Raw genomic sequence first — 144179 nt, forward strand, 5'->3', positions numbered from 1 at the left:
AGGAACCATGAGATCATGACCTGAGCTGAAGTCAGATCTTCATCCAACTGAGCTACTCAGGCACCCCTCAACTTTCTTAAACTACTACAAGATGTATAATTATTAGTAATGGTAAAATAAATAAAAATTCATGTGGGTTTTTTTTAAGGGCTTTTATGTCATTGGAGGTCCTACATTGTACAAATAATAGAAGGAAAGAATTTTGAGGATGAAATTCATAATTCAAAATGCATTTACAGAAATCATTTTTATTATGAAAAGTTATACTAAATTCAACAGTTTCCATAGATGCTGCATATACTTTTTTATTGAAGAATATGGATTGGTGTGTTGGAAGAAAGGGAGGGCATACTGTTTCCAGAAAAAGACTGAAAAGTAAGTTACATCTTGCTAAAATTAGTGAAGCAAGCTCAAAGTCTGTATATTCGTAAGGGTTTTCCACTGAACCTCAACTGTCATAAGAGCTCATGGAGTGGGTAAACTGCACACTGGTTGCAGATTAAGCAACTTCAAAGTCATGTTTCAATACTCCATGGTGTTGTATGGAGAAATTACAACCTACAGCTACTGTCCAAACGGTACCCTAGTGACCCGAAATGTTGAATGTGGGATTTCTTTAAGGAAGAAGCTTATGCACTCAACTTTGGTTCAGTAATTAACACTTAATTTTAATTTTACTAAAATTTTCTGTCAAGAGTAGTTTGTATTTCAAACCGTATTTATGTAAATACATATACCTGCAAAACTATGATAGAAAGTAAATGCCTTTAAATCACTAAAAACGTTTTTTTTTTAATTATTTTAGAGAGAGAGAATTAGTGGGGGAGAGTGGCAGGGGTGGGGAGAGAAAGAGAGAGAGAGAGAGAAAGAGAGAGAGAGAATTCCAAGTAGGTTCCACACTAAGCACAGAGTCCAACACGGGGCTTAATCCCATGTCCCTGGGATGATGACATGAGCTGAAATCAAGAATGAGATGCTCAACAACTAAGCCAGGTGCCTGGCTCATCCCTAAAAACATTTACAGTAGAACCATGGACCAACTATTTCTCAGATGTACAGAAAATTTCATAATTCAGGATTATCTCAAAAGAAGTAAAAATGTCCCAAACAGCCCACAAAATTCTGAATTACTCTTAAGAACAAGAATATTATTTTTCCGAGTCAAAATTACACATTAATATGCTAACTTGATATTGAGGGATAGTAAGTAAAAGTTAATATTGAGCCTGAAACAATAATGCACTAACACCTCCTGTCTCATGATACCAAAATAAGCTTTCTCAGGAAAAAACCAGGTTCATCTCCTGAAAGCAAAGATAATAGGTAATCGTGCTTTACAGATAAGACGATAATTATGTTAGCATGTCATTTTGTTGCTCGGGGAAGGGAAGGCCAAGTATGGTTTATTTGTAAGTATGCGTTATTCTTACGGATATTGTAATCACATACAACTATAAGGTACATTTTTAAATAGTCCTCTATTCCTTTTTATTTTTTATTTTTCATGGATTCAGAAATTAGTTTCTGGGCACCTGGGTGGCCCAGTCGGTTTAAGAGTCCAATTCTTGGTTTCAGCTCAGGTCATGATCTCATGGTTCATGAGATAGAGCCCCACGTTGGGCTCTGTGCTGACAGTGTAGACCCTGCTTGGGATTCTGTCCCTCTCTCTGCCCCTCCCCTGCTCACACTCCCTCTCTCATAAAGTTGATGTCCAAAAACCATGTATTTAAAAAAAATTTTTAACGTTTATTTATTTTTGAGACAGAGAGAGACAGAGCATGAACAGGGGAGGGTCAGAGAGAGAGGGAGACACAGAATCTGAAACAGGCTCCAGGCTCTGAGCGGTCAGCACAGAGCCTGACGCGGAGCTCGAACTCACGGACTGTGAGATCATGCCTGAGCCGAAGTCAGACGCTTAACCAACTGAGCCACCCAGGCGCCCCAAAAACCATGTATTTTAAAAACAAGTGCCTGACGAATTTCTTAAAAGTATTAGTCTGCTAATTATCCACCAAGTCCCTTCTGCCATATTCCACCTTTTAGTGAAGAATGTGCCAGTTTCAGAACAACCGGCCAAACGGGGACAAGTCACGTCTCCTGGCCTCCCCGCCTCCGGCTGTTCCGTGACAGTTGGTGGAAGGTTCGGCACAACTTCGGTAGAACGTCTTGATGAAACCAGTTTGCATTCCATTTTCTCTTCCCCTTTTCTGCAGGCAGTCAGCAGAAAGTGGCAGGAGTTAGAGTCAACAATGCGTCAAGGAACACACACATGGAGACAGCAGACACAAAGGCAGGAGGAGTTCTGAGTTACTCGATTCACTTAATTTGGGGGTCCCTTTACGACACCTTAATCTGTACACTAACTCAGAGGCTTTGCACCTGGGGGTGCGTGAAGATTCTCTGAGGAGTATGAAAGCACAGACAGGTTTAAGGGACTTAACTGTCAACGCTTTAACCTCCATATAGCCCTTAAGAGAAACGGTCTGCCTGAGAACTTGCCGGGCCATCCACAGCCCTTCTCCAGCTTCACAAAACAAGGGCAGGCATACCTACTTAACCATCCCCGATCTTCACACAGCACCTAGCTCAGGCTGCAGAAATCCCCCCATGGTATAAAAATGGGAATCCATGATCCCACAGGACTTCCTGTGTTCCCCTGTCATAGAAAAGTTAAGTGACAGAAGTCAATGAAGGATTCGCGATTCAAACCTAGGCCGCTGGCCCCAGTGCCTGTCTCTTGATCACAAACCAGACTCCAGAAAGACAAGCCCAAAAGATAAAACCATCATGCACAAAGCTCTCCCCCTGCATCCTGTGTTTCTGAGCCATATCAACAGCTATCCTCAAGGTGTGAAGCCTGATTAGGATAAGGGGAGAGGCACCGAATGACCTTGGAGCCCAAGGTTTTAAAATCAAAATAACGGGAAACTAAAATTTATGGAACATCCACCATGTGCCAGGCACCATGCTAAACCATTTACAGAGACGTACAATAAGTCTGTGAGAAGTGCACGATTATACTCGTTTTACGGAACGCAGCACACGGAGGTAAAGCTAATATTTCAGAGTAGCACAGGAAGTAAGTTGTTAAAGAAGCGTTCAAAGTCATGCCCCCCGCTGTATATTCAACTTGCTCTGAATATACAGCGGGGGCATTAGTTTGTGTTTGTGCAGCCGAACACCTTAATCACAGATAGCACGTCTGGTAAATAAGTATTAGCAAAGGCAAGCTTAAGTGCGTTCAGGATCCCTTCAAAGTTTGTATTCTCTGAAAGGCCAAAAAGTTTATTAAGCAAGGAATGCTTTTTGATTGCTCAGGATGTGACAGGGAATCTACAATACAGCGTCAAAAAATGCTGCTACTCTGTATATTGAGAATGATAACTACTTCGCTTTTATACCTACCTACGTAATTAATCACATTGGATGGCCTGTCTGTTAGAATCATGGATTTTCAGAGAAATGCAAGCTGCTATAAATCTTCATGTGTACATATTAGTGTAGACATTCCTGTCTTTCTCATGGGTAAGCAAGCTAGGATTGAGACCTCTGGGTTGTATGGGTCACTCTATGTGTAATTTTATAAATACCTTAAAATGTTTCCCAAAGAAAGTGTGTAACCACATAAATCGCTTCAAAGAACGTCCACGTCCATGGTTGTGCCATTTTTACGTCCCCTTTCCTGCCAGTGCTGCATGAGAGTTCCAGCTGACCTACGTGCCTAACACCACTTGATTTTCTCCATATTTTAAGCTTTAGCCATTTAGGGAGTATAGAGCTGGGCGTCTTGCCGTTTTTAATTTGCATTGCCCTGAACACTATTTTTCTTCCTTTTTTGCTATTCATTTTATTTGTTTATTTATTGGATTCCTATTTAAATTCCAGTTGGTGAACATCCAGTGGAATATTAGTTCCATGTGCACAGCAGAGCGATTTGCCACGGCCAGACATCACCCGGTGCTCCTCACGAGAAGTGCCCTCCTTCCTCCCCATCATCTATTTCAGCCTCATTTTTGAGTACAATACATTAAAGTATTGCATGAGCTATTTAGTTTACATATCTAGGATAGATGCTAACTATAAATATTATCAAATAAATCATGCTGTATATTTTAAACCCTGTTTCAGCTTTAACACTCTAATCATCCAAATATGTCCATGTTAGAAAGTATGGATCTATCTCATTTATTTGGGTGACTACAAATCACGTCTTATCCATTTATCAACATACCATCCTTGATTAATTTTAGAACATTCATAATACTTCCAATTTTTGTTACACCAAACAACTCTATAATAAAAATGCTTGTGCAGAAATTTGACATAGCAGTCGACTTCTATAACTAGGATACATTTTCTCAAACTATAATTGCTAAATTTGTCCATTTTAATGTTTCACGTGCATGTTTTTTATTTACTTTTAACGTTTACTTATTTTGGAGAGATAGGGAGACCGAGCATGAGCGGGGCAGGGGAAGAGACAGAGGGAGACACAGGTCACATGCACATTTAGAGGGTCCACTTCCATGGGCGCCTGCAAACGTGAAGGATCATCGTTCTTCTCCACCTTTTGACATTCCTTTTCAAGTCACTTTGATTATGATCTATTGATAAACTTGTGAAAGACTTATCCAAATATACTAGAATCTATTAGATATATGGTAGTTATTGAAGTACTTTTCATGTTTGGGTAAGACTAGAAAAGTATAAAGTCTGGAAGTAACTTAACATTAGTTGCTCTTCCTGTGAGAAATGCATCATTTAATTCAACACGTCTGAGTTCTCTGTTTGCCAGGCTTTGTTTATGTACTATGGCTAAACTGGTGAAGAAGGCAGACGAAACATCACGTTTCACAGACCTTACCTTGAAGGGTGTTGGGCATATAATAAATTAATAGTTTTAACAAGAAAACTACAAAATCTTTGATTAGCATTAAACAAATATTTGCAAAACACCTACACTCCCCAGGATATATTACTGAATAAAGCAAGAGAAATGACCATCCTCGTGGACCCTGCGTCTTAGAAATCCCTCCACGGCAGAGAAGGAAGCACATTTTGGAAGTGCCCCAAAATGGCAGTCCAGGACATGGGGATCAGAGGGCAGTGTAAGCGCTCTGTGGGGAAGTACAACAGAGTAATAATGCGGAAGGATGAGCAATCACTAAGGAAGGGACATAGAGGCTGAGGTGTGAATGACAAAAAGGGAACCATTAATTTGAAGATTGAAAGTCAGGGAGAGTACATACTGCAAAGTCTCTACAGCAGGAACAACATTGTCATATTTGAAGTAAAAACAAAGGGGTTGATATGCTTAGAGCCACTGTAAGGATCACAAGAGCTGGTGTCTGAGAAGCAGGCGTGGCCGAAGACTTAAGAAACGCATGTGCAGGAGACCCCATCTGTTTGAGTCACATAGAGTCTCCACTTAGAAAGTTACACGTATGTATACCCTCAGAAACATCCATAGAATCATATTTCTGGGTGTGTGTGTTTCTGGAAAGAAGCACATGTTGACACGAGTGATGGTAGAAAATTCATGTTTCACTTGACCCCACTGACTTTTTGTTACGATCGGTTCCACGTTCTGAGTTGTCCTGAGGAGACGTTGGATGATCTGTTTCATCCCAAGGAGGCCAGAAGGACACATACACACACACACACACCAGGAAGTATGAACAATGGAAGAGACTGCCGGGTGAGTGAGGAGGAGGAGAGGGAGGAGAGGGAAGAGAGTGGGGAGAGAGGCCGGCATGTCACCGAAAGGCATGAGCAGCCTCGGTGACAACCAGGATGGATCTTCCCTGGTATTTGTGTCACTCGACTTAATTTGTCATCTCTCCACTTCACCAGACAGAAGAAATCAAGTTTAATCTGTGATTCTCTCTATCCTCTACTGCTGTATCTAAACCTCAGAGGCGGGAAGAAGAGGGATTACTTTGTCTTTATGTCATCTGTGCTGCCAACCCTCGTGACCATTAGCTAGTCCTGTCCTCAAGCTTCAGTCCACACAAGCCACCAGCGAGTTCCCCTCCACAACCCTCTTTATTAATTTCTACGTTTTTATTGAAGTATAGTTGATATACGATGTCCTGTAAATTTCACGTTACACCACAGTGATGTGATATTTCTGTACATCACAAGACGATCCCCACAATAACTGGTTACTGCTGTCACCACATAAAGTTGGTGCGATATCATTGGTATGTTCCCTGTGCTGTACATGCTACATCCTGTGTCTTACTTATAATCCGAAGTGTGTACGTCTTAATCCCCTTCGCCTGTGTCACCTGCTCTCCAATCCATCCCAACCCATCCCCTCGCTGGTATCCAACAGTTTCCTGTATTTGAGTCTGTTTCTGTTTTGTTTTGCTTCTTAATTTGTTTTGTTAGATTCCACATATGAGGGAAATCATACGGTAAAAATCACTTCCTGCCTGACCTATTTCACTCAGGATAGTACCCTCTAGGTCCATCCATACCGTCACAAGTGACGAGACTTCATTTTCCTCAGGCTGAGTAATATTCCAGTGTGTGTATATACAAGCCCTAGGCCTGCACTCTTCTCTCCGCCATGTCCTCATCAGTGATGGCGGGTTGCGCTCCCTCTGGTACCCCTTTAATCTGCTGTCATTTTCCAAAATCTAGTCTTCCGCTTCTTCCTTGTTCTCTTTCCTGTTTGCTCTGCTCTTAAAGTTCTTAAGGGACATGGGTCTTTCTTTCTTCGTGTTACTGTTTTCTTTCATAGGGCTTCGCACTTGGAGCAGGTTAACAAAAATACTCCCATTTCCAGGAAGTCATGAACGCCTATTCATGAGTTTCCTATCCCTGACCACCCTCAACCCCACAAAAATCATTTTCTTCTCTCTGGTCTTAAAATAAAAAACACTGTTCATCTATCAATCTACTTCCTCTAAAATAACTCATACCACTGTGAACCATTATAGTCCCTGAGGTCCTAAATTTGGAAAATCAAAAGGCAAGAAAATGTAAAAATATTTGGGAGGGTTTTGTTTTTTGTTGTTGTTGTTGTTGGTTTTTTTTCTCTCTCTCTCTCATACTCCTCCATGAGCAGATGAGCACAGCATAACTGTCAGGTGATTCACTGATGGTGATAGAGAGGATAGTGATAGTGGTGATGGTGGTGGTGGTAATACTTTGCATTTGTGTGTGTGCGTGTGTGTGTGTGTGTGTGTGTGTGTGTATGTGTGTGTGTTGGGGATGGGTATTGAAACCAAGAATAGATGAAAGGGTCCAAAATATGGAACGCAAGGCAAATACATCTATTAATCTTTCAAAATTCTTGCGCTATCACTGAATAATAACATGACAAATTGAAATACCAGACTAGGATACAAGTCAAATTTGCAAAGCACTTACTCACTTATATATGACATTCAAATACTTGGTACACCTGACCCACAAAATGTTACAAACTTAAAATTTTGTTATTATGTAGATGTGTTCATTAGAGAAGCCCCTTGAGTCCTTATTTATTCATTTTAAAAAAATTACATTTATTTTTAAGAGCAAGAGAGAGAGAGAGAGAGAGCAGGGGAGGGGCAGAGAGAGATTGGGAGACACAGAATCTGAAGCAGGCTCCAAGTTCTTAGCTGTCAGCACAGAGCCCAATGTGGAGCTCGAATTCACAGAACGTGAGATCATGACCTGAGCCGAAGTCAGACGCTTAACCAACTGAGCCACCCAGGAACCCTGAGTCCTTATTTATTTTAAAATACAGAACATGTGGGGCGCCTGGGTAGCGCAGTCGGTTAAGCGTCCGACTTCAGCCAGGTCACGATCTCGTGGTCTGTGAGTTCGAGCCCCGCGCCGGGCTCTGGGCTGATGGCTCAGAGCCTGGAGCCTGTTTCCGATTCTGTGTCTCCCTCTCTCTCTGCCCCTCCCCCGTTCATGCTCTGTCTCTCTCTGTCCCAAAAATAAATAAACGTTGAAAAAAAAATTAAAAAAAAAATACAGAACATGAGTTCCCCTTTTTCTGCTTACCACTCATGTAATACATTATATGAATTTATAAAAAATAGTATCAGTAATAATTATAGTTTTTGTTTTGTTTTGTTTTTTTGCTAATTTGCTGAGAAGTAAGCTCATGGAAGAGGGATTTGCTTTTATGTTTTCATTAGTATGATTAAAAAACCTTTCCATAACAGGGGAACCTGGGTGGCTCAGCCGGTTACGCATCCGGCTCTCGATTTTGGCTCAGGTCATAACCTCATGGTTCATGAGTTTGAGCCCTACGTAAGGCTCTGTGCTGACAGCTTGGAGCCTGCTTATAATTCTCTCCCCTTCTATCTCTGCCTTCCCCCCCAACCAAATAAATAAATAAACTTAAAAAAAACCTTTCCATAATAATGAATTCAAGTATTGGAAGAATCCACATTTTCCTTATTCTTTTACTAGCTATCATTGAACAAATCATTGAAAAGTCTATGGATGCCACCTAGCTATATATACATCTTCAATATTATAAAAATACTAAAATGAGTAATGAAGCTAATTAAAGAAATCTAAAAGGGAAAGATAAAAGTTTCTAAGTATAATTGATAGAACAAATCTAATTTGAAAGGTTAACAAGCACTTGAAAACCACTGAATCAAGTAAAGAGTGATGTACCTAATATATTTAGATGTAGTTAGAGGGCATATTCATTTTTATATATTAAAATCTGTATTTCATCATGCCAAACAAAATCTGAATTAAAAATTTTGCAGATTATATTATATAAAATCTGAATTAAGGTTTGTAATTAACTCAAAATTCAAATCCATTTTTGCAACTAAACAGGATTTGTATGTGCTCTTTATTTTAAAATATCACTATGAAAGGTCTTCATTTTCTACATTTATTGGATATTATTTGGGTACCTGCTGTGTCAGATGCCAGTGAACAAGGCTCCAAACCTATTCTCAAAAGCTGGTATGATCTACACAACGATAAATGAAACAAAGAAGTGTAACAACTAATAAATATGGAGGGTTTAGAGGATTTTAATGGAGTATGTAGGAGAGGCACCTGACTGTGTTTGAGACGAGACAGGGAGGATTTGGGAAATGTTTCCAAGTGCAGCAGACTCAATGCCCAGGCATCACCGGTGGGGAAAGGAAAGAGCAGGGTCCTAAGCAGGGGAGAGTCAGCAGGTGACAGACACGAGGAGGAGGAAAACCCACCACATCTGTGCAACCCTAGAGAGCTGGAAAAACTACATCCTAAAATGGGCAGAGGAGCGTGGGGGAAACACTGTTAGATACACAGGCCGACTCCAAGGGCTTAAAGATCTCATACCCCAAAATAATGGGGTTGAGCTTTGTTTGAAAGTCCCTGTGGGGTTTTTTTGTTTTTTTTTTTTTAGTTTATGTATTTACTTTGAGACAGAGAGAGTGAGCACGGGTGAAGCAGAGAGAGAGAGAGGGAGAGAGAATCTCAAGCAGGCTCAGCACTGTCAGCACAGAGCCCGAGGTAGGGCTCAATCCCACAACCCCGGGATTATGACCTGAGCTGAGATCCAGAGTTGGGACACTTAACTGACCGAGCCACCCAGGCGCCCCATAGTCTTAGGGGGTTTTTAAACACAACATGTTCAGAGATGCATATTTAATCTATTTCTGAAGTATATTTTCTTGTAGAGATATTTAACAATAAGCATGCCACCCAGTACCCAAGAGCATTTGAAATGACAGAACCATGAAGATAGGAACAAAAAGATACAATGCACGCCATCTTAATTTAACTCCTTTTCTTTCTTTTTTCTTCCCCCCACCCAAGTGGCTCAAGTTGATCAGAGGGGAAAGTCACAGAGATTAGGAATGTCAAGCATCAAGGGTGAGAGTTTTTCTTGACGGGTCATCTCAACAATGAAATCCTCTCTCTCTCTCTCTCTCTCTCTCTCTCTCTCTCTCTCACACACACACACACACACACACACACACACACACATGGGGAGGGGGGTAAAGAGAATATGGAGGTGGCAAAGGATTTGAGAGGGAAAAACAAGCAAAAATGTGGGCAGATGACAGCGATGGGGAGGTGTAGACGAAGTACATCCAAAAGACCTTGCCTCTAAACAGCATGAGGGGAGCCAAGAAGGAAGGCACACTGATCTCAAGTTGCTTTGGTTTCATAAACAAAACCAGTTCCTCTTTTCACCCTGCCAAATGGATCAGAAATGGAAAATAGTCAACTATCTCAAAATCAAATAACCATTTAAGCCAGAACATCAAAAATCTCCCCTCCAAAATACAACTTTTTCTGATAAATCACTCCTGTTCTCTCCTTCCAGATTTTGTCTCTCTATTCACGTTAAATGTGCTATTAATTTCATTTCCACATCACAGAAAATACATTCACTTTTGTGTCCGTGGTTCCAGTGTGCGAGACGAGTTAAAGTTATTACCGACACACTAGCAACCTGCAACTGAAATTTTATCTAGAGAATTTTTCAGTGGTTTTTACCTAGCATTTTGCTTCATTCTAAGAGGGCTGCAATTTACCTAACAATTTAAACCAGAAATGTAATCAGTATCTGAGAACAAAATATATTTTGGTTGGAAATCCTTCCGTCTGGAATTGAAACGCACACACACACGCCCATGCACACGGGTGTTCTGGAACAGAAATGCTTCACACTAAACTGACTTACCATGGAGCTAATGACCATCTAGACCCGCATGAATCGCTTTATTGTTTCGTGTAATATTTGCTATTGCAAAGACCTACCATGAGTGATTAGGAAATGATTGTTTTCAAACTGGTTGTTAGAGAACATCTCTACAGTTATTTCAGGATCACAAAGTTTAATTTCTTCTATTTTAATGTGTTAAATCTCAGATTTTCAGTTTAAATTCTGACCAGATATTTAATAAAGGAAGGAAACATGGTGGTTATAAAGCTTGGTTGAGGAAGCTCTATCATAAGATGCTGTTTTAAGTCTCTTCATTTGACAGTCAATCCTGATTATGGGACTGTCAGTCCCAAGGTGACACTCAGCCTCGTAACGAACACAGATGAAGACCATACAGTTCCCTCCTGTTCCAGAGACTGACAGAGGACTGGATTCACGCTATGCTTTTTTTTTTCTTTGTGTTATAGGCTTTGTCACAGCAATTAGGTTTTAGAATTTTATGGCGTCGTGTGTTCCTGGAGAGATACCATTAAATTGTATTGTTTTGATCTTTACCATGCTCCATAATTTCTCTGGATGGTCATTCTGATTTTTCCTTGTATGTGCTCGGAAGTCGATGACAAGACAAAAACGCACCCAGAAAATGCTGTGTGTACTTGATACTTGGTCAAAGGCAGGCGACTCAGGCCTCTTTCCCAAGGTATTCTGAACATTTTCTTGAAAGTGTTCTTTGACGCAGAGAAATATCAAATTTTGATGAAGCCCAGACTCTGGTTCATCGTCCTTAAAACCTAAATGAGCACTGGAGTGAAATAAAACCCCGCGAATCAGTTACCGGAAACACAATGCTATCATTTGGTGGTTTGGGGATCCCACTTCACGCACAAGGCCACTTGTCACAGAGACGATTAGTAACCCACCACATGAGGAACAGGGGCATGTCTGTTCCCGCCCTTGTCCCCGCACGTGTGGGAGACCACTGCCGATACTGTCCAATAAACAGGAAACCACTGCAGCCTCTGACGAAATACTACTGAGCGGTGACTGCAAGTCAGCCGCACAAGCGGGAAGAGTGAGAAGACAGTGGCTGAGTTACGGTCTCTCACGCCGTGTATGGGACAAGCATATGCTCTGGAACTGGTTTGCTACGAACAGAATCAGCACCGATCGCCTTTTTAGTTTTAGGCTCCTTGATAAAGATGAACAAACTCCCAAAACACTCAAATGTTTTGAGAACAGGATCTCACACGCCGCACACAGCCACCAGCCGTAGGTCCTTTGCCCGCACCTTCCAGGGCCACAGAACGTTCCAGGTGATGGCCTCAGAGCCACTTCATTTCCTAACACCTCGCTCAGCATCAGCTATGTCTCATGGACTCCTCGCACTACGTCCTTTATTCGAGGTCCACGGCCCTTAGGTGGACATGATTCCTGCCACTCACTCTCCTCCCGATAAATGTCAGTGAGAAGGGGCTTGCTCACGCGACGCTATATTCCGTGGAACACACACCGGGAAAAACCCACGATGCTGTGCCTTCTGTTGATTTCCTATTTCTACCACCCGGTATAGCCCTAAGGAGATCTCTGTTCAGTTACACTTTAACCTACTTCTGAATTTGACTAGTCTAGACACTTCATCTAAGCGGAATTAATTATACAACGTTTATCCCTCTGTGTCTGGCTTTACTGAGCACAATGGCTTTATGTATCATCCATGCTGGGAGGTGTCCCAAGACTTCAGTCGTCTCACTGCTGAATGATGTCGTCACGCACACACACACACATTTTGTTTACTTGTTCATCTGCTGATGGACATTGGACTGTTCCCACCGTCGGCTACTGCAAAAACGCTTCAGTGAATACTGCCTGCCTGTCTCCAGTTGTTGGAAGTGGACTCCAACTGCTGGGCCACACGGTCATTCCACACTCAGCCCGGAAGAAATCTCCCACCTGTTTCCCACGATGGCTGCGCCACGGGACGTTCCCACAGCACGCTGTGCTGCTTCCAATTTCTCCACGTCTTTGCTGACCCTCGCTCTCTTCTGACTGAGGCAGACAGGTGCAGCTGTGTCCATCCAGCAAGCCTGGGGCCTGACAAAGGTCCTCCTGTGTCGCGTCCCCTCCCTTCACTGCAGGATGGAAACCCTGCACCGTCCTGCCTGCCTGCTATATTGTGAGGACCCAGTCGGTCCTCTGTCATGATTTATACTGAGTACCCAGTCAGAGTAGAGGCAATATCATCCACGGCTTTGTTGACTAAAACTGCAGAGATGAAAGAAAATCAGAGTAAAGAATAAAACTGCCATCAGGGGTTAGTCTAAAAGAAAAAAAAAATCACGTAAATGTATGTTTTGATTTTTAGTGTCCCCTAATTGAAAGAAAAGAAAAATAATCTGAGAATCAAAATATCATTAGAATTATACAGAAAGGATCTAAGTGACACATACTGTCCCTTTTCACATTGTTTCTCGCATTCAGAGAACATTCATTTCAACATTCCATGGATTGGCTTCTGTGAACAAAATCCACTTATTGCCACATGTTGGTTTGATAATTATTTCAATTCCTCCCCATTGAAAATGAATAGGCAAAGCAAAACAAGATGAAAATTCCCTTAAAAATAGAAAGAAAAAATAAAAGAGCAAATACGAAAAGACATTCAAATACCATAAAAATCATATATTCTCTTCTACCTTAGTTCCATCACTTGTCCATGTTCCTTGTTTCAGGTCAGCTGAAAAGAGCTCCACCCCAGTGCCAGCTCATACCTAAGTCCTCTGTTTATTTATTTCAAGATTCCCCAGTGTTTCTGACAAAACCGATTTCTTATAAACCACACTTCACTCCGTCAAGTTGGAATCAAGACCGCTGGTTATTAATGTTAGAAATCTTGCAAGGTTTGATATTCTATACTGGTATTTTTATTTTCCCAGACTTTTTCCTTTTGCATTGAGTTCAGCATCCTAGAGATTTCCGTAGGAATTTAAGGTTTGCATATCATCACGACCAAGTCTCAGGTTTTCTATGGAAATGCAATTTCCTGAGAAATATCATGCATGTCCTACCCTTACCTCCCAGCAATGGCTTTGATTCATCACCACAAAGGACTGTATCTCGCTCATGCATTCTTCCCTACACACCTCACCTGCTCTTAAGGAAATGGGCCCTCCCTTGAAGGAATCCAGAATGATAACATCTGCTTGGGGAGGCACCATCTTTAATCTGACTTTGGCTGCTATGTCCCATTGAAGCAGAGAAATTTTAATAGAAAGTTCCTGAGATGATAACCTTTCCTCATGTTAAGACTGTCTCTTTACAGCTACTTAGAGCACCTTGTCTTTGGCATAAAAGGGCAACACTCTTCGAATCACAGAAGTGTATAAACACTGGGAATGTCACTGACTGTATGCTGTCCATCACGGCTGGAGTACTGTTCCTCAGCAGATTGGTTTTCCCTTCTTTCTCTGCTTGTGAAGGGTCTGGCCCTCATCTGATGCTATTGTCCCTTGCAAGGAGGTCTTGAATGGAAGCAAGAGGCAGAGTAAGAAAGCAAGTCTGATTCCCTTTTTCTGTTCATCCTCCTACTACAGCTCAGTCAGCATGAGGCCTCACGCACAACGGTCAGGGCACGAAAGCGTGCCTGATGTCTGACGGGTCTGCCTGTCCATCCAAAAGCGGTCGGCATTTGAGACTTTCATATCAAGGTTTGCGAATGCCTGCAGTCCAACGTCTTCCAGACTGCCAACGCCACGTATTCGCTCCCGCTACTGTCCACAACATTTTTCTGGGCCACTAATTCTGTACCCTTCATGAACGTATTCAGATGCCCAGACAGAATAACCCCCATTAAATGATTTAATCAGGTAAGCGTTTATTTGCTTGTTTGCTTCTAACCGGGTAAGAAATCAAGAGGTGGCTGTGAAGGATTGTGCGGTGCCTCCATTTTTATATCAAGGACCCTGGGTGGTACTTTCTCTCTCTCTCTGTCCATCATTCTTAGCATGAGCTCATTCCCCTCCCCATCACGCTTTTAAGATATCTGCAAGGCTGACTTGATAGGCGTGGGGCCTGTGTAGTGACACAACGCCCTACTCTCAGAAGGGACTCTGCTTGTGTAACTGAAGTCCACGGGAGAACAAAGCACGTGCACAAGCACACGGGATGTGCGGGGTCAGCACGTGCGCACAAGCTCCAGCCTCTGGGCAGGGAGAGCCACGCACAGCTGTGCACCTGCTGGTCTCAAGGTACTAAATGTTACAGAGCATAATGAAATGTCATTGTATAGATTTAAAATTAAATTCCGACCGGGGTGCCTGGGTGGCTCAGTCCATTAAACGTCCGACTCTTGGTTTTGGTTCAGGTCAGGATCTCGAGGTTCATGAGTTCGAGCCTTGTGTTGGGCTCTGCACTGACAGTGTGGAGGCGGCCTGGGATTATCTCTCTCCCAGTCTCTCTCTGCCCCTCCCTCACTCTCTCTCAGAATAAATACACTTTAAAGAAAACGGATTGTAAAAACATAAACATTAAATTCAGACTTACAAAAAAGTAATTTGTTTGAAAAATTAAATAGTTTAGAAAAGTTGTATAAGAATCATCAGCTCTAGATGGACTAAAATTGTTATCCTGAAATAATTGATTAGAAATGCATATCCAAGTTTTGTCATCCTCCAAAACACAATTAACAGCTGCAGTAATGATGATGTAAGTAAAAAGATCTTTCTCAAAGTTAAAAAGTTTAAAAATTAGTTAAGATCTTGCATTTGCCAACAGAAATTGGTATCACTTTCAACTATCGTGCTTACAAATGAAGTTGCCGGAAGTATATATTTTGATAACCATTAAACAGACATGCAGAAAAATGAGACAAAAAATCTTTGATCAAATGACACATTAATAAATTATTTTGTTCTATAAATTAATGGATGAAAATACTTAATGCCATTTGTACTACTTTTCTGCCATTATATTGTTACTTGTGTATTAGTACTAAGCCTTGTAAGTCTTAAAGTAATGAAGTAGTTGAAAGGAAATGTTCTAAATTTATCCACCTATTCTACCCCTGCTCTTTGAACGGTGGGGTGGCTATTTTCATTTGTACCAGATTCTGCAAATCATGTGGCTGGTCTTGGATGTTTGTTATTAAGTGAAAGCAATATATCCATGTTGCAGCCGGGAAAATGAGAAAGAAGTCAAAGAAAGTAAAAGGAGAATGGGAGCATATCTGTACCCCTTCAAAATGCAACTTTTTCCTCACCCACTGGTTACTGGCCATCTCATTGGCCATAATTGTATCATATACCCTTTTAATTTCAAGGAAATTTTGGAGGCAGGCAGAGCATGCTAATGGGGCACTTGGCCACTCTGGAAAAAAGGCTTTGTAGACCTCTCTTTGTAAGGGAGAAAGGGTGAATGGGTAGTGAGCTACCCACAGGGTATTTTTCACTCTGTCAGTGTTCACCAGGTACCCATGGCTCTCCAGGTTATCACCTCCGATTCCCTTTTTTTGTAAGAAGTATTTCTAATACCCCCTTTATTACTATGAAACAAAATTCTGAAAGAGTTGTATATGTTACACAAAAAACATAAAAATAAATCAATAGGACGGCCAAAATTAGCTCCCTTATTCTAAGCAGAACTAAAGATTAGTTATAATACTATACTACAGAACTGTAAAACTAGGCACTCAAATGAACTGACATTAGACGTCACAATAAATTGGTCTTAGTTAACCCTACACACAGAATCGTGCATAGTTAGGCTAATTCATGGTGCCAGCCGCACTCTACAGCCCAGTGGACATAACAGGCAGCGTTGCCCCCAGTGATGTGATCTTCTGAAATTGAAGGCGGGGGGGGTGGTTAAAACCTAAAGATCCACAGAAGATAAACTGTGGTCTCTCTTTATTTACACTGAAGTCACAATCCTGAAAGCCTCAGCATATGTTAAAATGATGTAGACTGAAGAGTTGGGGTCTGGACTCAGGTGAAGAAGTGTGCCTGTGACACAGATACCCGAGGACAACAACGGGCATTTTCACGCTCAGGTAGGAAGGTCGTGCACCGCACGAGGTCTCTGATTCCCCGGACCCGCACTCCGCGTACCAGTAACACTCACAGTCTGAGTGATCCACACCCACCATGAGGAGAGCATCCCCAGAAATGCCCCTCCAGGTTAGACCTTCCCCAGAATACCTGCTGATTCGCAGGTCTTTTCTCTTTCTTTCAGGAAAGCAGGTTTCTTTAGAACGTCATTACCCTGTTTTGTGACGGCTCCTGGCTTCCACAGCCTGGACGGAGCCCACGCCTTCCTGACGTCTCTTCCCCGTCCCCCCAGACATCCTGGTCCTCACGTGCATCCTGGCACTTCACACCTCACCCACGCTCCGCCCGTGCATGGAAATCCTGGGTCTTTGTGGAAATACCTACTCAGCTGTGTAAATGCCTACTCAATTCAAAACGAAGACTTCTGTCGATCTTAGCCTTTGGGATCTGGCTATTTCCTTTGCTGGCAACCATGTACCTGCTACCAAAACTCGGTCCTCATGAAACTTCGGCAGTTTCCTGTCCTCTTTGAGCCTGCATTTCCTAACGTGTCACTGAGGCTATGCCGGGATGTATGTCACCTGGTGACAACGATAATGCAGTGAGACGCTGTGTGCGGCGATGCACTTAGTGCTGCCTTACTTCATGGGACGCTCTCCGTCAAGTATCATCAAAGGCTGTCACGTGCCACTGTACCTAAACCATTTTTACGAGTCCTCCCGTACTGCCTCTATGGCTAAAAGGACGCTTAAAATTCACATCTAGGGGTGCCAGGGTGACTCAGTCGGTTAAGCGCCCGACTTCGGCTCAGGTCATGATCTCATGGTTCGTGGGTTCGAGCCCCATGTCGGGCTCTGTGCTGACAGCTCGGAGCCTGGAGCCTGCTTGGGATTCCGTGTCTCCCTCTCTCTGTGTGTCCTTCTCCCTCTCTCACTCTGTCTCTATCAAAAATAAACAATAAACATTAAAAAAATTTCAAAACTTACCCATCTAGCACTTTATTTGTGGTGTGGCATACGGTAAAAACTATTTTTGAGGGAATAAATAAATGTATGCATTAATATTTCACAATGTGTGTGGGCAGAGGTATGGGTATGTGATTCTGGAAAGGCTATCTTGTTTTGAATTAATTTTTCTATGATATTTGGATGTCCTCACTAAAGTTAAAGTTAAAACCTAAGTTAAACTGTCCACCCCCATACATCAGCCTGATAGTAACAACACGGCTTATCAGAATAGATCGCACTTAAATAGAAAACTTGACAGGAGTGAAAAATTCTCACACTTTTTTTTTTTTGTCTCACAATAATACTCTCTAGAGAGCCACATTATTCTGTGCAATGTCAGGAGATGGTCCAAGAAAAGAAACATAAAATATTCTGGCAAGAACACTTGGAAAGCTGTTAAATACTGTTCAGTTAAATACCGTTTTTGTTTTTGTTTTTAAACATTTACTTATTTTGAGAGAGAGAGAGAGAGAGAGAGAGCAGTGAGCGAGGGGCAGAGAGAAGGAGAGGGAATCCCAAGCAGGCTGCACACTGTGAGCGCAGAGCCCGATGTGGGGCTCGAACCCACCAAGCGTGAGATCACGACCTGGGCAAGAACCGGGAGTCTGAGGCCTCCCCGGCCGCGCCCCAGGCGCCCCGACAGGGCTCAGGGTGTCCCCCCAGGTGCACCTGTGCAGCCCCCGCCTGGCCGGGGTCAGCAGAGCACAGGCCCGCACGTGCCCGGGCAGGAAGGCAGGTGTGCCGTCGTCACCCAGGACGGGTCGGCACTCGTGGGACCGGCGCCCCCGGGGAAGGAGCCGGGGCGGGGGGGGGGGGGGGGGGCGGCTGAGCAGGCGGCAGCTCGGCGGGTCCTGAGCCTTGAGCCGGGCCAGCCGTCCCGGCCCCTCCAGGGGGCGCTCACACTAGACAGCCGTGAGCGTCCGGGGACCTATGCGAACGCGCGTCTGACCCAGCCCAGCAGAGCCCAGGGCAGGGAAGACGGGGGACCGGCCTCGCCGACGGCGGGGTGCAGGGAGCTCACTGCTCCGGGGCGGGCGCCACTCGGGCCTCCGGCAGGGCGAACCACGCACCGGCGTGTCCGCGGCGGCCCTCGGAGGGGAGCGACCACTCACCTCCCGGGGCGGGGGGCAGCACGGAGGGCAGTTGGGACGAGGGCGGGGGACGGCCCAGGGGCCGCGCGCTCGCAGGGCAGTGCTCCCAGGTCGGGCGCTGGGGACGCACCCCGCTCCCCTGGGGCAATGGCTCTTCCCCGGCGGCGGGAGGTCTCCCCAGAGACAAGGGCTACCTGTGCACGCTCCGCAAACAGCCACAGGAGGCCAGGAAGGTGGGGAGTCCCCCTCCCCTGCAGGGTCCAGCCGGGGCAGGCGGTCAAGGAACTCGAATGATTGGAACTTTCGTCTGGGGGATGAAACAGTTTGGAAATCTGAAGTGGATAAAGGCATTTTTTTATTACCTAAGAATGATCGCAAGAAAATCAACGAGGGTAGATCCAGATTTCAACCAAGAGAGAAGGAAAACTTGGGGCCCCCGGGTGGCTCAGTCGGTTAAGGGTCCGACTTCAGCTCGGGTCATGATCTCCCAGTCGGAGGGTTCGAGCCCCCGCATGGGGCTCTGTGCGAACAGCTCAGAGCCTGGAGCCTGCTTCGGATTCTGTCTCTCTCTCTCTCTCTCTCTCTACCCCTCCCCTGCTCATGCTCTGTCTCTCCCAAAAATAAACAAACACTAAAATTAAAAAAAAAAAAAAAAAAGGGAAAACTCAGTCCCACAGAGTGGTTAATGATGGACGTAGGAAAGAAGAGAATGAAAATTATTTTCTCTTAATAATCACTGAGTCCCTCTTCTTCAGTTTACAAATTATACAGTCTGTTCGGTGATAGTATTTTACATTCCAACTCGTCACTGGCACGGGTTTGAAAATGAGGACAGCGCGTGGCAATGTGGTTAAACACTTTCCCAAAAGGCCAGTTTTCAGAGAAAAACTACTTAGAAAACGAGTCCGTTTGCTTTAGTGATCATTCGGCGCTCCATCCACAGTGGTAACACCGAGACCCACCTGACAGCACCTCATGCCCGGCAATATTCCCATGACCGTATCTTCCTGTCAAAAAATGTCATCCAGAGATAACCCGGCCTGTGGACGTCCACTGCCCTGTTGAGGCTGAGTTCACTGCCTGATTCTTGAGCCACTTCGAACTAAAAACACTGCCCTGAGGAAACAGTGCCTGAAACAAAGTTTGTCGCATTTAAGGATCATTGTTGTCACTGGAGAGCAGCTGCCCGACTCTCTGCGTTCCCTGACGATCCCGTGCTTCACGTAGGTACACGGCCAGTCGTGACCACACGTGACAACTGTGTCTCTGGAGACCTCGTGGATGATCCACCTCAGACTGTAGAAGATAAGCCACATTACAAGATACTCTTCGCCCAAACTAACATCGTTTGTGGACGACCATGTGACCTCAGCTGCAGGCCACTGGCTGGCAGATTACGTCAGGGTTCAATAGATACTTCACCTAATTAGATATTTAATAATTCTGCTTCAGAGTTTTCTTCCTATATTTGAAGCCCGTCTCCTGTTTTTGCTGTAGTGGTGATCATTTATCCTTTCCCTTCTATTTTTAACCCAAGCACTTGTACAGGTTCTTAATAAACCTCTCAGGCCTAGGCACAGAACGGCAAGTGGCTGGGGTTCCTGTTGTCAGCTCTCAAGGTGACTCTGTTTCGGGAAGGGACTCAATGACAATTCACGCTGCACAGTCCACAGAACCTCTGGGGCCTCTGGGGGCCCAGGAGAGAGAAGGCTCTACAGGAAGAGACCTAGCTGCGTCTCGTCACCACATGACGTGGGGAGGCCGCTGCGTCCCCTGCTCCTGAGCATTAAACCAGGCAGCTCACACCACTGACGCCCCCGCCCTGGAAGCTGGACACACCTGCTGCCCCCGCCCCACTCCCCCTCCATGGTGTCCCCATCCACAGCAAGTGGCTCTTCTGATCAGGAAAAGAACCACAGGGGCAGAAAAAATTCTAGCTCCCCAATATCATAATTACATGTGCCATGAGGAATCGCTATTTTATTTTTCTGTATCTGAGTTTTCATATTTGCAAAGTCAAGTTTCTGCTACCAGGAAAAACTCAAAAAGGAAGACAAAGTATCAGGTGTGCGCACATGTGTACGTGTGTGTGTGTGTGTGCAGGGTACAGGAGATGAGAACACATGCTGGACGGAACCGCTCGGCCAACATACAGAAGAGAGAAACCCAGAGAAGCGGATCCAACAGTAGAGTCCTTTTCCTCCCCGGGGACGTTTCACGACTTCCAGATACAGCAAAACTACTGAGAGCCCCACACGGTTAAACAGACAAAAATGGGGCGGGGACATCACTCATGGGGGCAGACAGGCCAAACTGGGGGCACTGACACACTTCCGGTCCTGAGAATTGGGGCTTAACGATAAACTGGAAGTAATGCATCATATGCGTGTCCTAGAAAAATTCCACCACTGAAAGTCAACTCACATGTTCCCAGATTGCTGATGCCTGTTACCTAAAAAAATTAAAAAAAATAAAAAAAAAATAGAGAAAAGCCCCTTTAAAGGAAGATATGCTAGGGTTTAGATTCCAGGATTTAAAGCACAGGGTCCAGGACATGAAGCCCACACACGCGCGGACACAGGCAGCAGGAGCGCTAGGTAGGAGAAACACGAATGAAAGCCAGGGAAATGTCAGGTCCCCGAAGCCCTTATAAACTCTACACATTTAAATAAATACATGTTGTGGGATTAAGGAAATAAAAGATAAGCTTAGTAGAGGGAGATTCAGGATCAAAGGGGGAAATTACAGTAAACGTTCTTCACGAGAAAGCCCACCACTGCTCCATGAACACCTGTGCATCAGAAGTAGCTTCTCCTGGAGAGAAGCAGCAAGCTGATGACCTGGGCGAGCATAAAACGTATCCAAAGGGATGTTACCTTCCCGAAGCACCGAATTTCTGAGGGCATATCAGGTCCAGGCCTGGACCTGTTAGGCAAGAACTCTCTTTCACCCTCCTCACTAGGATCGGCAAAGTGATCCCGAGACTCACTGAGGCTCCAGGATGCCTTCCCTTCCGTCCTCCTGATGAGGGGCCTGGGTCTACACCCAAAGATGGGTCTCCACTAGCCCCCGGGAGCCACCCTCAGTGCCCAGCAGAACATTCCCTACCACGTGGGCCTGAGACAGCTTCACCTGGGAACACAAGAAGCCCAGCTCCTGCTACGGACTGTGAGGGGTCACCTGTGTTGGCTCAAAAGGCCCCAAGAGTGTACTTCAAATACCCTTCACCACCTCACAACAGGATGATGCTCACCTCAGCCTGATGGTGAACATGGGTCTCAGCTATGAAACCCTACTGATCCTTCGACTCTCCCTCATCACTTCATATGCTTGGCCCTTTCCTCACGAGACCCTCGCGCATTCCCCTCGAATATGGCACCAGCCTTCTAACACCTCAGGTGCGTACACGGGGGTTCTCTTGGAGCTTAACTTCTGAGCCTCCCACTCATTGCCCTGCACACGCGTGTGCACGTATGCACACACACACACACGTTCTCCTCATACATGAAGATCACTTCAAGTTGATGTTTTATGTAGAATTATCCTCTTACTTTAGTTCACATAAACACTAATTTAGAAAGTATGATAAATACACTTTTAAAGGATTTAATTTTCTCATTTTATAAAGCTACACTGCTTGAAATAAGGGATTGTAAAAACTGATGTTGAAAAGAATTTTACTCAAGAACTCAAGTTATTTTAACTACAATGAAGAATATTATTTTGGGGCGCCTGGGTGGCTCAGGCAGTTAAATGATCTGACTCTTGATTTGGGCTCAGGTCATGATCTCATGGTTCATGGGTTTGAGTTTCGCATCCGGCTCCCTGCTGACAGCTCAGAGCCTGGAGCCTGCTTCAGATTCCATGTCTCCCTCTCTCTCTGCCCCTCCTGTGCTCACTCGCTCTCTCTCAAACTAAGTAAAATAAATTTTTAAAAATGATTAAAAATGAAAATATTAAAGAATATTGTTTGAATATTTCTCTTGTAACAAGGACTTTGTGAATTAAGAATGCAGATTCTTTACTCGCTTTAAAACACCTTGGGTTGTGTATCATTTGTTTTTCAAGTAAGAAAATAATTATCGTAATGACGAAATGTCCATATATACACACACAAAACCAGCCACTGCTGGAAATCAGAATAAAGAACCTCAAACATCTCAAAAAGCAGATGATCTGTGAATCACCCCACAGGGAGGGTTCACAACAAAGACAACTGGAAACCAATTCCCTAATATTTATGGCAAATAATCATTAAACGCTCTGCTAAACTGGCTCAGTTTCACACACATGTTCTTGTTATTCTGCCATTTCCTGGTTTGAAGGAAATTCACATCAGCCAATGTCACATCAGCTGAGACACCGTCTACCCACATCACACAGCTCTAACACCAAACTGTCACACAATCCATTTGCTCAACATTAAGTCACATAACAGAATGACAATCCGGGGGCTTTACTCAATAACACAAAGGAATAAGGATCAAAAGAAGTATTCCAAATCTCTAATATACGTGGACATTGAAAATACCTGTTCTTAGGTGTGTAATTTACACAGTCGTTTATATTAGACACACTTTTTTGCCAACAGAAGGATGTTGGAGGTATTAAATCGTTAGAGACTACGAGTATTAGGGCTTTACTCAATAAAGCGACAAAAAGTTATACCATAAAGTTAGCCTAAATATTTAATATGTGGTGTCAGAAAATAATGCTTCTTAGGTGGGTTAGTTTTTTTTTTAATGTTTATTTATTTATTTTGAGAGAGAGAGAGAGAGCATGGGGGGAGGGACAGAGAGAGGGAGAAAGAGAATCCCAAGCAGACTCTGTGCTGTCGGCAACCCACGAACCATGGGATCATGATCTGAGCCAAGATCAAGTGTCGATGCTCAACCGACTGAGCCACCCACCCAGGTGCCCCATCTTAGGTGTGTTTTCTATTGGTATTACTGTTAACATTTTCCAATCACCAATTTAACCATCCAAAAAGCATTCAAAAGATTAATGTTTAACTTACTTTTCTATCAAACTTAATATCACATTGTGTTTGAGAATCTGTTCAAACCCAACAATATAGAATTATGTTCGGTCCACCTCATTGGACATATACTGATATAACTGGAGAGTTTAATTGGAAGAACAGATACAATTTAAAGTCTATGGAAATAATACCTAAAGGCAAACACACTTTTATCCACTTTCTTTTGATAAAAATATATTTAAAATCTGTTTTTCTTAATCTTTTGGCAAAATAGTCTTTTAAAGAAAGATTGTTCAAATACAAGCAAATCTAAAGTTTAATTTGGCCTTATAACAAATGTGGTTATTTGACTATTAGTTTATGTTACATTAGTGTTTTGCAGTTACTTGTACCAACTAATTACATAACACCTATTGGTACTGCTGTGTCACAATAAATGCATCTAGTTACCATGAGCTCATGGATTTAAGGCTAATCCCATTGTTATGCATTTTCTAGAGAAAAAGCAAATGTGATTACGCCTGTAAATGACCTGCAAGTTTCTGAATACTATATTCACGACGGTGAAATATTTCTCATATTCCATCAATGTCGAGCTTGATCAGAAAATCGGAAGCCCCTGAGGTAGTCCAGCAGGAAAAGAATGAATACCAGGCAAGCAGTGTTTCTAGTCTTAGAGACACTAAGGTGACCCCGCGATTCCATAACTCCTGACGTCCACATTTTTATTTTGTTCTACTTGATTGTATGCAAAACCTACAATTTGTTTCCAATCAACAGAAGGTGCAAAGCTGACGGGCCATGTCATCCACCAGAGGTCACAGCAGGCAGCCTCCGTCCTTGCAGATGCAGATGGAATCTCCACGTGGGATTCAGGAAACAGAAAGCCATGTTACAGGTCCTACCTAGGAAGGACCTCAGGTGGCCTCTAGGGATGGAGGGGTACCTGCAGGTCTGAGTTACAGAACAAAAGTGACCGCTCAGGCCTGGAACCTCAGGGAAATGATAATGCCATCCACATGCTAATCATGAACAGTTCCCTACCAGATTTCTCCCAGAAGGCCCTCCACAGGAGAACACAGTGCAACCACGGGGCGTGGCTAGTGGTACACAGCCCCCTGACCCCACGACCTACGAGATAATGGATACGTGCTGCAGGAAGCTGCCGCTCTTGCGGTTAATTGTTACACAGTAATGGACAATGAAAGTACTCTTGGGAGTGCTGAAGCAGCAAGCTCAGAAAGACTGTTAGCTCTCCGTGATTTGCCCTGGAGGCCTTCCTGGATAGAAACACCCAATGGCCGGAAATGCCTGCAGGCCAAGAGGATTGATTTGCATCAAAACAACTGCTGTTGAAGTAAAATCCTGCATCAATAATGTTCCACCAAGGATCCACAGTGCTGTGGGTGGAGAAAAATAGCTTCTGCTTTCCTTATGCCTTTTAAATATCCCAAGGGTACCTCCCACGAGCTGAATGGAAACCAGAACCCTGCAGGCGAGAGACTCGGGAAAATACCGTTCCTGAGATTCAGAATACGTATGTGGCACAGAGCAGTAAATGAAAAATGGCAGCACAGTGATTAGAACTCCTGGTTCTGTGGAAATCGACTACATCCGAGATGTAAAACTTCAGGAAACTCATTTAACTTCTGTAATCTCAAATTCTGTCTTCTATAAAATGTGAAAACTTTCACCCGCCACACTGGGCTACGGAGAGGATTAAGCATGAATGTAGCATATATGAATGCCTCTAAAAATGTCTGTAACTGCTATTATAATGATCACCATTATCGTTGCTCTCATTAGTATTGGTTAGCATGAAACTGCTCCAGAAGACTTGTTCTTCCCGAGTTAAAATCAGCTTTTTCCAAGACGCTCTCATGTCCCTGGACAGGCTCCCCTTCTTCTTCTTCCCCTTGGTTAACATTCTCAGCATGATCTTGCCACCATTTCTAAATTCGGTCTCCTTTCTTTACACCGTCAGACAGGCAGACAGGTAAGGCCGGTTTCTACTGTCCGTTCCCTTTGAAAGCACCCACCTCTCACCTAGCAGAGCGGCTTCTACTCTATTCCATAAACTCTTCAAGTCACAAAGTATCTTTTTTTCTTGACTGTTTAAACCCTATTTAATTATTTATTTTACAGAGCTCTTTTTTTAAAAAAGATTAAGTCTGGAATATTTTGTTGCTCCTAATTGTTTTTGAGAATAGTATTAGCGGGAAACCAAATACTTTCCAGGTACCAAACTGAGCCTCCTTATTAATGAAAAAAAAATTCTATACAGGGATTTTGAGACTAGGGAGGAGTGAACATGCATCAATTTTACTCTAGAGCGGTATACACAAACCCGGGGTGATCCACGCGGATCTAGAGCGGTACCCACAAACCTAGATTGATCCACACAGAACCAGAGTAGTATACACAAACCTAGAGTAGTATATAGAAACCCGGAGTGGTACACGCAAATCTAGAGTAGTACACACAAAGCTAGAGTGGTGCTCAAATCTAGAACATATAAACATACCTAGAGTGATATAAACCAACCTACACCACTATACAGAAATCGTGAGCAGTATACACAAACTTGGAGAGATATACACAAACCTAGAGACTCTTAAAAACTGAGAACAAACTGAGGGCTGATGGGGGGTGGGAGGGAGGGGAGGGTGGGTGATGGGCATTGAGGAGGGCACCTGTTGGGATGAGCACTGGGTGTTGTATGGAAACCAATTCGACAATAAATTTCATATATTAAAAAAATAATAATAAAAAACTTAAACAAAAAACAAATGTAGAGCAGTATAAACAAGTCTAGAGCAGAATAGGCAAACCTAGAGTGATATACCCAATCCCGACTGGCATAAACAAATCTAGAGTGTATAAACAAACCTGGAGTGGCATCAACAAGGCATAAGAAAGTTAACTGGAATTTTTAGGAGAGGCATATCCTTGACCTAAGGCTGAAGACGTAGAGAGAAAAGGTAAGACAGTATACTGTGAGATAGCAGTGATCCATATTTTAGCTTCCATCTTTACTCTTTCTTCCAGGTACTGGAATCATAGAATTGTGATTGTTTCAATCTCTCTCATTCTTCTTCTCTAACTTAATCTCAGGATTGATCAACTCTGGATGGGAGCCAAATCTGGATTACATCTGGATCACAAATCTGAAAATGCACCCATTACTCTCACTGGATCTCTTACCCTTTTGCTGAAAAATTTAGTGAAGGAAAAATAAAGCATGGAAAGAGAGAATTATTGTTTGAAATACACTTGTTACTTACCTGCTTAGAAGATGAGAATCATTTTGAGCATGAATCTTTAAAAAGTTATTTTTGTTTCTCCAAAACTTATAAATACGCTAATTATAGGTACCATATGTTGGCTTTTTCTTTTCCTTTCCCCACCCCTTCCCATCCCAACATCAAGCACAATGTACGCTTATGGTATGAGCCCAAGAGATACTTGCTGAAATGAATTCCAACCTAAGAGCGTGATCTTCTATAACATGGCAGAGTAACATAGTTCAAGGTATTCGAAATTGATCATTCGTAATATGCTGTCTCTAAACACATAGGCAAATAGATGCATGTCGCAACAGACTCTACAAGTGAAATGCCACTTCAGCGATAACTGGGTCTATCAGGGTAAGGTGATTTCTGTGCATTTTTAGCTCTAGGGAGAATTGCTTTACTTCTCTCTTCACTGTAGAAAATATTTTCATTTCCATATTCAGTAGGAAGCCAGTCCACAGCCATTATTAATGTTCTTCAGAAAAATAGATAATTTCATTTCTATTCTTAAATGTTGTGGCTTGAGAGCTCCAAGGTCTCCTACAAAATCGAGTTGAATAGACGGAATTTAAAGAACTAGAATATTCTCTAACACACCATTACAGTCTTCATCCACTCTTCCTTTTTTTAGTTACGTATTTTCTGGTATTTTTCCAATTTTGGAAGAAGTATAATAAGTTTTGAAAGAAATACTCAAAAGACACATCTACTTCATGTCTGTCTTTATGACAAGCCATCTGTTGCGGCCGGGAGAAGGGTCTGCGGACCTGCCATCAAGATTCATTACGATCTTTACTGCTTCCCATAAAGAGGGATTCCGCCTCAAAAATAAGGCAGAAGGCCTTTGGGCTTTTAAGGGCTCATTTAAGGGCTCCTTAAAATGAGATAAGAGTCTGAATTATGCTAAATGCAGACCGGGCAGTCTTGACAGGTCTGTCTTCAGACTGGAGGCACCGATCACTGGTATTCTCCGGGAGAGGAATGACTGCGTTTTCATCTTCAACTCAAAACAGAGTCATTTGGGTAAATCACAAAGTCTATGGCTGAGTGCAGGACTTGACTTGCACTTAGAAATAATCATGCGACAAGACATACAAAACTATAAAATTACCAGTGAACCCAGAAGCGGTTAATTTTAACGTGGTCATAGCATAAGTCACTGTGAAGAATGTAAGTGCACTGGAAAATCAACAGTCTTTTACTGTTTTAATTCTGTCCCATTTAAAGGCATCCTGCAAATATGTTACATTTTCCCTAGTTCAATGAACGCAGTGATATCTATCACTTGTTGGGAGACGGCTGTACAGCTGAGGCCATTCCTTGACAGACAACTTCCTTTTCTACTATGTAGTGACCACGTCATTAGAATTACACAGCTTGTGTATTCATTATTCAGACCGTCTGGCCCTGCCTCAGACACAGTCAGTCACAAGGACCAATATTTGGCACAGGAATTTAAAACATAGCCAAGCTCCTCAGGTGATTTTAATATATACTGACATTTAGCACCATGACTTAAAAGGATAGAAGTTTCTATATCCAAATGCTCTTTATCACCATCAAATACATTCATAAACTAGGGGGATTCACATTAGAAGTCATCTCAAGCAAACTTCAAAGAAGAAAAACATCCTCACTATATTTATACCCATTGTATGGTTTTGAGTATAAAAATGTGGTGTGATAAAAGGAGACAAGAAATAAAACTCTGGAGGATGCACACACTTATCAAAAAATATGTACTGAGATCTCCATCCAAGAGCCACGTCCTAAGCCCTGGGTTTACAGTAACGAAAAATGTTCTCAAGGCGGCACCAGCATTTTCTCCACCGGCAACTTCGTGGTAGGAAGCAGAAAACAGTAACATAATAAGTGAAGTACACAGAACATAGGAAATAATATATGGTATCATTCACGTTTGAAGGCTGCATTATGGAATTTTCCATTACACTTATTTTTCTCAGCTAAGCTCTGCTATTCTTTCATCTTCTGGATTCTGCTGAGAACTGTATGCCTCTTTCTGTATCGTTCCTTAAAGATAAAGTGTCCTCTTATTTCCGAAGACTCTTGTGAGGTTCCTCTTTGTCTTTGGGTTTTCAACAGTTGCGCTATGATGCTTAGTTATGCGGAGTGTGTGTGTGTGTGTGTGTGTGTGTGTGTGTATGTGTGTGTGTGTGTGTGTGTGCGCACGCGTGTGTGTACGCAAGCTTAGGGTTTATAAAGCATACTGATTCTTTGGTTGGATGTCTTTTGTCAGTGTTGAATTTTTTTTCAGGCAGTATCTCTTCGAACATTTCTGTTCCTCATATTCTCTACACTTACAGCCTCTGAGTCACAAACTGTATGCATCTTAGAATTTTAAACTATTTCCTAGGCTACTTTTAAGGTGTCTTGTGTGGTTTGTAGCACATTTTCTCTCTGCACATTAATGTGGGTGTTTTCTACTCCTTTATTGTCCAATTCACCAGCCTTTCTATTCTGTCTAAACTGTTTTTACGCATAACCACTTAGTACCATATTTTTAAACACACTCAAATGCTCAGATGCAGTTGTTGGTCTTTGTTTTCTGTAACATATTTTTCAGTTTTTTATTTCTTTTAATTTAAATTCAAGTTAGTTAACATATAGTATAATAATGTTTTCAGGAATAGAATTAGTGATTCATCAATTCATACAATTAATGCTCCTCCCAACAAGTGCCCTCCTTAATGCCCATCACCCATCTAGCCCATCCCCCAGCCACTTCCCCTCCAGCAACCCTCAGTTTGTTCTCTATACTTACGAGTCTCTTATAGTTTGCCTCCCTCTCTGTTTTTATCTTATTTTTCCATCCCTTCCCCTATGTTCATCTGTTTTGTTTCTTAAATACCATATTTGAGTGAAATTGTATGGTATTTGTCTTTCACTGACTTATTTCTGTCTTTCACTGACTTAGTATAATGGATAAAGAAGATGTGGTATATATATACAATGGAATGTTACTCAGCCATCAAAAAGAATGAAATCTTGCCATTAGCAACAATGTGGACAGATCAGAGTATACTATGCTATGCTCAGTTGTTTTTAAATATCTGTCCTATAACTACAATCTCTAAGTCTCTTCGAATGTCTTTCTATTATATTTGTTTCTCCCCATCTGTCTCTGTGTGCTTGTGTGTGTGTGTGTGTGTGTGTGTGTGTGTAAGTGTGAGTGTGTGTGTGTCATTACACCAGAGAGGAATCCATTTGTTTAATCCACTGGAGTCTGACCTAATTATGATCTGTCCACCGTGGACACTGCTGGCTTTCAAAAGGAGATAGCCTGCATGTTCTAAGGTATGCTCACCATTTCTAGTCTTTGGCAGGTTTTTCCATGTGGGCTCCTTGGCTACTGAGTTCTTCAAGCCAACAGGAATCTCTTACTTCAGAGAGAGCCCAATCCCTTTTTAACGGCTTCCACCTGATGAAAGGCAATCCTCCCGTATAGTCACCCCTTGGAAGACCTCAAAATCAGCTTGATTTCACACCTGCAGAATTCTTTCACCTTGTCCATTTGGCTAGGAGCAGGTCACATGTCTCACCTACACTGGAGGGGAAGGGCCTCCAGAGACCGTGAACACCCGCAGGAGTAGATGCCGCAGCGGACCCCTGGGTGCACCCTCACTGCTCCTGATGGGAGATCACTCCTCTGGCAGCAGGTGCACTTTCCTGCAGGGCCTCCATGTTCTTGGCCCTTTATGACTCCATGAAAGCCCTGATGCAAATGTTCACCTACTCCCAATCTAGTGAGACTTTTGCAAGTTCTATTCCGCTTTCTCTTCAAGATGTGGCACGTGAAGTGAATTCACAAATATCCTTTGAGGGAAACAATAATCTGCCTTCTTTCCCCATCAAATCCTGTTGCCTTGGCTGTTCTCTACTTTCAATCTCCCTTCCTTCTTTTGTCTGTTCGGGTGTAGTGTTGCTTTTAATCTACTTGTTATAGCTGTTCCCAGAGACAATATGCCCTTCAATACCAGCCACTGCCCCGAGCTTGAAGCAGACTTTAGACAGTATGCAATTATTCTCATCTTCGCAAAACCCAGCTCTTTCCTCTTTCAAATTAGATTTATTTTGTTTTACATAATACACTGCATGAAGCGTAACTTGGAGGAATTAGTGTTCTTGTATCATAAGCCTGTTTTTTTAACCCCCTAGTCTAGATGGATGGCTTGGGAATGTTAGTATTGTTTTGTTTTGTTTTGGGAATGTTAGTACCTTACTATCCTAAAGAAAGAAGGTTAAAAAGTTCTTTTATATTAATTGACTCCCTGTCCTCCACACGTTTTTAAAATTTACTAAGCAACTTTGTTGCCATCAGTGTTAGTGACAAGGCAGAGCTTGGATAAGAGCTTTAACCACCCTATCATCTCCATTAATCTCTTCTCCATGAGACTTCAAGGTGCAAAATAGGTCATTTCTCAATTATTAATATAAGGAAGCATCCAGCACAATTCGAGTGAGATTGTTGCTCCCAAACCCTTGGTAAAGATTTCTGGAGTTCCTCTGACCGCCATCTACTGTCTTTCTTTGTGCTACAGCGAAATCCCAGATTCCTTTCCTGAGAACTTGTGGCACTAGCAAAGAGAACACTTCACTTCTCAAGTCTGAGATGCCCTTACCTGGAGGTAATTTGTCAGTGGACACACACAAAGGCAGCACCATCCCATTATTTTAACCATTTGAAATTTAGTTTTCTCATCTATAAAATTAGAATAATAACATCAATAGCAACGAGATCCAACAGTATGTTGCTTACAACTTAAGTTTTAAGGGCATCCACAGGCTGAAAGTGAGGGACAAAAAAAGATCCTCTGTGCAAATGGAAACCAAAAGAGATCAAGGTAGCTCTACTTGTATCAGACAAAACAGACTTTAAGACAGACTATAAAAGGAGACAAAGAAGTTCTTTATGTAATGATAAAGAAGTCAATTCATCACAGGATATAACAACTGCAAGTATATACATAGCCAATATTGTAGTACTTTAAATATATTAAACAATTATTAAGAGATCTGAAGGCAAAAACAGACAACAATGCAATTTAGCAGGGGACTTCAATATCCCCACTTTGAACAATGGACAGGTCATCCAGACAGACAACCGGTGAGGAAATAACAGACTTGAACTACACGTTAGAGCAGGTAGACCCGACAGACACGCACAGAACATTCCACCCCACAGCACACACACACACAGAATACACATTCCTCTCAAGCACACATGGAACATTTCCTAGGACAGGTCTCAGGTTAGTCACAAAACGAGTACTAACAAATTTAAGAAAACTGAAACCATATCAGGTACCTTTTCTAGGTACAATGGTATGAAACTAGAGACCAATAACCGGACAAAAGCTAGAAATATGCAGATACGTGTAAATTAAACAACATATTTGTGAAAAACCAATGCATCTAAGATGAAATCAAAAAGGGAAATCTTCAGATCTTGGGGAAATAAGATTTCAGGTAAACAAAAATGGAAACACAACATACTGAAACTTAACAGATATAGCAAAACATTCTCTACTATCACCATTTTAAGAAGGAATTTTACAATGATAAAAGTCTTCTTTAAGAAAAAAGGAAGATCTCAGTTTAACAACCTAATTTGACACCTTGAGGAATAAAAAGGGATAACAAACTAAGCCCAAAGATAGCAAAGGAAGGAAATAATAAGGATTAGAGTAGAAATAAATGAAATAGACAATAGAAAAGATCAATAAACGTAAAATTTATTTTTTCAAAAAGCTAAATGAAACTGACAAAATTTTAGCTACATTAATAAAAAATTGAAAGAACTGAAATAAAAGAAGGGATATTACAACCGATAACCAGAGAAATACAAAGGATCATAAGAGAATGCTATGAACAATTATACACCAACATATTGGATAAGGGAAGAAATGGGTAAATTCCTGGAGACACGCAACTTACCAAGAGTGAATCATGAGGTAATGGAAAATCTGAACAAACCAATAATGAGCAAGGAGATTGAATCTGCAATCAAAAATCTCCCAATAAATAGAAAAGTCCAGAACCAGATGGTTTCACAGGTGAATTTTAACAAACTTTTAAATTAGAATTAATGCCAGTACTTCTCAAGCTCTTCAAGAAAACTGAAGATAAGGGAACACTTCCATATTCATATGGTAAGGTCAGCATTACCCTGAGACCAAAGCCAGATGAGTACACTGCAAGAAATGAAAATTACAAGCAAATATCACTGGTGAAATCCTCAACAAAAGACAAGCAAACCTAATTCAAGAGCACACTAAAAGAAGCATACACCATGATCAAGAGGGATTCATCACTGGAATGCAATAGTGGCTTCATATGCACAAATCAACTGATGTGATACACCACATTAAAAGAAGGATGGATAAATATATGATCAGATCCTTTCAATCATTGTAGAGAATGCATTTCACCAAATTCAACATCCTTTCATGATAAAAACTCTCAACAAATTGTATGTGGAAACAATGTTCCTCAACATAACAAAGGCCATATAGGACAAGCCCACAAGCTAACGTACTCATTCATAAATATAAAACCCTTTTCTCTAAGATCCGAACAGGACAAGGATTCTCACTCTTCTCATTTCTATTCAACATAGTACTGGAAGTCCCAGCCAGAGCAATTAGGCAAGAAAAAGAAATAAAAGCCTTCTAATTCAGAAAGGAAGAAATAAGATTATCTCTGTTTGCAGATGACCTGCCCTTATATAAAGAAAAATATAAGGCCTCCACCAAAACTCTGTTAGAAATAATAAATTCAGTAAAATTACAGGATACAAGTCAACACACAGAAAATAGCTTTGTTTCTGTACAATAAAAACAAAATATCTGAGGGACACATGGGTGCGTAGTCGGTTAAGCATCCAACTTCAGCTCAGGTCATGATCTCGTGGTTCATGAGTTCGAGCTCTGCGTTGGGCTCTGTGCCAACAGCTCAGAGCCTGGATCCTGCTTCAGATTCTGTGTCTCACTCTCTCTCTACCCCTCTCCTGCTCAGGCTCTGTCTCTCTCTCAAAAATAAACATTAAAAAATTTTTAAACAATAAAAAAATAGCTGAAAAGAAATTAAAGCAATTCCATTTATAATAACAACAATAAAATATTTATAAATAAATTTAATCATGTAGGTTAAACACCTATATACTAAAACCATGAGACACTACAAGCAAATGAAAATATAGTCTGTGTTTTGGATTAGAAGAATATTGTGAAAATGTCCATGCTACCAAAAGCAATTTATACTCTTTCTGCAACACCTACAAAAATTCCGAGGGTATTTTTTCACACACAGAGGAAAAAACTCTACTAAAATTTGTGTGGAACCAGAAAAACACTGAATCGACAAAGCAATTCTGTTTCTTTTTTTTCAAGAACGCTGAAGGCATCCCACTTTCTGATTTGAAGCATATTACAAAGCCTAGTAATGAAAACAGTGTGGTACTGGAGTAAAAACAGGCTCCTAAGCCAGCAGGACACGACAGGAAGCACAGACACAAAGCTCTGCATATCCAGACACGACTGATACTTGATAAGGGCGCTAAGAACACTAAGGGGAAAAGGACAGTCTCTAATAAATGGTGCTGGGAAAACTGGATATCCACATATTAAAGAATAAAACTGGACCCATTCTTACATCACTTACAAAAATTACCTCAAAATGGATCAAAGACTTAAATGCAAGATCTGAAACCATAAAACTCCTCGAAGAAAACATAGGGGAGAAGATCCTGACACTGGTCTTAGCAATGATTACTTGGCTAAGACAACAAAAGCCAAAATAAACCAGTGGGGCTGCATCAAACTGGAAAGCTCCTGTCCAGCAAGGCCCACGTTCAATAAACTGAAAAGCTATTATGGAAACAGGCTGCTGTTTCCTCACAAAGTCAGAACTAAGCTACCACACGATCTCGCAGTCCCACTCCTGCATATACATCTAAGGGACCCAGAGCCGTATCTTGAAGAGATATCCACTCCCCCATGTTCACTGTAGCGTCATTCACAATAGCCAAGATACAGGAACAGCCTCAATGTCCCTAAACAAATGAATGGATAAAGAAAATGTGGCGCACTCACACACACACACACACACACACACACACCCCAATTATTATTCACTCATAAAGTAGAGAAAATACTGCCATCTTTGATAACATGGATGAAGCTGGAGGGCATTACACCAAGTAAGATAAGCCAGACATAGGACAACATATACTCTGTGGTATCGCTTAGGCATGGAATATTAAAAAAAAATGCTGATTTTATAGAAGAAGCAGAGAATAGAATGGTGGTTTCCAGGAACTGGGGTCAGGGGAAATGGGATGACATACGGATGACATACAGTAAAATTTTCAGTTGAGGTAAGAACAGATCAAACACACAGCATGGTGACTATAGTTAATAAAATTGTATTATATACTTGAATGCTGTTGAGAGTAGATCTTAAGTATTCTCATCACATTAAAAAATTAAATAAAAAAAGTTAGCTATGTGAGTTTCCAGATGTGTTAATCATCTTAATCGTGGGCATCACTCCACAACACATATGTATATCCAATAACCACATTGTACACTTTAAATACACAAAATTAGATGTGTCAGTTTTTTCCTCAATAAAGTTTAAGCAAAACAAAACAAACAGAAACAAAGCTGAATGACCTTCCAAACTGTTCAGGGAAAAGGATATGCTTTAAAGAAAAGTAACATGGAAAAATTAAACTATATAAAGAGGAAACTGGGTTTTTGGTCTGGCTTCCCAGGCATGAGTAGCACACACATGTTTTCACTTTGATATTGCCTCCAATAATCATGTCAATTACACCAACATGTATGTTGACCAATAATTAAAAGAGGTAATTTTAAAAGACACCCAATTTACACTGTGTTCTAAGCAATGTCATTTGGAACCCTAACCAACCACCAACGTGGAGTCCTCACTTCCTGTTTCTGTGCAAACTCCTCCTTCCACTTCGTGGGGTTGATACATTGGTCACCTAATCAAATTTTTATATAATTCAACTAGCTTAACTCATAAGCTAAGAAATGAAAGCGGTCTTAAAATTTGGAATTGAACAAGTCTGCAAATAGCATTCAGCATTTTCTTTTTTCCTCCTCCTTTCCCTTCGATTGAATCAACAATTCTTTAAAGATCCCAAGTACCCACTGTTATCACACTTTGCCAAGCTTTGAAGGTAAAGACCTTTCCAAACACATTCAGGTTTACTGAGACACATTATCAGTAAAAACCTTGCAGACTAAGAGGGCCATTCTTTGTATATTGTCTAGCCTCTTGCCCCTTCTCTTACCGGCTTCAGTAGAAGAAATTTAAATCTCTTTTTAAAGATTTTTATCCAAAGAGTTTCTGCCAGCATTTCTGGTAACCTTAAGCTAGCAATCATCACCACCAGATCAATACGTGTTGTGTTCTTCTAGCTTGCATCCCTCCTGCAAGAACTTGAGTTCTGTTATTTAAGGAAAATCTAAGCCACCACTCCACGTCAGCATTATTTGTGGTGACTCCTCAGAATAACCACTGCATCAAACTAATTTGCCAGTGAGAAATCTGAAGTATACTCTTTACTAAATTTCACATGCGTAAGTAATACCAGATCTGGACCACAGCCCAAGGTTATGTCCAGCCACTGTTCTCCCACTCCTCCACATGACCTTTCAAGTATTTACTATAGCCCTTAATACAGGATTGATGCAAAACTGTTTTTTTTCTCTTTAAAGAATATAAAAAGTAGTAGAAAACTGAAACTGGCCCAACATACAGAGTACTTGGAAAATATTCAAACTTTTAATGAGTCAGTTAGTCATGACCTATATTGCAGGCATTTTGACTTGCACATGAAATATGACAGCCCATAAGTACTGGCTCATGTAATAGAAACTATCATTTGACTTGGGATCTGACAGAACAGTATATATAATTGAGAGCTTTTGAAATCAGTTACATGAACAACAATAATCAACTGGAAGAACTAATCATCAGACAGTTTCAGTCAAAATACAGGAGAGAGTCTGATTCAACCACTCATTGCTAAGTTTGCTCAGTCAATTAAATACCAATAAGATTTGTTATAATTTCTGTTGTATATACTGATGTGTGAATCTCATTATAGGAGGCGCTTACCATGATTCGATACCCAGCATAAAAGATACCATATTTTTTCAGACACAATCTAAATTAATTGCCAATTCTTTTCAGTTTTTTCATTAACTTATACCGAGGGAGTTAGCTTATAATTTTGAGGAGATGGACTGATGGCAGAGAGCATGCATGCTTGTGGATATAAGTGAAGTTTTCCTGGTAAATACTCAGTTTCTCTGACAATGTACAAAAGCAAACTCTGCATTACACATTTAAGTCCATTATGTTGCCACGATGTTATGAAAATATTTTCATATAAATATCTTTAATTTTGAGCCAATGTATGGTACTTAGAATCATTATAGCCTTTACAGGATTTAACTAGTAAAGTGGAAAAAAAAAGACTGCACAACACTGAATGCGATATTAAGAGTTTAATTAAGAGTGAGAAGCTGGCACCCAGTTATTACTCATTAAAAAAGAATCATTGATAATGAGAAATCATATGCTACAATAAATCCCAGTGGAAAGAGTAAGCATATAGTGAAGGTAGCAACCTAGTCACTTACGAAGATCGCATTAAGGTTAAAAGACAAAAATAGTGAAAATAGAACTACAATATTAATTAGGGATACAAAACATAAAAGATGCAAAATATGACAGCAGAAAGATAAAACAAGAAGGGGAGAGTAAAAATGTAGAGTTTAGAATGAGTTCAAGTTTAAGGTGCTATCAACTTCAAATAGACTTTTATACAAATAACATTATATGTGAACCTCATGGCAACCCTACAGCAAAACCTTCTAGTAAATACAAGAAAATGAGCAAGGAATCCAAACACAAACTAAAGAAAGTTAACTACCCAGAAGGGAAGAGAGAAAGAGAAGAAAGAAGAGAAAAAAAACTATAAAAACAGCCATAAAACATTTAACAAATGGCCAAAAGTACAGGCATACGGTGTTTATTGTACTTCACACATATGGCGTGTTTTACAAATTGAAGGTTTGTGGCAGGAAACAAGTCTATCAGTGCAACGCTTCCAACAGTATTTGCTCACTAGGTGTCTCTGTGTCACATCTGCGGGATTCTTGCAGTATTTCAAACGTTTACATTATCATTTTACTTATGCTGCTGATCTGTGATCAGTGATCTTTGAAGTTACTATTGTAATTGTTTTCCGACGCCACAGAACATGCCTATATGAGATGACTACTTACTTGACAAATGTGTGTGGGTTCTGACTGCCCTGCTGACCAGCCATTCCCCCGCCTCCCCCTCCTCAGGCCTCTTGATTCCCTGAGACACAACAATACTGAAATCAGGACAGTTAATGCTCCTACAGTAATGGCCGCTCGGTGTTCAAGTGACAGGAAGAGTCACGGGTTTGTCACGAATCACGAACTAGGAAGGAGTCAGCTCAGAGAGGAAGGTGTGTCCAAAGCTGAGACAGGCTGAGAGCGAGGCCAAGGGATGCACCAAACATCAGCCAAGTGGAGGACCCAGAGGACAAGCTCCTGAAGGAAAGGACAGGTGCTTCTTCAGTGAGTGCACAGATGGCAAGAAAGCCACACAGCCTACTGCTGATACAGAGAAAGGTTGTGTGGTCTGGACTTATGATCGAACCGGCCCCAAAAGAGAAAGGAGGAAGGACAGGATTTAAATCCCATTAACACTCTATAAACAGGGGGAGTGCAGAGTCTGAAACTCTCCAGCTCGACACCTGGCAGTGCTCTGATGAGAAGGGTGAATCCCCATGAGCAGAGTGAAGTCTGGGGGTCTTCAGGCCACATGGGAAGAGTTGGTTCCCCTGCTGGGAGGACATCTAGTAGAGGATATGTGTCTCCCCAAAAGGCAAAGGCCCCAGTGGATCCAGGAGAACAACCACATTTGCTGGTGCTGGAACAAGGTCACAGGGGGTGAAGCCTGGTGCCAGATGTGTGTTGTAATTTTCCACAGTCCCTGAAACTCTGTTGCTACACTGTCCTGTGAACTTTTTCTGGGACAGGCTGGCACCCAGCCACAGTTTCTAGGCATCAGCAGCAGCATGATCCCGTGAACGTTCCTGGGTGGGGTCAGCACCCAGCCATTGCTCGGTGAGAGCCTCCTGCACAGGGGCAGAAAGAGTCAAACCTACAGACCCTCAGGGCTAAGAAGTCAGGAAACACAGCCACATCTGACATAAAACTTATGAGGGAGGTGCTGCCTGGGTCTTGGTCATGGACAGTGTAAAAGCAGGGGGCAGATGGACGCCGAAGACAAAGTACGGGTGCATGATTGCTGCTGGGGAGAACAGAGTTCCGATACTAGAGACAGGGTAGGTGGGTGAAGCCAGTATCACCCCTCCTGTGCATGCACATACACACCTACAGGCACCACAACAATCCACCCCAGTCAGCTAAGCAGCACCATCTGGTGGAGAACATAACCATTACACTAAACCCTGCCCAACTGGGCCAACCTCACTCTTCAGGAACACCACAAGTCTCTCTGCCTGCTTAGTTTAGGGACTATAAAGCGCTTCATAGCTTGACTTCTAGGAGAAAACGAAATAATTTCAATCATATTTCACTCTGTTTGCTGGTCCAGCTACACAATTTTCTTTTTGTTTCCTTTTTTATTCTTTTTGTTTCTTTTCTTGAATACAGAAAGAGAAAAAAATTATTTTTATTTTCAATTTTTATTAAAAATATTTTCTTTGTTTTTCTACTATATTTTTTACGTTCATGTAAATTTTTTTCAAACCCTATTTTACTACCATTATTTCATTTTATTCTATTTCAGTATATTCTTTTTTTTTCAAATTTTTGAATGATTTCTTTTTTGTCATTCTCCTTTTTTTCTCTAATCTATCAAGCCCCTCTCAACACCCAAACCAAAACACACCTAGGATCTAGCATCATTTGTTTGATTTTTTGTGTGTTTGTTGTTTGTAATTTTTTTATTTAAAAATTTTTAATTTTAATTTTAATTTTTTTACCTCATTCCTTTTCTCCCTCAAAATGATGAAACGAAGGAAGTCACCCCAAAAGAAAGAGCAGGAAGAAATGACAGCCAAGGACTTAACTAACACAGATACAAACAAGATGACTGAACTTAGATGAACAAGATGACAAGAATTTAGAATCACGATAATATGAATACTAGCTGGAATCAAAAATATATTAGAATCCCTTTCTACGGAGATAAAAGAAGTAAAAGCTAGTCAGAATGAAATAAAAAATTCTGTAACTGAGTTGCAATCTCAAATGGATGCCACGGTGGCAACAATGGATGAGGCAGAGCAGAGAATCAGCAATATAGAGGTCAAACTTATGGAGAATAATGAAGCAGAATAAAAGAGGGAGACTAAGGCAAAAGAACACAATTTAAGAATCAGAGAAATCAGTGACTCATTAAAAAGGAACAACATCAGAATTACAGGGGTCCCAGAAGATGAAGAGAGAGAAAAAGGGACCGAAGGGTTATGTGAGCAAATCATAGCAGAAAACTTTCCTAACCTGGGAAAGACACAGACATCAAAATCCAGGAAGCACAGAAGACTCCCATTATGTTCAACAAAAACCGACCATCAACAAGGTATATCATAGTCAAATACACAAAATACTCAGGCAAGGAAAGAATCATGAAAGCAGCAAGGGGGAGAAAGTCCTTAACCTACAAGGGAAGACAGATCAGGTTTGCAGCAGACCTATTCACAGAAACTTGACAGGCCAGAAAGGAGTGGTGGGATATTTTCAATGTACTGATTCAGAAAAATATGCAGCCAAGAATTCTTTATCCAGCAAGGCTGTCATTCAAATTAGAAGGAGAGATAAAAAGTTTCCCAAACAAAAATTAAAGGAGTTCCTAACCACTAAACCAGCCCTGCAACAAACTGTAAGGGGGACTCTTTGAGGGGAGAAAAGATAGATAGATAGATAGATAGATAGATAGATAGATAGATAGATAGATATAGATAGATAGACAGACAGACAGACAGAAAGATAGGCAGACAGACAGATACCAAAATCAACAAAGACTAGAAAGGACCAGAGAACACCACCAGAAACTCCAACTCTACAAGCAAAAAAATGGCAATAAATTCTATCTATAGGCTGTTTACAAGAGACCCACTTGAGACCTAAAGACACCTTCAGATTGAAAGTGAGGGGATGGAGAACCATCTATCATGCTAATGGTCAACAAAAGAAAGCCAAAGTAGCCATATTTATATCAGACAACCTAGACGTTAAAATAAAGACTGTAACGAGATGAAGAAGGGCATTATATCATAATTAAGGGGTCTATCCACCAAGAAGACCTAACATTGTAAAAATGTATGCTCCAAATGTGCAAGCACCCAAATATATAAAGAAATTAATCACAAGCGTAAAGAAACTCATTGATAATAATACCATAATATAGGGGACTTCAACACCCCACTTACTACAAAATCAATAAGGAAACAATGGCTTTGAATGACACACTGGACCAGATGGACTTAACAGATATATTCATAACATTTCATCCTAAAGCAGCAGAATACACATTCTTTTCCAGTGCACATAGAATGTTTTCCAGAATAGACCACATACTGGTGTTGGAGAACAACAAGCCAGAGGCACCATAAGAATATCCTAAAGGGAAGGGACAGAGCAGCAATAAACTAAAAGCATTTTCATTCCTAGGCCAGAAAGCCACCAGGACTGCTCGTTCTCTCCAGAAGGACATCATACAGGTGCCAGGCCTGGGGATAAGAATGTTTTGTCTGGCACCAGATGTATTCATGACCCGGTATGGAATACATGGCAGGTGGATGACTTGTCCGGATGCCAAATACTATGTCGTATGTGCTTGCTGTTGTCAGACAATTTGCAAAAATAAAAGAGGCTTGAGTCAGGGGACTGATGCTTCGGCTGCTGGAGAGCCTTAGCCCCCTGCTTTCCAATTCTCTTGCCACAGAGCCTTTAGGACCTGTCTCTTCACATACTGGGACACAAATCAGCCGTCAACAAGTACAAAAGGATTGAGATCATACCATGCATATTTTCAGACCACAATGCTATAAAACTCAAAATCAACCACAAGAAAAAATTTGGGAAGGTAACAAATACTTGGAGACTAAAGAACATCCTAGTAAAGAATGAATGGGCTAACCAAGAAGTTAAAGAGGAAATTAAAAAGTACATGGAACCCAATGAAAATGATAACACCACAACCCAAAACCTCTGCAACATGGCAAAGGCAGTCAAAAGAGGCAAGTATATAGCAATCCCGGGCTTCCTAAGGAAGGAAGAAAGATCTCAGATACACAACATAACCTTATGCCTTAAGGAGCTGGAAAAAGAACAGCAAATAAAACCCAAACCAGCAGAAGACAGGAAATAATAAAGATTAGAGCAGAAATTAATGCTATTGAAACTAAAAAAACACAGATCAATGAAACCAGAAGCTGTTAACAATGAAACCAGAAGTTTGTTATCAATTAACAAAATTGATAAACCACTAGCCAGTTTGATGAAAAAGAAAAAGGGAAGGACCCAAATAAATAAAATCAGGAATGAAAGAGGAGAGATCACAACCTACACCACAGGAACACAATTATAAGAGAATATTATGAGCAATTATATGCCAACACTAATGGGTAAGCTGGAAGAAATGGACAAATTCCTAGAAACATATACACTACCAAAACTGAAACAGGAAGAAATAGAAAATTTGAACAGACCCATAACCAGTAAAGAAATCAAATTAGTAATCAAAAATCTCCCCCAAAAAACAAGAGTCCAGGGCCAGATGGCTTTCCAAGAGAATTCTATCAAACATTTAAGGAAGAGTTAACACCTATTCTCTTGAAGCTGTTCCAAAAATTAGAAATGGAAGGAAAGCTTCCAAACTCTTTCTATGAAGCCAGCAACACCTTCATTCCAAAACCAGACAAAGACTCCACTAAACAGGAGAACTATAGACCAATTTCCCTGATGAACATGGATGCAAAAATCCTCAACAAGATTATTAGCTAACCAGATCCAACAATACATTAAAAAAATTATTCACCATGACCAAGTGGGATTTATACCTGGGATGCAGGGCTGGATTAATATCCACAAAACAAACAATGTGATTTATCACATCAATAAAAGAAAGGACAAGAACCTTATGATCCTCTCAATAGATGCAGACAAAGCATTTGACAAAATACAACATCCTTTCTTGATAAAAACCCCCAAGCAAGTAGGGACGGAAGGATCATACCTTGAGATCATAAAAGCTATATATGAAAGACCCCATGCTAATATCATCCTCAATGGAGAAAAACTGAGAGCTTTCCCCCTAAGGTCAGGAACAAGACAAGGATGTCCACTCTCGCCACTGTTATTCAACATAACATTTGAAGTCAGCCTTAGTAATCAGACAACACAAACAAATAAAAGGCATCCAAATCAGCCAGGAGGAGGTCAAACTTTCACTCTTTGCAGATGACATGATACTCTATATGGAAAACCAAAAGATTCCACCAAAATACTGCTAGAACTGATTCATGAATTCAGCAAAGTTACAGGATATAAAATCAATGCATAGAAATTGGTTGCATTCCCATACTCCAATAATGAAGAAACAGAAATCAGGGTATCGATCCCATTTACAATTGCACCAAAACCCATAAAATACCTAGGAATAAATCTTACTAAAGAGGTGAAAAATCTATACACTGAAAAGTATAGAAAACTTATGAAAGAAATTGAAGAAGACACAAAAAAATGGAAAAATATTCTATGCTCCTAGATAGGAAGAATAAATATTGTTAAAATGTCAATACTACCCAAAGCAATCTACATACTCAATGCAATCCCTATCGACATAACACCAGCATTCTTCACAGAGCTACAACAATCCTAAAATGTGTATGGAACTAGAAAAGACCCCAAATAGCCAAAGTAATTTTGAGAAAGAAAACCAAAGCAGGAGGCATCACAATCCTGGACTTCAAGCTATACTACAAATCTGTAATCATCAAGACAGTATGGTAATGGCACAAAAGCAGACACTCACAAAAGTGGAACATAAAAGAGAGTCCAGAAATGGACGCACAAACATATGGCCAACCAACTTTTGACAAAGCAGGAAAGAATATTCAGTGCAATAAAGACAGTTTCTTCAGCAAATGGTGCTGGGAAAACTGGACAGTGACATGCAGAAGAATGAATCTGGATCACTTTCTTACACCATACACAAAAATAAACTCAAAATGGATGAAAGACCTAAATGTAAGAAAGGAATCCATCAAAAGCCTTGAGGAGAAAATGGGCAAAAAACCTCTTTGACCTCAGCTGCACCAACTTCTTACTCAACACGTCTCCAGAGGCAAGGGAAACAAAAGCAAAATTGAACTATTGGGACCTCATCAAAATAAAGGAAACAATCAGGAAAACTAAAAGGCAACCGACAGAATGGGAGAAGATATTTTCAAATGACATATCAGATCAAGGGTTAGTACCCAAAATCTATAAAGAACTTATCAAACTCAACACCCAAAAAACAAATAATCCAGTGAAGAAATGGGCAAAAGACACGAATAGATACATCTCCAAAGAAGACATTCAAATGGCCAATTGACACATGAAAAGATGCTCAACATCACTCATCATCAGAGAAATACAAACCAAAACCACAATAAGATACCACCTTACCCCTGTTAGAATGGCTAACATTAACAACAGGCAACAACAGATGTTGGCGAGGATGCGGAGAAAGAGGATCTCTTTGGCACTGCTGGTGGGAATGCAAACTGGTGCAGCCACTCTGGAGAATAGTATGGAGGTTCCTCAAAAAATTAAAAACTGAACTACTCATGACCCAGCAATTGCACTACTAGGCATTTATCCACGGGATACAGGTGTTCTGTTTCGAAGGGACACATGCACCCCCATGTTTATAGCAGCACTATCAACAATAGCCAAAGTATGGAAAGAGCCTAAATGTCCATCAACTGATGAATGGATAAAGAAGATGTGGTTAATATATACAATGGAGTAATACTCGGTGATCAAAAAGAATGAAATCTTGCCATTTGCAACTACGTGGATGGAACTAGAGGGTATTATGTTAAGGGAAATTAGTCAGAGAAAGACAAATATCATATGACTTCACTCATATGAAGACTTTAAGACACAGAACAGATGAACACAAGGGAAGGGAAGCAAAAATAATATAAAAAGAGGGAGGGGGACAAAACATAAGACTCTTAAATATGAAGAACAAACTGAGGGTTACTGGAGGGGTTGTGGGAGGGGAGATGGGCTAATTGGGTAAGCAGCATTACGGAATCTACCCCTGAAATCCCTGTTGCACTATATGCTAACTTGGATGTAAAAAAAAAAAAAAAAAGGAAAGGAAAGGAAAATTTAAAAAAAGAAAACTAGACAGCCACATGCAAAAGAGTGAAAGTAAACCACTGTGTTACACCATATACAAAATTAACTCAAAACTGATTCAAGACTTGAATGTCACACTTGACATTATAAAATTCCTAGAAGAAATCATAGGCAGTAAGCTCCTTGACATCAGTCTTGGTGATGATTTTTTTGAACAAAAGCAAAAAATAATCAAGTAAAACCACATCAAATTAAAGACTTCTGCACAGTAAAGGAAGCATGAACAAAATGAAAAAGCAACCTACCAAATGGGAGAAAAGTTTTGCAAATCATATAGTTGATAAGGGGTTAATATCCAAAATATATAAAGAACTCATTACAACTCAACAGAAAAAAAAAAAAAAAAAAACCCAGCAAAACCAAAACAAAACAAACAGTCTAATTTAAAAATGGACAGATAACCCGAATAGACATTTCTCCAGAGAAGACATCCAGATGGCTAACAGACACATGAAAAGATGCTCAACATCACTCATTATCAGGGAACTAAAAATCAAAACCTCCATGAGATGCAACCTCACACCTGTTTGGTTATTATCAACAACAACAAAAAAGATAAAAATGCCTTAATGAGGAAAGGCTGTCAGCATGAGGCTGGGGCCTGAGTAAGTCGATCCTTGCCTTACTCTAATTTTAAGGCTATTAATGTGGTCAGGCTGATCAGTTTTGTTGTTTTTATTTAATTTTTTTAATGTTTTTTAAATTTATTTTTGAGAGACAGAGACAGAGCACAAGCATGGGAGAGGGGCAGACAGAGGGAGACAAAGAATCCCAAGCAGGCTCCAGGCTCTGAGCTGTCAGCACAGAGCCTGACGTGGGGCTTGAACCCACCAGTGGTGGGATCATGACCCGAGCTGAAGACAGGCACTTAACCGACTGAGCTACTCAGGCGCCCCCGTTGTTTTTAAAGCCACAAGTGAATAAGGCTTCCACTCGGAGCCTCCTCTGGGACAGTGGCCTCACCACCCTGAAGGAGAAGCAGATGGCAATGGGGGTGAAGTTGAACAAGGTGCAGACAACAGAGCTGAAGACAGAGAAAGAAGGGGGTGCGGAGGTGGCAGAAGGAAGGGGGTGAGAAATCAGGGCCAGGAGAACACCAGCGAAGGAGGGGGCTTCGAGAGGTACAGAAACCATCCTGAAGGCGCGGTCCTTCAGGAACTTCATGAACTCACATCACATTGAGCAACACAAAGAAACAAACTCAAACGTGGGCAACAGAGAGTCCCATGGAACGTCAGTGTACGTCCAAAGAGTACGAAGTGGAGAGGGCATGTGCGATGCGGGCCGGATCTCTGTCCCACGGGGCCATGAACTGCTGACGCTAAGACCGCCACGCATCTTGCAGCACCTACCTTCGCGTGTGACGTTGTCACACTGTTGCATGCCTAGATCTCTTTGGCTTTTCTGAACAAGACACTGAAAGAGAATGGGAGAATGGAGAAGGAGACCGAAACCAAAAATCATCAAATGCATTTCATTCACTGGGAAAGGAGTAATTGAAAGGAAGGAATTTTTCAATATATATATACTGGAGAATGTTAAGTATGAGGTCAAAGAAGGCACCTTGTTTGGGGAGACTCAGCTGTTCCCCAAGCCTTTGACCCACCTGACTACTCTTATTCAGTGTTCTCTCTTTGAGTGGGGGTAGGGAAGTTTGGATTCCAACACCCTTTCTATAGTGCTAGACAAAATGTCAGTGCGTCATAACAGCATGTTATATGGAATTCGGCTTGGAAATTATGGCTGTTGAGTTATTTAAGCAAGACTTGTTTTCAACACTGTTCTCTTCATTCATATTAACACTTACATTCATTTAAAACTATCTCAACTAATACGTGTCCAAATAATAAGAATTGTAGGATTCTCCATTTCTTTTCCTACATTAGATAATAAATTAGCAACTGCATTATCACCATAAATGACCTTAGTACTTTTTTTATAGGAAATGGGTACAGGGTCACTGTTGGGGCCAGCTGTCCCACCACGGCCACAATGGAGTCCCCTTCAAGTCTGGAATCCAGTATTTCCAGGTAAATGTGGCAAGATGGATCCATGAACATACTTCCTTTACTTATACTGATTAATAAAGAAATCATTGGAAGAAAAACAGTTGTGTAATTCTCAAAAAGTTCTTAATGATACAAGTTCTACGTGATCCCTTTGCACGACACATGCTCTCGACTCAAGATCCTTGTATACACTGTCACTTGTACAACTGGTCTCCCAAATTCCCAGATGGGGCCAATATCGTAGCGCCACTGAGCTGGATCCAAATCATTATAAGCCTTGTGATCCCGGTTACATTAAGTCTTGTATAATTTTATTTCTTTCCTGTTACCATCAGCAAACCATGAAAATCTCTTCTTTTTTATCTCATCAACAAGACCAACCTAGCACAGCACTTCAAATGTTTACTTCCATGCCTACAAATTGGTATCATTTATTTGGCTTTTACAAATGGACTGTGGTTATTTATACTCCTAGTTGAGCACACCTACATGCTATTCTAATTTTTATTTAAATACAATAATTTCTTATCATCATTTTATCATAGCTTTTTATCAGTGACCTGAACGAATTGCTCTGCTTTGTAATGATGTGATTATCTTCAAAATTAATAGCAAATTATAACAATAACTACATTTGTGTGAACTCTTCAGGGCCCTGATTCACTTACTTAGGAGTTGTTTTTTCTTCCCTCCCCCCGCCCCCAAATCCTATTCTGGGTTTTTGTTGTTACTGCTTTGTTGCAAGCAAAGAGAAGAGACGCCATAGGAGATAGATCAGACTATATCCTGGTACTGAGAGAGTATTAACTCTGGAAGAGGAAAATATAAGTCATGTGCATAATGAAGTTATGAATCACTTTGACATTATGCTTGGAGCTAACCCTGGAATAAATTCAAGGCAACAGGCAGGCTTCAAAAAGAATCAGGATGAATGTCGCTATGTGGAGGGGGTTCTCTATACAAATGTGTGACAAGCCAATTTCATAGGGCTTAAATTTCATAGCAAAAATGTGTTACTTAACCCCAGTCTGAACACTTTGTAATAAATTATTGAAAAAGAAAAATCACAGCAAAATTAGTCGATACATGCTCCTGTTGTTGGAACCTTTTTAGAGCAGAATTTGCAACCTAATGTGTTATAAACAACATCCTGTGAGGACAAAGGTTTTGTTTACGTCACACTGTTTTTGGATTGAAAGTGTGTTTTAAAATGGGATTTCACATGATAATATGTATTTTATACATATATATGTATAATATGTATTTTATACACATATGTATAATAATATGTATTTTATACACATATGTATAATAATATGTATTTATACATATACATGTATGTATACATACGTACATACATGTATATTACATGTACATACACATATATGTGTACATATATACATGTATATACGTATGTATACATATATATGTATAAAATACATACTTCAAAAATACATTTTATATATAATGAATCTTATTTTTAATATCTAAGTCCAATAAATATTCATTTATAAGTTAATCACTAAATGCAGTCTAAATTAAATATATATTTGAAATATATGAGAATATACATATATACGTATATATATATGTACCTATTTTTATATACCTGTGTGTACGCACATATACACATACACACAGGCACGTAAAAATTGTAGTCTCTCTTGATAAGAATTGAAAGTTTTGGCACCATATTTTCAACATGACAACAGCTTGCCAGAGCTGACCTACCCCCACCGCGGTTGGCCAAGCCGCCCTAGAGCCTGTGTGCCCCACACTCCCATGGGGTATTACTTGCTGCTCATCTATACTGTCTTGATTTTACAATCCTGAGTCTATAGATGATGTTTGGGAGCACACATATTCATTTCCATCTATCTGTTCTACTTCTCCAGCTGAAACAGTAGGCAATGATAGTTGATACTTCTCAGGAAATGCATTATTTCATCATCAAGAAAATGTTAAATTATCCTTAATACTGTAAACTGATGTCTTTAAGTTAAATTTCTAACAATGCTGAAACAAAAATAAAAAGAGAAAGAAAAAAATCTCTGCTTAGCTAAGTCAATAGGAAATTAAATTATGCTGGATTTTTAATACTTGAACATTAGAATTACCGAAATCTTTACTTTTTAGATGCCTCCAGCATAGAAATGAATTTAGAAAGCAACAAAAATTCCTACAGGAGGAAATCTTATTTTTATATTTAATATTCAAATCCAATAGTTTATAAAGTTGATCACAAAATTAAAAGTCTAAATTGAATATATAGATATATATAATTATTTAAAATTTAATAAATTTCTAACCTACATATTATAATGCACTTATACCCAGCAAACCTCTTGTGATATTTATATTTCTTGAGTATCCAGAAAGTTGGAGTATGAACTTCTCTACATCACTGCCTTTCAGAAACTGAAACTGCCTTTCAGTTTTTTATGATTGATGTAAACCCAGGTCATCATTAGGAATTTTCATTATTATGTTGTGCTATTAAAAACTTAGGGCCATACCTCCTATTGATGGAAACGAATTTCTTTTATGAATGGCCATGGATTATTGTAATTTGAGACTGACTCAGTACACAGTACACAACATTTTCTTTCAGTTTTACAATTAACTCTTACTTGTCAGCATTTTTGGTGCCGTCCTGATGGTGTGGCATCTCCTTTAACCACTGACATTTCTAAAATTCATACAATTAATATATTTTGGGGCTGGTGTTGTAACATACATCTTGTTAATCAGAAGCTTTTTAACCGTGTACTCCTCTGTTTCATTAGGCAAATCTGTAAAACAACCTAAGTCTGGATACACGATGTGTTGCTGTACCCATGTTTGCTTTAAATTTTCTGGGAGAAGAATCAGCAGAAATATTTTCGCATACTTATGCCTTCTCACTATAAGCTGAACAATCTGGGGGTGGATGGAGCGTACCCTGAAAGTCAGACCAGAAACGAGACAGGACATTAGTATATAAAAGCACAAATACTGAATGCTTTGAGCTGCTGGCTACACTGAACATTGCCCCAAAGGTGACAGAATGAGGGAGTGAGACTTGGCGCTGGATGTCACAGCGTCTACGCGCTAACAGGACCCTAGAAAAGGTATTTAACATCTCCCACCCTAGACTTACCTATCAAGTCAACAGAATAAATACACCAGAGGTCTGTTAAGATGACTAATGAAAATAATTAAAAGAAACCCCTCTAAACTCGACATTTCGATCTCATTTCTTCTGTTTAAATAAAATTTTGTAGAAACAATTGCCTGACATACCGCTCACCTTTATGTGGGAAAACACAGGCTGCTGTAAGTTTTATTACTGAAAATTTAGAATCATATTTTGGTGGCTAACGGCTACCAAGCGGCACAGCGGCCTCTTAGAGCAGCTAATGAGCTGTGATCCCAGAAAATGTATCCGTGGTCTTAGCCTTGCACGCTGATGCCCTGAGAAACTCACGCACCATTTCTTAGGGTCTCAGCAAAGCATCATCTACAATCCTTACCTTTGAGGTGTTAAAAGGATTAGTATTTGTAAAACACTTAAAGTCCCTTCATTGAATATAAAAATCATCGCACAGGTACTTTTCCCATCCCACAGTAAAGAACACGCGTGGGCTGTTTAGTTGTAAATTATTATTTTGGATAATCCAGCTTTGTGTGATGGTGACAACTCACTGGTTACTGGGAATTCCATTCTTGTCATGTCTATGGATGGAGACTTTTATACCACAAAGTGGAAAACCAGAGCTGTACCATAAACCGGGGTAAGAATGACAGCTAAGTGTGGTGGTCAACAAAGTAACCTGGAAGAAGTTTCCTAGATAAGTCACACTATGGGTGTCTCTTTTTCTTGGCCCTAATATTCACAAGTGAAGTCATCACAGGCAACCAATGTAACGTTTCTGAACTTTGAGAAGAACTGTGCGTCCGCCCCTTTACCGCTCATAGAAACCTTGGACTCCTGGCCTTTTTTAAAAAAAAATGAACACATTGAAAATGTATCATAATGATAAAAAAAGTGGAAACATTAAGCTCAACACAATTCCATTTTAAAACTTAGAAAGTGAAAACCAAGTACCTAATTCTATACAACTGATTGTGAGAGACAGAAAAAGCAAAGTTGCTCACAGGAATGATATGAAACTAGAATTACCAAACTTACTTAGGGAAATAGGTTTCATTGTAGATTTCAGAAAAGGGAACAAAGAGTCACACACCCTGGGGAGCTAGCGAGCTTCAATCTGCACGTCGCAAAACCATCTCTGACCTCCTAACAACCATCTCGATCTCTACTGAGTGCATCACTGAGTATTTATTTATGTCAAAGGTATATAGAAAGAAGATGACTTCATTACTCAATCATGAATATAATTTCACAGAAAATCAGATTAAAAAGCACATAGCTTCCCCCAAAGCCAAGGCTGACATTATAAGAATGGCACTCAACCTTCCTGGACGATGGTCTGAAGCCAGAGAGATTAAACTAGAAGCCAAGAGCTCTGTCCCACTTTCAGGCTCTCCCATCAGCATCTCAGAGACTGTGGACAATCCCTCTGTGCTCCCTGCCCCTGCCTTCTCAGGGTTAAGTCAGGTACAACGGTGGCTGTGTGGTGCAAATGACCAGACTGCCGTAATCACATGGGCATACAGTGAGCAATCAAATACTTAAAAACTGAGTACAGAGTATTTGATTTAAACACCACCATCATCCATCACCTATCGTGATGCCACACTGAAAAGTGTGCTTCACGGCCTGTTGTGGAAAAGCGGCCATTATTAAGCACCGTTGTCCGGCCTGTGCACTGGAGGGCTTGTGGGGTGGGCGGCCCGTGTAAGATACTGACTGGACAGAAACCCACACGGAATAAAAAGACCCCCGACCAGAGGTCCGGAGGAAGCAGTGAAAGATACTCAGCCTATGGCTGACTTTGCCCGTATTTTCTCCACAGCATTGGTAACAATATGGGAAATAGGAAATATAAATGAAGAGAGATGAAACACGTTAAATAAAAACTTAACAGTATGAAAATCAGTTTTCAATATTTGTATATAGGTCTGTACAGATCCGCAGACACAGTAACAGGAATGTGAGCACGTGTGTGCGTGCGTGTACATACGTGCTCGTGTGAAAGTCCGCGCCAGCCGCCGCGTGTGCCTGTGTGTGTGCGGGGGGTCTGACTGTCCGCAGCTGGGCGAGCTGACGGGTGGGTTACGGAGACCGGACTTGACACCCACAGGGCACACAGACAGGATGGGGAGGGGACAGGGGCTGCAGCCCGACCGAGTGCTGTCTTCAGGCTCAGCTTCACGGCAGAGGAGCTCCAGAATCCAGGGGAAGATAGAGCGTTTGCTGATCTGAGCACCGCCCTGCCCCGAAGAGGTGAGCCCGTGGGTAAACAATATATGAGTACAGCCTTCCCTCCAAGTCACCCACAAGAGTTGCAGCCGGGGCTCACGCTTCCAGAGACAGGCGGGAGAGAGGGTTCTGGCAAGAGGCCAGCACTCAGTGCAAGAAGCTTACAACCGTGTACTTCCAATCCCCTGAATCGGTCTTCGGTGTTACTGTCACGGATTTTACCTCCACATATGATGCAACCCCGTACTCCACTGCTAACTGGCTGTGCTTTGAAGTATCAAATTTTAAAGATATCCAAATGGTCTCTGTTTGTCCTATTTCTGTTTTAGATCCAATCCAAGAGAACTGCCTGGAGGCGGAGTTAGACCCCCACAGTCTGAGCCAAAAGTGAGGCACAAGAGAAGGAGATGCGGTTGCCACATCACAGGAAGACAGGAATCGCTGACACCAGCACAAAAACTCGAAAGTATGTAGTTTAACCTCTTCCTTCTAAATATTAAATTACAAAGGAAGTGATATTTCTATAGCTTTTAATAAGTATCTCAGCATTTTTTGCACAACATATTTCATTTCATTTTAACAGCAATTCCCTATGTCTGGAAACAAATAATTTTGTAATTTATCCGAGTGGTTATTAAATGCAGAGAGTTAAGACTGCCATTCTCATTTTCTGATTGCAAACGCTTAAATATTGTTTTTCCAATATTTTAACTTTTTGAGGAAATAAAACTAAAGTGCATGCTCATGTGACACTATACTGTGTAAAAATTCCCAGTAAGGACGTTCTTACTGCTATAGGCACGAGGATAATGAGAAACTGAAGGCATCTTGACTCACTTTTCTCCTGCTAACTCTGCGATCAGACAGATGCTCTGTGCTCGGAGCCTTATCCTTCCCAAGAGACGCGTCCAAAAGAGCGGAAAAGCGCGAGGACCGATGGGATTTCTGCCGATTGAGAAGGACCTTCCAAAGGTAAAACAAATGAGTACCATCGGCTTCAGACAGTAGTTCCGAGTCGGAGTAAGAACCTGCAGAAATATGTTTCTATGCAAAGGAACACTGGGATGGAAAGGGACGCGATTTCTGGGACTAACGCATTTATTTCGTCGGCACTTCTGCGGACACGTCTTTCCACTTGTTCCAGACAATACACAACAAAGGGCCTCCTTTTTCATGTGGGCAAATTGAGGCAAGGCTGCAACGCCGACTGCGTTTCTTCCAGTGCCTCTGCCTTTCCTTCCTGGGTCTTGGAGGTGAGTTGGGCAGCCGTCTGCCACCCCGCACGGGGGTCTGCTCGCCCCCCTTCCTGCTGCGATCCCTGCCTCTCCCTGGTGGGCCCAGGGCCAGCGTCCCTGCCCCCCCCCGGCGAGGCCCGCGTATCTGCAGAGCGTGGGGCAGACACAAGGCCAGGCATCGTTAGAGCCAGAGTCACAGAGGCGGCCATCTCCAGGGCCCAAGGGGGTCCCCACTGCAGTGGGCTTTCTCGCACTTGGGTTATGCACGTGAAAACACTGAAATAAAAACTTGAGGAGTTTGGGGTGCCTGGGTGGTTCCGTCGGTTGAGCGGCCAACTCTTGATTTCAGCTCAGGTTGTGATCGCGGTTCATGAGTTCGAGCCCCTTGACCAACTCTGACGGTGTGGAGGAGCCCGCCTGGGATTCTCTCTCTTCCTCCCTCTCCTTACCCCTCCCCCCCAAAATAAACATTAAAAAAAGACTTAAAGCAATATGTTCTCAAACCCATTCTTCCTGCAACGTAAAACTCTAAATTTTGTTTTTCCTGCTTTAAAATATTAAGTAATAGAGAAATGTTTTCCTACTCTAAGTAAAAATAAAAATGATAAATTCAGCTTACACTCAGTATCAATTTTGAGGAATTAATAAAGGAACCCTCGGGAATACTTTGAACTCCCTTCTAAAGGGGCACGTGAATTCCACATTTATTCACACCCAGCATCTCCTCACCATGAGAAAGTATGGACGGAGGGTTGTTTGAAAACCTGGTATTACTAGAGAAGCCAGAAATACAGATTTTGAAATACGAAACACCTATCTTCAAACACTTTTGTTAAAAACTCCATTTTAAAGGCTCCTTCATTCTGAGAGCCACGTGTGTGTGTGTGTGTGAGAGAGAGAGAGAGAGAGAGAGAGAGACAGAGAGAGAGAGACCACATTTAGCCCACAGGCTAAGAATTTTCAGCTTCTCACAATGAAAATGAATTCGGTATAATACAAATTAAATCATGAATCTTTGACGATTATGAGCAACTGTACCCACGTGACAACTGTCTAATTTACTGAGTACACAGCTGACTAGCACATACATCAACACACTACGCAATTCAGCCTCCCAACTCCATCGAGTGAGCTGAGATAAAACGACTCGTTGGGATGACTATTGGGCACAGGAAGGTTTTGTGTAGTAGGAATTAACACATCCTACTTTCCGGCCACAGTACATGTGCACAGCCATATTGCAGGACATTTCCTGCCGTATGCAGAGAAGGGAGCAGAACTGCAGCATTTCTGAACTCATTTAAGGTTTAATTATAACGATAATGCAATAAATCTAATTAAAGGACATTATGTAATTCATTGTCTCATTCATGCTTCTTGTGAGGATATTGATACCGGGAACACAATTCTTTGTCATGCACACATCAGTAGCTTTCATTATTGCCATACGTCTACTTGGATTTTTTAACCTTTTGTTGACGTGTGACGCACAATACAGAAAAGTGCGTGTGCGCGTGTGTGTGTGTATAAATATAAAATTGTGCAGGTTGATGAACGGACACAAAATGAACACCCGTTGAATCAGCACTCAAATCAGGTACTGGACATTTTTCAGCACGACGGTTAGTGCCTTTTTGGGTTTCCTACTAGTTTACTTCTCGAAAGGGTAAACAATATCCTGATTTTTAATCACGGATTAGTCTTGCAATCCTTTGGACTTCATGTTGGTGTAAGTAAGACTTGAGTATGTACATTTTGTGACTGTGTCCTTTCATGCAGTATCATGTCTGTGAGATTATCTGTGGTGTAGAATGCACCTGTAGCCAATTCATTCTTAATCACTGCAAGTATTTCCTCCCGTGAATGCCTCACAATCTATTTAGGGACCTCTCGACTGGCCTTCTGCAGTTTCCAAGGACTGGCCACTGCAAACAGAGGGGCTATGTTTTGGAGACTCAGATATGCACTTTTTTTTTCGACAAAGCCATGGGATTCCTGGGCCATCAGTTGTATCCACAGCTACAGGTGCCCAGCACTGCTAATTCCCCCAGTTCACTGAGTCACTCAGCTAGGTGAGACTCTGAGAGCAGTACATAAGAGGTTCCAGTTTTCAGTGTTCTACACAGTACTGAGTTTCTAAAATTACATTTTATGTTTTAGCCATCCTAGTGGTTACATATTTTCATTTCCAATATCCCTGATGACTAATGAAGCTGGACAACATTTCTTATATTGTTACCCATGGGTTATCTTCTTTGGAGAAGTGCTCATTAATTTATCCATATCTTTGGCTCATTTTTATATTTTTAAATACGTATTTTTATTTCTACTTATATTTTCAAACTGACAATATACCAATTTCTTGGCAGTTTTGCAATAAATTGGTTTACGACAAACATAAGTAATAAGTAAGTACTATTAAATTGGTAGGGAAAGCTTACTCTTTTAAAGATTTTCCCAAAAATACTAGAAATAAGTTCTAGCTTATTTTTTTTTTTGTAATTAGATTCCTTGAGCACAGTTACAGCTAATGACCTCGGGAAGCATGATTAGCAACAGGAACAAATTATCATAAAATGACAATTCAATTCTCAATGTGATTTTTCATTTACTTTACAGTAACTTTGAACATTCAATCATGTGTCAGACATTTTTCAAGGAACTACACACAGGGTACTGCACAGATTCTCACCCTGTTACGAAGAGAAAGCTCAAACCAATTGAATTAGTGTGACGACTCCTGTGCACGTTTGTTTGTTTTCTAATCAAACATCAACAGAAAGCACAATCTCTCCAGTACTTCTCTCAATGCCATGATGAAACCCATTTTCTGAGTTAAAGGGACGGAGAGCTGCCTCGTGCATAATTTTCCTAAGTGTTAACACAATGTATCTCCTGTAGTTCCAAATAATTTATTGGATTTTGGGGTGAGACAAAGTGGCTCCAAGGTTAAGGATAACAAGGTCTTGAATTCATACTAATTTTCTGTGAGCAAATCACTTCTGATGGTTTGTGATGATGAAGTACATCCAGGTCAGGGAAGAAAAAGGCTTCCTCTGCTGTTCCTTCTTGACCACTTGACAAGTGTCCATGCTATGGCATCCCTGCACATACTGCTTGGTGCCTTTCAACCAAGTAGAACCTGCTCTCACCCTACACTTCATCCTTCGGAAGGAAATACCTCCAGCTAGAAGATGAATTAAAGATTTTCCTTGGACACATCTAATAGCAAGGTCAGCCACAGGTTTTCTGGGTCATTAAAAGTAATTAATCTTCACTGGCACAAAAACAGACACTCAGATCAATGGAACAGAATAGAGAGCCCAGAAATGGATGCACAAGTGTATGGCCAACTAATCTTTGACAAAGGAGAAAAGAATATCCAATGGAATAAAGACAGTCTCTTCAGCAAGTGGTTCTGGGAAAACTGGATGGCAACATGCAGACAAATGAACCTGGACCACTTTCTTACACCATACACAAAAATAAACTCAAAATGGTTGAAAGACCTAAAGGTAAGACTTCACCACCAAAATCCTTGAGGAGAAAGCAAGCAAAAATGTCTTGGACCTTGGCAGCAGCAACTTCTTACCCAACACATCTCCAGAGGCCAGAGAAACAAAAGCAAAACGGAACCACTGGAACCTCATCAAAATAAAAAGCTTCTGCACAGCAAAGGAAACAATCAGAAAAACTAAAAGGCAACCGAGAATAGGAGAAGATATTTGCAAGTGACACATCAGATCAAGGGTTAGTATCCAAAATCTATAAAGAATTTATGAAAGTCAACACCCAAAAAACAAATAATCCAATGAAGAAATGGGCAAAAGACATGAATAGATACATCTCCAAAGAAGACATTCAAATGGCCAATCGACACATGAAAAGATGCTCAACATCACTCATCATCAGGGAAATACAAACCTAAACTACAATGAGATACCACCTTACCCCTGTCAGAATGAATAACATTAACAACAGGCAACAACAGATGCTGGTGAGGATGCGGAGAAAGAGGATCTCTTTGGCACTCCTGGTGGGAATGCAAACTGGTGCAGCCACTCTGGGGAACAGTATGGAGGTTCCTCAAAAAATTAAAAACTGAACTACCCTGTGACCCAGCAACTGCACTATCAGGTATTTATCTAAGTGATACAGGTATGCTGTTTCGAAGGGGCACATGTACCCCAATGTTTATAGCAGCCCTACTGACAGTGGCCAAAGTATGGAAAGAGCCCAAATGTCCATCGACTGACGAATGGATAAAGAAGATGTGATATAGATATACAATGGAGTATTACTCGGCAATCAAAAAGAATGAAATCTTGCCCTTTGCAACTACGTGAATGGAACTGGAGGGTATTATGCTAAGCGAAATTAGTCACAGAAAGACAAATCTCATATGACTTCACTCATATGAAGACTTTAAGACACAGAACAGATGAACACAAGGGAAGGGAAGCAAAAATCATATAAAATCAGGGAGGGGGACAAAACATAAGAGACTCTTCAACATGGAGAACAAACAGAGGGTTGCTGGAGAGGTTGTGGAAGGGGGGAAGGGCTAAATGGGTCAGGGGAAGTAAGGAATCTATTCCTGAAATCATTGTTGCACTATATGCTAACTAACATGTATGTAAATTTAAAAAGTAAGTAAATTATTTTTTAAAAGTATTTAGTCTTGCCATAGCAACTAACAACTTTGACAGCTATGTTTTAAAGATATAAAAGGGAAGCGAGGAAGACATTAAAGGAGAACAGAAATCCCTCTCTCCTCGGACGTATAAATTAAAATATTGATTTTAAATGCCATCGTTTAAAGTTTTTTAATGTTTAAAATAGAGGACTGAATTTATTCTGTGTGGCACTCTCAACAGATCCTGAAATCCTATGCATATTTTTACGGGTCACACCTTACTTTGATTTGGTTCTTTTGTTTCTAGCTATGTTTTGGCTGGTTTTGTAACATAAGGAGTGTGCTAGTAAGATGGCTTAAGTTTCTATAATTTTGTCAAGTGCTTTTACATCATCTATTGAGATGATCATAAGATTTGCTACTTTCATTTTATTACCATGGTGTCACATTAGTTGATTTGTAGATGTTGAACCTTTCATCCCTAGAGTAAATTCCATTTGATCATGGTGTATTATCCTTTCAATGTATTGCTGAATTCAGTTTGCTAATATTTTTATCGAAGAAATTTGAATCTATCTCATTGGGGATACTGGCCTATGATTTTCTTTTTTTTGCAGTGGCCTAGTCTAGTTTTGGTATCTGGGTAATGATAGCTTTGTAAAATGAATCTTGAAGCATTTTCTCCTCTTCGATTTTTTCAGAGTTTGAGAAGGATAGGTATTAAATCTTAAATGTTGGGCAGATTTTATCTTTGAAGCCATCTGGTCTGTATTTTATTTGTTGGATGTTTTTGATTACTGGGTCTCATCATCCTTATTAATATTTGGTCTATTCGGGTTTTCCATTTCTTCATGATTCAGTCTCAGAAGATTGTATGTTTGTAGGAATTATCCACTTCTTCTATGTTTTCCAATTTCTTGGCATATAATTGTTCACAGTCGTCTTGTTATCCTTTGTGTTTGTGTGATATCAGTTGTAATATCTCCTCTTTCCTTTCTAATTGTATTTATTTGAGCCCACTCTTATCTTGCAGAATCTAGCTAAAGGTTCATCAAATTTGTTTGTCTTTTCAAAGAACCAGGTCTTACTTTTATTGATTTTTTTGTCTCTATTTCAGTTATTTCCACTGTAATCTTCATTATTTCCTTCTTTCTACTAACTTTTAGCTTTGTTTGTCTTATTTTTCTAGTTCCTTTAGTTGTAAAGTTAGGCTGTTGGAACTAATAAATTAAGTCAGTAAAGCTACAGAATACAGTATCAATATGCAGAAGTCTATATATAATAATGAACCAAGAGAAAAAACAGTCCTATCTGGGGAGCCTGGGTGGCTCAGTGGGTCGAGCGTCCGACTTCGGCTCAGGTCATGACATCACAGGTCATGGGTTCAAGCCCTGTGTTGATCTCTGTGCCGACAGCTTGGAGCCTGGAGCCTGCTTCAGATTCTGTGTCTCCCTCTCTCTCTGTCCCTCCCCTGCTCATGCTCTGTCTCTCTCTCTCTCTCTCTGTCTCTCTCTCTCTCTCTCAAAAATAAATAAATGTTAAAAAAAAATTTTAAAGAAAGCAAACAGCCCTATCTATAACTGTATCACTTGATACAATTAGGCAAGAAAAGAAGAAAATAGCTATGAATAAACTAAATGATGGGGGTGAAAGACCTTACACTGAAAACTATAAGACATTTATGAAAAAAAAAACCTGAAGACACAAATAGATCGAAAGATGTATTCCACGTTCACAAATTGGAAGAATTAATCATGTTAAGATATCCATACCATACAAAGCAGACTACAGATTGAATGCAATCCTTATCAACAATCCCAACAGCATTTCTCACAGAACCAGAACAAATAATTCTAAAATATGCATGGAACCACTCAAAGACCCTGAATATCCAAAGCAATGTCAAGAAGGAAACGTAAAGGCGGAGGCACCACACTCCCTGACTTCAAACTACATTACAAACCTGCAATAATCAAAACCAGCATGGTGCTGGCATAAAGACACACTGGTGACTGAAACAGAGTAGAGCCCAGAAATGAACCACATGCGGTTAATTAATTTATGACAAAGGGGCCAAGAATATACCATAAGGACAAGACAGTATCTTTAATAAATGTTATTGAGAAAACTAAACAGCTACAAGAAAAAGAGTGCCACTGGAGAACTGTCTCATGACAAACACGAAACTTAAATGGAGAAGACCTGAATGTAAGACCTGAATGCACAAAACCCCTAGAAGAAAACACAGGCAGTAAGCTCCCTGACATCCATCTTCCCTTTTGAGTTTTTGGATCTGACTCTAAAAGCAAAGGCAACGAAAGCAAAAACAAACTACTGAGACTACACCAAACTAAAGAGCTTCTGTGCAGCAAAGGGAATAGTTAACAAAACAAAAAGATGACCTACTGAATGGGAGACAGGATCTGCAAATTATACATCTGATAAAGGGTTAATATCCAAAATATATGAAGAACTGAACTGAATATTAAAAAAATCCAATTAAAAAAGGGGCAGAGACTCTGAATAGACATTTTCCAAAGAAAATGAAAAGATGACACATGAAAGGATGTTCAACATCACTCGTGATCAGGGAAATGCGTATCCAAACCACTGCGAGATCTCACTGTTACAAGTGGCATTACCAAACAGACAAGTAAGTGTTGGCGAGGATGCGGAGAAGGGGACGCTCATGGACTGCTGGTGGGAATGCAAACTGGTGCAGCCACTCTGAAGAACAGTATGGAGGTTCCTCAAAGAGTTAAAAACAAAACTGCTATATTCAGGTACTCCATTTCTGGGCATGTCTCAAAAAATATATAAATTCAAAAAGATACATCTTAATTGTAGTATTGTTTATAACAGCCAAGGTATGGAGACAACCGAGTGTCCACTGACAGAAGAGTGGATTATGAATGTCTGGATACACATATGATGGAATGGTACCTAACCATAAAAGGAAGGCATTCTTGCCATTTGCCACAACACGGACGAACTCTGAAGGTGTTATGCTACATGAAATGAGTCAGACAGGGAAAGACAAACAGCATATGGTTCAACTTACATGTGGAATCTAAAAAATTCACAAAAGACAACACAACAAAACTCATAGAGTCTGAGAACAGAGTGATGGTTATGAGAGGGGAGAGGGGTTGGGCAAAATGAGTGAAGGGGTCAATTATGCTGTGATGGATGATAACTAGACTTATTATAGTGATCATGTTGTAGTGTATACAAATGTCTAATTACTATATTGTGTACGTGAAACTAGTATCGTGTTAATGTTATATACCAATTTTACCTCAATAAAAGTAAAGGCGATATATCCAAAAAATAGTTCAAAGACAGAAACTGCCATAAATGATGTATGTTCTAGCTATTTTCTACCCAGCTAGCTACCCCTGGCCCTCCTGTATAGAAATTCTATAACTGTCACTGAAAACAGTCTGGAATGGACAGCCAAAAGGTTTTATGTGTTATGAGACCTTGGCTTATAAGCCTTTGGTTTATGGATCTTATAGATCTTTGGTTTATAAAGACAGAAACATAAACTTTATACTGCCAACAACTGGCATATATATATAGTTTATGCCCAGACTAGGCAAAGGGAGGGAATGCAGAAAAGTCAGAACAGAATAGACCACTTTTGTCTCTAAAAACCTCCTGAATGATGAGCTCCTGGGCCCATGTCAGAAGCAAATGGAATCTGAGAAGACCAAGAGATGTATGGTGATTCAGAACAGAGGCGCCTCACCTCCCAACTGGGCATGGGTTACCGATGCCGTCCAGACGTGCCCTGGGGCAGGGTATGTGCAGGACTTTATGACTAGGCCTGTCTGAGCAGAACAGAGTGGGCCCGAGACAGCCTGTGAAATTCCTGATGTCCTGCACAGAACCGCAGAAGAGCCAAATTTGACCACACCACCTTGAAGGACATGAGGACTTTTTGAGAGGGTGAAATCAATGGGTCAAAGAGATTCATGGTCCTAATGAGGGAAGCCTGCAGCAAAATGCATGGGGAAGATATGACCGGAGTAATATGGAGACACGGGTATTCCAGCAGAAGCTACAGCAGGTAGCTATTGCCGCGTAACAACCAGTTCAGTGGCTAAAGCTAAGTTCATTATTCCTCACAGATCTGAGGGCTGCCTGTGGGTCCTGTGGGCCTTGGCTGCTTCATCTCTTTGTGGACAGTACATTCATGAGTCTGCAGTCAGCTGAAGCTCCAGCTGGAGGGCCAAGAGGCGAGTCTAGGAGCACCCAGGCTGGGTCTGCTCTCATTCACGTGTGCTTTGTGTCTCTCAGGCAGGCACACTCTTATTCTAGTGGCAAGGTCCAAGGAAGAAGGAGAGATGTGCAAGCCTGTTCCCAAGTCTCTCTGAAGTCTGCTGCCACCGTACTGGTAAAGGATCTCTCTTGAGAGGGGGCTGCATAGACAGAGCACAAGCAGGGGAGGGGCAGAGAGAGAGGGAGACACAGAATCCGAAACAGGCTCCAGGCTCTGAGCTGGCAGCACAGAGCCCAACGCAGGGCTCGAACCCACAAACCGTGAGATCACAGCCTGAGCCAAAGTGGGACGCTCAACTGACTGAGTCACCCAGGCGCCCCAGGAGCGTGTGAGTCTTAATTTGCTCTGTGGTTATGTTTCCGGCACGGCCACCACCAGGGAAAGTATCTCCCTCTCCTCTGAAGAGGTCCACTTTAAATCTGTGCACATCTACCGAGGAGGTGACATACAGGCCTGTATCTCTACGGAATGCTGCAACGTATACTGTGCCCACAGAGTGTTACCATGATTTTGCAGGTTAATCTTTTAATACGAAAATGCTGATTTAGTTTTTCTCGAAATGCTGGCACATCGGGCAGCACGGGGATGGCATTTCCGAACGGCAGGATTTTCTGGTGGCCGTAACCCACCATTCTCAGCAGCCTCAGACGCTCCTCACCTCCGCGATCACACTCTTGGTTTTCTGCGTTAGAGAAATATACGTATTATGCTTCTAGCAGGAGTGGACAATTTGGGTGTTGAAACATGGGAGAGGGCGTATTTGTCTGTGAAAACTAACCCACACGTGTTTAAGGTGAACCCTGCTTTGCGCCTCTCATGTCTGTTCCTCCGTAGATTTCTCACTTTGTAAGCTGTGCCGCTTCACTACTCATCAGGCGTTGTCTCCTTTGGTAGATACTCCACGCACATGCTTTACTTCATTTTCCAGACTATAAATTAACTGATGATAAGCAATCACGTCTTGATGCAGAGTCGACACTTAATACTTGAATGCTTTACTGAATTTATTTTCATAAACCATTCATTTTACCATGTTCACATAGACGTGTATACACATCTACACACACGAGGAGGAAGAGAAGCATTTGGGGACAACAGCTTTCAGGCTATCATGACTTCTTAGTGTTGTTGAAGCATAGGTCACACTTTTCACAGGGATCGGGGACCTCCTGTGTTACCAGCGGTCGCTGACTTCTGATTATAAATATTGGAATTTTCATTTTTCTCATTGCCAACCCTCAATTTCCATTTGGTCAGGCATAATCTGGTTTGTGTAAGTTTCAGGTTAGGTGATGTTCTGTAATCATGTCATCCGATGAAGCCTTCTTTCTAGGTCCTCAGGTCTATCCGCGAGTTTCTCTCATTCTTCGGGAGTATAACCCAAACCCTTCCTTGTCAACACATGGACCCATAAGATGTTCTGGAGAAGAAAATGAGTCAAGGTTAGGTAAGTTTGTGAAATGCAGTATATTTTCATCTTAAAAGTCTTTTAGCAAGTATTAGTGTGCTCACGACTCTCCAGAGTGTCGAATAAAGAAATTTCCGCATTTTCAGATGTGTTTGATTATAAAGCACTTTTCCCCCACCCCTCCACGTGGGACTGAATATTCTTGGGTTACCACTAGTAAGATCTTATCAAGTTAAAAACCTGCCTTTTTAAAAATTATTTTTAATGTTTAGTTTTTAGAGAGAGACACACACAGAATGCAAGTGGGGGAGGGGCAGAGAGTGAGGGAGACACAGAATCCGAAGCAGGCTCCAGGCTCTGAGTGGTCAGCACACAGCTAAACATGGGGCTTGAACCCACAGACTGTGAGATCATGACCTGAGCCGAAATTGGACACTTAACCAACTGAGCCACCCACCCAGGTGCCCCAAAACTTGATGGTTTTTAATATCCTGATGAGGCCAAGGAAAAACATTAAGAAACTCTTTCTCCCAAGCCCTATTTTATTTATAGCTCCAATTTTTAAAGAAATATGTAAAATTTATTTTACCATTTACTTCCTTGGAATATCAAATTCAAATTTAAAGGTTAACCATAATGATGAATTCATGCAGTTTCCTTAATATATTTTCTTCTTTGTTCCTATAAGTTCACGTAGCCTGCTTTTATTTTAAATCACTCTTTTAAAAATCAGTTTTAACTTGATAATGTGTATTTTGTTAAACATGTGCTCACCTCTGCTTCTGCCAAATGATGGCGGATGGCAGCAAAAGAATGAAGAGTCGTTTCCACTCCTGTGTGCACAGGTCCATCCACACCACAGCTCTGTTGTCTCTCACCGTAGGGAGACCACCACTGGGTTTTTCTTCCCGGTGATGCAGCCAGGAAACTGGCCCCAGGAAGGAAGCCGGCACAATTACTGTCCTCTTGGTAATCAGGGCCCACTGCCTCCTGTCCACCACCCGAAAACTACTGTTTCATATATTTTAATCCTGTTTTCCAGTTGTTTACTGTGGAAAGATAAGTCTAGTCCTTTCTTCACATTGGCCTGCCTGAAAGATTTATGAAAATCAAATTTTCCTGCAATGCTGGGTGACACTCCACTTGGCCTATATGCATTATGTTTTCATATATTGCTGGATTTATAATCAAATTCCTGAAAACCCGTGGAAAGACAAGTTTCAAAAAAGACCTGTACAGAGAAACAAAGATAAGAGTAACAGTGGATTTCTCACCAGAAAACGGCACAGGCCAGAGGATTTTTGCTTCGTGTGCTCATGTAAGATATTGATTTATAGTTCAATTTGTTTCTCCCCTACAGTCTTTGACTAGTTCTGGATGAGGATTATGCTGGACGTGCTGGGGGGTCATCAAGAAAGCGTGGAGGGGGTTGACCTATCATCAGGAAGATGTGGCCGTGGTCGACTATCAGCAGGAAGACGTGGCTGTGGTTGACCTGTCATCGGGAAGACGTGGCCATCGTTGATCTGTCATCGGGAAGGCATGGCCATGGTGGACTCTCAGCAGGAAGGTGTGGCCGTGGTTGACCTGTGAGCTGGACCCAGTGACTGTAGGTTCCCCACCCACCCCCATCCTTGGACTGTGCCCTCCGCTCACGTTCCCTGTTCCCAGAAGCTGCCCCAAGGATACAGCCTTGAAATAGAAACATGGTGTTGAAGCTACCTGGAGTACACGTGAATGAACCCAGTTAAGGCCTCTGTATAAACTTCCAAGGTTTGGTGAGCTGGTACGGTTACCTGCTGATCATGCAGCCACCCAACAAAGCCCCAAGAGTAAGTTCCCTCGCTTATTAAACCTTCCGCCTCCTACCTCTTTGTTTGCCTTTTCTTTGGTCTCTCCCTGCCCTCCTATATGGGAAAGTATGGGAACTAGTTTCAGATTAGATCTGGGAAACTCCCAAGGCAGTTGTAAAGCAACACATAAAATCATCTGGGAAGCGTTCCCCTCTTCTGTATTATTCAAGAGAGTTCATGTTTAATTGGTATTAATTCCTTGTAAAATGTTTGATAGAATTCACCAGTGAAGACCTCTGGGCTTCAGAAACTTCTCAATGAAGTTTTCATCGATGGAGGGATTTTTAATTCAAAGTAAACTAATTTAGATTACACTGAAGGTGGCAGCAGAGGTGGAGGACCCATAAACACTAGAAGATAAGGATCATATCATCCTAAATAGCACAGAAATCTGGCCAGAGAGGGCAGAACAAACCCCTCAACTAAAGGGAGAGAAGAGGCCACATCATAGAAGGCAGGAAATGAGGAGAGGTGGGGTAGGGGAGAAACAGGTACTGGGTATTGCAGAGGGGAGGGAGCTGTAGTCATGGTAAAAGGAGAGAGATAGAGAAAGAAAGAGAGAAGGAGGGAGAGAGAGAGAGAGGGAGAAAAGGAGGGAGGGAAGAAGGGAGAGAGAATGAGGTAGAGAGAGGAGGGGAAAAGAGAGAGGGGGGAGAGAGAGACGAGGGGGAGAGACAGAGAGAAGGGGGGGGAGAGAGAGAGAGAGAGAGGAGGGGTGGGGGGGGGCACCCAGGAATGCACAAGAAGAACAGGTCCCCTGGGTCAGTGCTGGAAGATGAGAGGGGTAGAATTTGAGGAGTCCTCACAAGCAGCAGGGCTTGAAGCCTAGAGATGGTGTGGTGTGCTTGGTTCTGGGGGCGCCCAGAGGACACGGGGCTGCTTCTGGAGAAAAGGCAGGGCAAACAGCGCATGGACAGACAGAGGACAGACAGTGAGGAAACAGTGAGGACGAGCACTTGGTACACACAACAGGCAGGTGAGGTGCTCATGTCAGAGTGTCCAGGGGCGGGGGCAGCGTTCACCGGGTGACCCCCTATTCCATCTCCCTCCCGTGTCCTCAGCAGAAGCACGGAGCTTCCTTCTACCAGCGCTAGGACCCCTTCACCCCAAGCCTCCCCACACACACTCAGGCGGGCCTCCCCGCCCCGCCCCCCAGTCACACTGGCCCAAACCCCTGCTTGCTCCGCCTCTCCCTACACGGGAGTTTTGGAGAGTGGTGGTGGTGACAGGTTTCACTGCACTAGCAGAGCACACCCCGTTCAGGCCAGGACCCCACGCTGCCCCCGGCAGGCCACCGGGGCCTCTGCAGACATAGCCCGAAGGACACAGCAGCGGATACAACAGTAGGGCACACCCAGCATGCACTAGAGACACTCCCGGGAGCACCGGGCCCTGGGAAGCAAGAGGCACGACAGGACCTCTTCCTCATAAGCCACCACCGTCGAGAGCAGTGGACACAGCTGACTCTCCCAACACACAGAGACAGGCACAGAGACTTAAGCTAAATGAGGAGACATAGAAATTGATCCCAAATGAAAGAACAAGACAGAGATCTAAGTAAAACAATGTAAGTAACATGCCCGATGGACAGCTCGAAGAATTGACATAAGGGCACTTGCTGGACTTGAAAAATGAGTGGAAGACGTGACTGAGACCCTTGATGCAGAGATAGGAATCAGACCAGGACCAGACAGCCTCACAGCAAACTCTACCAAACATTTAAAGACGACTTAATACCTCTTCTTCTCAAACTACTCCAAAAAATAGAAAAAGAAGGAAAACTTCCAAATTCATTCTATGAGGCCAGCATCACCCTGATAAAGGCCCTCCTAAAAAAGAGAACTATAGACCAATACTCCTGTTGAATATAGATGTAAAAATCCTCAACAAAATACTACCAAACCGAATCCAGAAATACATTAAAAAAAAAAAAAAAACATTCACCATGATCAAGTGCTATTTATTCCTGGGCTACAAGAGCGGTTCAAGATTCACAAATTGATCAACATGATACATCATATCAATAAGAGAAAGGATAAAAACCATATGATCATGTAAATAGACACAGAAAAAGCATCTGACAAAGTACAACATCCATTCATGACAAAAACCCTCAACAAAGTAGGTGTAAAGGGAATATATCTCAACATAATAAAAGCCATATATGAAAAACTCACAGCTAACATCATCCTTAATGGGGATAAACTGAAGAGCTTTTTCCTAAGATCAGGAACAAGAGACGGATGTCCACTCTCCCCACTTTTATTCAACATAGTATCGCAAGTCCTAGCTGCAGCAATCAAAACAAAAAGAAATAAAAGGCATCTGAATCAGTAAGGAAGAAGTAAAACTTTCACAATTTGCAGATGACATAATATTCTATATATAAAAAACCTGCAAGACTCCACCAAAAAACTGCCAGAACTGATATATGAATCCATTAAGGTCCCAGGATACAAAATCAATGTACAGAAATCTGTTGAATTTCTATACACCAATAATGAAGCAGTAGAAAGAGAAATTAAGAAAACAATCCCATTTAAAATTGGACCAAAAATCATAAGATACCTAGGAATAAACCCAACCAAAGATGTGAAAGATCTGTACACTGAAAACTATAACACACTAATGAAAGAAATTGAAGATGACACGAAAAATGAAAAGATATTTCACGCTCATGGGTTAGAAAATAAATACTGTCAAAATGTCTATACTACCCAAAGCAATCTACACATTTAATGTAACCCCTATCAAACGCCAACAGCATTTTCCACAGAGCTAGAACAAATAATCCTAAAATCTGTATGGAATGACAAAAGACTGAGAATAGCAAAAGCAATCCTGAAAAAGAAAAACAAAACCGGAAGCATCATGTTTTTTTACAAAGCTGTAATCATCAAGACAGGATGGTACTGGCACAAAAAGACACAGAGATCAATGGAACAGAATAGAGAACCCAGAAATGGACCTACAACTATTTGGTCAATTAATCTTCAACAAAGCAGGAAAGAATATCCAATGGAAAAAAGACAGTCTCCTCAGCAAATGGTGCTGGGAAAATAGGGCAGCAACATAGAGAAAAATGAGACTGGACCACCTTTCTTACAGTATACACAAAAATAATTCAAAATGGATAAAATACATAAATGTGATATAGGAAACCATCAAAATACTACAGAACACAGGCAGCAACCTCTTTGACCTTGGCTGCAGCAACTTCCTACTTCACACATCTCTGGAGGCAAGAAAACAAAAGCAAACGTGAACTATTGGGACCTCATCAGGATAAAAAGCTTCTGCACTGCAAAGGAAACAATCAACAAAACTAAAAGGCAACTGATGGAATGGGAGAACATATTCACAAACGACATATATGATAAAGGTCTAGTATCCAAAATCTATAAAGAACTTATCAAACTCAACTCCCAAAACCCATATAATCCAGTTAAAAAATGGGAAAAAGACGCAAACAGGCATTTTTCCAGAGAAGACATCCACATGGCTAATAGACACATGAAAAGATGCTCAACATCACTCATCATCAGGGAAATACAAATCAAAACCATAATGAGATACCACCCCACAACTGTCAAAATGACTAAAATTAAAAACTCAGGCAACAGTGGATGTTGGCAAAGATGAGGAGAAAGGGGAACCCTTCTGCACTGTTTTTGGGAATGCAAATTGGTGCAGCCACTCTGGAAAACAGTATGGAGGTTCCTCAAAAAACTAAAAATATAACTACCCTATGACCCAGCAATTGCACTACTAGGTATTTACCCAAAGAATACAAAAATAGATTCAAAGGGGCACATGCACCCCAATGTTTATAGCAGCACAATCAATAATAGACATTTTATGTAAAGAGTCAAAATGTCCAGCTACTGATCAATGGATAAAGAAAATGTTGTATACACACACACACGCGCGCGCACACACACACACACACACACACACACACACACACACAGGAATATTACTCAGCAATGAAAAAGAATGAAATCTTATTTGCAACAACATGGATGGAACCAGAGTGGATGATGCTAAGTGAAATAAGACAGTCAGAGAAAGACAAATACCATATGATTTCACTCATATGTGGAATTTAATAAACAACACAGATGAACACAGAGGAAGGAAAAAAAGAGAAGAGGAAAGCACACCAGAAGAGACTTGTAACTACAGAAAACAAACTGAGGGTTGATGGATGGATGTGGTGGAGGGAGTGGACCAAATGGGTGATGAGCATTAAGGAGGGTACTTGTTGGGATGAGCACTGGGTGTTCTATGTAAGTAATGAATCACTAAATTCTACTCCTGAAGCCAATATTACCCTCCATGTTAACTAACTAGAATTTAAATCACAACTTGAAATAAACAAAAAAAATCTTCTGCACAGCAAAAGAAATAATCAACAAAACTAAAAGGCAAGCTACAAATGGGAGAATATATTTACAAATTACATTACTGGATAAAGGGCTAGCATCCAATATATATATAAAGAACTTCTGTTACACAACACCCCCAGAACAAATAATCCAAGTAAAACTGGGCAGAAGACTTAAACACATTTCTCCAAAGAAGACATATAGATGGCCAACAGACACATGAAAAGATGTTAATCATCACTTATCATCAGGGAAATGCAAATCAAAAAAACAATGAAATATCACCTCACACATGTCATAATGGCTAGATCAAAAACACAAAAAAAACAGCAGGTGTTGGTGATGATGTGGAGAAAGGGGAACCCTCTTTCGCTGTTGGTGGGAATGCAAACTGGTGCAGCCACTGAGAAAAACAGTATGCAGCTTCCTTAAAAAGTTGAAAATAGAACTATTCTATAATCCTGCAAGCACACTATTAGGTATTTACCCAAAGAATACAGAAACACTAATTCCAAAGGATACATGCACTGCTATGTTTAAAACATCATTATCTCCAATAGCCAAATTATGGAAACAGCCCAAGTGTCCTTTGACTGATGAATGGATAAAGAAGTGTGTGTGTGTGTGTGTGTGTGTGTGTGTGTATAAGTGTGTATACATATGTATGTATGTATATATATATATATATATATACATACACACACAATGGAATATTAGCCATAAAAAAAATAAAAGAATGAAATCTTGCCATTTGCCACAACACAGATGGAGCTAGAAGGTATTATGCTAAGCAAAATAAGTCAGAGAATGGGAAATACCATATGATTTCACTCATATGTGGAATTTAAGAAACAAAACAAACAAGCAGAGTGGGGGTGGGGAAGTGGGGGAAGGAAGGAGAAAGAGACAAGCCAAGAAACAGACTCTTTAAAAACTTTTAAAAAGTAAATAAATAAGTCATTTTTATTAAACGATAAAAAAGTGAATTTATTTATTGAATCAAAAATCTACTTAGATCGTTTTCTTTGCCACTTTTGTTTACAAGTGTCTTCCATCCCATTAACTTATGGGATTTATTGGCATAAATTTTTTCACACTTCTTCATTCATTCTTTTCATGTCTCCTGGATCTTGAGTGTGAGCCCTTATTTCACACATGATGTCGTGACTGGGCCTTTTCTCTTTTTTCCCTGAATATCCTGGAAAGAGTTTATCAATTTTACTCACCTTCTGGATGAACTGTCATTAGATTTACTTGATGTCTTTCACTGTAAATCTGTTTTATTTTATTGTTTTGTTTCTGTACTTGTCTTTATTATTTATTTTGGGATTTTTCAGATATCTTTCTCTTATTGGTTCCTCATTTACATGCATGCTATGTACAAGTACAATTCTTTTAGGTTAATGGAGACATAATTTGGTCCATTACAATTCCTATCTTTATGTGTTTGTTGGCAGCTAGAATAAACATCAATTCTACTTTTGTCTGGAGCTGGGTCCGCAAATCTAAATTGTACCCAGTTCTTGCCTGTGTGCTCAACTTTCATACGCTGACTTACCTTCTGTCTACTTGTCAGTCATAGAGAGAGGAGCACGGAAATAAATATAGTTGTGGTATTGTCTATTTCTCTTTCCAGTGCCCTCTGTGTAATGAAATTTCTATAATTTAAAGCATTTGTGATTTTTATGTATTTTCTGTGACTTGATTCTTCTATTATTCTGAAATGCCTCTACATTATTCCCAGAAATCCTGCTTTGGAGTCTCTGTCTGACAGTAACGTGGCCACGACAGCTTTGTGATGCTTACTGCTTGGTTATAGTTTGCTTATTCATCCTTGTCCTCCTAATCTCTCAGTGTTCTCCTGTTTGATGGGGATTTTTTTTTCTGTGGCTATGGAACAAACTTGTGTCTTGATCTACCATTCCACCTAAATCCTCTGCCTTATTGGAAGGCATAAATCCATTAGAGGTAATGAAATTAATGACACGGTTGGCTTATGTTTGTCGCCTAAGCCTTGTATTTGCTTTGATCCTTTACCTTCTCTTCACCTGCCTTCATTTGGAATAACTGGGTTTTTTTTTTTATTATTATTTCATTTTATGTCCTCTACTGGCTTATCAGCTATTGTTGTGCATTTTACCATCTGCGTAAACACCATAAAGCCTTTCCAATAAATACGTTTACTTTAAACAATTATAGTCCTAAGAAAATAAAAGCACACTTTGTACTTGAGTTTTCATCTTCTGTGGCCCTCTTTGCTCCTTTTCTTAGATCCAGTGTCTTTCTGTTAAACAATGCTATTTTTATTTCTTGCAGTTCATGGCTGTTGGTGAAAAATCTGCTCAGTTTTTGTTTCAAGAAGTTTTTATTTCATGTTCGTCTTATGAATAATTTTTGCTCATAGAAACCCAGCCCCCTTATCACAATCTGGGAAAACATGTAATAGCCCTCTCCCACATATCTCTTGGGATTGTGAGAATATAGAGACTTCTGTTGTGTTTATATCACATTCTCTCCTTCTCCCCTATTTTACTCCCTTCACTCCTGCCATGTTTTATTCCAAAGTTACTGTTCCAGAACTTTCTGTACTCAAATTTCTCACTCAGTTTCTTTTGCCAAAGGAATTCAATTTAAGACAAATTTTAAAAAATTGGTAATGGATGTGGATTTTGATATTCAAACACAGAGTCTCAAAGATTAAGTCATACAATAACAGTCACACACACACACACACACACACACACACACATATTTTAAATTCTCATGAATGCTTGGTTTGAATCAAGCTTAATCCAAATCATCATCAAGGTAAAGGGATATCAAACTTCTGTTGGAGTTTCAATTACCTATGTCTCCTAAAGCTTACTGTTATGATCAGCCACTCAAACCTTCCCCACCTATCCATCTTTCAAAGTACCCAGTACCTTTTTTTTAAATGTTTATTTATTTTTGAGACAGAGACAGACAGAGCATGAACGGGGGAGGGTCAGAGAGAGGGAGACACAGAATCTGAAACAGGTTCCAGGCTCTGAGCTGTCAGCACAGAGCCCGACGCGGGGCTCAAACTCACGGACCGCAAGATCGTGACCTGAGCCAAAGTCGGACACTTAACCGACTGAGCCACCCAGGTGCCCCACAAAGTACCCAGTATCTTAATGCAGTCTTAGACCGCAGATCTCAGATTCTGCTAGAATTCCAAGTTAGGATGAGAGTGAATTCCGTGGCTCTGTGATCCTTCTGACAGAAGAGTGTGTGCTCATCCTTAGGAAGTCCTGGGAGAATATTCAGTTGTTACCTGGTCATGTTGAAGTACTAAGGTGACCACAAAGCTCCTTCCTTTAATGGTCTCTGATAAATTTTACGAAACAGTTTAACTTGTATGGCCTTTTTTTTTTCATTAATTTGTATCCAATAATCTTTACAGGAATGTTTCACTTTCACAGACGCACATAACTTTCATGGGTGCATATATACTAATTAAGTAGGTATATAGTTAAGCTTAATATAATGAATATAATCATAATGGTAATTAGCCTATGAATAAGTTGTCATATTAATTGTGCTCACCAATGTCATTACCTTTTGTTCATTTCCGTTCTGGATATAATAATTACTTTATAATTTTATTAATCCTGTTAAATCATAATTGTCCTATTAATTACAAATTTATGATTAACATTTTATTGCTCAAAATCATTCTCAAAGGAAGGAAGAAACTGGCGTTGGAAGATCAAGAAGGGCATTACTTCATTAATTAGAAGGTAGAGGTAAACAAAGAATTGATCACTTTAAAATATATATGAGTGTTATACTTTCTAATAAGTTTATGAGCTTCACAAACGCTCCCCTAACATTCAGTCACATGCAGGTTATTAAATGGGCCATTGCACAGCTAAGCAATGGGAATAAAATATGCTACTTTGCTACACTGATGTGAGGTTTCACTAAGGTAACACTGACCCACAGTTAATAGAGCAGGGATAATACAATTGTCCACGTGGATTTCTAGGAAGATAACCCTAAAATGGTAGTATTTTAGGAGAATCATCCATTAAGAAATGTATCTTTGTTTGCACGGTCCGGTGGGACCCATGAACGGAGGGAGCCCTGCTGGCCAGCAGAGCCAGGCAACCCTGGGCATCCTTCTAGGTGGCAGCCAATGAAATCCGGGACACCAGACACGTGCAGAAGCTCCATCCCAGGGGACGCGGGTGGCCGGGAGTGGGCCAGCAGGGCAAGGAGAAGGCACTGGCTGTCTCCCTGGCCTCCAGCCCCTGGATTTCTACTCAATCAGAAGACTGACCCTCAGGCAGCCATTTTTAAAGTAGGCACACCCGCCTCTTGGAGGGAAAGACAGAGAGGTGGACTTTCCGCTCAGCAAGCCCAGCTCTGAGCTCTGAGGGCACAGCCACCGCAGATCCTGTATTTGCTTGCTGGGGTCTAGTGGGTCTCCATCAAGCAAATCCCGTTAACTTTCAGAGCCCTGTGCTTTAGGGGCTGCTGTTCAGGTGGAAATCTTATAGCTGAGCACTAGGGATGGGGTCCAACCCTCTGCTCCTCAGGAAGAAGTTGGGACACGTGAGCCCCCTCCCAGGAACTGCCTTTCCCGAGGCCAGCCGACCGTGGGGTTCACGAGAAAGTGTGCTTCGGCCTTTTCTACCTGCTGTGACACGGGTATTGCCTCATTGGCCCATGTGTACGAATCCTTTTCTAGATCTTTCCTAGGGAATTGCTCCGTGTCTAGCTGTAGAGTTGGCGTGTCCGTGGGGGCAGGTGAGCCCAGGGGCCTCCTATTCCGATGTCTGGGATCAGAACCTCACTGGGTGATTCTTTTTTTTAAATGTTTATTTATTTATTTTGAGAGGGAGACAGAGAGCAAGCGCAAGCAAGGGAGGCAGAGAGAGAGGAGAGAGAGAAGCCCAAGCAGGCTCCACTCTCGGGCTTCTCTCTCTCCTCTCTCTCTATCCCTCCCCTGAACATGCGCACACTCTCTCTCTCTTTCCCTCAAAGAAAAAAAAATACTAGTTTAGTATATCCTTGTCATGACTTGTTGCTTTTCCTTGTGTTACCTTTACTGCAAATTAGAAAACTTGTTCTTCTGACCATAAGGAGAAAAGCATTAACCTATATTATGTAAATCTGTAAGATAAGCCTTTAAAAAAAGAAACATTCAGACTATCATTTTCATTGTAGAAAAGCAATTATGAAGTTGATATTCAGATATGTATTTGGTACACGGTGTCTGAAAGAAAAACCATATGAGACAGTTCATGTTTTTAAAAGCATAAGTGATCATTTCGAATACATAACCTCTGACGTTAGAGGAGTCTTAACCTGATGTCTGAGGACGATTAAGCCATGAATTTGCCACAAACTCATTATATGGAATTCTGTGCATAATGTGTGCATTTTTCCTAAGGAGAGGATACAAAAATAAACCATTCTGAAAAGGGCTGTACATCCCTAAATATTTAAGAGTCTGCTATTCGCAGCATTTCTGATGAATGTAGCTGGGTTCCCTTTAAATATTCATTTCAAAGAGAGAAATTGTGATGTTTTGCTTGTGTAAGATTTATCCTATGACTTATTTTTCAAATGTCTTAAAAATAAAGCATTCATTTGATTTTAACTAAATTGTATTTTCATGCAGGGAAGTCCCATTATCACAGAACCTGGTCAGAGAGAGCGACTTGGTTCCGGGTCTTAATAAGGCAGCATCTGGCTTCCCGCTTCTTATATGTGTGCATGTGTGTATACATGTGTGTGCCTGTGTATCTATACATGTATGCACACGTGTGCATGCACACACATGTGTGCATGTACGTGTGCACATGTGATTGTGTCCGTTGTGTGCATGTGTTTATACACATGTATGCCTGTGTGTCTGTACGAGTGAGTGCACTGTGTGGATGCATGTGTGTGCATGTGTATACACAAGTGTGCACATACGTATGCACATGTGTGACTGCGTATGCGTTGTACACATGCATGTGTGTGCACATATGTGTGCACACGTGTTGTGACTGCATGTGTGTGCATGCGTACGTGTGTGATTGTGTGTGCATGTGTACCCATGTGCATGTTTACGTGTGTGTGCGTGTGCACATGTATGTTCATGTGTGCACATGTGTGTTCGTGTGTGCACATGCATGTTTGTGAGGAAAGGGCATCGCACGAAAATGTGTTGTCTGTATCAAGTACTCAGGAAATACAAGCCATGTGCAAGAAGCAGCTGATTTTCTAGTAATTATACAGAACTTCTCCCCACCTTGCCCCTCACTCAGTTGGAGAAATCTGTAGCATAACCTGGCATTTCTCAGTGCCGAAAGGTCATCGCAGGAGGCCCTCCCTGGAGCAGCAGAGGTACCACGCATGTGTCAGGTCACATGATGGCTACAGGGGCGGAGGCCAGCAACACCAGCTGAGCATCAGTAAGGGCGGGGTAACCCTACGGGAGATTCCTGCTGAATCTTCCCCAAACCAGTGAGGTGTCGTTGCTGCCGCCATGTCTGAAATAAACACATTCACTGGGAAATTAGACATGTGAATACGTAAGGCACCTCGTGGGAGTTTCAGTGTTCCTCATTCTGCCGGGTCTCCATTTATTTGTCTTTACGTATCTCTTTGATTGGCTACAATACAATCACATCTACGTGACAACAGCAGAAGAGCAACAACTGAGAGAGAAAAAGAGCGAGAGGAGGGGAGGGAGGCACGACTCCCTTCAAGGGGAACAGTGTGAGGCACGCGCACAGACACGAAGGGCGCACTCTAGAAAGGCACACACACCTCCAGCGAACACATCCAGGCGGACCCCACGCTTGCAGGTGTTCGCTGCACCTTTACAAACATTCCCGCGTGTCTTATCAGATCCGGTATCCATCCTGATCAGTGAAAGGGGAATATGAATTATTTTGGTGAAGAGTTCATCTGGAAACGAGAGACACGTGCTCCCACAGCGCTGCTCCCCTTGGGCCACACCCTGACCCCCGCAGCACCTCCTTCCTTCACCTGCCTTGTGCGTCTTCACTTCCGCGAAGCCGCATCAATCACAGTTTCAAAAAAACTGCAGTTATCTAGTCTGATAAAAATATGTCCTTTGAAGAAAACCACTTTGAGACTAAATCTTTAAGTGCATTTTTTTTAAAAAAATGCATTAACCTTTTCACTAGAAGAACACACCTTACTAGAAAACATGCTCATTTATATACATCCTATTTCTCTTAGCAGATACTGCTTGAAAAAGCTGAACAGCATTTACCAAAATAGGTCAAATTCCTAAGCATGGCTTAGCATTTTGAGTCCTTTTTATTTTTTTACCCGGCATTGTTGATGCTATTTTTTATATCACAGCTTTTGATTCCTCTTCAACAATCACTCCTGTGCCTGTGTCGAGCATTCAGCAAACAAGAGTGACATGAGGGGACTCACATGTCATTGCAGATGACGGATGAGATGCAGGAGAAAACAATACAGAGGACACCTGCCACGTCAGTACCAATCTCCTAAGTGCTGAAGCAAATAACAGATTGTGAAGGAGTCCCACTTGTCCATTTTTGCTTTTGCTGCCTGCATTTCTGGTGTCACGTCTGAAAAATCATGGCCAAGATGCTCTGCCCTTTCTTCTAGGAGTTTGAGAGTCTAAGTTTTACAGTAAGACTTTATGAGCTGATTTTTGCATATGGCGTAAGGTGTGGCCGATTTTCACTTTTCTGCGTGAGCATCACCTTTTCCCAGTACTGCTTGTTGGGGACACGATCCTTCTCCCACTGTGTGTTCTCTGCAGCATTATCAGAGACCGGCTGGCTACACGCGGGTTTATTTCTGGGCTCTCTGTTCAGTTCCCCCAGGTCTGGATGATGGTACTAATGTACCTTACTGTTAGGGGCGCCTGGGTGGTTCAGTCGGTTAAGCGGCCGACTTCGGCTCAGGTCACGATCTCGCGGTCCATGAGTTCGAGCTCCGCGTCGGACTCTGTGCTGACCGCTCAGAGCCTGGAGCCTGTTTCAGATTCTGTGTCTCCCTCTCGTTGACCCTCCCCTGTTCATGCTCTGTCTCTCTCTGTCTCAAAAATAAATAAAACATTTAAAAAAAATTAAAAAAAAATACTGTTAATTACTGTACTTTTGTAATATGTTCTGAAATCAAGTGTGATACCTCCAGCTTTGTTCATCTCGTTCAAGACTGTTGGCAATTCTGGATCTTTTGTGGTTCCATATGAACTTGAGGACTATTATTTTTTATTTCTATTTTAAAAAAAGGGCATTGGGATCTTGATGAGGATGGCACTGGATCTGTAGGTTGTGTTCAGTCTTCTAGTCGATGAACACACAATGTTTTTCTTGCATTTATATCTGCTTAATATCTGCCGTCGATGTTGTCATTGTACAAGTCTTACCTCTTGGTGAGGCTCATTCCTATTCTATTCTTTCTGATATGGTTACATATGGGGTCAGTTGTGTCATTTCCTTTTCAGACGGTTTGTTGTTAGTGTACAGAAATACAACTAATTTTTGTCTATTGATGTTGTGTAGTGGAACTTAAATGACATCATTTGTCAGTTGTAAGACACGTTTGTGAAGTCCTTAGTATTTTCTACATACAGGATTGTGTCATCTGCCACCCGACGATTGTACTTCTTCCTTTCAGATTAAATACCTTTTATTTGTTTTCCTTGCCAATTGCCTGTTGTCCTAGGTTGAACAGAAGTGGCGAGAGTGGGCACTCTTCTCTTGTCCCTGACCTTAGAGGAAAAGGGTTTACTTTCTACCACTGAGGATGTTAGTTGCAGGCTTGTCAAACACTATCCTGTTGGTATTGTGAATTAAATTGAGTTTTGAGACGATCTCCATTCCTGGGAAAAACCCAATGTGGCCTCAGTGTATTATTCTTTTTATGTGCTGCTACATACAATTTGCTAATATTTGAAAAAGACTTTTTCATGAAAGTTTTTTTTTTATCGTTTACTTTCTTATAATGTTTTTGTCTCATTTGGGGATTCTTCCAACTCTGCTCTAGGCTCCTGCAGCACAAATGTTAGATGATAAATTTCACTTTTTAAATGCATCGTGGATGCTTAAATACTGGCTCTCATATCCATGCTGTAGTGCCACTTTGGGGACCAGTATGGCACTGCCGTTTTCTCCGTACTCACATGACAAGGGTATTTTCTGCTGAAATAGCATCATCAGGTATTTCTTATAAATTATGTGTTGCCAAGATGTGGCGTTCTGTTGCTCATTTTGTTGTCTATAAATCATTTCATAACTTACACATTTCCATCCTGTAATTTACATGTAAAAATATTTTGGAGAGAGAATTTTAGACTTGTTTATTTTTTTCCTTGTGTTTCCATTGTTTTGTTTATGGAAAATTTAAGATAAGATGTGGCTGTTAATTAAAGTATATTGTTTCATTAATTAAGAAAGAATAAGAAAGCCTTTGAGAATAATCGCTTTATGAAATGACTTCAAATTCAACATTGTCATTCTTTTTAAGAACTAATGGAGGGGACCTGGGAGGCTCAGTTGGTTGAGCATCCAACTTCGGCTCGGGTTGTGATCTCATGGTTCATGAGTTCAAGCCCCCCATCGGACTTGCTGCCGTCAGTGCAAAGCCTGCTTTTGGATCCTCTGTCCCCCTCTCTCCACCCCTCCCCACTTGCACTTCCTCTCTCAAAAATAAATAAGGCTTTTAAAAAAATTAATGTGATTTCTCTCCATCTGATGTGGTTAATCACTAGGTTTTCTTATGTGAAAGTTTGGTTTTATTTTTCAACGACTCACTTTTAGGGGAATGTAGACTATCAAGAGATTGTTTTTAAAAAATAGGTCAGGGGTGGCTGGGTGGCTCAGTCAGTTGAGTGTCTGACTCTTGGTTTCGGCTCAGGTTTTGATCTCAGAGTTTCATGAGTACAAGCCCCGGGTGAGGCTCTGCACTGGCAGAGCGGAGCCTACTTGGGGTTCCCTCTCTTGCTCTCTCTCAATCTCTCGCGCGCACCCTCCCTCCCTCCCCAGCTTGTGCCTTCTCTCTTTCAAAATACATAAATAAGCTTAAAAAAACAGGTCAACAAATTTATTTTTCGAAGACAAGATCAATAACTTTCTCTAACAAGCATTAGGGGATGAACTTCTCATTCCATTTCTTGCACAGATACTGTGTTCAGCACTGCAGAGTAAAGTTTGGCTGGGTTCCCGGTAGGGATGTGCTCTATCTGAAAAGAGGCAGAGTCGCCATACGAGACGGACACTGGACCCTCACCTGTTTCGCACCTGCCACCGGGGGAAGAACGTGCCCAGCCTGCTGTTCCCACATGGGGCTGACACACACGGGAGCCTCAGCTGGGCCGAGCCTAGACGCGCTCCTGCTCCGTCTCTGGTGTCCCCAACAGACCTGCAGCTTTGACCCAGTAAAGAATTCAATTCCAAGCCTGCTTTTTTGATGAATCATGCATTTGATTAGATTCAATTCCACTTGTCCTTATGTTTCTATTTTTCTTGCCTTGCACATTTATTCCTATACTACAGCCTCATGTAAACTATTTCACATTTTGATAATGTTTGATGTTTCTACTATTTCATGAAGTATGAAACATGATTCTTTACAAGGAAAGAAACTTCAGTTTAGAAACTGATCAATTTTCCTCTCAATTCTAACACCTTATTCTCGACTACTAAGGCTTAGTTAAAGGAAAAGAACATACCCAACCCACCAGGTGCCCCTCCATTAATTCTTAAAAAGAATGACAATGTCATTTCATTCAGCAAGTATTTAAAGTCATTTCATAAAATGATGATTCTCAAAGGCTTTCTAATTACTAGATGAAACAATATACATAAATGTAATTAACAGCCATATCTTATTTTAAAATTTCCACAAGCAAACTTTATCTGGGATTTGATGAGGCATTACAAAAAATAAAATCTTCAAAATCCTCAGTAGTCCATTTTACTGTGCCTCAAGCCAAATAGAAGAGCCTATACGTTTTATGTGTAACTTAAATTCCTCATGTTGTAATAGCTGAAGTAACAGTAACCGACTGAGTAAAGCAAGTGTTCTAGACGCCATGCTAAGCAATCTGTAAACACGTACGTATTTCTTTAATTTCTTGTAACAAGGGGCGCCTGAGTGGCTCAGTCTGTTAAGCATCTGACTTCAGCTCGGGTCATGATCTCGTGGTTCGTGAGTTTGAGCCCCACGCCGGGCTCTGTGCTGTCAGCGTGCAGCCTGCTTGGGATTCTGCCTCCCTCTCTCTCTGCCCTGCCGAGCTCTCTCTCTCTCCCGCTAGCTCTCAAAAAACAAATTTCCCATAACAAGACTGTGCGGGAGGTACTACTATGATCTTCAGAGATACAGGGTGATATTCGGAATTCATGAAGTTGACAGGGGACAGAATGAGCCCTTAAGCCGAAGCAATACACGCTCACGAGAGCTTGTGTTCTGAACAACATGCCTACGGGAATTTTTATGATCACGTGGAAAAAATACAACTGTATGCCACAAAGTGAGGTAATTAAGTTAACCTCATTCCTTAAACATCTAAGCATTACAAAAGTATTTAAAGTAAAAATGGAAATGTCTTTCTTCCCAGGCTAGTCACAATCTACATCAAGATGTAACTATTTGGAATCATGCAAAACTTGGAGTAAAAAGGCCTGTGGCAGCCAGGGTTTCAGGGTGGGAGAAGGAGCAAGTGGTGGGGCACAGGTATTTTGTAGGTGTGGAACCTATTTTGTGTGGCACGGAAATAGGGGAAATACAGCATTATGAATCTGTCAAAACCCACAGAACTGCACAACACAAACAATGCACTTTACCGATGCAACATGTTAGTAGCAGGGACACTGTGTGGGAGGACTCTGTGCTTCCTCTCAAATTTTCTGTAGAACTGAAAAATAGCCTTTTAACTTACAAAAGGCAAAGACCTTCAGTCTCTGGCCTCTTTCCACACAGGTCTGGCAAAACAACAGCCGGTGACATGCAGGGGTCAGCGTGGCCTCAGGTGGAGTTCTGTGAAATGGACGCAAGGTGGGGAGAGACGCAGGCAGCGGATGGTCAATGACCTTGAGAAGGAAACTGGAAAAAAGCTAGGTTCCTGGAGAAGAGGTGGTAAGGCCTATTTTCAGACATTTCCCTTATGTGAAGGAAATGTAAGCCACTTGTTGAAGTCTTTAGGGTAAGGAGCTCGATGCATTTCTCAAATGTGGAAAAGGCAAGTGTATTTCAAGACTGACAGATACTGCTAAACTACCTTCGGAAAAAAAAAACTGTATCAATACAGAGCTCAACACCATTAACAAATATTTGTTTCTTCACAGATTCCAATATCAAGTATTATGATTTTTTTGTTTCTATAATGAGAAGAAAAGTGTCTTATTTCTCTTTTACAATGTTATTTTAAATTACATATTTCTGATAATTATTCAGAAAGAAAATATTCTTAAGGTTATACTGGCCATTTATATTCTCCTTTTATGAATTTTCTGCTTGGATAACTTTTCCTATTACATTTTTTATCTTCTCCCTACTAATTTAAAAAATACATATATTTATCTGGATACTGAAGTCAATTCTATTCTTTTTTTTTTTCATGGCACACTAAAATTATTAGCCCAAATGAGGCATTGTCTCCTTTCATGCTGTTTAATTTGTTTTTACCTGTTTACTTACATCCTCTACCCCTTCACAGTCTCTCACCCTAAAACATTTACTGCAGGCTTAGATGTGCGTATGTAAAAATATCATGGAAAAATGTATAGCAGCTGATTATGTCGTTCTAACTTAAAAATATTATTATGCAATCAACCTCCTTGTTTCTTACTCATTCTATTTTACACTAACTTAGTGAGATCTGATGACGATGCCAAAGGACAATGTCTATACCTGGAATTCTTATTGAATGCCTCTATTAATTTAATCAATCAAACTAGCTAGCTAGCTACCTATTTATTTCAATAAAAGTTATTTGCCGACAATAAAATGCTAGGTCTTACGAGCATAACTTGACAGTGCGATACTGTGATAAACACACGTGCACTACACCCAGAACAGAAACAGAAAAACACAGGCCATCACATCACAAAATCTCTCCTGGCCGCTTTCCAGTGAATCCTTTTCACACAGTGGCATCATCCACTGGATGTTCAACCATCACACATTGGTTTTGCAGAATCTTGGATTTCGTGTAAATGTGATCACTGAGAGTGTAACATATGGGTGGCTTTATCACTATGTAACGTTTTTCAGATTCATCTCTGCTGTTTTGTGTATCATGGCTTCATGCACTTCTGCTGGCTGGTATTTCCTGCTGATGGATATTTGGGATGGTCACCGTTTATGAGGATTATAAGACTACCATAAAATTTTTTAACAACATTTTTTATGAGCAGATTTCCTCCTCCTCCTGAGTAAATAACTAGGAGAGATGTATGTGCAACCTTATTTACCACTCTTATTCAACATAGTACTAGAAATTCTAGCTGGCACAATCAGCCAATATTAAAAAAAAAAAGGCACCAAATTGAAAAGAAAGGAGGAAAACTACCATTATTTGATCATGAGATGATCTTATATATACATAACTCTAAAGAGTTAACCAAAACAGTCTTGGAACCAATCAATAAATTCAGTAAAGTTGCAGATTGTAAAATTAACATACAGAAATCAGGTGTGTTCCTATACACTATCAATGATATGCCTGAAAGTAAAAATTTTAAAAAAATTTTAAAAAATTAAAAAAAAAATAAAAAACGAAAAACTATCCCATTCACAATTGCATCAAAACCAATAAAATACTTAGAAATAAATTTTACCAAGGAAGAGAAATATCTGTACAATGAAAACTACAGAACTGTGATAAAAGAAATTGAAAAAGGTACAAACAAATGGAAAAAATATCCCATGTTCATGGATTGGAATAATTAATATTGGTAAAATGTCTTTACTACCCAAAGCCATCTATAGAAATCAATCCCTACCAAAATACCAGTGACATTTTCCACAGAAATAGAAAAAAAAAACCCTCAAGTTTGTATGGAACCACAAAAGACCCTGAATAGCTAAAGCAAACCTGAGAAAGAACAAAGGTGGAGGCATCACACTTCTTGACTTCAAAGGGCACTACAAAGCAACAGTAAAATAAATAAAAATAAACAGACCAATAGAACAGAATAGGAGCCCGGAAATAAACCCAACATATACAGTCAACTAATATTTAACAAAGGAGGCAAGAATACTCAATGGAAAAATGATAGTCTCTTCAATATAGTGTTGGGAAAACTGGATAACCACATGCAGAAAAATGAAATTACCTCAAAATGGATCAAAGACTTAAGACATGCAGTACAGTTTGAGAAAGAAAACAAGCAATGTTCACCTCTACACTGAACTTCGAATATACCACCAAAGAACAGAGCAGATACCACAGTGAGCCTAACTATTCCAAACTAAGTTGTTTATTCTAATCTATGAAGAAACCTTCTGTCAAGAACTCCCTTGGAATGATAAAGGTAAGCATAAGTTTCTCGCGCATGTTAACACTGGTTAAATCAATACACATTGATGAAATCTTATAAAATTTTTCAATTACTTCTTCCCACATCTCTCTTGAATGTAATTATTTCAAGTATGGCAAAGATATATCACATGAATTAAGAAAAATTCTATCTAAAGTTTTGTCTCAGTCAGTATATTTTATTTAGAAATACTGTATGACACAACAGAACCTTATCATGAATATTCTATAAAGTCAATAAATAAATCTTACATTTTAAATGGATTCAGCCTATTAATCTAAAACAGACTAAAAGAGGGGCACCTGGGTGACTCAGTTGGTTAAGCGTCTGACTTTGGCTCAGGTCATGATCTCACGGTCCGTGAGTTTGAGCCCCGCGTTGGGCTCTCTGCTGACAGCTCAGAGCCTGGAGCCTGTTTCCGATTCTGTGTCTCCCTCTCTCTCTGACCCTCCCCCGTTCATGCTCTGTCTCTCTCTGTCTCAAAAATAAAACAAACAAACAAACAAAACAAAACAAATAAAACAGACTAAAAGAATCCTATGTCAAAACTACAGGAAAAAAAATTCTTAAAATTAAACAAAGTTCCAAAACATTTTGGACAACACTACCTAAGTGAATCTGAGCATCATCAAACACCTTTGTTAGATGCAAAATCATAAACAGAAGTTAAAATATGCTTCTTCCCATTTAGCAATTCTGACACTATGTTATACTTTAACTCCCTTAGAGAAATAATGTCCCCAAATAGGCAGTGTGCACCATTTGAAACAAGCTAGATTACACAGACCTCCATGCACCTGGGGGGCTCAGTCAGTTGAGTGTCACACTCTTGATTTTGGCTCAGGTCATTCCAGGGTCTGAGTTCAAGCCCTCCATTGGGCTCTGTGCTGAATTTGGAGCCTGCTTGGGATTCTCTCTCTCCCTCTCTCTCTTCCCCTCCCTTGCTTGTGCACTCTCTCTCTATTAAAAAAAATAGACGTGACAGTTTCTTTCTTTAATGAACCTGAAGTCTGTTAGGATGCATGTATTTAACAGACTACACTACACATATTCAAAAGTACTATAGGAAAAATAAAAAAAATAAATTTCTGTAGGAAATTAGATAAATAATCTCCCTTAATTGCGAGCAAGATAGGTTACAGAGAAAATCAGGAATAAGAGCAGTAGTATTTGGGGAATCCTTAGCAGACATATGATGTTGAAATGTATGAAAATGAAGGTGTTAACAAGTTTGATTGAGAGGACAGAGTCAGAAAAGAATATGAGCTACAGGATGAAGATATGTATCTACATGTGTATCTATATACCCTAGATATATATGGTCTCTATATACATATTTGTTACACTTATAACATTTATTATATTTAAGTACATATAATGATATGTAATAATATGTATTTATGTGTTTATTACATATTTATACATTATACATTTACATATAGATAAACTTATCTAGGCTACATATATATACATATATATGCACACACATACACACATATACATATACCTATAGATATACAGATATATAATATGATGCTTTAGGTAATACACTACATATAGATATTCATAATCAAATATTTAATAATACTGTAATTGATGATTTGTAGGCCACATTGCTGTGCTTTTACTTCAAAATGTGCAGTAATACCTTCTTCTATCTATGCAGTCTTTCCCAGGATTCCCTTAGGATTTATAGAGTTTATGCTGTTATGTGAAAGGAGATGGTTGGCAGATCAGCTAATACTCATGAATTATGATCTAAAACTTTATGACTTGTCTCTAAATCACTCCACTGATTTGTTACATCAGACTTCTAATTTTCATTTTATTAACAGAAGCCCTAAATGTATGTTAAATGAGATTTTGACCTGTGTATAAAATAACTCATCTCATGGTGCACCGAAAGGGAATAAAAACAATAAGGGAGATGTGCCAAAGGCAATCAGGGAAGACGGCTGTTCTGTCTCCTTCCCAGAGATGCACCTTGGGAAGGCGAGCGCTCTGTGGAAGCAGGCAGTACCTTCCCTGGAGGGAATGTACTAGACCAGTTCTGAGTGCTGCAAGGAGGCAGGATTCTGCTCCCTGATTCTCAAAGAGCCCAGGGAGTCGTCCCTTCCTCTGTCTGTTGTGTTCTCCCTACCCTTTTCCAGAATCAATCGTCGTGCCAATCACTATAAGGTCTTCCTTCCCTACGTATCCCCATCAAGGGCCTCAGGAATCTACTAAAATCTCCTTAATAGTATCAGGGATTTGACAGCAACAAGTCAAGGAGTAGCAGTTTTGTCCTCTTAAATTGTTTTCCTTATAACATCACATCCTTAATTCAGACGGCATAAAAGGAACACTGGACTCTGCAAATTTCTTGAGGGGAATTAAAGGATAATGGAAGAAAAATGTCTTAAAACTTTTTCATTATAATAATTTATAAGAATTTATCATTCTATCATAACAGTTTTTAATATGCACTAATTCTGATTTCCTAAGTGCAAGTTATTGCATTACTACAGTCTACTGAGAAGACTTCAATAATGTTTTTAAAAGTCTGGCTGTACTCAACATTTGGAAAAGTTGCACAATTTTTTTTTTGTTTTTTGTGTTTTTTTAGTTTTAAGTACACAAGCATATAATTACATTTCCATTATTCTTTAGAAGAATGCTACCTACCAGTGCCCCTCAGAATTCTCTTGGGTTAGCTAAGATTTTTATTTCCCATTCTCTATTTTATTATACATTACAGATATTTAACTGGCATTATTGGTTGAGACTGTTGCAATGGTAAGGTACAATTACAAGAAAACCACCTTTGCCTATTTCCAACAATGAAGACATGTACACCTTGAAAAGTCAAATATGAATCATAAGTACTCATCCTGCTCTGTGTGTTGTAAGCGTTACTCTCCAATATTTTCTATACACAGAAGTGAACTTCATAGATGATATACTGATCCATTTTCTATTAATTAGACATTATGGATACTGTTAGACACAGTAAGAAAATATGGCAACATGAGGTATCCCTACGGTGTTTGGAAATGGTTAGTATCTTGGCCATCAGGATGGACACCCTAACCTACACAAATGATGAAATTGTGTAGAACTTAATGCATACAAAAAGAAACTTTACAAAGGATTGATGTTCACTCAATAATTAATATTTGATTTCAAATATATCGACAAATAAAGGTACAAGTGTTTTTAAGGGATTTGTAGCCTAATTCATAAATCCAAACTTCAGAGATGGGGGAGTGATCCAACTGTAAGCCTTCATATCATGCTATTTCTCCAAGCACAGCTTCTAAGCCTCTTTTGCATTTCTCTTAGGTCCCCTTAGTTTCCTTAAACAAAGTACCATAACCGCACTGTAATAAACCAGGAGCATATAGTTAATCAACTTCATTACTCAACAATTCATTTAAGTCTACATAATATACTGAACACCTAAAAAAAAGATGAACCCAGGGACACCTGGGTGGCTCAGTCGGTTAAGCGTCCGACTTCAGCTCAGGTCATCATCTCGCGGTCCGTGAGTTTGAGCCCCGCGTCGGGCTCTGGGCTGATGGCTCAGAGCCTGGAGCCTGCTTCTGATTCTGTGTCTCCCTCTCTCTTTGCCCCTCCCCCATTCATGCTCTGTCTCTCTCTGTCTCAAAAATAAATAAACGTTAAAAAAAAAACTTAAAGTTGTACATAAATGTAGTCATCACTGCCATATTAGCTTAATTTACTGGAACAGTACACAATATTGGGCTTTTCTACTAAAATTTTAAATGAAGATTTACTATGAATTCTGTCTCTGTTGAGACTCATTGCTCCTGAATATTCAAAGACGATTACTTGTGTAAGTTTTTTTCAAACCACTTGACTTTGTGTTGATCACTATGAAACTGAGGAATATAAATTATTATCCCTTTAGTAATCAAAGGCTGACTGTAAAATGCATATGCATGTATTACACATGCAATAAAATATGACTGCAATTTAAACACCTGGACATAGCCTACTTCTCAGTATGTATGTCATCAGTAGAGTTAACATATTAGTGGCCTATTATTAAACCTATTCCTTCATAACTGGCTTTCTACCAACAGGAACACCCTATTAATAGAAAATTTCACAGTTATTAAGTACTGGGTTGAGTTATTTTCCTCATGATTGCTCTGAGGTCACACAAGACCTTGTGGTCTTTCTCAAACACTAAAGAAAAGATCATTCATACTCACTATTTTTATGTCTACTATTATTTTCTCTTTGGAATTTGATATTTGAACTGTGATAATTATTAACTAATCACAAAATATTATGTGATCAGAGAAAATACCAAAGAGTTGGCACATATACTGGTTATTGATCCTAGGACATCCGTTTGTATATATGCTAAAAATTACGAATTATTGTGTGTTTACATATTCTGATTTTTTGCCACTCTGGCTTATTTGTGCAACATGCATATGTAGCCATTGATATACAACCAACAGAATCCCTCTCATACCTTAAACTCAATGCAACACACACACATACAATGCAAGGTAGCAGAGATTTAGTTACGGTCTTCTAATTTTATATGCTCTCTGATTCTAATAAATTGGTATTTTAAGAAGTGAAGATGATGTTTCAATAATATATCATAGTATTCAAGTAGTTTTGCCAAATGATCGAACTCCCCTCAAGTTTTGAAGGCAGCCAACTGCAGAGAATCACGGGGTAAATGCATGTTTATGCTACGTCCTCTTATACACACTCAGTACTACCTCTGCACGGAGCTCCCAACTGGATTTAACAACCAGTTCTCAACCCTAATACAACGATGAAACGGGCACGTATATGAAATACTTAAACAGGTAAGTAGATGGATGTGAAGGATGGTTGTGAAAAAGGAATCGTGGGCCTGTTGTCAAAAAGCAGACACTGAATCATTGCAGGTGAGTCTTGTAATTTCATTGTCACAACAATTTATAAAGAAGGAGGAACAGGGAGAGAAAGGGAAACACAGTATTTACATTTAAACTATGGTCTAACCAACATTACCAAATCCGATCAGCCCTATTCCTACTACCTGCTCATAGAGATTGAAGAAAGTCAGCAGAGATATGGCTAAGGGTCCCCTTCCTTTCCCCCCAAACTCCGTAGGTTGAACCCTGCCACCTCACATTTCCTCTGTAGTTTTCATCCAATTTGAATTCACGTTTATTTGCTGGACATTGAGTCAAATATATATCAAGGAGAATATGAAAATATTTTGCATTTCATTGGACCAATCAACAAATTTAGAGTAAATTAATGTGTTCCCATGGTACATTTCCTAAAGAGGCTCAAATAAGGCTCAAATCTATCACATTATGTGCAATATCTGTGCACCTACAAAGGATAAGTCACATGTTTACGATCCCTAGAGCCCAGGCTTTAGATTTTTCATCCTATAACATTTCTAGTCAACTTATATTCTTATAGAACAGATGCTTAATTTTCTAGCTCTTTATTTCATACCACAATTCAACAGTGTTATCTCAGAGAAAACTTATATTTGGCAAAGATTATTATTAGTAAAGCCAAGAATATATTTACTCTATTAGGACCTCATTACTTTGAAAGAAAATTGAGTATTTTTCACTTATTTTAAGGTTTTGCAATACATCTTATTATGGAGTACATGTGAGGATCTTCTCTTATGCCAAGTGTTAACGATAATTAGTTTTTCCCAGCACTTTAAAAATTAATTGCCAGCAACTTCCATTTTTTTCTTTCTTCTAACCCTAGTTGTTTTGCCATCACGAGAACATAACACAATTGACAGGTTGTTATTGTAGATTTTGATGCATACAAAGATGTATATGTGGGCATTTTTTATTGCCAACAATTTATTATTTCAATCAATATATACTCAGCAGCCACTAATGACATAATTACTGTGTTAGGCTAGTTAGGAGAAATAATGACTTAAGTCAGGCTGCTAGAATTCCGAGCATTGGTATCAGGAGATGACATTAAGCCAGGTTCTTCACTTAGTACAGAAAAAGACTGCAGCTGTAGGTGAATTTGGAAGAGGTTTTAGGGGGAATCTTTTCCATTTCAGAAGAATAAAAGGACACTGAAACGGCGGATAAGGAAGGTAGTTTCCAAACCTGTGTGATTATATTAGAGATGAAGAGGGAAGGCACCAGAGCGTTAGGTGGGTGGGGGATGTGTGTGGTGTCAGGAAAGGGAGGGGTAATTTTAGAACGCTGTGAGGGGTACACAGGGCTAAAGAAGGGTGTAAGTTCACAAGAGCAGGGAAAATGGACCAAAATACAGACCGGTTGCTTAGGTAGCATTTAAAAACCGCCCGTTAAATTCTTTTGAGGGGGAAATGCCATAGCCAATGATGCTCTGTCAAATGAAGTACTTCTCATTCACTGGCAAAATGATATGGACACATATCCTGAGAGGAAAAATGAACCGTGTCTGAAGAATAGATTTCAGATTTGTTTCAGAATTTGTCCTGTGCTGAACTGTAACTCCAGTACAAATATAAAGCCATATGAGAATGCTCTTTGAATTTGAAACTGAGACAAGCCGGAGTCTGTGCTCCCAGCTGTCCACACCGAGATCTCACGTGAATGCACGTACGTTCACATACCGTTCGTCCCATTGCACACACGTGCTTATTAACTTTCCAAGGTCACGGAATTACAACGCATCTTTTTTTATTTGTAGTCATCTTATTATCTATCAGATGTAGATAGTCTTTCAATATCTGATATTTTAGAAAAACACAGTAAAGCAAAATGTAAAGATAGGTTCTTTGCTCCTCATCCGTTTTTCATGTGTCAAGAGAGGATTATTCACACATTAGTCACACCCCAGGCTTGTGTTCCGGAAACATCCAAAATAAGACCCAGAACAAGGCCCAACGTTGATTACAGATAAAAATATTGGGATCAGAGAGAAAAACTGTCATCATATACTTTCTATATTTCATCCAGGAAATAGATGCAGGAAATAAGAAATGACGATTCATTACATTATTCTAATTCTATGCTCTTAGTATGTTTGGGGCTAAAAAGAAATTTCCTTGGGAGAACAAACACCAGGGTGTCTCCATTAATTCCAAACATAAGAAACACAATGCAGGTAACAAAAGGGCCCAGGGCTTTTAACCCCCTATGGCTTTTAGACACCAGAAATCCTGGCCCATATGTATTGGGTTAATAACAGGCTCCTGGCACAAAACTGAAGAGAGGAGACTGTTCTCAAAACTGAAGAGTCGTCCTAGTAGGTCTGTATTGTGTGTTTCTTCGAAGCAGAAACTTTCCTGCCTCACAGAAGTTTATATCTGCCTACAGGGATATTAAAAGGAATATTATCTATATTACTATTTTCTTTCTTGTGATGAAGATGTATTTGAGGACTCCTTGATTCAGTAATGTTGAATATAATTTCCTTTGAAATATAAATCATTCACATATGTATGTATCGTGCATGTGTGTGCATATGCGCATCCCTGGTTTGTGTGTGTGTGTGTGTATATACATACATACATATATATATATATATATATATATATATATATATATATATATATCTGATTTACTCAGGATTCATAGCAGTTTAGAGAAGAGAAAACACAGAGTAAACAAATAAAGAGAAATAATACTGTGGCAATATGTCATATTTTTTGATACTTACGTAGACCCCATTTTATTCCAGAAATAATTTATTTGTAATGCACTCTATTAATTCCTTTGTATAAGGCAATGATATAGTTTCATTTTGGAAACTTTGGATAGCAAAAATAAAGAATAAGAAGACAATTAAAATAACCTATAATCTCAACATTTAGATAAATCCACTACTGAAAATCTGTTCACGTATTTACAATTTGTGTGTGTGCATGCACACCTGCGTAGAGGGTACACGTGCCTGTGTGTGCATGTATGCACGTGGGTGTGGGTGTGTGCACGCATGTGTGTGGGTGTGAAGGTGTGTGCACACATGTGTGGGTGGTTATGTGTGTGCACAGGTGTTATGCATGCACACATGTGGGTGGTTATGTGGGCGCATGCATGCGTGGGAGTGTGGGGGTGTGTGTGCATGCATGTGTGGGTTTTGAAGACAACTCCATAAGCACAGTAGAAAGTGAAACCCCAAGACCTTCGGTGTCTTTCTGCAGCGGGCAAAACAGGGAGCTGGACCGCACAACAGGGGAAGAGTACTGAGATTTGGGGTGTCATCTGCAGAAGCCATGGAGATAAAAGATAAAAGCAAGGGAAGTCCTTGCTCAAATGTGGAGGTTGATGTTAAAAATGAAAAGCAGACTTAAATTCAAAGTAACAGCAAGATCAATTTGAACAGCATCAGAGGGCAGGGCACCCCCACGTGTGAGGTCGCCCAGACAACCTATGCCGTCCGACAACTGCCTGACATCTGGACTCGGAAGGAGGGCCCCTGAAACCGCACCTGCCCTTAGCGACTTCCCAATTATCTCATTTAGATCTCTAGAGGCAGACACACACCTATATAATACTCTAGGTACATTCACCAATTATGTATTCCCAGCCTACCAGCCTAAGATTACAAACATTACAATTTTTTCTTTATTATGATTTAACCTGACTGCAGAAAATTATCCCTCTGCATTAGCACACCTCCATCCGATAACAAATATTCTCCAATGTACCAGCTCAGGAATATTCCAGAACAAGTCCACTTCAGCCTATTCTGTTGCCTGAGTATTTTCTCCTCTGTTGATAACCTAGTACCCCTCAAATAGCTAGGTTTGAACCTGGATCTCCAGTAAAGACCTACTGGAGCCTGAGAATTCCAGATAGCACGACTCAAAATAATTGTGATTGTTAGTACAATTTATTGAAATCATAGTACAAGGAGAAAGAAAATACCCAAAGTAATTTTTAAACACATATCCATATTTAGAGGTCCTGAAACTTAATAATTAAGAATTAAGTAATTAAGAAAGGTCACTATTTTGGGTGGCTGTCTCAACCTTCACAAGCTGGGATCTCTCGGTAGGACAATACCTCACTGTCTGGCCTCAATCATAATGTCCCGGAAAGACCAGTGTCCTTCCTTGTCCCAGATATGAGCTCGTGTAAATATTTATTCCCCTCAGGGCAACTCCCGAGGGCACTATTTTATCCCTGTGTGTCTTAAGAGTAATCTCCCAAATACTCATATACTTAGTCTTAAATAGCCCAACATGCAAGACACGGTCAACTCAGGCCAGACAACAATGGAAATGCCGACGCAACACCTTGTAGTATTTCCTCCAATGTGGCAGACCAATACCAGCTGCACGTCCGCCGCCTGGCAGGGCGGCCTCGGCTGCAGAATTCTTGCAAAGAAACACTTCCACGAAAACACAGCGCAACCACGTACACACGGTGACCACACGCGCGCGCGCGCACCCTGGGAGAACAAAAAAGAATTTCCAGGCAAAATCCATGCAAAGAACGGGAATGGGGGATAAACCTCTACATTTTCAAAGTCATAGTTGTGCTGATATATAGGAACATGCTCTATCGAAGGGAAGATTCAAACTCTAAGCATTTGTGTCGTTTCCTCACAATTAAGGGATTCTCACCGAAGAGTGAGGAGGAATTTGCCTCAGACATTCAAGAAGGTTCATGTACAAGAGGATAGTCTCTGCGCACGGGAAACCGTCATGCAGTTTTATATATGCTATTTACGTTTCATTTCTTTTCTTTTTTGCTTTCTACCACAAGAACACCACGACGTGCGGCTTCTCGGCGTTAACTACTTTACCTTCGGAATATTTTACGGTAACGATATCGCGAACGCCCCGCGGCCTCCCCGCCGTCCCTCCTGCGTGGTGTCAACGTCCCGCACGCCGTCCTGATTTGCTCCGGGGACGCGAAATCTCTTCTGCGTTGGGACGCCAGACTTTCGCGTGCTCCCCGTCCAAGCATCGAGGGGTAGGTCCCCGCTTTGGCTGACGCCACCTCCCTGCCGGCGCCTCAGCGCCTTGCGGGAGGGGCTCCCGACGCCCGCCCCTCGGCCCTCGGCCCCACTCGAGCGTTTCCTTCCGGGGTGAGTCGACCTGCAGGGTAAGTGCCAGCAGGGGAGCTGAATACCAAGGAGGCCGTGGAGGCGAAGACTCCTCCCCCCAATCCCCATTCCCGCCAAGGCCAAGGGAAGAAGCAGCCATCACAATCGGACGCTTGGTGTCCATGCCCTGAGATAACACGCAGGTGTAAACAGTGTTCCTCGAAGGCGATCGCGCTGGAATAAAAAACGTACCTTGTAAAATATCATATATGCCCTTTTGTCCTGTACTCTAAGAGACAAACATAGCATTACTTTCAACGTTTTTTGAATCATCTATAGGATAACTTCTTAGAGTGTGAAACCCTTAAGAAAACTCAAATTTTTACAAATTAAGACTTTCAAAGAAGCACAGACTGTGTTGTAAGGAAAAAATAAAAGCCTCTAATTTTGCCTCACAGATCCAAAATAGAGCCTATCTCTCACACATCTAAATGAGTTTTACTACGGGTGCTGTTTATTTATTATGTTCATTTCACGTAACATGATAGTTAGGCCATCAGCTCAAAATGATACCGTGTTTACTGCGCTCAGATATTGTGCCGCTGACAACACGGGACCAACCCCCCAGCCTCCCCTCAAAGGTCAGAGGTAATCGATACATAGACTCTCAGACTGCATTTCAATATAATACCTGGCTGTAATCTCTCCATATTCACTTGCACTTCATAACCGATTATTTTCTATAAATGTGCCTGATGAGGGGCGGCTGGGTGGCTCCGTCGGTTAAGCATCCGATTCTTGATCTTGTCTCAGGTCATGATCTCGGTTTCACGGGATTGAGCCTGCGTCGACCTCTGCGTTGACAGTGTAGAGTCTGCTCGTGAATCTCTCAATCTTTCTCTCTCTCTCTCTCTCTCTCTCTCTCTCTCTCTCTGCGCCCCTCAACTTGCACACACACCCCAAAATAAATAAATATTAAAAAAAAGTTACAGCTGTCTTATCCTAACCTCAGTTTTAACCTCAGTAAACCAGTTGCTGCTGTGTAGACAGCTTCCAATTCCGTGCAGAATTTTCACACACCTTGAGCAAGGGAGGAGGAAGAACTATACTCTTAGGAATAAGCGTGTCCTATGCAGGTGCACAGTCATCACCTGACTGTAGGATGGGAGGAAGGGTGGAGGTCACTGGTAACTTCCTGGCAGAAGAAAGAACTTGGAGCAGTCACCCTTCCCGCCTCTCCTCTTCAGCACAATCAGTGATCACAAAGCAAGCGGCACAGAGTGAGTTAGGTCGGTGGAATTGATTTGCTACCGCCTAAATGCTGGCTTCATCTTTTCCTATATGTGTGACCTTGGGCAATTTCCTTAATCTCTGTGAGTCCACCTCTATGCCCCCCATTTTGAAAAAGGGAATAATAGAAGTTATTCATTCCCAGGACTGCTGAGATGACCTTATCACTACTACTGTAGGTAAACAAAATAGGGCAGGGACAGGTGTCAAAGCAAGCTTCCCTGAACAATATGGAAGGAATGGGAGGTTTTATCTTCAAGTTTACTACAGGAGGAGAAAAAGGCCAGATTGGAGTCTGAACTCAACTCCCGTGAAAGACAGGGCGGGACACCCTCCACCTCCCTTGGTGATTACATTCCAAAGGCACTTTGGGCCCAAGGATCCGAGAAAGACTGCCCTGGTTATAAAGATGACAAGAGGTTTTTTAAAAAGAATTACTTTCCAATAAATAAATAAATAAATAAATAAATAAATAAATAAATAAAAAGAATTACTTCTCCAATGGAAAGAGAAGGAGTTTTCAAGTTTCTGAAAGTAAATGCTCTCAGAAACAGGAAGAGGTGGTACTTCTCTGGACGTGGACGTGGCTGGAGTGTGGAAGACGTCAGGGCAGAGACTCGCTGAATCAAGCCGAGGGGACCGTGAAGGCCCCGTGGTCATAGGTGATCAGCAGGCACTTGATAAGCAGACTGCCCTTATTACTACGCTTATAACTAGTGATACGGATAGGAGTACCAGCCACAAGGACACCAGGCCACCATGGAGCATTTCCTGAACAGGCACTACTCATCTGATTTGTTTCTTTCTTTCCACTTCACCCTTTACAGACGGTCTCCTCCATCCCCACATTCCACCAACCAAAATTCTACGTTTCACGGATCCTAGAAAACTGAGTTTCACCCCTGCCATGGACTCAACTGTGTCACGCGGTGAAGTCCTAACCTGCCGTGTGATATCTGGAGGTGGGGCTCGGGGAGCTGGTTAGGTTCCGACGAGGTCACGGCGGTGCGGGTCCTGGGATGGGACCCGTTGCCTTCCTGCCCTGGGAGGGCACAGTGAAAGGGTGAGAACGGCCACCGGTCACAAAGGAAGGGGGCCTTCCGGAGAACCGGACTTGCTGGCCCCGGACCTCACACACCCAGCCTCCAGGACCGTGAGGAGGTCAGTTCTCTGGCCCAAGCCCTCCCCCGTCTCTGGCGTCCTGTCACGGCGTCCTGTCCCAGCAGCCCCAGCAGACAACACGACCAGACACTCCTGCAAAGTCTTTCCCAAACCCCTCCTCTGCTGCAGACATGGTGACGGTAATGTCACACTGACCAGTGAGGAACAGAAAGGACAACCCCTCACCAGTGTTCACCAAGTGCCAGGATCTGTGCAGACACTTCACACACATTCCTCATGTGGTCCTCACAGCAGTTCTGTGTGACGAGTAACGTACAAATGTGCAGAGTTACAACATGGCTCAACAACGCAGTGGGCAGACCGTTCTGCTTTCTCTGAATCTTAACATAATTTACGTAGGTGACTCCCTTTGGGTATTATTGCCGTGGACCCATACTTGCTGCCCCGTCAGACCCCAACCTACCAGAAACTTGTTTCACCTATGAGTTATTGTGAAGTATTTTCCATTGTTGCCAGTAAGTTCAAGATGAAAAGATTAACATACAGATCAAAATATCTTGAGACAACTCAGATAATCAATCTTGCGATGAGACAGAATTAGAGCCATGAGAACCATCACCCCCGGACACACAGAGTAATGGGCAAAAACGACCCTCCGGCCTGTGTTTGTGCTCCTGACAGGCTGTCGAGTTGTACATGCTGTGTCCCCGATTATTACAGTTTCTTCCATCACTAGAGTAACAGAAGACCATGGCCCCAGTCAAAGCAGAGCAAAACGTACAAATTACGTAAAGAACCTTTATAACCATTTCGTTTTCAGATATGACATTAAAGTGTAAAGCCCTCAAAAAAAAATCAGATGAAGATTACACATTCTTCAGTTAATAAAGTAATAAATATATAACAAGAAAGAGAATTTAAAATATCCCTGCGAAAAAGGAATTTAGGTGAATTTATTCACACACTATAAAGGATTCCTGAAAGAAATACTAAAAGAGATGAAACCTTAACAATTGTCAATTCAGAGTGAAAGCCAAAACCTCGTCACATTCGCACTTTGGAAACTCAGTGGCTTCAACATCGGTGACCGCTCTTCACTGGACAATACTATAACCACGCTGCACACCGCTGTGTGTCCCCAGTAGGGTGACAGAAGTCGCATGGGCAGCAAGACCTGGCAAAGACAAACACCCAGCACGTGCTGGGGTCACTGGGGCCTCGCCCGCTGCCAGATGCGCAAATGCGAGCAAACGCTTTGGAAACCAGAGACTATAACCCACTGCGGCTGGAGAAGGTAGGTAGGTAGGCGCGGAACGGGAACGGGGGCACAGATTCACGTAAAATATGCACAATAGTGTTTACACCAGAAATACTAATACTGACCCAAAATGGGAAGCAATCTAAGAGCACATCCACAGTGAAAGAGTTCAGTGTTCTGGCATGTTCATAAAAATGGTACCTGCGAGATGTGTCATTTAATATGGGAGCAATTAGCCATGTGTAGCCATTAAAAGTTTTCCAAATTAAATTGAAAATCTAAGTCATCCTGTGCACTAACCACATTTTGAGTGCTCAGAGGCCACAAGTGGCTGGTGGCTAACACTGGACAGTGCCCTTATGGAAGATGCCTCGTACTGCAAAAAATTCTGGTGAATGGTGTCACTATATAGCAAGGAAAACAAATGCATTATTCTGTACTTTCATAAAAAGTCCACAAAAATGATGAGCTAAAACATTTAGATTTACAAATACACACTGTATGATTATTTTTTTGTTTTTTAGAAACTCAAGCTGTTTTATGATTGAACTGAACCATTTTACCAGGTAATCTCAGCGGCAGTACATGAAAGTTTTAGCTTCTCTACATCTTAGCGAACACTTTTTATGCTCAGTGTTTTCAATTTTAGTCATTCCAAGATAATCAGATATACAATGCACACAAGTTTCTTATTTCTATGAGTCATTAGTTTTCATACGCAGTATGTGGCTGGGGTCAAATTTTGGTTTGAATATGGACACCCAACGGCTTGTCGCACAGGCTGTCACTCTCCATGCAATCACTCTGTGCTTCTCACGTCCAGACACCCAGTTGACCCATTTGCTAGGTCCTCAGAGCCACTTTGTTAAATAGGTCCTGCCTAATGCCACCATGTTAGAAACGCAATTTACTTTGAAAACGTAAATTTACCCAGATGGGTGGGTAAATGTGCAAAGAGAGAAATAAAAACCGAGGTCGTCGGTAAGCATGGGAGACTGTTAACAGCTGGTGAGTCTAGGGAAGGCCTGGACGATCACTGTACTTTTCTGTCACCAAAATTTTAAAGCCACTGTGATCCTCCCTGTGACAGTAACTGTCTTCTTATAAAATGCAGGAATGAAAACAAACTTGGCAAGATATTCTTATTTCAATGTGGTTTATAAACTCATTCATATTATTTTTGAATGCCTGGAAGCAGCATGGAGTGAGTGGATTTTAAAAAGCCTACATTGACCATGTATTCAAGTAAACATTAGTGGTAAATATATACAGATTTCATGTCACAGCCATTATTTACATAGAGTTAAGTGTTGACACATTTATTTTTAAATGACCGATATTATACATGCTATTTTTCTAAGAAGCACACACAAGGTATTATGCATCACTGTTTTCAAGAAAAGTGATTTCAAGTGTTTGTAATACTTGTGTTCCTATAGGAGAAGTGAAATCTACACTCTAATTTTGTTGCACGAGAGCACTGGCAACTGCTGTTAACAGAGTTACACGTCCATAAGGACAGCAAGGCCAGTCTCAAGACTGTTTCACAAAGAACACCGGGTTCTCTTTTCCTATACCAAGTTCACAGATCATACCAGAGCTAAATTATTTTCTAGTACACTATGGATTCTCAAAAAGTTAAAATAATGACCTGAATTCTAATGACTTTCAATTCTGACATATCTATATATTCAAACAGACTTTATTTCTATTTTTGTCATTCCATCTATATAACAGTGATAACCATATAGCATATTATTAAAATTTAAGATTAACAATTATCTTTCATCAAAAAATATTTCCAGATTCTATATGAAAATCCTACTGTCTAAACTTATCAAAAGCCTCATTGTTTCAATTTGCCAAAGCTGTGTGCTCAAGATCCATAGGAAGTTTTGGAGATCTCTAAAGTTGGGTTATTGGGAAGAAAAATCCTATGGAGATACCAAATATAACTACTAGGCCAGTTTATTTCTACTTTCTCAAAATTATAAACACTAGACTGGACAGAGAAATGGACATTGCTGCAGCCTGTTATTTTGTACAGTAATTTTGGCAAATATAACATTTTAACCTCTTTTGTTAGCTTAACACCAGAGTAGTCACGAGCACACGATAAGTGGTCATTCTGCTCAGGAACAATATCAGAAACCAAATAAAATGATTTTTAAAAATGAATGAGGAGAACAATTTGGAGAATAATGTTTTATGCAGTCAGATAATGTTCTATAACTCTACTCTAAATGAGCACTGAAAATATAGCTGGGTCCAGGGACAAATTAGTGTTTTCAAGAAAGGAAGGTATAAGGACTTGATAAGAATAATTATAGTCTATTTAAGAAAGGAAAGGAAAAGAATTGTAACTAAAAATGGCAACTACAGGCACCATAATTATAACTAGCAAACACTTGGTACTGATGTCTTTAATATAGTCTAGACAAGTTTTAGACATTGTTACATTTTAAAGACCACAGTTTCACTTCTAATGACTAACTGTAAGAACAGAACAAATTGGCAGTTAATATTTTCAATAAAAATCAGTTTAGAGAATAAGCAAATTTATAGAACATCTTACTTGAATGTGGTTTTGAAAAGCTTTTCATACAATTATATAATCAAGATCATAAAAGTATTTCCATAAGATTTATTAAAATCTTTATTAAGGCATAGAGTGGAAATAGTCTAGCCTTGAATTAAATAAAAATATTCTTATGGTCCTAATGACTACCCCCTCCACACACATTTTTTTTTTTTGACTCGGAGTATTTATTCCCTTAAATGCTCTGAGTTTTTTTAAACGAATGCACTACAGTTAAGGTCACTTTAGGATTCACAGGAAAATGGAGTGTACAGAGAGTTGCCACGTAGCCCGCCCCATCCATGTACAGAACCTCTCTCTTTGTCAACACCCCCACAGGATGGTGGTCTCTTGCACCTGGTGAGCCAAGGTTGGCATATCATTATCACTAAAAGTCCGTAATGTACATTAGTGTTCATTCTGGGACTTGTACAATCTGTGGGTTTTGAAAATGTGTAACGACACATGGCCACCCTTATAGTGTCACACAGAATCATTTCACGGCTTACAAATCTCCCATGCTTTTGCCTGTTTATCTCTCCCAGCCTCCAACCCCCGACATCCACTCGTATTTTTACCGTCTCCAGTTCTGCCTCTTCTGGAATGTCACAGAGCTGAAGTCATACAGTGTGGCCTTCTCAGATCTTTTCAGCCTTCTTTCACTTCATGGTATGTGCTGAAAGTTCCTGTATGTCTTTTCAATCCATTGAATCATCCACCATTTAATCATCCACTAACCCCCTGAAGAAGTTTCCAAGTTTTGGTAATTATGAAAAATTACCAAGTTTTGGTATTAGCTTCCAAGTTTTGGTAATTATGAAAAAAAAAAGCTGCTGTAATAATCCATATGAAGATTTTTGCACGCACATAAGTTTTCAACTCCATCAGGAAATGCCAAAGAGTGCCATTGCTGGATTATATGGTAACAGTATGCTTATGTTTGTAAGAAACTACAACTGTCTTCCAAAGTGGCTGCACCATTTTACATTTTCACCAGATGTGAATGAGAGTTCCTGTAGCTCCACATCCAAGCCAGCATCTGATGTTGTCAGTTTGGGATTTTTGCCATCATACAGGGTGTGTAGTGTGACTTTCTTTTGAAATATAGACATGTTATAAAATTAGGTAAAAAACAAACAAAAATGAGCATCTTTGATGGTTACTGTTTGTGCCCATAATATAGCATAGAAACACTTCAGCAAACTTGTCTCTTCTCCTTCCTTTGACTTTTTATAGAATCTAAGATGTATTTTCCTTTTCCTTCCTTCCTTTCTTTTCTTTTTTTTTCTTTTTCTTTCTTTTTCTTTCTTTCTTTCACTCCCTTCCTTCCCTCCATCCCTCCCTCCTTCCTTCTTCCTGCCTTCTTTCCTGCTTGCTTGCCTGCCTGCCTTCCTGCCTGCCTTTTCTTAGAAGAATTCTTTCTTTAAAAGAAATTTAATAGAAATTTTTGCTTGAAATGAGACTGCCAGTCTCTAAATGGAGAGCAGTTTACTGTGGGGGTCGTGGACCCTGACTCTGAACTAGCCTCCCTGGTGACCTAGAGACTGGCGCCTGTAGCACTTCATGGGTCTACAGCACTCAGTCTCCCCGAGTCCAGGAGAGCTGGAAGTGAATTCATGGGAAGAGGTCCACGAGTTAAAAGCATAGAAGAGAGACTGGTGAAGATACTCTTGAGAACTGATGAGATGTGTAATCACCACACTTCCGGACACACAGAATTTGGAATCATATTTGTGAGCTTGCAATTAATTCAGACCTCTGGCTTTGGAAAGTAAAACAATTGGACTTTCCAATCACACGTCAGTGGGCTGGACTTCAGACAGAAGCTCAAAGCTGGCATTCTCTCCAGTAATAATTATTGGAGAATCAGCCCCTAAAACACAGGCATCAGTAATCACAATTTCCCAATGATTTCTCAGATTCTCTGCTTTTCCTCTACTTTTAACCTACAGAAGTTCCTATTTTTAATGAAAGTAAAATGGATTCACACTTTCAAATCATAAAAACAAGTTGAGAAATACATTGCTATCACTGCTCTTCTCAGGCCAACTTGTTTACCATGTACTTTCAGTTTCCATTTTTTTTTCAAAATCTCTCTTTGGGTTACAAAGCCTATCTCCTTAAGTTTATGTCATTTCTTCGAACTTACGAAATTTGCTGCTCCTGAATGTGGAAAATTTGTAGAGAGGAAAGCACAGACTTTGGAAAGCCTGGGTTTAACTGGCAGCACTGCCATTTGTCAGCTCTAGGATGCTGAACAATCATATTTAGCGAAGACTAATCCTCTCAGGTGTAAACACGAAGGATTTCTTTTTCTGTGTTGCAATCCTTGCCTTTTTTCTGTGTGCGTCAACTGAGACCAAAGCATATTTGTGAAACCAAGTGTTATCTACACGTAAGACAATGAAGGTGGTTATTATATAACAGCATGAAGAAGGGTCACTTTAATTGTAAATTCACGCTGAAATGTTCAGGTACTTGGACATCAGAAGTGTCACTGAGTCACCATACAGACGGGCCATCTTAGAGAATTCTTATACAGCTAGGTGTTTAAAATTTTGAATGAAGCTACTAGTTGGTGTCTTGTTAGTATTTATTCTCAAATAGATTCTTGTTAGTATTTTCTTGTTTTATTTTTTTTTACGTTTATTTGTTTATTTTGAGAGAGTGAGAGAGCACAGGCTGGGACGGGGCACAGAGAAGGAGAGAAAGAATCCCAAGTAGGCTCCACACCATCAGCGCAGACCCCAGGGTGGGGCTCAATCTCACAAACAGCGAGACCATAACCTGAGCCAAGATCAAGAGTCAGACGCTTCACCGACTGTTCCACCCAGGCACTCCATTAGTATTTTCAAAGAAACTCTGCTTAATATCTATCCTCAGGTAAATTCTCTAAATGTTCTCAGGATAACATACACGGATTCTGAATCCTGCCAACAGCTGAGATTTGAATGTTAGCTGCATTAAAAGCACAATTATTTCTTGAACTGTTTTTATTGGCTCAGAATGGATCAACTTGGATTTATGTGAGTAAGTGGTAATTATGGATCTTTTGAAATGAATTTGAAGGTTATGGTTAATGAAAACATTTACATAAAAATTGGATTTGTATTATAATGAAATCAAATCGAATATATCTTGTTCTCAGTTATTAAAATGTTTCTTCCATTACAATTTTATTTCATAGTAATGGTACTTACATAAATTAGCTTTCCTTGTCCCTGGTTATTTTCCTCTTGCCATTATATTTTCACAAAGACCTTCATAATACACTTTTCAGTTGAATCTACCCTCTTGGACAGAGTAATGCAGAACTCTCTTTTCCACTTAGCTTCTAAATATATAATATTTGACAAAATTGTGATTAACACATGTCTTTGTCCATTCGTGCTGCTGTAACAAACCACTTTCTTCCTCCAAGTACATTCAGTGAGCAATCACCACTAACCAGTTTGATGCAACTGTCTGTCTTGGCTTTTGCTAAGCCTGCAGTAGCTTCATCCAATATTGTTTCATACCCTCAGTGGAGATAGCAACAGAGTAAAACGGTGACAAGTGTGTTCCTATTTTTATGAAAATAGCTTTTACCTTAAGGACAGATACCATATAAAGGTCTCAGGGCCTCTTGGGGGTCCACAGAGCCCACTTCAAAACCTGCTACATAGAACACTGACGAGATTATATGTCCCCAAATGGAAACTTCCACCGTCCCTGGTGGAGCAAACTGTGCGGTGTTCTTGGTTTACTGAGACGGAGGGAAAAGCATCTGCCAGAATGACACCTGCAGGCACGCGTGGGCCACCCACACACAGGAACCCACCTTGAAAGCCACCTGCACTCAAAGCCACCACTCAGTCTTCGTCCAAGGCTTGCCCGATGTCAGCCGAGGTCAAACGGTAAGTCCTTAAAGCCACCACTCAGTCCTCCTCCGAGGCTCTTCCAACGTCAGCTGAGATCAAACAGTAAGTCCAAATGAGGCACATTAAGACTCAATCTACAGTTTTCAAGTCTTTGAGAGCAGAACTAATGCTGGTGATTCCCCAGGGATGTGGTATTTCTTTTGAGTTACCATTTCAATATTTAGGAAAAGTTCAAGGAGCTCTTTTGACTCCTCCTTCAATTTTAGTCCCCAATGCACAGATTCCATTACCAATGTGAAGATTCTATCTAGTCCATTAAAGGACTAGAAAAGCAACTCCAGACCAAGAGGACTTTTCTGTTAAAGATATTAAGTTATAAACATGCTTCCCATCTACTTCAGATCTATGGCTTATCTACCCCTAAAGATTCTTGTGGGTCAAACCAAAAGATTATCTCTTCGGTACCATTACCTGCTATGGGAACCACACTCTCCTCATCTCTTTTGGCTGAATGTCGCTGCCACTCCGGACTTCAGTCATTTCTACTGAACTGAGAAGCCCGCTTCAATAGCAGTATCTCCTGTCTGTGTTCCTAGTTTTCAAGGACATCCATTACTGCACTTTTGAGGGATGCAAGGGTTCTCTTCATCAGTATCTTTCTCCACACCTTGGTGAAAGGACAACTGCCAAAACCCTGAGGGGATGTCTGAGGAATGTACTCCATGTCAGGGCAGAATACCCGCCCAGATGTGATTGACAGCTTTTCTGGATTACTGCTGAGTGCTTTCCACTCTTTTTTCCTGAATGGTACTTGCTGTGTGTGTGTATGTGCATTAGTCAGCTTGGGCTGCATAACAAAATACAACTGACTGGGTGGCTTAGATAACATAAACTAATTTTCTTACAATTCTGGAGATTAGAAATCCAAGATCAAGATTCTAGTGGATTCTGTTTCTGGTGAAGATTCTCTTTCTGGTTTGCAAATGGTCACCTTCTTACTACGTCCTCACATGGTCTTTCCTGGCTGTGTGTGTGTGTGTGTGTGTGTGTGTGTGTGAGAGAGAGAGAGAGAGAGCGAGCATGAGCACTCTGATGTCTCCTCTTATGAGGATGATAATTCTATTATTTACTAGAATAGGCCTCATTTAATCTTAATTACTCCCTTAGAGACCCCACCTCCAAATACAGCCACACTGAATGCTAGGACTTTAACATATGAATTTGGGAGGGGACACAAATATTCTGTCATAATTGTGTGTGTGTGTGTGTGTGTGTGTGTGTGCGTGCGTGTGTTTTATATGGGTAGAAGGTAAGAACAGATACTTGGGTAGTCAGACTGTGGATATCTTTCTTTTAAAAGAGAGTAAAGCTGGGCATATAGCCAGCCAATTAAACTCTTCTCATTCCAGCCTCTCTTATAGCTAGACTAATTTCTCAATAAAAGGAATATGGGCAGAATCACTAAGCAGAATTTCCACAGTACTTTCTCGAAAAGAAGTCTTGCACTTTCCATGCACTTCTCTTTTCTCCAGTCTGGCACGTGGGTAGAGAGGTGACCTAGCTTCTTACACAGATGAGGACAGACCTCGCAGGAAGAGTACATCAGAGAGACAGAAGAAATCTCAGTCTCTGAGTGACCTCATGATACAGAGCTGTTTTAGGAGCCGGATCTCCCCATCTCTATGCTATTAAATAACAAAAAAAGAAACTGCCTTGTTTGAGCTTTTGCATTTTGATGTCTTTTGGGTTATAGCATTTTAAACTCAACCCTGATTAATACTATGGAGGAATACTAACGACCCACGATTAATACTCCTTAGCCTGGGGGCGCTGGGGTGGTTCAGTTGGTTAAGGGAGCCACAAGGCAGGCTCTGCACAAATAGAGCCTGCTTGGGATTCTCTCTCTCTCCCTCCCTCTCTGCCCTCCCCTGACTGTCTTAAAATAAATGAATAAATAAGTAAGTAAATAAATGAATAAATATTTTAAAAATTACTCTTCAGGCTCAATTCATATTTATACTTTCTACCGTTCATGCCTACTCTCAAATACCATTTGCTTAGTATTTTGAAATTGTTAATAATATTTCTCGTAGAACAAAGTCCTGCTCTAAGGTTCTGGCTATTCAGTCTTAGTTTTCAAAGACTGATATTCTAGCTATTACCCTGCTCTACATAATTGATATAATTTGTTGCACTGTTGAAATGCCCTTAGGAAAGATTCTAAAGACTGCAACTGATCACTAAGATGAAATAATCTGCCTCGTTACTATGCTACAACATAGCTGGGGGCTACGTGATGATAATGGTCTTGGGCTCATTTCAAGAACAGGATTGAAATTACTGGCACTTTGAGAAATAATGCCATGTTAAATCTGTTCTATATCCTCAAAGTTCTAAATGTTTTATGAGCAAAATATCTGTTGTGTGACACTGTATATAAATACAGCTATGACTAATATTCTATAATTATGAAATTAGAATTTATGTATGTACTGAATAGTTTTTTTCAATCTAACCCACATCATTTTGTTTATATTATCCATTCATCCGTTCACTTGACCAATATACATTAGGTGACTGCAGTCTGCCAGCCACTTTGTGGGGCTCCTGGAGAGGATAAACTGCATAAGACAGTTTCTAGAAATGTTATCTTCAAATCTGTGCTCTTAGCAAATCCCTTCTGATACTTCAAGTCCAAACCTGTTCTCTACCAGTTCCGTAAAGTCTATTTCGTGGTACAATCACAGGCAATAAACCACAGTGGTAATAACGTAGATTGTGAAATCAGAAAAACTCTGGCTTAAAATGATACCTACAACTTCAAATTATTGAATGAACGGGGAAAATTAATGAATCAAGGTGAAATTCGGCTTACTTAACTGAAGCGAGGATGATGACACTGAAAATATGGTTGTTCTAAGGGCTAAAGCAGAACATCCCCCCTTCTCTGCATGCTCCTGGCTACCGCTCTGGTGTACGTTCTGAGCAGACCACTGGCAGGCTTGCTGTCTTCTACCCACTCTTAAATATGGGATGTCAACCTTCAGTCCTAGGTCCTCTTCTTTTTCACCCTATGCTCACTCCCCTGAGTGACTTCCTCCAAATCCATGACTTGAAAACTGACCTTGGGGCGCCTGGGTGGTTCAGTCAGTTGAACGTCTGACTTCAGCTCAGGTCATGACCTCACAGTCCGTGAGTTTGAGCCCCATGTCGGGCTCTGTGCTGACAGCTCGGAGCCTGGAGCCTAGTTCGGGTTCTGTGTCTCCCTCCCTCTCTGCCCCTCTCCCACTCACATTCTGTCTCTGTCTTCCTCAAAATAAATATTAAAAAAATAATCTAAAAAACTGACCTCAACACAGATGATCTATAATCGTGTATTACTAGTACATATGTCCCTTCTAAATTTCAATTCTTCTATACAGATGCCTACAAAGTCTACTTGAAAACCCAATGATACACCAACACTAGGTTGTCAAAAATGAAATCTGTAAGCTGCTTCTCAGCAGGTGCAGCGTCACCGAGGCATAGGGCACTTGTCTTCTTTTTTATAAAAGAAACAACAACAACAACAAAAACAACAAATAAATAAAACCTTTATTTTTTTCTTCCCATTCATTAAATAATTTCCATTGATTTACCATCAAATTCACTCTTTTTTGCTGCTGTCAAAAGTGTTTTTTGAAGAAATTCCACCGAATTTTTTTTTTTCTGAGGGTGGATTTTTCAGCTCTAGAATTTCCATTCATTCTTTTTATTTGGGGTTTTCTGCAGTCTGAGACTCTCCATCTGTATGTTGGTCATTGTCCTATATCCCTTTGACTCTCTGAACATGCACTTTGTAAGAGCTGTGTGAAGGTCAAACCTATTAATTCACACATCTGGAGTTTCCTAGGAAAAAGCTGCTTTGCGTTGCCCTTTTTATCTATGTTTCCAATTTTTATTCTCTTCTCAGCTCTAGTCATTTTTGTATGTTGAATATTGAGGAGGACATGTCGTAAAGACTCTGGCTTAAGTTGTCTTTTGCATATTGTTGATACTCTCCTAGCGCAAAGCTGGACCGGCCGGCCTCTAATCGCAGATGGTTTCCTCTGTGTTGGGTAGCAGCTAGGATATCTGCTCAAGTTCTTTGAGTCTTTAAGTATGTTTCTGCTCGGAGTCTCTCCTTTGCGAGTGCTTCACAGGTTCACTAATGTCATCTTTTGAACTTGCAAGCAGACTAGGGGCCTTCCCCTGTACAGAGCCCTCACTTCCAGAACACCCCCTTCGCTCACTGGCCAGCAGCTTTGACACCAGGAAACCCATCAGGTCACTCCACAGTCCAGCAGCACAGTGGCTTTCTGCATGAACTTGAATGGCCTTGTAGAGCACAGACTTGGGGAGGGGTCTACCCTTACACAAAACCACCTAAAAAAATTGCACCCAAATCTCCTCTCCTTCTCCAGAGTCAGCTTTCCCCTAAGTGCAGCATACTTGTGACCACACTCTAATGCTTTCAAACATCTGTAGCCCTCTAAAACTGAAGTGGGGAGAAATAGAGAATTTGGACAGACTAATTACTAGCAATGAGATCGAATCAATAATCAAAATTCTCCCAGAAAACAAAGGCCCAGGTCCAGACAGCTTCACAGACAAATTCTATCAATCATGCAAAGAAGAGTTAATACTTATTCTTGTCTAACTATTCCAAAAAATAGAAGACGAAGGAAAGCTTCCAAATTCATTCTAGGAGGCCCCCATTACCCTGATTCCAAAAGCAGATAAAGACACAACAACAAAAGAAAACAACATGCCAATTTCTCTTTTGATGCAAAAGTCCTCAACAAAATATTAGCAAACTGAATCCAACAATATGCTAAACAAATCACTCACTACGAACAGGCATCCCCAGGGATACAAGTGTAATTCAATATCTCAAATCAATGTAATACATCTCCTTAATCAGAGTTCATGGTTCCTGTCTTAGGAGGGCTAACCAAGTACTCTCCCGCACACTGATGGACTTCAGCATCCTATCTTTTATTGACTACATTTAGCTTGGTCCTTAGAAACTCTCTAAAACTTTCTATTAACAGTCAGTTAAACAGAGCACAGAGTGAGCACAGAAGAGAATGCCAGAGGGCAGCCAAGATAGACGCTCTTCGGGCATCCTCGACTCAGAAGGGAATCACATCCCCTAGATGTGATTTTTTCTATTCACTAGAAAAAAGTCACTGAATCCAGCCAATACTCAAGAAGGATCTACTGTAAAAGGGTATGGATATAAGAAGCCACTTCAAGGTTGGATACCATAAAGCCTTTTGTTTGAAGTGTATTTATTTTGAGAGAGAGAAAGAGAGCACAGGCAGGGGAGGGACAGAGAGAGAGGGAGAGAGAGAATCTCAACAACTTGGGATCCCACGAACTTGGGATCCCATGGATCCCACAAACCGTGAGATCATGCCTTGTGCTGAAATCAAGAGTCAGACACTTAACCAACTGGGCCAACCAGGTGCCCCTGCCATAAAGTCTTTACCTGAATCATTTTTGTGTTTGTTTCTCTTTTCTATATTTTGTCTTGATTTTCTACCAGTTGGTCCTTTTTTCAATATATGGTTGACCATATATTATTGTGTATTACACACCATAGATGTGAGAGTTTAGAGATAATGTTTGGTCTGAGGTTTTCTCTCTCGTGATATGATGTTCGTGTACTTCCTTTGCATGCCTAAGAACACATGAGTCCGACACGACCTTTACCTGATTAGAGATTCCAATGTTTACAGTTTGCGTTATTGTGAGGGCTGAACTACTTTCAGTACATCCCTCCGTCTTTGTGATATGCTGTTCAGAGTTCCTTCCCAAAGCCTCTGAAGTTTACTTAGGTCTTCCTTCCTTAAAATTGCAAACCTCCCGTGCCCATGAGTTTTTAAAAAGCTTTTGCTTGACTCAACAGTCTGAACGTCCTCTCCTAGAACCGTCAGAAATGCTAAGGCAACAGGCAGTTCACGCCATATTTTCACACCAACACACCAAAAGTCTACTGACACATCCAAACCGTCATGAATCCCAATCAAATGTATGGGAAGAAGACACAAATATATTTTATAAAAAATATAAAATAAAATGAAAAAATGTATTTGGCCTACTGAGGGCACGTTATTTTTCTGCTCCATTCTTTAATATTCTCTCGTGTTTATGATTTGCTCATGAATTCAGTGGTTTGGGAGAGTCACAGAAGGGAAACACCAGGGCTGGGATTATAAAGTGAGGGTGTGCTCAGGGTTATTTTCTTCAGCGAAATTAAAAAACAGATTATGCTAGAGAAGACTCTGTTACAAGGTAAACAGCACGTTAAAATTTCAAGGGCTTATTTGAGCATACAAGGATTTCAAGTGAGCGGTGCCGAACCGAAGGTGGTCAGGGGCACCCCATGACCGGAGCTGGTGGGGGAAGGCCTGACGCAGACGGTGGAGAAGCGAACCCAGGAAACCATGCGACTGGCCAGGGTGTGAGCGGCTGTCGTATTTGGAAAAGCCTCGTTGGCTTTTTCTTGGTTGGTTTTTCTTAAATTGCATTTTCTGGGATTTAGCGCGTTGGCTCTGGCTGAGGTTTTGGTTGGCTTTCGGAGGCCACCAACGCATCAGAACCACCTCGGTCCACCGGCCTCCTTGTGGAATTACTTTCACAAGAAAAAGGCGGAAACGGCATTGCCCAGGGCAGGGATAGTAAAGCCATAACAAGGAACAGCTAAAAGTAAATCCGTGAGTTCAGTCTATTCAGTAAATCACTCAGTCGCTCGCTCGCTCGCTCGCTGTAGACGGCAAGATGGAGTCACTCGGGTCGGGCAGGGACCCAAGCAGGGCCCTCAGCTACGAGGCGCCGCCCAGACCGGCGGCAGCAGCACTGATACCCGGCAGAAGCAGGGGAGGCCTGCGGGGACCCAGGGCCGGCCACATCCCGCCAGAAGGGGAGGGTGTTTGCAGCCAAGCGTGGGCCACGCAGACGCGGCCCGTCGGGGTCTGTCCCCCCAAAAGGGCGGCTCCTCCGGAGAGAGGCTGCGCGCGCAGCGCGGAGCCCGTGCCTGCTGGGACACAACACGCAGACGCAGACGGACTCCGCGTTTGCTTCGTTCACTCCCCAGCCCGGGTGACCTTGCGTGTCGTGTGGTTTGTCGCGTGTCCCGCTCTGGGCGCCTGCAAGGAGCCAAGGGAAGCGTGTGATAAAGCGTACTGAGTTTGGAAGGCTGAGCCTGCTCTCTGCTTCCGTGAGCCTCCCTTGGGACTCAGGGCCGCGGACCGTGCGGACAGACACGGCTCCACTCCACTCGCGTGCGCGCCTTCCCGGCGTGCTCGCGGCGGCGCTCACACGCACACTCACCCAGTCCCAGTCCGGCCCTCGTCCGGTCGCGGGAGCAGCTGGCCGCCTGGATGGGCCAGGCTCTCTGCCGCCCCGGGCCACCCGACGGAAACCAAGTCCTCGCAGTCCCGCAATTCGCGAAGCTCACTTTTGGGCGGGCACGTGACACAAAATGCGCAGACTGACCCGCGGGATTTCGGGAGCCGAGGCTTCTTCTCTTTCCTCCCTCCTCCTGTTTCCCCTTCTGACCACAGGTAGGCCCGGAGTCAGCCCCCAAGGCCACGTGTCTTCAGATCCATGGGCTCCGACACATTATACACAGTAAATCACTTACTCCTTCCCGAGCTTTTCATATTTTTTCCTGTTAATGGTTTTCCGGTACTTCTAACAAACGATAAACAAAGCCGGAGAGAAGAATCTACCTTCTACTTTGGCAGGAGCCTTTGTGCGCAAAGTAACCTTCTGGGCGTTGAATTTGCTCGGTACTCACCCTGCCATCTCTTCTGGCATCAGGGCCTCCTGGAAGGAGCTGAGCGGCCGGAAGAATCTCTCCCTATTTCTCGATGTTCTTTTGGTTATGATGCAGTGAGAGCTGCCCATAATTTTTCCTTTCCAAAAATGCAGCCCCTTGCTTTGAAATTCAATAGAGTTATGCATTTGAAGTACGGTAGTTGTTCTTATTTATTAAAAAATAAAATACTTGCAAACTTTGATTATTCACGCTGAGTAATACGCTTTTGTGATACATTCCAAAAACAATCTGGACATTCTAGTGTCTTCAAATATTGAAATTCAGAATCCTTGAGCCATATAGAACACTTTCTTATCACTTCTTCCTTCTTCCATTTTCCATGAAGCTCATATTTCAAGAATATATTCTGCTCATATATGTGCGCATCTGTCATTTTTATTCAAAGCTCCACTGTATTGATTTAACTGAGATCTTACTAATAGTGCTTTTTTCCATGATAGAAGCTCCATTAGACTGTAAGGTGAATATGAGAAAAGCAAAATTAAACCGAGGGAATAAAATGTGGTTTTCCAACCTATTTAATTAGCAACCGGTCAAACAGATCCATCGTCCGGTAAACATTTTAAAAATCCATTTGCTTTTTAAAGATATAGTCTGTAACATTTACGATGTGATCATCAAACGTTCTCAGATGCTGAAGTCGTCAGAGTCTCGGTTACCTTTGTGTGTGTTCAGTAGTAAACGTTTTATTGGACGTAATTAGTATTCTTCCCACAGAGAAGCTGCTGGCCTCTTTCAGTCGGGCAGGAATCTCCAGAACAGTCACAGTTGAGATGATCTCTAAATAAGTATTTTACATCCTTTTGGCTAAACATATTTTGGACACAGGCAATCAGCAGTTCGTGACAAGTGGCTCCCTCTTTCCAGCAAATGTTAAGTGCCTACTGTGTGCACAGTCACCCTGTGGATGGCGGAGCTGGTCCTACTGAGAGGAGTCTGGGTGTGTGAGCCAAGGAGTGTGCCATCGGGAGGATGACTCGGGGCAAACGCGTCAGTGGTCACACAGACGTACGTCATCCTGGAAGTCTGAAGGAAGCACTGAGGAAGCAGCCTGCGTTTTCCCCATGAGGCCAAGTCACCCGAACTAAGATGATTCTGGCCTGGGCTTCGAAAGACAGAGAAGGTGTTTACGCACAGCTAGAGAGAGGAAAAGTGAAGTTTCTGTGGCAAACGCAGCACGTGGACGCGAGAAAGGATAAGCAGAGGCGTGTGGCTGCACCGTGGGACGTAGGGCAAGAAGATAATGAGTAGAATGTCAGGGCTGTCACAGTTCAGAAACACAGGGACTCGCAGGCTACGAGACATGATTTTTTCTGCGGAGCTTTTGAAGGTGTCCGAACCAGAGGATGGCGTGACCCTAACTGGACAGTAGAAAGCTGACTCCAAAGGCTGTGCGTTACTCATGGCCGTGGTGACGCCCCAAGTCGGGCTCAGCGCTCAGGTGACAGACGTCAAGAAGCAAAGCCAGAAAAGTGGCTGAGGAACTGAAGAGCAACTGTCTTTGGAAACGAAGTCACAAAGTTACCTACAGTCTTTAACGCAACGAAGCCCAAGCCCTTTTGTCCCCTGTCAATGAGGGGAATTTCCCCACAAACAGCTTCTCTTCTGTCCCTCCGTCCACACTGTCAAAGGAAACACAGGACTGAGCCTTCTTTAACAAGCACGTGTACTCTGAAGGCATCGTGAGCCCCCAGTGAGGCTGCAGTAAAATAATCTGGTGTTTCTCACGGATTCTTCCAGCAGGTCTGTCGGCACCAAGAAGCACGATGTACGGCCCTTTCCCTGGGGAAGGGCATCCTCGGCGAGATTCCAAGCGAGTGCCTAACTTTGACTCCGGGCCACTGGCAATGTCACAACGTAATGAGCACTGTGGGATAGCCCATGCAAAGTCAACTGAATACATCTGCTTCTGCCCTCGCATGAATTGTTACGAGGCTAGTAGCTTCTGTGGTATGAATGTTTGTATCACCCCAAAATTCAAGCGCTACAATCCTAATTCTCAAAGGTGATGTTATTTGGAGGTGATGCTAGGGAGGTGCTTAGGTCAATGGTAACCTTGGAAGTCTTGTTTTAGTAGTTTGATTTAATTATTGCCTTGTTTGAGCAATGGGGAAAAAAATATTCCAATTCAAGACTAATTATGCCAGACACTGTTTGATGCTGTGCTTGAGTGATCCCTCTTGCCCTCAAAACTATTTATCGAATATGAACTCTAATTATACCCATTTTGCAGTTTAGAAATGGAAACATATAGAAATGTAATTACGGCTACAAATCACAATGCAGGTAAGTGGCAAAGCCACACAGGAACCAAGACCTTTCTGATGCTGAATTTCAGGCTCTCAGGCACTCCTGGATGGTTCATTTCCTTTTTATTTTTTTTTAATGTCTATCCATTTATTTTAAGAGAGAGAGAGAGAATGAGAGTAGGGGTGGGGCAGAGAGAGAAGAGAGAGCCCTCCGCTTAGTGCAGAGCTTGACTTGGGGCTAGATCCACGACCATGAGATTATGACCTGAGCCGCAATCAAGAGTCAGACGAGCACTCAACCGACCCAGTCACCAAGGCTCCCCGTGATGGTGCATTTTCTAATATTTGTTTCCGCAGAGACCTGAATGTCACTGCGCCACCTGCTGCAGTGTTCCCACCGGTCCTACTGTGTGCACTCCTACAGAAGTGAGGTCACGTGAGGCCTCTCCCTCTGCCTGGATAACCACTGTCCTAGGAATCCTGAAGGCAGCATCCTTCTGCTTAAAGACACACAGGATTTTAATGACAAAAACACTGATGATGATAGGCGTAAAAGTTAACACTTACTGAACAGTTAATGCCTGCTAGGGTCTGTCCTATATGCGTCCCCATCTGATTCGGAACAGTTACAAACTAGGGAAGCAGGAAAAAGAAGGTTGTGCTAAGAATCTGAAAGCTTTGTGTCCACATGGAACCCACCCCTTCTCCAAATTCACCGACGGGATTTCGACCTTCTCCTCACGGGTCAGCTTAGAAGTCCTTGCCCCACGGAGGCTTTCAGGCCCCCCCCGTGTCAGTGCCCGCCAGTGGATGGCAGTTCACCGCGTCTCTATGCTCCCTTCTGCCTGCATCTTAACACACGGGTCTTGGCCGTCCACACACTACAGGCTCTCTGGGCCAGGGCTGTTTGCTGTCCTGTCTTGCTCTTAGCAACACTTCTATAGTTTGAATGAATGAAATGTTGGGATTCGCTTTCTCCTACCCCCACGTCCACTGACTTTCAAACTAAATGGAATGTCACGCCTAACACAATTCCAGTCTGTTCGATGCTTTTGGTGATTCTAACCAGGCTGCCAGGTCTGCCTGAGCTCAGGGCAGCGGTGGTCAGCTCTTCCTCCCAGGGACAGTGACCAGCACGATGCTGAGTTCCTATTCCCACTTTTTCTGACTCAGGGCCTTCTCTAAAGCCTTGCAAATAGTCAGCTCAGGTAGATGCACAGCCTGAAAATCAGGAAGAACTAACTCCCCGAGGACAATTCTCAATCAATAGAGGAGACAGTCTTGAATAAACAGCCCAACCTCTCTCCTCCCCCAGCCCCTCCCCTCTCCCAGCCTCTTCCCTTTCCCCAAGCCTCTCCTCTCTCTCAGCCTCTCCCCTCTCCCCCTGCCCCTCCCCTCTCCCTCAGCCTCTCCCCTCTTCCCCAGCCCCTCCCCTTTACCCCCCCCCTCCAGCCTCTCCCCTCTCCCCAAGCCTCTCCTCTCTCTCAGCCTCTCCCCTCTCCCGGACAATTCTAGCAGGAGTTCTGTAAAGGTGTCTGAGATCCTGGAGCATTTTTCTGAGTTCTAAAATGGTATCAGCCTCCTCCCCTTTTGTCTCACTTCCCAGGCTCCCTCCCATCTCTCTTTGGGAGCAACTTCCAAACAGACCACCTGCACTCAAGTCCTGTTTTGAACCTAGGCACTCAGAAACTCTGAAAGGCTTCTGATCTATTCCCTCAGGTTTCCCCTCCTGTGATCACTCTTGCTGGGGATCCCTCAGCTTGAATCTCCCTCTGCCCCTGCCTTGTCTGAGATTACTACCACATGTAACCACGGCAGGGTGGTAAATCCAATGGATGGAAGGCGGAATTTGTTCTAGGGTCCACATGCACCCTTTCTCCAACTCCTCTGCGGACTTCAAGCTGACACAAGCCTGCATCCTCACATTCAGTCTCTTTGGAACATCTTAGATCTGAATCCGCTTTAATCTAATCCTGGGATGAATACCTGAAGTACTTGGGAAAGGTCATGCTGGAATATTTCTTTGAGTTGCAACAGAACCTTAGTTCAGAAGCTTATTGTTATGACTTTTTAAAAACAGCTCTTACTTCTCCACTTACCTGTATGCCTTTTTGCTTCTAAGGCATTAAAAAGGGAATGTATTTGTACTCTACAGTTGACCCTTGAACAGCATGGTTTTGAACTACACAGGTCACTTATATGTGTATTTTTTGCAGTCCAGTACTGTTCATGTATTTTCTCTTCCTTATGTTTCTTCATAACCTTTTCTCCAGCTTACTTATTACAACACAGTATATAATACAACACACAAGATACATGTCAATTAATTAAACAATATGTTACTGATAGAGCTTTTTGTCAACAATAGGTGATTAGGACTTAACTTTTTAATTTTTTTTTTTAAGTTTACTTCAAGATGGAGAGAAAGAGAGAGAGATGGGGAGAAAGAGAGAGAGAGAGAGAGTGTGTGAGTGGAGGGGGGCAGAGAGTGACAGAGAGAAAGAGAGAGAGAGAGAGAGAGATTGAGATTGATTCTCAAGCAGTCTCCACACTCACACAGAGCCAGCGTGGGGCTCAAGCCCACAAACCATGAGATCATGACCTGAGTGGAAATCAAGAATCGGACATTTAACCGACTGAGCCACCCAGGCGCCCCAGGAGTTAAGTTTTTAGAGAGTCAAAAGTTATATGTGGATTTTTGACTTGTGAGGAAGTCAGTGCCCTAACCCCTGTGTTGTTCAAGGATTAACTGTATTTCTAATTAGATTTATATTATTATAAGCAATATACCCCTTCATCTCAAACATTTCTGCATTTAGAACAGAGAAATCGGATTTGGGAAAATACTGTATTATTTCCTTATTGATGCTGTGAAAACATAAAGTCTGTTCAGAACAAAAGACATCGTGGATATCAAAAAATGCAGGAAAACTCATCTCTAAAATGAAGAGAAAAAGACAACAATTAACTATGGAACTGTCCAAGATGGACCATCTGTTTAAGAGCTTCCTCCATTAGGAAGTACCAATTCCAGCCACTTCTCATCCCCCAGGATGCTGGATTTATTGAATGTTTTTCAGCATTTGTCAAAAAAAGTCATGTTTTTCCCTCCTTATTTTCTATAATGTATTGAATTACAGTGACTGATTTTTAAGGATAAATCAGTATTGCAAAATTCTTTGGGAAGTGCTTGATGTTAGAAGAATCTATCAGGATTGACAAAAATCACACAAAGTTCTCCGGAAAGTCTTTTCGTAAGAAAGTTAAGTTATTCTAATTGATACAAAGATAATTTTTAACTTTTTAAAAATTTAGATGTAATGTTTAAATTTTCATTCTAGTAAGTTGGGTTTTTTTGTTTTGTTTTTATTTTTTTAATTTTTTTAAGTTTATTTATTTATCTTGGGAGAGAGACAGCACATGAGCAGGGGTGGTGCAGAGAGAGAGAAAGAGGGAAGATGACAGAATCTCAAGCAGGCTCCAAGCTGTCAGCACAGAGCCCGATGAAGGGCTTGAACTCACAGACTGTGAGATCATGACCTGAGCTGAAACCAAGAGTCTGACTCTTAACAGATGGAGACACCCAGGTGCCCCTGAGTTGTTTTTAATTTGAAGAAATTCTTCCATTCCATCTAAATCCTTAAATATACTTACAGAAATGTTAAATACCTACCCATTCTCATACTAATAAGTCACAATATCCAACTAAGTGGAGTATTTTGAAAGGGAGATTTTAGAAAAGGAAGTATTTGCCACTACACCATTCCAGACAGTATAAAAGGTAAATCATTAGGTCAACACCTACAAAAGTATCTTTTTGTTTCATCTGTACAAGGGCTTGTAAGAGTAAATACATAATGGCACCTGATTGTTGAGAAACACGTACACAATTGTTATTTTATAGCTAAGATGTCAACAGTTGAAATGAAGAAATTACTGACACAAATCTGTTGGCATCATGAAAAACACTGACATGAAAAAAGGAGACACTCTCAAAGCTAATTTTGATAAAATGGAAGAAGTACATCCTCACCCTCAAATCCACAAATTGAACTGAGCTTTGGTAAAAACAAGCCCTTGGGAGCATCTGGAATCGCAATCAAAAAATGAAAAATAAATGTTTTCTTTGAAATACAAACTCATTTTAGTTAAGTAGCAAGCTCCTTTTCTTACATACTTGAAGCTAACATAATTTAGAATTTCAGAATTTCAAACAGCTCCTTTTACAAATGGAGAAATCACCACCGTCAATGAAATTAAGAGGAAAGCTACGTTTGCCAAAGAAGTGGGCTTTTTTTAATTCCCCCAAGGGCCAGGATCAGTTTAATGGTATGCAAATTCAGTAAATCCCTTGAAATGTTTTTCTGCTTTATACACTCTTCCTATGAGGTCGCTGAAGAGAATCAATACTACCTCAAGAAGGTGACAGGGCAAAATCAGAAAACAAACTAACCAGCCTACCAGGGAAGACAGGCTCTTTCCTCTTCCTTTCGTAGTTTTCTCCTTCATTTACGACGTCTCCCAATCAGTAACCGAAGGCATCGCAAGATGGCCCCGAACGTGGCTCTTGGCACCCGCGATTTCCTGCTTCCTCGGTGCAGTGTTTCTCCTGTCTGATATCATTTTAAATCACTTGGCAAAATAAAGCTGTACACGTACAGAAAGAGGTATCTCCATGTTACCAGTGAGTGACCCAGTTTTACTGACAGGGGACACAGAGAGAACTTTTCTGATGAGGGAGCATCAGGCAAGCCGACAGGCCACAAACACCCTGCCCCCCTCCAGCAACTGGGTGGGGACAAGTGGGCACTCCTGGCCGCCCAAGAGCAAAGGAAAGGGGGGAAACAGATGGTTAACTGATAGAGATCACAGTCCTGCAGGACCTGAGTCTCCATCACCCCTCCGTAGTGATGTGGCGACAGGGGCAGGAGGAAATGGCAGATAGAGCTAAGTTTCCTTATACCCTGAAGCCCACTGACTAACGCTTGAGGCCGGCAGAGCGAACGTTTCTCCGGGAACCCCCTGCTGTCTCAATGCTAACGCTTTGCTGGAAGGAAAACCACCCCAGCTTGACAACAGCCAGGCCTCTGGGATCCTGGGAGTCTTCTTCAGCATATGGAAATCTCACTGGAAACTTCCCCTGGACTTTACCTCCCCCAGTCTGTCCTCATGATCCCCGGGCAGCTCTTCCTGGCCACGGGTCCTGTCCCTGTGCTTCAACAAAATCACCTTTTTGCACCAAAAATGTGTTCAAGAATTCTTTCTCGGGCATCAGCTCTGGACCCCGTGAACCTCACTATCACCCCCAAAAAACCTCATCAATATCTACAAGTTACATCTGAGAGACTAACGAGGTGATATAGGTGGTATTTTGTCCAGTGTAAGACGTGTTACAAATCGGAATATTCTTACTACAGCACTTCTTAGGTCAGAAGCATTTTCAAACTTGAATTGCGCATTTTTAAATAAAATACGAGTTTTCACCTCCATTTTATCACAGTGCTGGTGGTGCACGCACAGAACTGTGCTTCATCTCCGTTTGCATATGTGTCCCCACAGCTGTAGGTTGGAGACAAATCTACAAACTAATAACAAACAAAAGGACAAAAGCAGCAAAATTGTAACTGACAACTGTAATGAAGTATAATGGATGATAGTGGGTTAGAAAGGAATAGTCGATTTTGCTTTTAAATTAGAAATGTGACGTGTCAGGTCTTGTCATATATATAAAATCTATCCTTTTCCTCTTTTCCTTCAATAATGTTTATGTAGAGAACGTATATTGTTTGCAAACTCTACTGTAAAATATGGACTTGAAAATATTAAAGCTTTGTTTTCTGATTATAGACAATCGGACTCTACATTTGCACAATTCTCTAATGACCATTTGCCGCCTTCAAGGTGTGCCATTTGAGGATCATAATGCCACCCCATTACCTTAAATATAAGATTAACCTTGCAGTTTAAGAAGCTGTGAATTAAATGAGCATGTAATCCAATCATTGTTAGAGCAGAAAAATACTTCTGACAAATTTATTGCTACTTCCTAAGAGCACTATTTGGCCCATGCAAATAGGTGATTCAAATATTAGAAGAAACCTGTTCAAAATGTGAATACAAACTAAGTCTGGTTTTAAACTCTGCCACCTGCCCTCGAGTGCCCCTGTTTCCTGGGAAAATCTGGCTAGCAAAAGGCACTAGATTTGGCTTTTACTTGACAAAAGTATGATTGTAAATACAGAAATATTAGTCATGAAATCCTAGCGATCTTTAGTTGCACACTGGTTAATATGATGTCGAACTTGATTTGAGTATTTTTAAAGAAAATTAGAGTTTAGAAAACCCTAAATGTAACATTCTTAGACTCAAGAGTCCCAAGAGCATTTCCAAACACGCCCATGTTCCTCGGTTTGAGAAATTCTGCCATACTGTCTCCCAGCGGAAGAGTCTATTAAACAATTTTGAAAAGAGAGAAAAAAAAAAAAAACAAGGCAACATTCCTGTTTGTCGTCATCATTTCTGAAATTATTTTTAAATATATTAATTTAATTTCTTGTGGGTATGCTCTCTTTGAGAATTCTAATTTCAGGACAATGAAATGTTCTTCTCCTGAAAGAACTGATTTTCCCTACTTTAATGAATTCATTCATCCCTCCATCTAGTTGTATAGGTCCCCCAGAAGCATCTTTACCATAAAGACAATAGTTACATTCATCGGAGATGATGGTGACCAAAATATTACAAACCCCCTTCAGAGCAGAGGATCGAAATGCAGAAGTTTCTCCTTTTTTCCATAAGGCAGATACTTAATAGAATCACATCATTTGAAGGAATGGTCTTTGAAAGAAAGTGTTTTGGAAATAAATACACAGACATATTAATAGATAAATCCTATCAGAGGAATATCATACTTCAATGAAGTGAGATTTCTAAGACAAAAATTTCACTGCCTGGCCATTATGTCTGAAATCTAGTACAAAAGAGCCGACTGATAATTTTTAAGAGAAAGAAGGGTAGTAAGTTGAATGTGAACGTGATGCTTATTAAGGACACATGGGTAACTTTTCTAAAGTTTATGAGCTTGACTTTGGAAAGATGACTGATCAAACATATGTAAGTATGCTGTACTTTTATAAGCAGCATTATAAAATGAAAACATTAAAACTATGATATATAAATATTACTAAGTTAAAATAGATAAGAAATGAAATAATATTTAGGAAGTCTAATAAATTGGAGCTTTTATGCTCTTTTTAAAGTTTTTTAATGTTTATTTTTGAGAGACAGACTGAGCATGAGCAGGGGTGGAACAGAGGGAAGAGGGAAACACAGAATCTGAAGCAGGCTCCAGGCTCCGAGCTGTCAGCACAGAGCCTGACGCGGGGCACGAATCCACAAACCACGACATCACGACCAGAGCCAAAGTCAGACACCTAACCAACTGAGCCACCCAGGCGCCCCAAGCTTTTATGCTCTTTAGGATGCCACAACATCATGGGTATTTATAAGTGGGGACTTCTTTAGAGATGAATTTTGTCAAGTTTCAGATGAGTGAAGGTGTCTCACCCAGATAAATATGGAGACAAGACATGAGATTTAGTTACCTTACCGGTTGTCAGTTGTTTCTACAGTTCAATCGGACAAAATTTTCTACTCGTAGACAGAGAAGCTAACTGAAGTATCTTCTCAAGCATCACGTCTTTGTTAGCTGTTGGGCTGTTGACTATATCCCTACTGCATGCTATTTCCCAATTTCTTAATCTTAAAATAGCAAGACAAATGTATCTCAGAGAGTTGTAAGGATTAAAGGAGACAACATATATAAAATATTTATCAGAGTTCCTGGCCCAAGTTTAAAATATATGAGAGGTGACAATAATATTAATGTAATTATAATTTGATAACAGGCCTGCTTACCAGTGCTGTGCTCGGTGATTATGGCTTTTATTATTTGTTTAAAAGTCTTAGAGGAGTGTGTTATGTTAACAGACTTACAGAACGGTTTCACTTCTTTAGGCGGATGTATCTTCTCCCCTCTTATGATTTTTTTCCTGGTCTAGAGATCATTTCATCCAATTTCAGATGTCTGGGGACACTAACAAGCTGTCTACGAGGGAGAGGAGGAGAGAGGAAAACAGACTGGAAGATTCAAGCAGAGATAGCGGGAAGGAAAGGAAGACCGCCACAGGCAACGCCTGCTCGGCGCTGCTCTCTGACCTGCGACCTGACGAGTCTCTGTTCTGAAGCCTGAGGTCTGGGGACTTTGGAAGTTCTGGGCCCTGCACTGCTGGCCTTGGGACGGGGGCTTTCCAAGGGCGTCAGCCTCCGTGCGCGGGACTCCTGGATGGTTTTCAGGCCTTGATGACATTACTTTAGAGGACACCCTGTCGCCGGGGGACTCAGCCCAGGTGCCCAAGGGCTGGCTGCACTGTCACTCGACACCTTCCTTCTACGTGCTTCTCAGACACACGGACACCCCCATGAGGTCTGTACCTGAAATGCATGCTTCTGAGTGACTTTTAAGACACGTGCTGAAATTCACATGAAGGGTCCTCAACAGGCTGAGTTCACACGGGCAAGCCGAACGGTTTCTTCCACAATTGTCTTCAAACACGGTTTTTAAGATTTATCTCCTTACCGGCCTGGGGATAATGAGACAATCCTATAACTTTCTGGCACTTGCAGACATCGCAAGTCTGACTTTGTGACATTAGAAAATCCAGACCATTGCTCTTCTCTTGTGCCGGAACCAGTCACTGCACGGCACGGCCCGCACATGAGCCCGCTCCCACCCAGTCGTGCGGGCCGGACGCTCCGCCGGCCCCGCTGCCCGGGCCCTCACGACGCTAACGTCTGTCCGCTTGGAGCTTCCTCAAGTTGAGAGCAGACCCGGCTCCTTGCAGCTGCAGGAATGACCTCCCTGTCGGCTTGCTGACCAGCGGCCGGGGCTCCCTCTCAGCCCCGCATCCTGCCCTGAGTCCCTGCACGTGAGTCCCTCCAAGTGGAAGTGAGAATCAGGGCGCCGACCCCTCCGAATACTCTCCCGCTGCATCCGGTTTCTGGTTATCCTAAACCTTGAAAAGCAAAGAAGTTTCTTCAGTGATGTGATTCGACTGGGCTTCCCAGATATTCCAGGAAACTCCTCTTTTCTCACTTGAATCTACATCATATCTCCTAGTCCAAGGCTTTGGAATTAGGCTAAGACGTGTTCTGCCTCCATGAACCTTGATTAGATTTTCAATTTCTCATCCGGCCCCAAACTTGCCATCGGCCATGCCCCCAGCTCAGGTCACCCCACATCCACGCCTGGGGTGCAGGGTTCTTTCACTCTCTTCCCCTCAGCTATCCCAACCCTGTCTGAAACTTCTGGCTGGTTCAGGTTTCTGGACTTGGGAAGGAGAGATTTTTAGAGTGAGTGTCGGGTAACTGTGTCCACATCCTCGAGACACTTAGCCAGGGAGTAAGCCCTACAGCCAACACTGATCTGCCACGACTCCCTCAGTGTTACCGGAACAGGACAATAAAAATGACGTGATGTCAAGTCTAACATCACTGACCGTGTTTGCTGCTTATCAAACAGTTAACACAAGTGTGCACGTTTATGGACAGAGCGTCCTAAAAGCACGCGTGGCGAATCATTTGTGTGGTTCCACATCCAAACGCTACTGGCCGGCAGTATGACATTGGGAAAGTTTATAGCCCCCGGTGCCTCTTGGGTGTGTACGTCCCAGAAAAGCCAAATTAGTCTGACCCAAGATAACCATCCAGTTTAATCAACTCAGCCAGAGCCTTGAAAGCTATGGGAGCACAGGGACGTGTAACCAGGCGGCCGTGCCCAGACATACACACTGGGCTTTACGGATAGCACTCGGCTAAAAAGACACAGGTGGGGCTTGGGATCCATCCCACGCTCTGCCCAGCACACCCGTGGAGGGTTCCACTCGGAGCATGCAGGACTCCTTCCTAATTACTCCTGGAGGAGTGACTTTTTTTTTTTAATTTGAGAGAGAGAGAGAGAGAGAGAGAGAGAGAGAGAGAGAGAGAGAGCGAGCAGTGGGGAGGGGCAGAGGGAGAGAGAGAATCCCAAGCAGGCTCCTGTTCAGCACAGAGCCCAGCATGGGGCTTGAACCCAGGATTCTGGAATCATGACCTGACCCGAAATCAAGAGTTGGACATTCAACTGACTGAGCCACCCAGGTGCTCAATGAGTGACTTTTATAAATTGTCTATCCACAGGAAGCACCTTTTTATCATTTGTGGAAAGGGGTCATATGTGCTTTGTGAGTACATGAAAAAGGGGGGAAACGGTCAGAATCAATTATATTAGTTGTTTGATAGTTGGTAGGTAAAAATAATTTCACTCTATTTCAAAGGACACACTAGGATCTGTAGGTACGAGGTGCTGCCTGGATTAGTAACCCCTCAGGACGTAGAATCTTTCAAAAACTGATCCAGGCCATGACCTCTCTCAGAAACATGCATCCCTGACTCTTTGGTGCCCCGGTTCATTTTCCCGGCTTTAGCTTCATTCAACACCTGACTTTTATTCTGTGCATTTATAGGCTCCCTGTTGACCTGGCTAATGCTCCCAACTCAAAGAGCTGTATTTCCTCCTGTACCATCACCTCCTGCATCACCATCACCTCCTGCATCAACATCCCCTCCTGCCCCATCACTTCCTGCATCATCACCTCTGAATCATCACCTCCTGCACCATCATCACCTCCTGCACCATCATCACCTCCTTCATATCACCTCGTGCATCATCTCTTGTATCGTCATGACCTCCGAATCACCTCCTGCACCATCACCTCCTGCATCATCATCACCTCCTGCACTGATGAAACCATGAATGACAGTTAATATCTAAAAGAATGGTGTAACATTTCCCATCAACATGATGTAGACCTTACAGCTGAAGCCAAGACTTAAAGAGAGTCCTCCAGCTTTTCCAGAACTTATCCATTTTGTATCCGAATGCTGGACACTCTGAGGCTTCTGGAGGTAAGCAGAGTGCCCTGGATAGCAAGCAAATGGGGAACCAAAGATTCTGCATGTGATCACGTACCAGCCAGCACGGACACACTGCCGTAACTTAGCACCCAGTACAGCTGTTTCCGGGCATAAGGACCGAGTATCAGTCATGGTGAGACCACCTGTGCTTCCAGCCTAGTCTTCCCGTCACAGCGCACGCCCAACTCTTGCTTCCACCCCGCTGACCCCCACTTAGGGTCCTGGCCGGCTAAGCCTGGGATCTCGTAAATGGACAAATTCCTAACACTTTCGTTATTAGAAGTAAAGTGTTTTGGCTTAGGGTAGTTTATTTTGAAATTTCTTACTTTACAACTGGAAGAATACTGATGTAACTTCTTATATCCTCAGCACATTAGTTCTTCAAATACACACTTTATCACGTGTATCTTCAATCTCTACATACTCAGGGAGTCTGTATGTTATGCTTTACCAAAAACATCAAGTTGTCCTAGCCCAGCCTACTTCCCTTGATCTTTTTCTTCCTTTAAACACCAAAATTCTTGGACGTAGAGTCTAACTTTAGTTCCCCATATTATTTTTCCTACAAATCCACTACATTATTGACCTACTAAGGTAATAAATAGGTTCCTGCTAAGATAATTACCAATCTGCAAGGTTCCAATTCAGTAAGGGTTACCTTCTTATCTTAACAAGTTACCTCTGCCTTCCTTACAGTGTTCTTTCTGAGTCTCCTCTGCTAATATTTTTTCCTCTGCCTGCTGTCTATAATTTGGTGTTTTTTCCTATTTACTTTCAATCTTTTTCTCTTAATGCTACATTATTTTCCTGGATAGTCCTGCCCATGAAATTCATTCCCTATATTCTATTTGGCTCTTAAATGTTTGTTTACAACTCTGATCCATGTTTTTTAAGTTTCTCTATTGGCAGCGGAGGAAGAGGGAGAGGGAGAGGGAGACAGGGAAAGGGAGAGGGAGAGAGGGAGAGAGAGACAGGGACAGGGAGAGAGAGAGAAGGAGAGGGAGAGGAGACACACATGGGCACATGAGTGGGGCAGAGAGAGGAAGGGAGAGAGAATCCCAAGCTGACTGTGCAGAGCCCGATGTGTGACTTGATCCCACAAACTGTGAGATCCACATAATGTCCCCGGTTTGCAAAACAAGGTGTCTCTTATCAATCCTACTGCTCAACACATGACCTCACTGTTCCTTCTGACCTTTGTATGGTGTGTGTTTTTTATCACCTGTAGCTTTTCCATTCCAGAGTTTGTCACCTCCAACTGATCACACGTCATTTATGCCACAGCTTGTCACATCCTTCAAATCTCATTCAAACATGGTCCTCTTAAAGATCTTCCCACCGTCACCTTATGAGTAAATGTGGCTATCAGTGCTTTGTATCGTTTCCCTACCCCGTTTCTTTCAACACAAAAACTCTCTTACATGCTACTGACTCACCATCTAATCTCTAATGTCGTTCATCCTGGAGCAGGGCTCACCTAACGAACTGAAAAGGACCTAATGGGGGTATATCTGTGCCCCCCTTCCAGGCAGTACAGAATGCCCCTCAGCCACTCTGTCCACCTCTGCACCTCAGTATATTTTTCCACTTGACATTTAACCTTTAGATTCTGTTACCTTTCTCGCTTTCTTTGAAATGCCAAAATGTATCAGGAAAAGTGAAAATCATGTATAATTAAAATTCTTGGGAGATATTTTTGAAAAATACAAGTTATTTTCACAACACAATAATGAAGTAACGGTAGAGTGGGGTTGCTATTTGAGAAAAGGCACATTAAAGGGAAAAGAAAAACTGAGATCTCGTATCAGAGGTACAAGTACCACATTCTAAACTGTCATGCAGTAGAAGTAAATAGACCTAGAGTAAACAAAATTCAGCTTACAAGGCTTCTGTGGTTGGAAACTGTGCCGCACCATTTCCCAGGAAAATGAGCTGCTAGAAACCCAACATGAAATGCATCACCCTCAATTCTATTTGTATTTGGAATTCTATGATACGCACCGCACCGTCTGTTTCCAAGGAAGGTAGGTGACCTGTCAGATGCATATATTTGCCAAGGAGGTTGATTCAACTTAGTTTATGATCGAAAAATAGACACAGAAACAAGAAAGTCCCCACTGGACACCATTTAGCAATGAAAACCAATAGATGTAGTCAAACAGCATAGTTTCTAAACTGCTTCAATGATCATATGTGACATTTCTCTGCAGACGTGATCTGAGCTCCTCTCTGGATGCACTACGCCTGACATTGACAACATCCCACACGTCAGCTGTGGGCCCTGAAGGTTCAGCTAGGGACCCAGGCACAGGGGAACCACTATGTCCAAATGCTTTGAAAGCCTCCACCTGCTGGGTTTAACCTCCTTTATCTCTCCTAAAGTAATGTTATTTTATTCCCCATTAACCTCCGTTCCTGCATCCCTATCATCTGTGATGCCAAAAATGCCTGACATAGAAAAAACCATCTTATTTTGGGAGTTTAGAGGAGGGGGTTCCAGATACAGCCTTGCTTCTGTCAGACTGATCCTCCCAGAGTTGTCCGACCACTCAGGATCCCCAGATGAACAGGAAATAAGAATGCCGCATGGATACTGAAGCTTGCATTCTGATTGTTTGCCATTAATCAAATTTATTTCGCTTATGGGATTTTTCTTTACTGAAAAACCTAACACAGTTTTGGAATGATTTGTCTCTTTTCACCTATGGAATTAACAATTTATTTTCTTAAATACTTACAGGTCTTAGGTCAGTCTTCTTTACTGTTCAATTAAATTGTGTGTGTGTATATACTTACATATATATATATATATATATATATATATATATATATATATATATATGTAAGTATAACATATATACATATATAGGTATGCATAATATATAAGTCACACAGAATTCATTAAAAATTCAATTTGTCACAGAATTTGTTATTGTATTATTTATTGTATTTTTTAAAATTCAAATCCAAGTTAGTTAATATAAAATTTAGCATTGGTTTCAGGAGTAGAATTTAGTAACTCATCACTTACATATAACCCCAGTTCTCATCCAAATCAGTGTCCTCCTTAATGCCCATCACCCATCTAGCCCATCCCCCACAACTAACACGTCTCCTTCAACCCTCAGTTTGTTCTCTATTGGTTAAGAGTCTCTTACAGTTGTCTCCCTCTCTGTTTTCGTCTTATTTTTCCTTCCCTTCCCTTATGTTCATCTGTTTTGTTTCTTAAGTTCCACATATCTGTGAAATCCTATGGTATCTGTATTTCTCTGACTGACTGATTTCACTTAGCATAATACTTTCTAGTTCCATCCACATTGTTGCAAATGGCAAAATTTCCTCCTTTGAGATTGCCAAGTAGTATTCCATTTTGTATCTATACACCATTCTTCTTTATCTATTCATCAATCGATGGACATTTGGGCTCTTTCCATAATCTGGCTATTGTTAATAGTGCTTCTATAAATATTGAGGTGCATGTGACCCTTCAAATCATTTTTGTATCCTTTGGATAAACACTCACTAGTTTTTGTGCAATTGCTGGGTTGTAGGGTAGTTCTATTTTCAATTTTTTGAGGAACCTCCACACTGTTTCCCAGAGTGGCTGCACCAGTTTGCATTCCCACGAAGAGAAAAAGAGTGTTCCCCTCTCTCCACGTCCTCACCAACATCTATTGTTTCCTGAGTTGTCAATTTTAGCCACTCTGACTGGTGTGAGATGGTACCTCATTGTAGTTTTGATTTGTATTTCCCTGATGATAAGTGATGTTGAGCATCTTCTCAGGTGTCAGTTGGCCATCTGGATGTCTTCTTTGGAAAAGTGTCTATTCATGGCTTCTGCCCAATTCTTCACTGGATTATTTGTTTTTTGGGTGCTGACTTTGATAAGTTCTTTGTAGATTTCAGATACTAACCCTTCATCCAATACATAGCTTGCAAATATCTTCTCCCATTCCATCGGTTGCCTTTTAGTATTGTTGATTGTTTCCTTTGCAGTGTAGAAGCTTTTTATCTTGATGAGATCCTGATAGTTCATTTTTGCTTTTATCTCGCTTGGCTCTGGAGACACGTCGAGCAAGAAGTTGCTGAAGCCAAGGTCAAAGAGGTTGTTGCCTATTTTCTCCTCTAGGACTTTGATGGCTTCCTGTCTTATGTTTAGGTCCTTCATCCACTTTGAGTTTATTTTTGTGTATGATGTAAGAAAGTGGTCCAGGTTCATTCTTCTGCATGTCGCTGTCCAGTTTTCCCAGCACCATTTGCTGAAGAGACTGTCTTTTTTCCACTGGATATTCTTCCCTGCTTTGTCAAAGATTAGTTGGTCATACATTTGTGGGTCCATTTCTGGGTTCTCTATTCTGCTCCATTGGTCCTAGTGTCTGTTTTTGTACCAGTACCATCCTGTCTTGATGATTCCAGCTTTGTAGTATAACTTGAAGCCAAGGATGGTGATGCCTCCTGCTTTGGTTTTCTTTTTCAACATTACTTTGGCTATTTTGGGTTTTTTAGTGGTTCCATACAAATTTTAATATTGTTTGTTCTAGCTCTGTGAAGAATGCTAGTGTTATGTTGACAGATGTTGCATTAAATGTGTAGATTGCTTTGGGTAGTATAGACATTTTAAAAACATTTGTTCTTCTAATCCATGAGCATGGAATGTTTTTCCATTTCTTTAATTTCTTTCATAATCTTTCTACAGTTTTCAGACTTGTCAGATTTTTTTTTCATTGAAAATTGCTGTTTTAAAATTTTAGTCTTCTTTCATAATTAATAATAGTTAGGGTTGGTTAGAAAAATTAGACACTACAGGGGCGCCTGGGTGGCTCAATCGGTTAAGCGACCGACTTCGGCTCAGGTCATGATTTTGCGGTCCGTGGGCTCGAGCCCCGCATTGGGCTCTGTGCTGACAGGTCAGAGCCTGGAGCCTGTTTCAGATTCTGTGTCTCCCTCTCTCTGACCCTCCCCCGTTCATGCTCTGTCTCTCTCTGTCTCAAAAATAAACGTTAAAAAAAAATTAAAAAAAAAAGAAAAATTAGACACTACAGTTAAGCATAAAAAGAAATTAATTAAATCTATTTTTCCTGACCTTCTTTACTGAATGTATCTGAAATAAAACAGAATCATACCAAATATTCATTTCTGAAACCTGCTTTTCTTATAGAACAACATATGAAGAAAATTATTTAATGCTAGTTTATCTTCATTTAAATTTTTTCAATGTTTATTTATTTTTGAGAGAGAGAGTGTGTGAAAGGGGGAGCGGCAGAGAGAGAGGGAGACACAGAACCGGAAGCAGGCTCCAGGCTCTGAGCTTTCAGCACAGAGCCTGACGTGGGGCTTGAACTCCCAAACCGTGAGATCATGACCTGAGCTGAAGGCGGACGTTTAACCAACTGAGCCACCCAGGCACCCCAGTTTGTCTTCCTTTAAAGGGAAATTAAAAATAAGGACTGTTTGAGGGGTACATGGATGGCTCAGTCATTTGAGTGTCTGCCTCTGATTTAGGTTCAGGTCATGATCCCAGGGTCATGGGATCAAGTTCCTGGTTGGGCTCTGCACTGAGTGTGGAGCCTGCATGTGATTTATTCTCTCCCCACCTGGCTCTCTCCCTCAAATAAAAAAAAAAATGAAATAAAATAAATGAATTGTTTGGGAACAAAAAATGTAATTGTGTTAAAACACCTGAATTATGTGAAGTCACATGTAATCCCTTCTACTGAAATGAAGGAGCACCTGGGTGTCTCAGTCAGTTAGGTGTCAACTCTTGATTTCCACGGAGGTCATGATCTCGTAGTTAGTGGGTTCAAATCCCGAATGGGCTGTGCACTGACAGCACGGAGCCTGCTTGGAATTCTCTCTCCCTCTCTCTTTCCGCCCCTTCTGCTCTCTCTCTCAGAATAAACTGATAAAAAAAAAAAAAGAACTGAACACACCACTTTAATAGACTCCAGTAAGATGTAATACTGGGATTGCTAGGATTTGTGATTCAGGGTCATTTTTATTAGGAACTGTATTTCTAATTACTTCAAGGAGTAAAAGACATTCCTTAGAGGAGCAAGGGCATCTCTGAGGCCCCTGCAGTGCCTGCCCTGCACCTGCTCACCTGGGCACACATATTGAAGCACTCTGCGACCTATGTCAGCCTCTGTCGTGGTCTCAGCAGCCACTACGTGTGAGAGGCAGATGTTTGATTCCGCTAAAAACTCAGTCTGTGCCTAAAGCTTCAGTAGTCAGAGTTCCGGAGGAAAAATAAAACATTATTACTCCTCGGATACCTATTTATTTTAGCAACACACACGCATACACACACAGGCGCACACACAGGCTTTACATCCTGAAACTCAGCAGATGTTCTCATGACCCTGTTTGTGTCCTTTCCCGCAGGGTTTCCAACAAGTCTGGCTCGTAATCAAACAACGCTGTGCTCTGAGCAAAATTTGCCGGACAATGTGATCCACGTGGCCAGCGGCTGGTTGGTTCCCAGTCGTCTGAACTCGGTACCTCCAGAGAAAACAGGGATCAGCCAGTAATTACGCGTACGCGTTCCCCGCACGAAGAAGGCAAGTGTCTGCACAGAATAAAGGGTTACCACCGCACCTCAAAGTATTCAGAAGATTCTTGGCTCTCAGCTTCATTAAAAGCAGGAAGCCATAAATTTGTTCTATAATATTCAAAGTCTCCCAGCTGTGTAACTTTATAAAGCTCAAGTCCTTGCTTGTCCCCTACATTTATATCCCTCAACGAACATGAGAGCATCTGGAGATGAGCTTTTAATTGGAAGTAAACCCCCTTTTGCAAATCAACGTGCTCATCTGCTATCTACCCTCTTTGTTGGTTTTAATCACTATTCACTCTACAAACGGATCTTGAGTGGCTGCTATGTGCCAGGCACTGTTCACTGTTCTTGGTCAAAGAGCAGCGGACAAGTGACCTCACAGCTTGGCTTTAACGCTCCCCTCAGCTCCAGTACATCCTAGATTTCCTCCTGACTGTAGGACCCTGGCTTCCCCTTCCTTAGAACATTTACCCCAGAAAACTTACAAACGTAAAATCCTTCTCTGCCCGTTTTTAAAAGCATCTTGCCAGTTTTACAGCACAGGACTCTGTTTTGTCACGACCTGGGAGCCATCACTTTGAAATGTGGTTATCACAAAATATAGCTCCGTGTCTCCCAGTTTCCGTGGGAGAGTAGGAGCCCTACCTCGGGGAGCACCCATCTGAAAGCTCGGGTGGCCCCATCACATGGGCCAACCCCCCTCTACTGTCCTGCAAGCCCTTTCCACTGGCCATGCCATCCCTGCACAGATCTCCTCCCTACAAACGTTCTTACTTTTTGTTTCGGCAGAGTTGTGTTCAATCCCCCTCTCAAAAGCAGTGGTCCTCAGTAAAGTTTTCCCTGGCTGATTAATTCTTAGCACAGTTTTCCTTCAACAGAAAACAGAAAAAGTCCCTGTCCTTACACAGTTTGTATTTTAGTGGGCAAGAGACCCAGTGAAAAAAATAAATACAGTGATTTTCTATTTTCATAATAATATCAAGAAATTAATGGTGATAATAGAAGTCTTGGTCCAAACCTAAAATGGACCGCTCACTCAATGTGGTAAATGGAGAAGAGTATAATTTATAAAGGACGAGTCTGACGTTGGGGTAGAGACACCATAGCAGGTAAACGCTGGAGCTCTGCTGTGTATGCTGTGTCCCAGAGAACCAGGACAGGGGTGGTCATCGGTCCAGGAGAGAGGGTGGGAGAGAGCCCGGGAGAGCGGATGACACGGGGGACATCCTGTGTCCCAGAGAACCAGGACAGGGGTGGTCCTAAGTCCAGGATTGAGCCCAGGAGAGCTGGTAACACGGGTAACAGAGTGTGTCCCCGAAGGACACAGCCAGGAGCAAACACCCAGATTTTCCTGTCCGGCCTGTCTCCCATGTCCTGACCGGGGTCCCCAGTGGCCAGACTAATGAGAACCAGAATTCTGTGAAGTTGTCTTGAAATACTTCACGCAGTTGGGCCAACAATATTCATTTTGTATAATTCATTTAACTCCAGTTATTTTACTATAATATCTTATTCCCTTTTATGTGTATATTTATTAATTTACTTATTACTTCGCACTGAGCCCATGCCACTTGATATGAAAATCTAGGGCAGACAACGTCTTCATACAGAAGAAGGAATGTTTGTTACTATGAAATTACAAACAGAGTGGTTGGGCACCGTCCGGAACAGTTACCACGTAGACACTAGACAGTGCTTCTGCACACACGGGGCCTGGGAGAGGAGCTCCGTGATGTGGAGAGAGAAATTCCCGAGAGGGGATCTTTTGCGAGGCCTCCTTCCCATGCACTGAAGGGGCACGGGAATGATGCATAAAGAAAAGTTATGCCTCAAACATACAAGAGTGCAGGAAAGGATAGTGCTCGGATTACACAGCTAAAGACTTTCAATTCGATTCCAGAGAGGGGGGGAGCTGGTAAAATCCTTTGGAAAAAAAACCACAAGCTAGAGCATGTGTGTGTGAACAGCACTTGTAAGTTGAGCAGCAGCACCCAGGGTAACCTCGAGAACGGGGGGCTGGGTTAGGGGACTGAGTGGCCATGTGAGAATTCACAGCACTGGGTCATCACGAGCTGTCACTGAATCTGAGTCAGTCTCGCAGTGTCTGTGCTCACATGCCAGCTCGCCTGAGGTTTCCCTACGACTCCCACTACCGCGTCTACCTCATCGACACATACGTGCGCCGTAACCTCACCTCAGAGCCCTGAGTACCCAACTGCTTATTTTGTCTCCTTTCATCTTGTTTGAGGTTTATTTATTTATGTACTATGGGGGGGGGTAGGGGCAGAGAGACAGGGAGAGAGAATCCCAAGCAGGCTCCACACTGTCAGCGCAGAGCCACACTCGGGGTGCGATCCCACGAACCGTGAGTTCACGACACAGGCCGAAGTCTAGAGTCAGACGCTCCAGGACCAAGCTACCCGGGCACCCCTGTCTCCTTAACTCTTTCGTAGGCATTTCCAACTATGTACGTGCAAACTCTGACTGGTCCTGCCCTCACAGCCACCTCCCCAACCCCTCGTCTTTTGCACCCCTCCCAGACTAGCCTCTGAAAATAATACCCTTTGCTTCAAACGAGCTTTCATTCGTCCATCCAAACAACATGTTTGACACACGAATTCACCCAAAGCCTCTGCTGCAGCATCAAGTCCTTATCCTTCCCAATTGCATCTCTAATTTCCGACCTGCCGAATTAGTATTTTTTTTCCCAAAGCACATCATAATCAAATTGTTTGAAACCAGAAAGGAGGAGAAGATCTTAGAAGCAGGCAGAGGGGAGGAAAAAGACATTTTATACAGAAGGACAAAGGATAACAACAGTTCTCATCAGAACCATACCAGCTAATAACATAAAAGTTCATCTTCTTCCCCTTCCCCACCAAGATTCCTCACGTGTGTCAGGGGAGTCTGAGAGTCACGCACGTCCACAACATGCCGTGAGCCAGTTTCTCAAGTCTCGGTGAGAAAACACCAGCTACAAGTGGTTCACTCTTCAGGCTGCCCTCCAGGAACTGTGCCCTAAAAGGCCCGGAGCCCCTCCAGGGCTCGGCCCAAAACTAGTGAACTGCGTACACATTATGGACTAAAGTGCTCGGAAAACACTGGTCTGGGCGCCTGGGCGGCTCCGTCGGTTGAGCGTCCGACTCTTGATTTCAGCTCAGGTCACGATGTCACATTTGTGAGTTCGAGCCCTGCATCAGGCTTTGTGCTGACAGTGCGGAGCCTGCTTGGGATTCTCTCCCCATGTCCTCCCTCACGCAGGCTTCTGCTCTCTGTCTCTCAAAACAAATAAATGAAGTTAAAAAAAAAATTAGTAAATAAAAAACATACTGGTCAAAGCAAAATAATACGTAGTAAAATCAAAATTTGAATGTGACCTAAGAAAATATCAGAGCTGAAAGAAGAAATGTGAACTCTGCGAATATGCTTTTATTTTAACATTAAGCTATTTCATTTTTTAAAGTTTAATGTTTTATTTATTTTTCAGAGGGAGGGGAGAGGGAGGAAGAGAGAGAGAGTGAGAAAGCGGGAGACACAGAATCCGAAGCAGGCTCCAGGCTCTGAGCTGTCAGCACAGAGCCCGACGCGGGGCTCGAACCCACAAACGGTGAGTTCATGACCTGAGCCGAAGTCGGACGCCTATGCCCCTAAACTATTTAATTTTTATACAGATTCTTGTTTTTCTCAGCTTATCTCAAACAGATAAAAACGGAGAAAACATATTTCTGTTTATAAATCTCCACTTTGCTATTGTCTTGGGCACAATGAAACCCTTCCTGCAGTAAACACCTAAGAGGCAAGTAGCAGGCACAGAACAGGGAAGGGACGCTGCTCGGAAGTTTCCGGGCAGAAGCGTGCTGCACACGGGACTCCCCTTCCGGCCGAGAGGAGAGGACGGGGAGCTGTGACTGTTCAGCCTTGTCCTTGGCCGCCCCAGGCGGGAGGATGGAGCCCAGGTGCGGACCCCTGTCAGGACGGCCAGAGGCAGCGGCAGGGACACACCCACCCTCTCAGGGCAGGAGGCCTGGAAAGCTACAAGGAGCAAGGAGCGTGGGTGTGACGGGTGGCCGCAGTAGGGAACGCTGCCCTCCCCCCCTTCCCCCCCCCCCCCCCCATGCTCACTGTCCTCCAGATCCCTGCAGATTGTGCAGGGGAGGCGGAGCAGGGGCGGGGTCTGCAGGGGAGGGGGAGCAGGGGCAGGTTCTACAGGAGAGGGGGACCAAGAGCAGGGTCTGCAGGGGGCTGGCGGGGGTGGGGGCGCAGAAGGCAAGAGCACTGCCAGTCTTGGGGGCAGAAGCAGCAGCAAAGGATCAGGGAAAACCATCACTTTATGTCACAGCAGAAGGAGACAGGAGTCCAATTTCTACCTCATAGAGTTTTTGGGAAGTGAATGAACTGAGCTCATCTCTGTAAAACATTTACACAGAGTATGTGTTATGTGTGTGTATATATGTGCACACACACACAGGGAACAATGTGTATGGCAAGAGGGGTTTTAGTCATAACGGAGTGGTCGGTATGTAGAGTAAACAGATCCCTTGACTGTCATATTTCTATCTATTCTGAGCTACCTTTACATGAAGAAAAACAGCAACATCCTTTACTCTGTAATGTTTTACGTCAGTTAAATGTGCCCCTTCTATGGAAATTTGCTGCAGACAAAGTTTTCCTCTCAACATGTCTTATATGTGAATGTAGAATCTGGAAAGAAAATGTTACATGTACCAGAGAAAAGTTAATGTTCTCACAAACACACATAATTTTAGCGTGTGCTGAATGTATTTTACAGTTGCTTTTAAAATTCAACCAAGCAAACTTGCACAAAGGTTTCAACCTAGTAAATAATGGCCAATACGAGAAAAAGTAACCGAACACACAAAAGACGATCAGTGTGTGAATCTCCCCATCTCACTGCCTGATACTAATACCGAGTCCAAAGCAGGTGTTCGATGCAGTTCTATTTCTTTTCAATACACAGGTGGACTTTGCATAAGCTCTTCCACGACAACTAATCCATTTCAAGAAGACAGAACTTTAGGTAGTGTAAGGCGATTTGTGAATTCCTGTCCTTACAGCCATACAGAGACCCTCGCTCATCTGCTTTAATGAGATATTTAAAATACAGCCTTGGGGACTTTATTGACGTAGCCATTCTGCCATATATTCAAATTTGAGGCTGCGGGTTTTATGGTCAAGTAGGTATTTCGATTGTAAAGCATTGTTTTATTGGTAGAGCAGATGATGATGACCTTTGTTCATCGTCTCACATAAAATACGACTGTAACTGCGCAATAAAATTACACTTTTCACTGTTCCAGTCACCATTTTGTCTCTCCTTTCAGTGGTCTCATTCACTGAAGATCAGAACTGGAAGAGGCCTGCTTTCCCTGGCACCAGGAAGCTCCCGGATTCTCCGAACATCTCACACTTACTGCAAAATGTTCACCTTCAAAACGATACAGAATTTGAAAAACCAGGAAAGCTAACCTTTTTCATGACCAAGAATAATAACTAATCAAAACACCATTGCCTTAAATTAAATATTTAGCAGGTCCAGTGTCTTCTATTTGAAAATTGTGGCTAACACATTAAATGTCTTCAAGTTTCTTGCAATCCTAAAATCTAGTTATAGGACTTTAAACATTCTAAAGCATGGCTTTCTAATAGTCTCACGGCCTGCTTCAACATACTAAAAATGTTATATCCATTTGTGATGTATTACTAGTACACATTTATGAAATCTTGCTTTTGAGATAGTTTCTAAGCTAACTACTTTGCAAATAATACCACCTAATTCAAAGATTCTCTACTATTACCACGACTATTATGGAAAGATTCCATAGAAGTGGTCAAGGTGTTCAGACTATTCATCCCACCTCTGGCAAGAGCAGACAATGTTTGACTCTGAGAGTTATGGTCTCTTAATCGCAGTCGGTTTTCCAACTGTTGTCCAAGAAGACAAGGTAAAGTAAGACACACGTAACTATGCCTAAAGAGACGGCATGAGGCATAAACCATCTTGGGGGGTTTCTGAAAGGAGGACACGGAAAGCACTTTGAATTTTAGATCAACTTTAACACTTGCCACATTTTTAGAATTCACTCTAAGTAAATCTGCATCTGTTTTAGGTCGTCTAATACCTTCCCCTTTGATTCCTGAGGCGAGAAGTTCTCCTCATCCCACGCCCACCCTTTCCCACCTTTTGTGGGCATCTTCGTCACAAGGCTTACTTCACTTTAACAAGGTTCTGGGTGGCTCAGTTGGTTAGGCGTCTGACTTCAGCTCAGGTCATGATCTCATAGTCTGTGAGTTCGAGCCCCATGTCAGGCTCTGTGCCGAAAGCTCAGAGCCTGGAGCCTGTTTCCGATTCTGTGTCTCCCTCTCTCTCTGCCCCTCCCCTGCTCATGCTCTGTTTCTCTCTGTCTCAAAAATAAATAAAAACATTTAAAAAAAATAACAAGGGGTTCTGCAGACAGAAGGACTCCTGAGCACAGGGACCTGTCTCTCCCTTGTCTTCTTACTCCAACACAATAAAATCTCTGTGCGTCACCAGGGCAATTATCTGTCTTCTGCAACACCGAGGGAGCCAGCGGTTGTTTCTGCTTTTAAAACAGGGAGGAGTCTCAGCACGTGATGAAAAAGCCTTGAGAAGTCTCATACATTTTGTATTCCATCTGACTTCACGCTTAAGGATTTCTCCTCTGTAGCATAATTTAAAAGAGTGATGTAGACATGGAAATCAATGTCTGACAAGGAACGCCAGAGATAATTCATTGGAGATTTGGATAAATATCATTTCTAGGCTTTGCGTCTATGGAAAAGGCACCATTTGAAAATAATTTTACCACGTGCATTCCCAATTACTACACTTGATAAGACGTTGAAAATTATACCCTTCAAAGACAATTAACGACTACCTTTTGATAACCACACGAAAGCTGTGGGCCATCCCCTCACCTGCGACAACTGTGAAGGAAGAATCTGCAGAAAATCAGTGTCTGTCACCGGCAGGCGTCTGGGAGCTGTGCTGTGGGCAGAGGGAACGAGGACTTCCCGATTTCACTGTGGGTCCAATTCAACAGGCGTCTGTGCGCATCCGCTCCGTAACAGGAGCCTTTCTGGGTGTGCAGGGGGCCCGGTCAAGACTAACACAGAGCCTCGGCCCCGAAGGCCTTCACCTCCTAACAGCAGAGGTGAAGATCGGCCGCGTTTCCTGCAGCAGCAGCAAGAGCACTTACCGGTGTAAGGGCCACACGAGCCAGGGCCTCCGACGTGGACGACTGGAGAGGAAGGGTCACAGGAGCGAGGGTCTCCGACGTGGACGACTGGAGAGGAGCCAGGGGAGTGGCGGGGGAGCTGGACCCCGAGGGCCGGCAGTTCCAACAGGTGGAGGCCCAGGATGCAAATCTAGGGAAGCAAGGAGCAAACACCGTGGACACGTGAAGCCGCACGTGTGTACCTGGAAGGACGATGCAGAGCACAGCCAGTCTGGGCTCAGATGGGGAAGCGCAGGGGACCTGCCCCGAGCTGGCCAGTGCACACGTGTCACGAGCACACTTCTCCGTGCGACTGCTCATTTTCACAGTGCTCCCTTTCCACACTGCGACTCTGTTTCTACGCGACATTCACTCTGAAAGTCGAATAACATGTCTACACGTGGGGTTCTTTTCTCACTCAAATTTTTATAAAAGCTAAACAGATCTTTAGAAACAAGTATGCATTCTCACTTTTTTCAATCTTTAGTAATATATCAGTGATAAAATTACATTCTTCTTCAGCTCTCATCTGGGCATGTACTGAAGCTTCTTTTTAAAGCATCCTTTTGTCTGTTTAAAAAGTAGAGAAGTAACAAGTTATTCATGATTTCCGCTGTAGGCCGTTCGGGCAATACACAAGTGCACCGAGTAGATCATGGCCACGTGTCTCCTCCACCTCACCCTTCCCAAACCTTTAAGTAGGACCCTAGTGACGCTACAGTGTGCTTTCTGCTAGCCATATATCATATACATAATGGAAACGTAATCCTAATACAGCAACTGTTTTGGCCTTTACTTATTTCTAATTAACACTGACTCGGAGACGCTTAAATCACCCTATGTTCTGTTGTCCACAAACTGCAACTATAAAAATGAGATAAATGCTCGTTTATCTTTTTCTACATGTACAAAAATTTAGTTTGTGAAAACATTTTCATACACATAAGACTCTACTCACGAGCATCCAACTTTTTGTAATCTAATGCTTAGAATTTTTTTAAATAATAATTTGAGATGTGCCTGGGTGGCTCAGTGGGTTAAGCGACCGACTCTTGGTTTCGGCTCAGGTCATGACCTTACGGTTTGTGGGATCAAGCTCCATGTCGGGGCTCTGTGCTGACAGTGTGGAGCCTGCTTGGGAGTCTCTCTAGCTCTCTCTCTGCCCCTCCCCACACATTCTCTCTCCCTCTCTCTCAAAATAAACTTAAAAATAATAATTTATATAAAATCATACATGTCATTCATCTTTTCAAAGTGTATCTTTTCCTTTTCTGAAAGTTGTCCTTTTTCTCTCATACTTTTCTGCCTTAGGTTACTGAAATTAAAACCTCTTAATAAAACTCCTATGTTTGGGCACCTGGGTGACTCAGTGGGTTAAACATATGACTCTTGATTTCAGCTCAGGTCATAGTCTCACAGTTCGTGCATTCGAGCCCCACGTCGGGCTCTGTGCTGACAGCTCAGAGCCTGGAGCCTGCTTCGGGTTCTGTGTCTCCCTCTCTCTCTGCCCCTCCCTTGCTTGCAATCTCTCTCTCTCTCTCTCTCTCTCTCTCTCTCTCTCTCTCTCTCAAAAATAAATATTAAAAACATAAAAATAAAATGAAACTCTCATGTATATTCTCATGTGTATATTCTCATGTGTATATTCTCATGTGTAAAATCTCATGTGTATATAGTCATACACAACCAGATAGATGGATACATATTTATATGTATTAGAGTTGATCCTCATTTTACTTGGATTCCATATTTAAGAATTCCCCTACTCACTGATACATATTTGTAACCTCCATACACCACTATCCATGGTAATTCTATTGTCACTCTTGGACATACACAGAGCAGAGGCTCTGAGCCACCAGACCTACACATCCTCGGCTAAGGTTCAGTACGATGGTGCTCTGGCTTCTTCTCTTAGCTATCACAGGGTAAACTACGTCCTTTCTGCAGTCTTGTTAGTCCATACTTTTTTAGATTTTTGTGCTTTTTGTTGCTGACTTCACTCTTCAAAATGGCGCCCAGCACGGTTCTGACATGCTATAAGTCAAAGAAGGTTGTGATGTGTATTAGATCAGCCTCATTAAGACAGGAGTTATTATAGTGAGGTTGCCTGTGAGTTCAATGTCAATGAGTCAACAACGTATAGTAAATATGATGCCTTTAAACAGGAACACACATAAAATGATTTACATGTTGACTGGATGACAAAAATATTTTGTCCGGGGGCTCTCGAGAATCTAACCCTGTATTTATTTCCTGTGAGATGAACTGTTCCTAATTTGCTGAATCAGTGTTTATAGCAACCATAGAGGCCATAACTGCCACAAGTAATGAGAATTCATGGTATCTACGTCTATCCATCTATCCATTTACAGTTTCATCTTTTTTCACAATACGGATTGTATTTTAGAGGAGAGATGATGTAAGTTTCTGGTAAAGGGTTTCAATCTTATGTAGTCTCCATTTTTCACCTGGAGTTTCCTAAACTATTATAATCATATGGTGTTTCTATTCTAAACTATCACTATAACCATTTAGATCAAAACATTTCCTGTAATTGTAGCACTCTTGCATTCTTGTGATAAAGGACGGTGGAAATACACAACATACCTTTTAAAAATATTTATGATGATATAAACAAGTAAAACCGTATACATATTAATTTTGTACAATGGTTTATTAACTACATATAAATAAGCTCATATAATCAGCACTGAAATAAAAAAAAGGGAATACTGGTAGGTAAACAAAAGCCCCTGTACTGCCCCTTCCCATTCAAAATCATCCATGTTCACTAAGAAATTGAGATAATCATGCATGTACCAAAAGTAAGATGCATGCTTAGAAGAACATCTGAGAAGATCCTCAGCTTTCACCTCACGCTGATCCCGAGACTCGGCAAAAGGTTAGTTAAGTCTCAAAGGAGCAGGACACATAACCTTCAAAGATATTAGACAAACTTTGTTTTTGTTTTTGTTTTTGTTTTGCTGATGGAATTCATCAAAATCTGAAAAAGTACTAAACAAATTTAAGCCAAGGGACAGAGACTTCAGAGACCAAACACAATAAGGAATACAGACTTTGCAAAATACAGTTATAAAGTCACTAAAAAATTGGATTATTACAGCCTTCGATGATCAAAAAAAATCAATAAACTCTTACAGGGGTGGAGAAGCTAATTTCTGTACCTACCATATTATATTAAAATATCCAAGTTCCCACAAAAATCACAATGCATACAAATAAACAGAAAGTGTGTTCCATTCAAAGAATTGAATAAGCTACCAGAAGTCCCCCAAAGTCCAGATATTGAGCTTACTAGAAAAACACTTTAAGGGGACTATTATAAATATACTCAGAGATGAAGGAAATCATAAGTAAAAAATTAAAAGAAATCAGGAATACAGTATATGAATATAATAACAATAAAATATACACAAAATATAAAAAGGAATTAAATAGAAATTCTGGAGGTGAAATGTGTAAAAACTGAAAATTTAAAAATACTAGAAGTGTTCAACAGGAGATCTGAGCAGGGAGAAGAAAGAATCAATGAGCATGAAACTAGGAAAACTGAAATTGAGTCAGAGGATCAGAAAGAAAAAAGAATGAAGAAAAGTGAAGAGACTGAGATACCTGTGGGACACCAAAAATATAAAAAAAGAAAGAAAAATAATTAACATACACATTTTGGGAGCCCCAAACAGAAGTAGAGGGGAAAAATGCAAAACTGGTTCAACCTAAGACAATAAAATAACATAATATGTCGCATTAACAGAATGAAAGGAAAAAATACATCATCATCCCAACTGGTGCAGAAAAAGCATTTGACAAAATCCAACACCCTCTCATGA

The sequence above is a fragment of the Acinonyx jubatus genome, chromosome D2 (assembly GCF_027475565.1).
Source record: "Acinonyx jubatus isolate Ajub_Pintada_27869175 chromosome D2, VMU_Ajub_asm_v1.0, whole genome shotgun sequence".
Classification (NCBI taxonomy): Eukaryota; Metazoa; Chordata; class Mammalia; order Carnivora; family Felidae; genus Acinonyx; species Acinonyx jubatus.